General features: G+C 40.8%; 5 protein-coding genes and 5 long non-coding RNA genes across 20 annotated transcripts in view; 4 read left to right on the top strand and 6 right to left on the bottom strand.

Moving 5' to 3' along the window:
* Window positions 1-9,121: 9,121 nt before the first annotated feature.
* LOC108873862 (uncharacterized) lies at window positions 9,122-18,934 on the bottom strand. The gene is made up of 3 exons (XR_001959556.1): window positions 18,827-18,934; window positions 10,083-10,197; window positions 9,122-9,288 (listed from the first exon to the last, which is right to left on the bottom strand). It is a non-coding gene; the product is annotated as an uncharacterized LOC108873862 (long non-coding RNA).
* Window positions 12,387-15,855, bottom strand: LOC127140845 (uncharacterized). Its single transcript, XR_007811339.1, has 3 exons — window positions 15,823-15,855; window positions 15,094-15,405; window positions 12,387-14,746 (listed from the first exon to the last, which is right to left on the bottom strand). It is a non-coding gene; the product is annotated as an uncharacterized LOC127140845 (long non-coding RNA).
* Window positions 18,935-23,650: 4,716 nt separating the features above from the next.
* LOC108873868 (uncharacterized) lies at window positions 23,651-29,920 on the bottom strand. Of its 3 annotated transcripts, none has more exons than XM_018662199.2 (4): window positions 29,702-29,920; window positions 25,523-25,579; window positions 24,421-24,917; window positions 23,651-24,321 (listed from the first exon to the last, which is right to left on the bottom strand). In XM_018662199.2, exons 2-4 carry the CDS (start codon window positions 25,543-25,545, stop codon window positions 23,816-23,818), a joined length of 1,026 nt encoding a protein of 341 aa, XP_018517715.1. In that variant the 5' UTR covers window positions 25,546-25,579; window positions 29,702-29,920; the 3' UTR covers window positions 23,651-23,815. The 3 variants fall into 3 exon arrangements, with proteins under 3 accessions (XP_018517715.1, XP_018517714.1, XP_018517716.1); XM_018662198.2 differs by having other exon boundaries at window positions 29,717-29,920; XM_018662200.2 differs by lacking the exon at window positions 29,702-29,920 and adding an exon at window positions 26,067-26,208.
* Window positions 29,921-35,454: 5,534 nt separating this feature from the next.
* LOC108873869 (stonustoxin subunit beta) lies at window positions 35,455-39,937 on the bottom strand. The gene is made up of 3 exons (XM_018662201.2): window positions 39,818-39,937; window positions 38,372-38,484; window positions 35,455-35,979 (listed from the first exon to the last, which is right to left on the bottom strand). The coding sequence occupies exons 2-3, from the start codon at window positions 38,469-38,471 to the stop codon at window positions 35,552-35,554; spliced, it is 528 nt and encodes a 175-aa protein (XP_018517717.1). The 5' UTR covers window positions 38,472-38,484; window positions 39,818-39,937; the 3' UTR covers window positions 35,455-35,551.
* A 310-nt stretch (window positions 39,938-40,247) lies between these two features.
* On the top strand, window positions 40,248-48,333 carry LOC108873866 (neoverrucotoxin subunit alpha). 4 transcript variants are annotated; one of them, XM_051068647.1, is made up of 4 exons: window positions 40,248-40,466; window positions 42,946-43,058; window positions 43,524-43,754; window positions 46,377-48,333. In XM_051068647.1, exons 3-4 carry the CDS (start codon window positions 43,664-43,666, stop codon window positions 47,993-47,995), a joined length of 1,710 nt encoding a protein of 569 aa, XP_050924604.1. In that variant the 5' UTR covers window positions 40,248-40,466; window positions 42,946-43,058; window positions 43,524-43,663; the 3' UTR covers window positions 47,996-48,333. The 4 variants fall into 4 exon arrangements, with proteins under 4 accessions (XP_050924604.1, XP_018517709.1, XP_018517712.1 ...); XM_018662193.2 differs by lacking the exon at window positions 43,524-43,754 and having other exon boundaries at window positions 40,259-40,466; XM_018662196.2 differs by lacking the exons at window positions 40,248-40,466; window positions 42,946-43,058; window positions 43,524-43,754 and adding an exon at window positions 43,787-44,349.
* Window positions 48,334-54,176: 5,843 nt separating this feature from the next.
* LOC108873865 (NACHT, LRR and PYD domains-containing protein 12) lies at window positions 54,177-71,016 on the top strand. 6 transcript variants are annotated; one of them, XM_018662192.2, is made up of 12 exons: window positions 54,177-54,331; window positions 55,120-55,251; window positions 56,482-56,559; window positions 56,883-57,097; window positions 57,313-59,167; window positions 59,910-60,083; window positions 60,514-60,687; window positions 61,699-61,875; window positions 62,455-62,628; window positions 62,698-62,871; window positions 62,945-63,118; window positions 70,711-71,016. In XM_018662192.2, exons 2-12 carry the CDS (start codon window positions 55,136-55,138, stop codon window positions 70,841-70,843), a joined length of 3,444 nt encoding a protein of 1,147 aa, XP_018517708.1. In that variant the 5' UTR covers window positions 54,177-54,331; window positions 55,120-55,135; the 3' UTR covers window positions 70,844-71,016. The 6 variants fall into 6 exon arrangements, with proteins under 6 accessions (XP_018517708.1, XP_018517706.1, XP_050924602.1 ...); XM_018662190.2 differs by having other exon boundaries at window positions 57,310-59,167; XM_051068645.1 differs by lacking the exon at window positions 70,711-71,016 and adding an exon at window positions 63,445-63,780 and having other exon boundaries at window positions 57,310-59,167.
* A 6,443-nt stretch (window positions 71,017-77,459) lies between these two features.
* Window positions 77,460-87,727, bottom strand: LOC108873870 (probable E3 ubiquitin-protein ligase HERC3). Its single transcript, XM_018662202.2, has 23 exons — window positions 87,402-87,727; window positions 86,269-86,389; window positions 86,021-86,097; window positions 85,223-85,444; window positions 84,917-85,008; window positions 84,262-84,392; window positions 84,011-84,135; window positions 83,856-83,929; window positions 83,666-83,778; window positions 83,456-83,515; window positions 83,109-83,214; window positions 82,729-82,924; window positions 81,965-82,113; window positions 81,707-81,823; window positions 80,280-80,378; window positions 79,964-80,134; window positions 79,495-79,635; window positions 79,234-79,400; window positions 79,070-79,136; window positions 78,903-78,973; window positions 78,524-78,707; window positions 78,287-78,389; window positions 77,460-77,927 (listed from the first exon to the last, which is right to left on the bottom strand). Exons 1-23 carry the CDS (start codon window positions 87,622-87,624, stop codon window positions 77,710-77,712), a joined length of 3,027 nt encoding a protein of 1,008 aa, XP_018517718.1. The 5' UTR covers window positions 87,625-87,727; the 3' UTR covers window positions 77,460-77,709.
* Window positions 86,396-91,021, top strand: LOC108873871 (uncharacterized). The gene is made up of 3 exons (XR_001959559.2): window positions 86,396-87,170; window positions 88,453-88,701; window positions 90,064-91,021. It is a non-coding gene; the product is annotated as an uncharacterized LOC108873871 (long non-coding RNA).
* Window positions 91,022-114,932: 23,911 nt separating this feature from the next.
* On the top strand, window positions 114,933-115,982 carry LOC127140844 (uncharacterized). The gene is made up of 3 exons (XR_007811338.1): window positions 114,933-115,402; window positions 115,545-115,677; window positions 115,818-115,982. It is a non-coding gene; the product is annotated as an uncharacterized LOC127140844 (long non-coding RNA).
* An 8,032-nt stretch (window positions 115,983-124,014) lies between these two features.
* LOC108873864 (uncharacterized) overlaps window positions 124,015-124,593 on the bottom strand; it is an 893-nt gene continuing 314 nt past the window's right edge. Inside the window, exons 2-4 of the long non-coding RNA XR_001959557.2 lie at window positions 124,390-124,593; window positions 124,223-124,292; window positions 124,015-124,127 (exon numbers count right to left, since the gene is read on the bottom strand). The exon at window positions 124,390-124,593 is cut by the window's right edge and continues 88 nt beyond it. This is a non-coding gene — a long non-coding RNA (uncharacterized LOC108873864). The remainder of the gene's footprint in view (window positions 124,128-124,222; window positions 124,293-124,389) is intronic.

Raw genomic sequence — 124,593 nt, 5'->3', positions numbered from 1 at the left:
AGCGGAGGAGTTGGATGAAATTGAGTATTTTCTCTCTTTCTGTTTCATTTTTCTGTATTATTTTCGGTGGTGCGTGTTTATGAATGTAGGTGTTCTAGTTTAATTTCGTTTTTGTTGGTTTCTCTTCGTTAGTTTAGTGTTTGTTTGTTTGTCCTTTGTTTGTCAGCCTCGCTCTGAGGAGCTGAGCATGGCGTCCAGCAGCGCCTTCTCCAGGCTGACGCGGAAGCACGGTATTAAAACCGGAGCTGGCTCTCCGTGCAGTGTGGAGGAGGTAGCACTGGCTGTGGGGGAAATAATCGGGCACGGCTCTGTGAAGTCCGCTGCTCGTATGAACAGTGCGGTGGTTCTGTTCCTGGAAAAGGTGGAACAGGTGAACAGGTTGGTGGAGACGGGCATCACGGTAAATGGGATGTTTGAGCCGGTGATCCCGCTGACACAGCCGGCTACAAAAATCACTCTGTCAAACGTGCCACCTTTTATAAGTGATGAGTTCCTCATCAAAGAATTATCGAGACATGGGAAGGTGGTGTCCCCGATAAGGAAAGTGCTATCGGGCTGTAAGTCTCCCCTGCTGAGACACGTGGTGTCTCACCGCAGGCAGCTCTTCATGCTGCTTAACAACAAGAATGAAGAGTTTGATTACCGCTTCCGAGTCCGTGTGGACGACTTTGATTACATTTTGTTTGCAACATCATCCTCTGTGAAATGCTTTGGATGTGGTGAAGAGGGACATTTAATCAAGGCCTGTCCTAACCGCGCTTCCCCCCCTGTCCCCCCGAACGCGGCTGGCGCCGCTGCTGCCGCTGGACCATCCGCTCCGGCGGCGGGGCGGGCGGTGGCCGCTGCCGCTGCCGTTGCCGTTGGCCGACCCGTTCCGGCGGCGAGGCGTGCGGCTGCGGTGCCCGCTGCCGCAGTGCGAGGGAAAGATGCAGGAGCTGCAGAGAAACAACAGGCTACAGAGATGCAGAGCCAGGTTGAAAAGAGCACTGAGGTGAGTGGTGAGGAGGAGGTGGGAGGTAAAACGGGTGAGGTGACTGGTAAAGGTGAGGTGACAGGTAAGGCTAGGGTGAGAGGTGATACTTCAGATGAAGTGGCTGGTGATTTGGTGAAGGATGTGGGTGAAACAGGTGTAGGGAGAGAGGCAGGTAAGGTTCCTGGTGAAGTAGGCATGGAAAACCGAAGGGCAGGTGAACTTGGGGAGGTGGGTGAACCAGGTGAGGTGGAAGAGGCAGGTGAGGATGTAGGTGAGTTGGGTGAGGTTAGTAAAGTAACAGATGAGCTGTGTGAAGGAGTTGAGGTCGCTGGTGACCAGGGTGAAGCAGGTAAGAAAGGAGAGGTAGGTGAGGTGACAGGTGAGTCATGTGAGGCAGGTAAAGTAATAGGTGAGCTGTGTGAGGAGAACACAGTGGCTGAGGCTGAGGAGATGGAGGCCTGTGAGGCTGGGGGGAAGTCTGCTCCTCTTAAACAGCGCAGTAAGAGGAGAAACATGGTGAGCGTGGAGGTCGGGGGTAAAGCCGGACGTCTGGCAGGTAAAGCGAGTGCTGCAGAGAACAGAGCAGCTCTGTCTGACAGCAGTGACACTGAAGGCTGTGTGTCTGACAGCAGTGACCTGTCTCACACTCAGCAGGCTGCTGCTCAGGTCTATCCTGCAAATGCACTCAAGTCCTTTCTGCAGCAGACCAAAGGAATGAGGAATCTTATGTTAGAGCAGTACTTCCCTGACATGCAGGGTTTCTATAAGTCGGCCAGATATATCATCAAACACAGAGCTGAGTCAGAGCTGACAGACCAAGAAATATTCAGACTGAAAAAACTGATCATTAAAGTCAGAAAACAACTCGTCTCTTAATGATGATGAAAGAACAGATTTTATTTCTATTTATTTCTTTGATTGTTTTTAGTCTTGTTCTTAACATCTTCATCATTATGGATGTTTTTAAAGTTGGCAGTCTGAATGTTAATGGTGCCAGAGAATCACGGAAGAGAGCAGTAGTGTTTGAAATGGCTAAAATGAAACACATTGATGTCCTGTTTTTACAAGAAACACACAGTGATGTTGGGAATGAGGCTGACTGGAGCAGAGAATGGGAAGGAGAAGTGATTTTAAGCCATAACACCACCCTCAGTGGTGGAGTGGGCTTCCTGTTCTCTGGAGGTTTTACTCCAACCTCTCTGGAGGTCAGGCCTGTTGTGGAGGGGAGGTGCCTTTTAGCCAAAGCTCATTTTGATCATTTTAATGTGGTTTTTATCAACATCTATGCTCCAAACAGTGGTACAGAGAGGAAGCACTTCTTTGAAAAAGTGAATGAGGTTTTAAACAGCTGTAGCTTGGAGGATTATTTATTCGTGGGCGGGGATTTTAACTGCACTGAAAATGGTTTTTTAGATCGAAACCATGCAGAGCCTCATCCAGTATCCCAGCATGCCTTGAGGCAGCTGGTCTCGTCTCATGGCCTGGTGGACGTGTGGAGAAGGATGCACACAGGCTGCAGACAGTACACATGGTCCCACGTTAGAGAAAACACCATCTCTTTGGCCAGACTGGATCGGTTTTATGTTCTTAAGCACAGAGTCAGTGCTGTTAAAACGTGTAGGATTTTACCAGTTGGTTTTACAGATCATTCTTTGGTTTTATGTAACGTTTTTATCAGAAACATTTTACACAAAAGCGCCTATTGGCATTTTAACTCTGTTTTAACTGTCGACAAATCTTTCAAAGAGGCTTTAAGCTGGTTTTGGAATGATTTTAGACAGAAGAAAAAGGAGTTTGTCAGTCTGAGGCAGTGGTGGGACCATGGAAAGGTTCAAATTAAACTTTTATGTCAGCAGCACACGCTCAATGTCACACGAGACATCACCAGATCTATCAGAGATCTGGAGACTGATATTGTGGATCTCGAGTGTGTGAGTGACTCCACAGGAAATCGAGGATATATTGAAATCCTCAAGACTAAAAAGATGGCATTAGCCAACCTGCTGGACACTAAAGTACAGGGTGCGCTGGTCCGGTCCCGGGTTCAGAACATCACAGAGATGGATGCTCCATCGAGTTTCTTCTTTGGACTAGAGAAGAGACAAGGGCAGAGGAGACAGATCCACTCTCTACTCTCTGAGACGGGACAAGAGCTGACAGAGCCAGGCCTGATAAGGAGAAGGGCTGTTGACTTTTATACCTCTTTGTTTAAAAGTGAGGTTAAGGGAAATGAGGAACTGATGGAGGAGGTCTGTGGTGGACTTCCTCAAGTGTCCAGTGAGACTAACTCACAGCTCGACAGCCCACTGACTCTACCTGAGCTGTACGCTGCACTGCAGAGTATGCAGGGGCGAAAGGCTCCAGGCATCGACGGCCTCACTGTGGAATTCTACAAAGCCTTCTGGGACATCTTGGCTCATGACATTTTAGATGTTTTTAATGAGAGCCTGGTGTCAGGGTCACTGCCTCTGTCATGTCGCAGAGCCATCATCACCCTCCTGCCCAAGAAAGGCAACCTACAGGATATCAGGAACTGGCGTCCTGTCTCTCTCCTCTGCACCGACTACAAAATACTGTCCAAAGCTCTGGCCAATCGGCTGAGAGGAACCATGGAGCAGATTCTCCACCGGGACCAGACGTACTGTGTGCCCGGCAGGTCCATGGTAGATAATATCTACCTCATTCGGGATGTTTTGGAGGTCTCCAGTTCATTAGGCATAAACACTGGACTGATCTCATTAGATCAAGAAAAGGCTTTTGACCGCGTTGAACACGGCTTCCTCTGGAAGGTCATGGAGAGGTTTGGGTTCAGCGCTGGTCTCATAGCAAAGATCAAGGTGTTGTACAGTGACATTGAGAGTGTGCAGAAGTTTAATGGTGGTCTGTGTGGTCCTTTTAGAGTGCATAGAGGCGTCCGGCAGGGCTGTGCTCTGTCTGGGATGCTCTATGCACTCTCCCTGGAACCCCTCCTACAAAAGATAAGGTCATCTGTTCGAGGCCTGATTTTACCTGGTTTTAACAGCAGTGTGGTTTTATCTGCTTACGCTGACGATGTTGTTGTTTTTATCAAAGATCAACAAGACGTGTGTGTTTTAAACTCTGTGATTGAGAAGTTTTCTGTTGTATCGGCTGCGAGGGTGAACTGGAGGAAGAGTGAAGCCCTTGCTGTTGGTGAGTGGCGTGAGGGCCTCCCTGTTCTCCCTCAGAGCCTCACATGGAAAAGAGGAGGTTTAAAATATCTTGGTGTTTATATAGGAAACAGCGACATCGAAAAGAAAAACTGGGAAAACATTATAGATAAAGTAGATAATAAACTGGCTAAGTGGAGGTGGATCCACACACAGATGTCTTTTAGAGGGAGGGTCCTTATTTTGAATAACCTGGTGGCTTCTCTGTTGTGGCACCGGTTAGCCTGTCTGGACCCTCCATCAGGTCTTATTGCTCAGATACAAGCAAAGATGGTTGATTTTTTCTGGGATAAATTACATTGGGTTCCACAATCAGTGTTGTTTTTATCCAGAGATGAGGGAGGCCAGGGCCTGGTCCACCTGGCCAGCAGGACAGCCACCTTCAGGCTCCAGTTTATTCAGAGGTATCTGACTGGACCTGAGGATCTGGTGTGGAGAGATGTGGCCAGCTGCATACTCAGGCGTGTTAATAACCTGGGGCTGGATGCTGCTCTGTTTTTAACTGATTCTAAGTTTTTAAAGTTAGGCGGGTTGCCTCCTTTTTATCAGGGTGTTTTTAAATCCTGGGCGCTGTTTAAATGTAAAAGAAGTGAGAAGTGTAACTCTCTGTACTGGTTGTTGAAGGAGCCTTTAATCTGTGGAGCCAAACTGGACGTGTGCTGCAGCACCGTGCCTGGGCTGATGGGGGCGCTGTGCAGCTCAAAAATGTTCTGCCTGAAGCAGCTGGTAGAAGCAGCAGGACCGGCGCTCATGGACAGCCCAGCTCTGAGCTCTGTGCTGGGACTGCGCTCTGTCCGTCTGACGCAGAGGAGCCTGGAGCTCTGGAAGAAGAGGCTGACAGAGAAGGAGAGAGTCCTGCTCCTTAAACACAGCAGGGGAGAAGCTGAGCCTGACCCCACAGACCCGTACCCAGAGATCCACCTGTGCCCTGGGTTCATAGAGCTCAGCGGCCCCCTACTGAAGCACACTGACAAAAAAACACTAAGCTTGCACAAGGCTGACAAAAAAACTCTGTACACAAGTTGTGTAAAAACTATTTTCAAAACACGGCTGTGTGACAGAGCAGAGTGTGTGTGGACTGAGAGGCTGGGCGGCCTGAGCCCACAGTGGAGAACACTCTATAAACCTCCTGTGAAAAAGAGAACCGGAGATCTCCAGTGGAGGATTTTACATGGTGCTATCGCAACCAATGCCTTTTTATCTGTTCTTAATCTCAGTGTTGTGAATGAGTGCCCATTCTGTGGATTGACTGAAAACATCTTTCATGTTTTTACTGAGTGCAGGAGACTGGCAGAGATTTTTAACGTTTTAACTCGTGTTTTTAACCTGTTTGGTGTTGTTTTTACTGCCCCTGTTTTCATTTGTGGAGTTGGTTTTAAGAAAACAGGAAAAGCAAAGTGTCAACTCCTGAACTTTTTAATTGGTGAAGCAAAAATGTCGATCTACCTGACTCGTAGAGACAAACTACAGGGTGGGCCGACTCCTGATGCTGTGACCCTGTGGAAGCTCAACGTGAAGGCCAGACTGAGGCTGGAGTTCAGCTTCCACAGGATCACAGGGAATATAGATGTGTTTGAACAGCAATGGGCTCATGAGGAGCTGCTGTGCAGAGTGACCGGCACAGAGATAATATTTACACCTTTCCTCAACTGATTTGTTGATCGTAAAACTGTCTGTGTGATTTTTTAAACCAAATGTAAATAAAGTACTGTTAAAAAATCAAAAAAAATCTCTCTCTTTCTCTCTCTCTCTCTCTCCTCTCTCTCTCTCTCTGTGTGTGTGGATTCAAACCTCCTCCTGTCGTCACCTGTTTGTTCTACGGCCTGATGATGTTTGTGGAGTACATGTTTAAGGTCAGTGTTGTTTGTTTGTTGTTTATCAGTTGCAGGACATTCTGGTTGATAGATGAAGTTTCAATGATAAAGTTGTGACAGTTGTTTCAGTCATAAAGTGAAAGAAATGGATGGGACAAATCCTGACTGGCTCCAACACTGCACCTGTCGCTCTGAAGTACGCAATGTTACAGAAGAGAATATCATTTAGGCTACAATGTGTAAGATGCATGAAAATGCTGGGGAATGTGAGGGGAGGTAAAGCATTGGGGTTTTCACTCTTGAATTTCATACAGATTGATATTTCCGATGTATGCCATTTTTCTAGTAGAAGTTCAGTAGAAGTCTGTCTCAGTGAGTTCCAGGTTCTTTCAACATGGTTTTAAGTATATTACACGTACAAATATACAATATATCATGAGTCAGATCAGTCTTGTTTTTCTTTCATTGCCTCACAATATGGCCATGCAGATCCCAGAATGCATTGCACAGTGATGTTGGTTGACAAGAATACATTTGTAGTAATTAGCGTTGCTTTTATTTTGAAGGCTGCGGCCAAAACAAAGCAGCTCTCATTCTTACCAGCAACCCGTCAGCTAGGCGAACACCAGAGTATATGGTACCAAATCCTCCTTTGCCTAGGACCGAGTCCAGTCGGTACAGTTTCTCAAACGGCTGCTTGTCCTCCTCGGCTACACACACACAGCAGAAAACAGGATTAGGAATCAGGGTCATTTGGATGGTAATAGAGTGTTGCACCAAAATCTGTAACCCCACAAAAAACGATTCTAGATTTGTCGTTTCACCTTAACACCCTGCTCTTTATACAGGGTTTTAAAAGAAAAACACTGCCTTAATCCAACAATAAAACACACACTCATTATAAACTCAGAGAAGGATCAAAACCACCCTAAAAGTTAAACTGAGATTATGAAAAAAACGTAAAAGATGTCAAAATGATTTGTACACACCTAAAACTTCAAGTCCTTGGGACTTGATTAAAGTTTAAATGGTGTCTCTATGCCAAAGTATGCCAGAGCTGTAGAGCTTCAAAGAACTGCTCTTATTAGAAATTAATGGGATTTTTTGCCCATAAAAACCCTAAAAACTTTAAAAATATTATTAATACCTTCACCAAAAGTAACAGCACACTTATCCCAATCGAGGGTGTTTTGATATGTAATATGTGGGGGTTTGTCAAAAGCCCTAGGAGGAGTAGGGAACAGAAATTTGTACAGAAGATGAAGAAGATTAAATGCACAAGATAACAATAGATGTGCCTTGCATTGCATGCAGGCCCATCCAATACAGTTTGTCTCTATTTGCTAAAACACATTTCTTGAAACCTCCACCCATTTTCTCAAAACCTTACACACAAATCCAAAAATTCAAACTACATTTACAAAACCCCTAAAATCAAACTATCACCTCAAAACCAGTTATCATGTGTTCAAAACCAAACAATGTGTTCAGATTATACACACAGCAAGTAAAACTATGTTCACCACAGAACATTCATTAGACACTACATCAAATTATTTAGGACACAGCACCCAGGGCATGTAGTTAACAGAAAATGTTTATTGTAAATGCATTTAGCAAAAAATTATAGTCTACAATCTACATTCAGCACTTTCATAAAAAAACCTAAATGAAAAGCACATTACTGCACAATCAAAGTGACTAAGATTCATACTCTAACATCATGTCTGTGTCCAGGGTCCAGCCAGAGGACTTCATCCACGTCACAGGCAATATTTTCCCTTGCCAGGCCACAGGGGAAAAACCGTCCGGTGTGCCGAACCCAGCTTTGACTAGACTCCACAGTGACAGTGGAGAAGCCCCAAGTTACTTACTGGCTGCACAGAGGGTGACATAGCCACCACACCGGCCAGGGACTAGTGTATTTACAGTATATTCACTCCAGATTTATGGACATTACAGTATAGTTTACAGTACTGTGAACATAGCAACTGCAACTACTAGCCTACAGTAACAGTAAGCCTATGAGCATTGAATTGTACTGGAAGCATCAGTGCTGAAAGTAAGGCTACACTTACTTTCACACGTTTGACTCTTACAGAGTTGCACTCAAACAGTCCTCTGTACACTTGCTTCATGCTAAGTCTGTTGCATTGGAGGACACGGTCAATAGCTGACAGAGACACACTGTTGATTCCATCAAAGTTAACATTGTCTTCAATCACGCTCTGCCGGATTTCACGGAGTCGGATGGCATTATTTTGAAAGACCATGTCAACAATGAGTGCTTCTTCTTGTTGGGAGAAAAGAGGAGTCCCTCCACCCTCATTTGGTCGTCTTTCAATTCTACAAAGGGGAAAATGCACATATAAACCTATACAGCCAGTAAAATAGTATTGTAATGAACATTACAGTACTTACAGTAATGGCAATCGCAGTCTAGGACGCCATCGTAAATGGACCAATCGCGTGTCTCCACCGTAGACGCTCAATCCTGGCTCCATATGCAAATTGCAAATGTAACTATTAGAAAAATAACAGGTGGGTTGACACAGTGACAGCTAGTTTGGAGACAAATCTGCCACAAACAACCGAGTTTATTCATTTGCATTGAAACAGTTTCCTAATTTCCTTTGCTTTCCTTGGCTAGCAGCATTTTAGCCGGACAAGACTTCAGCCTGACAGGTAAAGTTATCTACCGCAACTTCATTCATTCAACAACTCCGTTCATTTTTCGCTGTTTCATTTTAATTCGATTCAATCAAATCGATTTAGGAAGGGGGGCATATGTAACATGGCCCCTATTCCAGACATTCCAAGGATTAAAATAATGTAAGTAAACTATAAGAGTATATTACATCATTATATAATAAGAGTTCCATAGGGCTACCAAAGAGGCCCGTCTGTACTGGGACAAAAAGATGGCCTTCCACAGGCCTCTGCAGGAGCTTCTGAACCAGGCCACTGCCCTGGCCCACACAGAGAAGCTCCTGCAAGTGGAAGGTAACCCAGCACCTTCCCGTCAGCTGTGCCAGGGAAAGCTGGTGGTGCCATTTGGCCAGTACCAGAATGAGCCGTTTCACTCATTGGGGGCAAATGATGTGGGCTACATGAAGTTGTAAGCATATTATATTTAACAGCCTGTATTGTTCTTGTTATTCATCTTTATTCACTATCACAGTTGCACTGACATTAACCATGACAGTACTACATTGATGTTTATGATTCCAGCCTGCTGACAAACACAGGGCAGAGGTCAGTAGTTCACATCCAAAGAGGGAGATCAGAGAGCAGCCTGCAGCCACAGCCTGACCTGTGGAGAGGACAGAGCAGCCAAAGAAACTTTAAATAGTCTTTATTTTCATGTACACTCAGGTTCAAACTGTAGATAGTTTTTACTTTTATTACTTTTCATTCTTAAACATGTTCAATGATACTTTGTCTGTGCTGTAATTCTCTGTGTTTCCCCACCTCATACACTTGTTCAATAAAGTTGTCAGTGCTACATGAACAGTAAGTTGTGGAACATCAATTCATAGGGACACAGAGTGCCAGATTACTTGCATGCAAAGACATTTACCTTCATTTATAGCTTTCATCTATTATTGAACATCACAGATCATCAAGTGTCAAAGTGACTGATCCTGGCTTAATGTGCAGTCTCTTGCTGCCATCTAGTGGCCGTGGCATGAAAACACATTTCAACTTCCTCCTCTCACAAATGACTGCTCTGAAGACATCAGCAAGATATGACTGCCAGTGCTTTGTATAGGTCATGTAAACAAGATGTTTTCTTTATCATTTATGCAGAGTATTATTATTGCCCTTGAATATTTAAACAATGTTGAATGACAGTAGCCACAGTTATAATCATGATTACTGTAACAGTAAAAAACACAATCCAAACTATGTTTTTATTTTTTAAATTCTCTTTCCACTGTCCTCATTTCCACCCCTCCTTTTCCCCCTCATCCATGCCATCAGCATCCATTCGCTTTAAAGACAAAGAGAATAATAATTGTGTGACCATGTGAGCTGACAACAATGTCCTGTTTGGCTTCAGCAGCCTCATCCATAGCATCAAGCAGTCCCTTCAGCAGCTCCCACCTTCATCTCTCCCTCACAGGGAGTCTGAAGACCTCCATGCTGGGGCCTGGACCCCCTACATTGGTCTTCTCCTGGCCAGAAGGCCAGCAATGGTCCTGGCCAAGGGCTTGTTATTCTGTTTAAAAACAAAGGATAACAGAAGTTTGTTTGAATTTAGTTGTAAGCAGATGCACATCTCTGAGGGGTCCTAATGCAAGGATCAATGATGTTTTTGTTAGTGTATATGTATCAGAATAAAATGCTGTATTAGGGCATCTGCCACCCACTCCCAAGTCCATAACACTTTCAGTTCCCCAGATATAGGCCAAAATGTCCCTCCAATTGGTGATTGGTGTTTGGTGATCATCGTTTCTTGCCTACCTGTCTCAGACTAGATAATTTCTCTCTACCGACATTACATCTCTGACTCTATCACCAATTTAATCTGCACATTCACAGTAACAGTAGTTATTAAATCACCCACAACTCTCCGCTTTCTGTGCGCTACTTTATCGCTATCACGCTATCTTCTGCTACTGATTTAGCTGAACTCTCGGCCATGGCCTCTCGCTCTCCTTCTCCCTCTCCTGCCTTCTCTTGCTCTGCGTGTCAGATGTTCAGTTACTCCTCTGCCTCGTTTAATGATAATGGTATGTGTAATAAATGTAGTCTGTTTTCTGTACTCGAGGTGAGGCTTAGTGAATTAGAGTCCCGGCTCCGCACCATGGAATCTAATTCAGCAGCTAGTGCTAAACAGCCTGTAGCCCTGTAGCCGGTGCGGAGCAGCCTAGCATAGCTCCTGTTAGCATTCCCCCGGCAGTTCCCGAGCAGCCGGGAAAGCAGGCTAGCTGGGTGACCGTTCGTAAGGACAGACGTAGTCGTAAGCAGAAGTCCACTGCCGACCACCACCCAGTTCACGTTTCAAACAGATACTCCCCGCTCAGCGACACACCCGCTAAGGAGCCAACTCTGGTGATTGGCGACTCCATTTTGCGGAACGTGAAGATAGCGACTCCAGCGACCATAGTTAAATGTATTCCCGGGGCCAGAGCGGGCGACATTGAGTCTTATTTAAAGCTGCTGACTAAGGATAAGCGTAGATACAATAAAATTGTTATTCCCGTCGGCGCTAATGACACCCGACTACGCCAGTCGGAGGTCACTAAAATTAATATTGATTTGGTGTGTACATTTGCAAAGACCATGTCGGACACCGTAGTTTTCTCTGGTCCCCTGCCCAATCTCTCCAGTGATGACATGTACAGCCGCATGTCTTCACTCAACCACTGGCTGTCGAGGTGGTGTGAAGAAAACGATGTGGGCTTTGTAGACCATTGGAAGAGTTTCTGGGGGAGACCTGGTCTGGTTAGGAGACACGGCATTCATCCCACTTTAGATGGAGCATCTCTCATATCTACAAATCTGACAGAGTTTATTAGGAAGCCAAAGCCCTGACAATCCAGAGTTCAGGCCAGGAGACAGAGCTGCAGTCTGACACGCTTCTCTGAGCCTCCTTTAGAGCAGTCACCCCCCATTACCCTATAGAGACTGTGTCTGCCCCCGACCATTTAAATTAACTAAATCAAAGATCAACAAAAGAGGAGTTAGTCACAATAATCTAATAAAAATCAGCACATCCACCTCAAATGTTCAGCAAAATAAAATAATTAAATGTGGATTACTCAATATCAGATCTCTCTCATCCAAAGCTGTACTAGTTAATGATCTGATATCAGATCACCATCTTGATCTATTCTGTCTGACTGAAACCTGGCTGTGTCAGGATGAGAATGTGAGTCATTCCTAGTATTCGGTGCCATTTCAGCTTTGTAACTTCAAAAATATATACATTTTTTATATATATAATTTTTTACATGTTTTTATCATTTCATCTGAAGGATGGCCTTTTAAACTATGAAAAAAATATATTGGTCGAGCTCATGATATTATGGTGTAATAACTTTGACCAGATGTGGCCAAATGTCCACCCTGTTACTGGACATTCTCATTTCTATTCATAGTGCTGGGAATGCACAGTTATTCTGATAGTTACATTTTATAATAGCTTAAATGTCCCTTACTTCACTGTGCAAGTTTTTTTAAGAAAGTATTTATAAAAAAGTATTATATTGGAAGAAGATATGTGCTATTTTAAGGTAAAATGTAATTTCAACACATTACTTTTATTTTATAAAGGAATATCAATGGAATTTGGGCCCAATTTTAAGTGATTTCATTTAGCTAACTCACTCCCTTCATAAAACCACAGACACATGCACTATAGTTATTGTATTTATTTAATTAATATACAAAAACAGACAGGTAACAGGGTGGACAGAGAAGTAACAGGGTGGACATCAAACCAGTAAACAAAAAAATATTAAGGAATACACACACCCCCGACAACAGCACCCCACCTCCCACCACCACCCAACACAGACACAGACAGATGCATGTCCTCATTAAATTTCAAATGTAGTGCACACCCAAACTAAACATCAGGAACATTTGTTAGTCTCTGACCTTTAACCCTGTGTTTCAGAAACAACAAACTATGTGACATATCAGCAACCCAAGTGTTTTTTGAGGAAATCCCACAGCTTCTTCTCCAGCTGGACAGACCTCTTATTCAAGGGTTGTGGCACCTTCATCAGGCACACAATCTGTTCATCCGTGTACCAGGAAACGTCCTCTCGTGGACTTGGCCAGTAGAACTTGTTGGTCCCATTCTGGTACATGCATTTCACCTTTATATCTTCCTCAACCTCCAAGATGATTCCAGGGTAGGGATCACCATCGTAATTGACAATGCACCATTCACCAATGTTTTCTTTGGTAACTTTGTTGGTCATGATGTTTCCTCAGTGCAATTCAGGCTTGCCTCTTCTCCCAGTCTCACTTCCTTCAGGCCATAGCATGCACAGTCCAATATACCTTTGTCTGCCTGGCAGAGACATGTTATGTCCCTGTATTTTATTCTCTCTGGAGACAAACTTAGGACTTGGTTAATTTTCATTGTTCCTTTGACAGGCACAAGCAGGGGTGCATCCATTATTTCCTGCACTTTTCTCTCAACATCTTCTTCTCTCACAAGGAAAAGTTCCACTGAAGTGCCCAAGTTCCTCAACTTGTGGAACATGGCTTCTGCATTGGGGATATCTCCTCCATGGCGGACAATTTTGTCAGCTGACCTTTTAAGGGTAGTGCCAACACCATCTGGAGCCCCCTTTCCATGGCTTGCCTCAAAGAAGTTCCAGCTGATGTCTTTGAAGCCTTTCTTGAAAGGCTCTTTTGAGAGCAGATAAAAGTTGCCCTTTTGTTTATATTGTAGCTGGGCCGTCGCTGAACACATGGAGGTGACTGATTAGTGGGTATCTCTCCCTCAACATGTTTAACACTGGGTCGAGGTGGGCCCATATAGCAGGGGGATCATGCCGCCTGGATGGAGAGATGGAGCAGAAAGTAACTGGTGCCTTTTCAGCTGCAGTGTACAGCACTCCAGTATGTAGGGATGCTTGCTGGTGTGATCCTCCGAAATGGACAGATTGAATCTCTTCAGAATATTTACAGGAATAGTTTTCACTGAAATCGACATGAAGTAGACATTCGTTGTTCTTTAGGTTTTCTCTCAGCTGTCTATAAGCCCCATACTGCCATCTAATATTAAAGATGTGTCGCCTAAATCTGAACAAATCTGAACAGCCTGTCATGAAATTCACCAATAAGTGCATTCTCTGTTGTCATCAGCGTTTTCTTCACTGTGATTGTTGATCTTTTCCCAGACCGCTCTCCATCATTCACTTTGGCATTGTCTTCCAGAGATCATTGTGTAAGGGCTATTTCTGCATCTGTCGGTGGTCTCAGCATTGAATGTGTTGAACTGACACAGTCTTTACACTCACCATATGCACAGAGTTTGGATTTGAGATCACACATTGTTGCATCTACCATCTCCTCAAGGTGTTTTGATGCTGTCAAACCTTGGCTGTACAGGGTGTTGGCCATGAACTGCAAGTTCTCGTGGGTTCTACACTGACAAGTTTCACGATCAGCTCTCTGTGGGCACAATGACCCAAAATGGTCTTAAGGTGCAGAAACATGAGTAAGAGACCTGATCACTTTCTGAAAGAAACCTCTGGTGCAGAATCTTCATCGTGTCGGTTAGCAAACGTTTCTGTTTTTTAATCTTGAATCGAGTTACTGTTTGCTTTCGTCCTGTTGTCATTCTACTGACGTCATCTCTTAAGAAGAAGGCCTTTACTTTATGTTTGATTTCAACAGATAATCTGCTGCTTTTCTTTCTTTCAAAAGTCATCAGCCTTTGACCTCGCTTTTTTGAAAAACCAAGAGTAGTCTGTGCAGCCCTCTGTAGCCTGTATTTCTTTATAATATTTTCAATTGTTATTTTTGCAATAATTTGCCTCTCTCGTTCCTTTTTTGGTATTTTTGTATTTATTTTTGATGTCATCAATAATTGATTCGTGCAACAACAGTCTTTTCCTCAGCTTATTATTCACTGGTTGATGATGCAGCAGTGCATCCACTGTAGGACGTGGCGATTTTTTCTCCCCACCATACGCTGGTACCTCTTCTTGTATTTTTCCTTTTTTCTCTTTTCCTTCTCCAACAAGGCCTTTAATTGTATGATTTCACTCTTGAGTCTCCTTCTTCCTTGTCTGACATTTCTTTGTCCAACAAAACAGAGAAAGCATATTGTCACAATTAACATTCACTCTAAAACAGATTAAATAAACCTACAACAATGCTATTATAGAAGAGCATTATTTGCAATGAAGTGAGTAATTATAAGCCCATATCTTTTGTTATACCATGCATTTATTAGGCTTCACATTATTATTGTATTTAATATTGGCTGTTTTGACAGTTATTTCTCACATGCAGTCAGGTGTCTGCACATGCAAAAACAGACACACATTGTAAGGCTTAAATCAGTTTCCTTTTTAAATCAAATTTGATTGATTTGATAATATGCCTAATCAACAACACATTCAACTATCAACTTTCTTCTAACCTTGAGGGTCTTGGTTGTGAGGCATTTTCTGTCTCTGGGGGACTGTCTGGACTTGGAGGAGGAGTCACTGACTGAAATGTTGTCCTGGCTCTGACAATATCCCTCTGTTTTCTTTTCATTTCGTGCCATTTCTTTCTCTCTGCTCTCTTCTGTCTTTCACTGAGGTCTGATACTTTATGTTTTCTTCCTTTCTCTCTGTCCCTTCTCCACCTCTCTTTCTCTCTGTTGAGGTAGTTCTGCCTTCTCAGGGTCTGCATCACGACGTGCCCTGTAGCGTCGTTGCTTTTCAGCAGCAGATAGTGGTGCCATTTCCTGACAAATATATGCATGCCATTTAACCATTTAAACTGAGCATTAACAAATAAATGCATATTAAATTAATAATAAATACAGTACATGGTGGAAATACATTTATTTAGGCCTCTTACGTCCCCCCTGTTACCATGTGTCCACCTTGTTACTGTGCAAAAAAGTAACAGGGTGGACAGTAACAGGGTGGACATTTTATGCTAAAGCTAGCCATTGCTACTAATGTGATGAACAACTAGCTAGTACAAGGTGACCACGAAGGAAGATTTTTTGCAAGTTTTTAACCTATATTTTAAAAATTCCAAAAGAATATTTTTTTCTACTATAAATAACGGTAACAGGGTGGACACGTTATGCTTTATCGCATCAGTAAACCGCTCTAAAACACTGAAAAAAGGTTGATAAAAGAGTGGTACTTACTGTGCTTCTTGATGAGGGTTTTCCCTCCCAAAATACTGATACATCCAGAGGATCATGTGACTATAAGAATAGTCAGGGGGTGTGTTCAGTGGGACTTTTATCAGAGTAACAGGGTGGACAGTTGAATCCGGGACACAACTTATTTTAAAGACTTTAAGCATTAAAAATGCAATAATAACAAAAAATTATATTTGATGACAGATATTACAAATAAGACAACACAACAATGTTGAAAAATCTAGATTTTTACAAATTTCTAGTACTTATATTTGTATTGGAACTTTAACAAACATGCTTGGGGATGTGGCAGTTTAGTGTATTTGTTCTTAAAGAAGAGTAATTATTTTAAATTAATTAACCCTGTGTACATAATATTGTTTTCTTTGGTAGAGGGGGGTTAAGTATGTATGTTAAGCTTTTAAAAATAAGTATTATCCCATTTTTACACAAAATATGGGATATTATGTCATGGGGACTCAAATGGCACCGTATAGTAGGAATGACCCATGTTAGACTGAATGAATCCACCTCCCCCAGTCATATTAATACTCACATTCCCCAAGACAGACCCGAGACTCTCAGTGTGTAAATAAGCCCACTCACTGTTTCAGTCACACTCTCGATCTTGTTTTAGCTTATGGTATTGATATTGAACATGTAACAGTCTTCCCACACACTCCCGTTCTTTGGTCACAATATTCATTGGTTGGAAGTGCTTAATTCTGATAAAAATTATTTTGAGGGAGTGGAGAATGAAAAATAAAATATCAAAAATGCATTGAAGAAAATAGAAAAACATGAAGCTCAATTAGTTAACAGCAGAGCTGTTGATGGAGTTTTTTTTTTTTTTTTTTTTTTTTTAAAAAGATATCCCACAGATATCCCCACAGCGCAGGTCATATGACGTGACCGCCAGACACAGAATGAATGTGTCAGAAGTTCTTTACTATGCCCATCAGGTGGTGCTATGACTAAACCTGAATATAGATGTGTTCAGGCCATGACACTTAGCAAACATGTCAAGTTTGGGGCAGATTGGACAGTGCATGCGGGAGTTATAACAACTTGTGAAGCATCAAAATTCACCATGGCAACACAGCAAGGGCGTCCCATGAAGAGTCACTGTCACCATTATGATCTTAATGCTTGTCTGACTGATCAACCCATTTGGATGAAATACATAATTTCCTGAATACTGGCATGTAGACGTGTTCAATCCATGACAGTTAGTAAACATGAAGTCTGGGCAGTGCATGTGGGAGTTACAACAACTTCCTGTTTAATGGTGGAGCATCGAAATTTGCCATGATGACACAGCAAGGGCATCCCATGAAGACTCACGGTTTTCACAATATAGCACTTTTATGATCTTAATGCTTGTTTGACCACATTTGAGGTCAATCAGATCAACCTACTTAGATAAAACAAATCATTTCCTGTTTCCACTAGGTGGTGCTATGATTATATCTGTATATTGGAATGTGTTCAGGACAGATTTGTTGTCAAATTTGTGAAATCTGGGGCAGATCAGACAAAGTATGCATGAGTTACATCAACTTCCTGGTTAATGGTGAAATATCGAAATTAGCCACGGCGCCACAGACACGCCCTTTAATGGAACATCAAAATTTTCACAGTAAGGCATCATTAAGTCCTTAAGGCTTTCCTGACCGAAGTCTGAAATGGATCATGTCAACCTGCTAGTAACAGGATGTCAAAGTATAAAACATGTAATTTCCTTTGTCCAATAGGTGGCGATATGACTTTTTGTGAATATTGACATGTGGGTGTGTTCATGTTGGGACCCTCATCATCACTGTGAAATTCGGGGCTGATTGAACAAAGCATGGCTGAGTTACAGCAACTTAAACGCAACTTCCTGTTTCATGGCGAGTCATCAAAATTTGAGGTGCTGCCATGGTCACACCGTTTAACATCAACAAAATCTTTTCATAACTTTTAATCACAAAGACCTTGAGAGTATCCTGACCAAGTTTGAGGTCGATATGATAAAATCTGTAGGAGGAGTTCATTCAAATACAATGTCCCCAAATGGCGAAAAATAATCAAAATTTGTGCGATAAATTCAAAATGGCCGACTTCCTGTAGGTTTGAGGCCATAATGTCAAGAGACTTTTTGGTGCGTCTCAGCATGTTACATCATACCTCCAAATTTTGTTCACCTCGGACAAATTAAGCCCAATGGCAAGAGGATTTTGAGTATGTCCAGGGGGGACTATGGTGCCATTTTATGGCGCCAATGAACAAGACCCCTATCAGATGTCAATTTTCGGCAGGTCTGATGCGTATGCAAAGTTTTGTGAGACATTTTGTGAGCATGTTTGAGGCCCTCAAAAACTGTACTGGCATCTGTAATGTTAGTAATTGAGCATCATTTCCACAAACCAGTAGGCCTACATTGGACTACAGTTCTTGACTGAAATTTAGACAAATGAACACAGCATTAATAACTGATATTTCATTTGACCTTCAGTGTAAAACACCCCAGCATTTGTTTGGTAGATGTATAGAAATGAATGTATGGTAGTCTAGATGTGTTCAAGTGTTGCTGCTAGCCTGTCCTCCATAATAGCCAGTAATGAACGATGCAGATGGTCACAATCATGTTCACTTAGAGGTTTGAGGTTGCTTTGAACACACAATAATTGTATTCCCAGTGAATATTAGATTAGAAAATACAGCAGTGACATGACCTTTGTTATAAACTATGCCCACTCCCGACCCTCTATCAGAATACAGAGACACAGACAGATAATTTTTTCTCCAAACAGGCAGCAGCCTATGTAGTGATGGACTTTTGGGTCCTCAATGACACATATGTAGTTTAAAGGGAATTTAACTTTCCTTCATATTGTGGTTATACTGAAAATTCACCTGCCTCCTGGAAAAATGCTGTGTCATCCTGGAGTGTGTCCCAGTTTAATATCTGATTTCTGAATTACTCTTTTGGGATTAAAAAATATGAAAATATCAGTACACTTACCTTTCCTGTTGTTGAGGGAGGCAAGACACTCTGCTTTAGCCGACAGGTTTGTGGTGAATTCCCAGAGTTTAAATACAGTTCTGGAGGACTAACTCCTCCCTCCAGGAAGTTAACATGATCAGGCAGATATGAGTTAGTGATTGTGTAATCAGCTGCCATGCTCATCCTGCAAGCTATTCAAATACCAAGTTCTAAAGTGTCTGACACCAATTTTGAGGAATAAAATGAAAATGAATTATAACATATTTATACATCTGAGGGGGCAGCACTGCAAATGATGTTTTTTGGATTAATGGGCAACAAATGGACAAATAGAGGACACGTCTACACTGAAATAAACTGTTGATTCTGAGATGACACAATAGAAGCACATGACCAGTATGTTTGGTTAACAATTAATTTATTTATATGATCAGCTGTGCAAACAGGTGTGTGTGTGTGTGTGTGTGTGTGTGTGTGTTCTACAACAAATAGAACTGGCTTTAATGTTTTCCACCTTGGGTGGGACAGACTAAGAATAAGGCTTTCAAATGAGTTATAATTGAGTTTAGGTTTAGGGTTAATTAGTAAAGTGGAGTTGAAAATGGCTGCGACTCCACCTCCACGGCCGGTGTCTCGGGGAATGTGAGTATTGATATGACTGGGGGAGGGGGGGGAGGGGGTGGATTCATTCAGGCTGACATACTCATCCTGACACAGCCAGGTTTCAGTCAGACAGCATAGATCAAGATGGTGATCTGATATCAGATCATTAACTAGTACAGCTTTGGATGAGAGAGATCTGATATTGAGTAATCAACATTTAATTATTTTATTTTGCTGAACATTTGAGGTGGATGTGCTGATTTTTATTAGATTATTGTGACTAACTCCTCTTTTGTTGATCTTCGATTTAGTTCATTTAAATGGTCGGGGGGCAGACACAGTCTCTATGGGGTAATGGGGGGGTGACTGCTCTAAAGGAGGCTCAGAGAAGCGTGTAAGACTGCAGCTCTGTCTCCTGGCCTGAACTCTGGATTGTCAGGGCTTTGGCTTCCTAATAAACTCTGTCAGATTTGTAGATATGAGAGATGCTCCATCTAAAGTGGGATGAATGCCGTCTCTCCTAACCAGACCAGGTCTCCCCCAGAAACTCTTCCAATGGTCTACAAAGCCCACATCGTTTTCTGGACACCACCTCGACAGCCAGTGGTTGAGTGAAGACATGCGGCTGTACATGTCATCACTGGAGAGATTGGGCAGGGGACCAGAGAAAACTACGGTGTCCGACATGGTCTTTGCAAATGTACACACTGAATCAATATTAACTTTAGTGACCTCCGACTGGCGTAGTCGGGTGTCATTAGTGCCGACGTGAATAACAAGAGAGCAAGAGAAGGCAGGAGAGGGAGAAGGAGAGCGAGAGGCCATGGCTGAGAGTTCAGCTAAATCAGTAGCAGAAGATAGCGTGAATCGATAAAGTGGCGCACAGAAAGTGGAGAGTTGAGGGTGATTTAATAACTACTGTTACTGTGAATGTGCAGATTAAATTGGTGATAGAGTCAGAGATGTAATGTCGGTAAAGAGAAATTATCTAGTCTGAGACAGGTAGGCAAGAAACGATGATCACCAAACACCGGTAACCGGAAGTGACGGAATACGCTTACCACAGCACGTCAGCACGTCAGAGGAGCACGTCAGTCAGGCAGAACTACCAAGTGGCGAGAACCTTTTTTTTTCTCAGAATTCACTTACCCGAAAGACAAGGTTGTTCGCCCCCGAAAAAGGGATTCACTGGATCACCGCGGTGAGCGAGCCTCGGTACTCAGGCGTCAGGCCCCCACATCTCGACCCTCTTTTACGGGGAGGTTGAGGTTAGAGTCCCAGACTCTAGCTGTGCACAGTCTCCACCTGTAGCTCCGAGTCCCCGGTGCCGTCTCACACGAGTGATCCCACTTCTGACACTAAAATAGTTATGGGAATCTTCTGTTGAATAAAGCACAGAGTCAACGGTTGTCTTTCTGTAGGTTTCATTCTTACGTTTGCAAACGGACCCACTGCACTCCTCCTCCTGCCCTTGATGGGGTGAGGGGTTAGGTTGGCTGGTAGAAAACAAGCTTAGAAGCCACTGTGGTGGTATATCTGATTAAAATGCTGCAGAGGTTGTGTTGGGTTTGAAGAAAGCTGAGGTGAATGACGAGGTGTGTGTGTGTGTGTGAATAAATATGTGTGGTTCACAAATAAACCTCTGTACAGTATCACTTGAAGGTCAGATAACAGTTCAAAATAGTGTCACCTCTCAATAACTGCATCATTTCTATGTTGATGTGTTTTCTCCAATAAACAATCAATCAAATACGATTGTACTGGGAATACAGGCGTCCAATAAGAAACTCAAAGCAGTGAAGTAAATCCAACTGTGATGACTGAAATAAAACAGCTGTGATATCCAGTTTGCCTAAGTGCTTGAACATCATGATGATGATTAGCTTTGAAAAGTGATGAGATTCTCCATGAACTGATCTGTTACCACAGTCACAGGCTCTTTGCCAGTAACCAACCAAACACAGCAAAATATCATAATAATAAAGTATCAAACCTAAGTGTTCACTGAGAGTTGTCCTCGTTTCACACTGGTGTGTGTTTAAGTCCACTGTTATTTCACTGATGAAGCGTAACGTATGCTAGTCACGATGAACTAGTAGATATCTGGTTAGAGAGGGGATGGGTTTTTTTTTTTTAGACTTTTTTGTGCAGCAACATTTTCTTGGCAAACTGAACGAACATTGCAATGTTAGCAACACTTAGAAACTCAGAGCATTTCAGAACCACATAACACCAGGAAGCCAGAAGGATCCTGACAGGTGATAGAAACAATTTGAAGATAGATGTTAACACAGTGCACTGGAACAGAGGTGACAGCATCCCGAAGAATAGCTGCATTGTAACACAAGCGTTATCACAACTTTCCTCCTCATGTATTAATTTGATGTCCATCTATCATGACGATTGCTGTAAATGACGCCTGTGTGGACTTGGCTGTACAATAAGCTGTGAACAGCAGAACTTTCTCAGTTTTGGACCTATGGGCTGTGTCTATGTGAAATGATGGTCACCATGGGTCAGGATGGGCGGATGTGCAGTGCAGTGCTCTCATGTGATACCAGTACGTTGGACAAATCCATCCATCCATATCTATAATGGGGGGGGGGGCTGGAGCCTTAGACCCACCTGTTAACCTAAGGTGCATGTGTTTGGACGGTGGGAATAAGCTGGAAGAACCCAGACAGAACCCACGCAGGCACAGCGAGAACATACAAACTCCACACAGAAAAGCCCCGGGCTCGAACCCAGAACTTTCTCTCTGTGAGGCGACAGTGCTAACTGCCCCATGTTGCACTTATTGCCATCTGACTACATCAAAGTGGTGCTGTGAAAGGTTGTGAGGAAATATGTATGGATGGTAAACAGGTCTTAAGTGAATCAGAGTGTATGTTTTACATGAATATCACAGGCAACAACGATACAGAAAAGACCATTTGTCCTCAACATTTTCCTCAAAGTTGCTAAAGGTGTTTGTGCCAGGAGTTGACAGCGTAGCCAATAGTTTTTTTGTCAATGATAATAAGAAAATGTGGGAGAGATGGAGGAAACAGAGAAAGATGCACCAACAAAATGATCCTGTCAGGCTAGGTACTGTATGACAGGTGTCCTCAGCTCAATAAAGCAGAATGTTCCTCTGAAAAGGAATGAGGAAATATTCAGCGGCTAGTACCCTGCATTCCTACCTGGTAGGTACACTGCACTTCCTCCTAAAATCAACAGCTCTCCTGTGTATCGTTCATGTTTCTGTGAGCACTCTGTCACAGCTGATTCCTGAATCGTGAGGTGCCTACAGATTCCCACCTCTAATACAAAGACTTTGAATGAACACTACAGACAATGCATTAATGTCCACATTCTGTACATGTAACAAAGTCATTTCTGAGGACGTAATGAGGACGTAAGGGTGTCTGGTGAAAGGGATAAATGTACCGTGTCCCTGAACTCAACATGCTGCAGAATCAGACAACACACTAGAGACCTGTTAACATACAACAGGTGATGAACATTCTTGTTTTGTTTTTTTAATAGTTAATCTGTGTGTATATCTACATTAAACCCAAAGTTAAATAACCTGTGAGTATCCTCCTGTTGGGGGTTAGTTACCACAGCTGTGTTTATATTTGTTAACTAATTAAAAAATGTAAGTCAGATTTCATTTTTTTCATGTCAGACAAACCTACTGGAGGTGAAAGTAACTGTTAGTGTTGTTGGGTCATTTCCAGGCCTAACCCCATTATATTATACACACCCAGACTCCAGAAATGAGCCTATAGCCAGCTAACACAGCACGTCCTCTGGACACATTTCTGTTGTGGTCTCTGTAACCTGTTGTGTTGTTTGAAATTATATACACGTTGAGCTTTCAAGGCCAACGTATGTTCTGAAACAGAAACAGAAAGGTTTCTGTTTTTTATTTTAAATGTGCCAATATTGTCATTTACAGTTGAATGTGGACATATTGAAACATTGGCACTCAGAGACATCACTTTGACTATTGTGGAAAAAAAACATCATCAAGTAAACAATGAAGACATCCCTTCTTATGTGTGTGGGTGGATTCAGTTTACAACTTGAGACGCCGCAGGTCAGTGAGCATCAGCACTCACAGAGCTCACCTCCACAACAGCTTCTCACTGTAAGGTCCATTTAGAGCAGGTATATTAAATAGATTATTCACCTTAACTAATTTTTTTTAATTTTTTGCCCTTCAACATGTAAAGAAACACCAAATACATTCCATTATATCATGTAGGCATTTATTTGACCCACCAAGACAGTACAGTAACAGTACAGCTGCTGCTTATATTTAGTCTGTCGTTTATACATCTCTATATATCTCTATAAACATGACAAAGAGAAATTCTATAAAGCCACAAATTACATGACAGCAGACAGAGTTTCAGATCAGTAATAATCATCTGAACTCTTCTTGGTGTCAGGAAGTTGTTTCAGTTTGTTCTGGTTCGTCTTCAAGTCCAACATCAGCTTCTTTATACCTTCTGTGTGCAGCAGATCCTCTCCAGTGATGTGACCCAGTGCTGCTGTCATCTCCTCCATCACCTTCACCACAGGCTCCAGCAGGATCTGGTGTCGGGTCTGCAGCTCTGCTGCACTCCCCACCCCACACAGCAGCCCCAGCTGACGGACGGCTCGTCTCACTTTAGCCTGAACATCAGCAACGACCTCCCTCTTCACAGTCAGAGCCTGCAGTTTGGCCTTGGCCTCATCAATCTTCCTGTCAGTCTCTTGGATGTCACGCTCAGCTTGATGGATGGAGGATCTGTACTCAGACACTTTGTTAGAGTATGAGTTCACCTGAGATTCACAGTTCTCCACTTCTTTCTTAGCTCTGTCTACAGCATCAGAGGCCTGGCTCATGTCGATGGCACCACCGACGATCATAGCTGGTCCTGAAAACAGGTTAAAAACACCATTAAGTGTCTCTGCTACACCATCACCTGATTTTTTTTAATAACCTGGAACATTTAAAGCTTAATTTATTTACTCACCAGCAATCCACCCCCAAAAAGGGATAAAGGTGACACCAATCCCAACATTTCTCACTATCTCAGCCGTGTCCCTTCTCTTTCTCATACCATCCAGGGTGTCTTCTGCTGACCTCAGGTTTCTCCTCTCTGTCTCCAGAGCTTCAGTGTAACTCTCCAGAGAGGACCTGTAGGACTCCAGCTGTGTTTTCAGGTTCTCTAACTCAGACTCTCTCTGTTTTTTCTGCTCTGCTAACAGACTCTGCTCTGCAGTGAGACGCTCAGTCTCCTCATCCAGACAGTGAAGCTTGTTTGTGGCCACCTGCTCTGACTCCTCCATCTGCTGCTTCATGTTCACAATCTCTGATCTGACATCGCTAAAGGTCGGACATCCAGGAAGGACGATGTCTGCGTCTATACTGAGGAGCATCTCTAAGACGTTGAAGGAACAGAGTCCCCTCTTCAGTGGACCAATCACAGCCTGGGCCAGGTCCTTCAGCTCCAGCTGCTGCTCTACAGATCTGAGAGTGCAGAGAGGAGGGTTTGAGACATGAGACTGAACAGACCTCAGATCAGCTGCTGAATGATCATGTCAGTCATCCTGATCCTCTGTGGTCTTTGTAGTGGCAAGCGTTTAGCTCTTCTTTCTTTACTGTACCACTTCTAGAGCCAGTCGAAAAAACAACAAAGTAAATTACAAGTCTGACGCACGGTCAAAAGACTGTGTTGCTTCCGCCATGTTCTGACTCTCAAAAACGAAACTTAAGGTGAACACAGTCGGTTACCATAGTTACCACTATATGGTGACATCACATCATAGAGTTTATAACATAGAAACATTTTTAACCTTTTACACATTACTAATTGCGTATTTTAAACTAACATACTCTAAGTCTTACATGAATTACAATGAAATTATTATGATTCATTTGAACTGTTTTTAAACTTAAATTATTATTATTATTTAACTGGCCCTTATTGGCCCTTACAGTCTTTTCATTTCACAAACCTGGATGACATGAGTCTAGGAAGGCGCTCTTAGTGAACATGTCAGCAGGATCAGTCTAACACCTGGTCAGGCAGCCTGTGGTTTCAATACAGTCAACTCTGCCATTCTAATACATACCCACAAGAAATGGTCCGATCCATGAACACTGCACAACCAAAGCAGGATACTGGAATACTGTGAGATGAAAACAAATACTTTATTACTTTATTATAAAATAAGACAGTCTTAATCATCTTTTAGGATCATTTGATCCTTAATTAGCTCTAAAACATCAACCTGAGGAAACAGTGGTGTTTGTCATGTTCAGAGCAAAATGCTCTTTATCAGGGGAGGAAACATTAAAGGACCCTGTACCTCTGTCGCATAAAGTAAAAGCTAAGTTTGACTCTGGGTTCTTTTCCCTTCATTAGCAGTTAGTGTAGAAATTAAAACTGTGAGCAGCATCGATCTGGCCTTAATAAAATGAACAGTAACAGTAATAATCTTTACAAAAACAACAGGTCCCTTTCACTGTCTGTGCTGAGTCTCTCCTGAAATGTACCGTATAAATAATGAATCAAAAGAACTCACCCAGCCACACATTATGAATTTATAGCACGCTAACCTGCCTTAGTGGTCACAGTAAAGATTACAGATGTTTCAGACATGTCTGTACACCTACCTGCTGTCCTCTCTGTCCTGATTTCCCCACAGAGGTACACACAGCTCTGCTATTTAAACTCAGTAGGAGTGGGTGGAGGAGAGGGGGGTTGGTTGGGTGTAATGTAAAGGTTTGGTTGCAGCTTGATTGGCTGACTGAAAACCCTTTACAGTATATCATCATGTTAGGGAGGTCAGTCTGCTTCAGCCTTAATATACTGATATGTAGCTTTTATATTAGTTTATATAAAACATTTAAGTTAGTTTTATAGATGATGCATGATGACAAAATGAAAGTGTCCACGCACCAGGTGGGAAAGTGTAATAGACTGAAGAGCATGTGTCACAAAAATGCTCTAACAGTGCCATCTAGTGGGTTAACACAATGACACATATCTCTTTTACCCAGTGTGACACAGGTACTTAAACTGTAGCCAAAATATGCAGTATTAATGATGGGAAATAGGGCTGCACGATTCTGGATAAAATGAGAATCATGATTTTTTTTTGCTTAGAATTGAGATCACGATTCTCTCTCATGATTTTTTTTCAACATGTTTTTTGCACTAATTTACCCAATACACAAGGAAGTGGAAGAGAAAATATAATAGTGTCTGATATAGAACAGGCCATATCTTAAAGAGTACGGTCTAGACCTGCTCTATATGAAAAATGCCTTAAGATGACTTCTGTTGTGATTCAGGGCTATATGAATAAAATTGAATTGAATTGAATGTTTAGCTAAGTGTTAGCTGCCGCTGCTGAAATATAAAGCTGCAATACCTGGTTGAGCCGAGAGGGAGAGAGAGAAAGAATTGAAAAAGAAAAAATGGTAGAATTAATTAGCTAATCTTTTTTCGTCACAGTGCCATCAGCGGGGGTTTTCCTCTGGTTTCATTTATTTGTCCTAACACAGCATCTGGCCTCACACTGTCAGTAGCCGCTGTCACTCACTCGCTCTCACCGGGTTTATTTGAGTTTCTGCCGCTCTGAATCACGTGGTGTAATGGCACATTGTCATTGGCTGAGGGAGATAGGAGCGTTTGTTTTCATGCAGCGGGTGTCTCTGATGAAAATGCAGCAGAATCGTTGTCATTTAGAAATGGAGTAGCATAGAGCTCTGAATCGAGATCGCGATTTTGATACGATTAATCGTAAATGGACTGTACTTATATAGCGCTTTTCTAGTTCCACTCAAAGTGCTTTACACTACAGATCACATTCACCCCATTCACACACATTCATACAGCACATATTCTATATTTTATGTGCTTTTCTAAACACATTCACACACATTCACACACCGATGTGAAACACACACATCGGAGGCAATTTGGGGTTCAGTATCTTGCCCAAGGATACTTCGGCATGCAGACTGGAGGAGCCGGGAATCGAACCACCGACCTTCTGATTGGTGGACGACTGCTCTACCTCCTAAGCCACAGCCGTGCAGCCCTAATGGGAAATATGAATGTGAACCACTTTCTAGAATGTTTCTATTTGATCTAGGTTCAGTTTCCACTGAGGCTGAAATACTGTTAACATGAAGTTCATACTGAACATAACAGCATTACATTCATACATATACAGCCTGAGTGTTCCAGGCAGAACATCATTAACAGGAACAACTCATTCTCAGACATGTGACCCACGTGTTGACTGTGATCCAAGTATCTGATAATGATCACATATGTTCCGTGTCCTTCCATCTCATATTACAGATGAAGAACCCAGAGAACATGTGACAAGTCTCCCTGTCTTTGTTGGTTTGACATTGTGTGTTGTTTAACACAGATCGGGGCAGAACATTATATTCAACTTGCAGGCTCAATTTGCAGGTTGTCACTCCCCCTCATATTATCAATTGTTAAACATACAAAGCCTACAAATGTGTTTTCATGTTGTTGTTGTTTAGTTTTTTCAGAAAATGTATGGAGAACCCTGGAGGTTTATTGAACATACAGCCAGAGGGACATTAGGAGATAGAGCTTTCCCCTCAAAGTCAACCTGTCATGGCTTTTTGTTTCTTTGGTTTTTGTCCTCAGTCAGTTGTGCATTAAGATAAAACAGAACCTTAGAAAATACACAGGGGTATCATCTGAATGACGAATTCTAGAGAATCATAAATGTATTTTTTTGTTTTAGTGGGGCTGTTGCCAAAAACAAATGTGTATGAGTATGTGACTGGTAAACTCAAGTCAACTTTATTTACATAGCACCACCACAAGTTATCTGAAGGTCCATATTCTTTGTATTATTATCTTTACAGAGGGAGACCCAACAGATCCCACCATGAGCAGCACTGGGCAACAGTGGAGAGGAAAAACTCCCTTTAAGCAGGACCAGACTCAGGATGGGCGGCCATCTGCCTCGAGCTAAAACTATAGCTCCAACAATGTCTCAGGAAAAGTCCAAATTACTGTGTCATTTTTTACGTTTGAAGGACATCATTAAATGCAATATTTAATTTAATATACAGATGGAGGCCAAATGCACAAAATAAAACCATTTTAACAATCATTTACAATTAAATTGTATCATTTGGGTCCATATGTCGCAGAAAATCACAGCAACATCTGTAGAACCACCAAACATCCACTAGATGGTAGCAGTCAGAATCAGGATCAGACTTTATTGCCAATATACCAAGACAAATTCCTTCTATGTGCAAACTTACTTGGCAATAAAGGACAATTATAATAAAAAAAAGAGCAAAAAGCAAAAGCTATTTTACAAGGAACATAAGCAAAGGAGCATAAATATACATAATTAAAGTATAAAGTGAAGAGTGCAAATGTTTGAAGGTGGCAGTGATTGTCCGGGGAGATAGAAGTACGTCAAGAGATCTTGTATAAAATTGTGGCACAAAGAGTATGGACACAATATCAGTTTGATTGATTGACAAAACACACCAAGTTTGTGGGCTTACAGTGTGACAATTTGAGGCTGTTGCTTTTAGGTTTCTTAGTTTTATTCTTAAGGTGCCAGTCAGGTCTCTCTCTTGACATAATAATATCAGACAGTGTCAGTAAGGTTTGACTTTTTTTTTCTTCTTAAAGTTAAACAACACCCACTTCAAAACCCACAGCCTTTCCTCACGGATATTTTCCACACCCACCTCACCATAGAGCCATCAGCATTGCTGGCGACACCTCCCATCCCTCACACTCTCTCTTCAGTCTTCTGCCCTCAGGGAATCCCCCCCCCCATCCTGCCCCTGGACTGCAACACACCCATTTCACAAGGACTCTACCTCTGCTGTTTTAGATTTCTATTATCCGCTCCTTAACATTATAAACAATCCACAATCTGTTTGCACCTTACTGCACCATCTGCACTGTCTGCTGCTACCATAATTGCACTACTGCCTCTGCTGTATATAGGTTTGAGTGACATATTTGTTATTTGTGTATTCTATATTCTATTATATTTTGTCAAAACACAGCAAACCACCACCAGAAATATCCCACAGTTCAATCAAAATCAATCAAAAACAGAGCAAAACAGTCCAACTCAAAATTCCCTTTGGGTTTTCCTTAATTTGATCCCGTTCCAAACAAACTTATAATCAAGTTCTCAGTTCAGTTTTTTAAAAAAAGAAAAAAAACTAAAACAAAAAAAGCCATTAATGGAAAGTAACAAACAAGCTGTCTGTACCTCTGATAACTGTACCTGTGTCAGTCAGTCTGGTCCCGTCAGGCAGTGGTGGGAGGTGGGGAATAATCTGGAGTTGGGACGGAATGATGAAGGCAACGACCGGATGTTTTTACTGCACAACCGCAAAGTAAAGGTATTGGGTGATAGTGAGGTTAGGTCTGACGGTGAAGCCCCGAGTACTGTGTCGAGTAAAGGGGGCGTGTGCAAATGAAACCTGTATCGAAGCCCGTATCATTTTTTTTCAGAATATCACGTGACCAAGGACAAACGAGGCCCCGTTTCTCTGAAATCACGTGACTGTTTCGTTATGTGATCCGAGTTGTTGAAAAGGGCGCGGGAAATACAGGAAGTGCTCTGCATGATCTGAGGTGACTGAGATTGTAACATAGTTCCAGACCAGCACTACAGCAAAAGAACGTTTATGCCAGATGCAGGAGTCGGTGGGCAGGCCAAAACATAAATTACTAATAGACAGTGATGGGCAGGTGAAGCCTCGTGGAGCTCTGAGGCTTTCCTTCTAACTGTGCCGGAAAAGATTCAAAGCTTCACGTCTTCAGTCTAACTAACAACAGTGACATCTGGTGGCCAACTGAAGCCATAGCAACCTCTCAACAGTGCGACTAGCACTGATACTGTTTCAATCCCATGTCAGCAACAACAGTTGAGAAAAGACTTTGTGGTCGTTTTAATCTGCTGCTGTTTTTGTTCATTTATACTAATTAATGATCACATCATCATTACACATTAAAATGAATTATACGCTTGTTGTTAGACACTTAGACACTGCACAACTAAGTTATTTGTTAAAAGCAGTGAGACATTTGTTTAAAACCTCTAATGTACTGACAGAATATGAAGGGTGAAGTGTTGGTTCAGGTTCATTTAGAAAGCCTTGTTTAAAAACTGGACTACAAACAACCAGACCACAGATCCTTGCTGCTTTAGCTTTGCATCTGATTATGGTGTTTGGATGAACACAGAAACATCTTGTTGTTTGTTTAGCCAATAAAACGCTTCAAAACATTTTGAACCAATGAAGCAGGAAGTGAAGCAGCAATGACGTTCAAAGAAGTCATCAGTCACATGACCGTGATGTTCTGATACAAACTCCAACACAGTGTTTCCAATCACTCCGCTTCAGGAAGAGTGACACAAGCTCTGAAGCCTCGCCACCATTTGCCCATCACTAAAAAGAAAGTTTATGCCAGATGCAGGAGTCAGTGGGCAGGTCAAAACATAAATTACTAACAGAAGTAGAAACCCGATGGAATAGCACCCTATGAATGTTACAGCCCTGGCTTCTCTTCTCCCACTCAGTTCATGTGAATATAATACAATTGAGGAAACATTAAAAGTGGTAGGCCCTTTCTACCAGGCCACAGTGGAAGAAGATGAGAAATGTGTCAGCCTCCAAAGTAATACCTCTCATAAAGATGCTCCACCACACAGTTCAGTATGAGGCCTCAAATTCACAGACTGACCATGCCAAACTGTTAGGGTTAGGGTTAGCCTAATCCGTCGGCTCAGAGAACATCTGGCTTGTTTGCTACAAAACACTGTATTGCAGCAAACGCTGTTTGCTGAGTGTTTGCTGCAATACTGTTATGCACTCTTTTGTAGGTGGTAGTAACCTGTGGCACCTGCTTGACAGTACTGTGACTCAGAGGCATGGACTGTCCAATGCTGAAGCACAGACCATTGTGGAAGTGCAGCAGCAATACCTGGCAGAACAGAACATTCCATGACAACAGGACCCACTATTATACTGTCATACATCTGTATCCTCTGAAACTGAAACAGGCGCTTCAGTTTCTGTGTACGCCTGTTTCTTCAGTCCCCTGTGATGTGTGTTTTCGAAGGCTGGAGAAGTTATATCAAAGAAAGGAATCACCTGAGCCCCAACACTGTCAAAACTCTTTTATTCTTGAATAAGAATCAATAAAGCACACCCCTCCCACTTACCTAGTCTCACTTATGTCCCAGTCACACAAGTACTTCCTGTGTGTGTGTCTGTGTGTGTGTGTGTGTGTGTGTGTGTGTGTGCACTATTACACTGCATCTTCATAAAACAGGAACATCTGTCAGTATAACAACATGCCCCCGTAAATGATGTTAAAATGTAAAATTTTAACTGTTACAAATTATAACAAGGAATGTCTTTATATTGCTATTAAAAAATCAAAGTCACAAACAAAAACACTGGTCATTGCATACAGAGAGGAAATTTGATGAATAAATGAGTATATTATTCTGAGCATGAAATAAAAGTTAATCCAAAGTCACATTTATACAGTTTCCAGTGGTACAGGTGTTCTGGTCTGGTTGATCTTATGAGTCAAAAGAATTAAATTCAACCCCTGCAGCAAACAGCCTTTAAAGATTACTCTCTATTCTCCAAATGATAATGCACTGTTTACTTTTTATATCATGAACTTAAAAAATAGAGAAAAATCAAACAGTACAAAAGTTTGGGCATCCTACCACTGTTTTATCTGGAAAATTGTTTACATAAATTATGACACAATTCCATTAAAAAAGGAAAAAATGTTAAGGGGAGTGTTGATGGTGTGCAGAGTCAAAATGAAGATGATTCAGGTGCACAGGAAGAGAGAGATGCAGGACAGTCATCCAATGTATGATAGACATGGATTATCTTAAAACAAGATAAAACCATTCTAAAATAAAATATTATGACTTTCTTGCTCTGTTTGCAGTGGGAGGAATTTAGCTATATGCTCTGCCTTTTCTCTCATGACTATCAAGGAATGAACCCTCTCTCTCCAGCCTGGCTTGGCTTCAGATTTCTCCCCTTCTATAAGCATGTCAATGTACCCTGGAGTGGAGAGTGGGTTTGGCTTCAGTGCTATCTCTTTAAGCCTGTTTAAACATTTGTCAGATGTTTCCATCTGTTTCATCACCTCATCTTGCACAGACTCATATTCAGTCAGCAGTTCTTCAATCTGTGTCTGTATGGCTGTTTTAGCCTCTGTGGCATTTTCGTACTTCTCTTTTAGCTCTGGCACTGTCTGTTTCTCTCTAACTTCTCCATATTCCCACCAGTATGACTGATTAACGTGCACAGTCCACTTACATTTGCCTGGACATTTGGTGCAGTGTCCGTCACTTCCTATTGCAGAACAGCCATTTTTCTCTTCATCTTTTTGAATACTACAAGGATAATGACATGTGTGTTGACATTCCTTGCAGTTGGTGATGTAGTGCCCTGTTAGGGAAATGTCATTTTGAACAATCTTTTTGACAAGGAATTCAAACTCAAAATTTTCTGTTCTGGTGATCTCTGCCTCACAGTCTTCAAGTAGTTCAGCTTTCTTTTTTATCCTCTCATGGATGGCTAACCCAAGTTTAAACTGCATCAGCAAATTTTCTTCTGAATGCTCGAGCTGACTTCTTACCCTGAGGACCTCTTTTGTCTGTGTTAAGCTTTTAGTGTTGCTAACATTCAAAGTAACAAAGAACCTCCTCATACTTTTTGTAACTATGCTCCAAAACATTTCATTGAGGCTTTCATTTTCATCTGCATCATCAGCTGTGGTGTTGTTTGCTGCAGATGAGTTTCTGACTTCAAACAATGCTGAATTGTTGAACTTAAAGTGAATTGGGGGGTTGTCTTCCATTTGTGGGCAATTGACCCCCAAAGCTTTCATTGCTTCTATAACTGGAGGGTGTTTGCCATCTGCAAATGTCACCAGAACCATAATGTTCTCTGCCACATCTTTGCCAAAGATTGAGAGCATGGAGTCAAACGTATATTTCTGTATGGGAGTGATGCATGATATTGAAGCTGGAGTTACAAAACAAACAGCATCAACTTCACTGACTCCATCAACAGAAGTGAAGAGTCTGTCGATTTGCTCTTTTATCTCCTTGTCTGTTTCTATTCCTCTTGTACTCATAAATCCTGGAGTGTCAACAACCATCAGAGAGAAGGGGATTGTAAACCCATCCTGGTGGTTGATTTTGTACACAGTGACTTCAGAAGTCCTGTTTTCAGTGTGTGATCTCAACTGAGCCTCATCAGTTATTCTAAATCTGAAACTGTCACTCCACTCAACACCAACAATGTGGTTGATCATTGCATTGATGAGAGTGGATTTTCCTGAACCAGTTTCTCCAAGAAGTATTATGGTGCGATTTTGACCCATATTTTCTTTACCAAACCTGTACATTCGGCATCCAGCAATGCCCACATCTTCCTCTGTCAAAGGCAGTTTGTAAACTGAAGGAGATTCAGAGTTTATACATTTGCTTGTGCATTTGAGGAGTTCTATGAGATGAGTGCATTTTTTTGTACAGACATCAACAGACCTGCTTTCCCCACTTCTACCATCTACACCACACTCACATCTGACCCGGACAGCATAGTCTGTCCCTGGCTCAAGTCCATCAATTTCAGCTGATTCAACACTTGACACCATTTGGTTCCAGTGGAGATCGTCACATTTCACCTTTTTGTCTGTTTTGGTGTACTCTACGATATAGCTCAAACTGTGGATACCTGGGCCAACCTCAACTGGTCTCTCCCAGACAACTGATATCTTTCTTGAGGTTGATTCAACAAGCAGGTTTATAGGAGGGCTAGTGGGTAAGGTTTTAATGCAATCACAGATCTCTTTGGCTGGCCCAACACCTGCTGAGCACTCTGCTCTGCATCTGAACATATACTCTGTGTTAGGAGTCAGGCCACTCACTGTGACTTCTCCAGCACGTGATGCTCTCCTTTGTCTCCATTCATCTTCTCCACTGACACAGTACTCAACAGAGTAGCAGGTGATGTTCTCTGCTCCAAATCTGGGTGGACGAATGCTCAGTGTCACACTGTTGTGAGTTACACCACTTTCTATTTCAGGCTCTGCAGGTGGCTCAAAATCCTTATTGACAAGTTTACCATCTTCATAATGGTAGATGCTTGTACCTTTAGTTTCAGTATTCTCATTTGCTAAACTCACTGTCAGGAATTGAATGTTGTTGTTCTCCTTGTTGGCTTCAGCAAAATCAATGAAGAGCTTTGCTTTATGCCTCATTTGCTCCAATACTTCTTTTGTTGAGAACCATTGTGGCTTCTCTGCAGCCTCCTCCACATGATATGGTTCAGCTGGTTCTTTCAGATAGTTTGTCAAAACTGACAGGTATGGTACAGCACCTTTCTTTAAGGTGAACACAAAACACACAGTATGTTTTGCTCTGTGAACTTCCTTGTATAGGTCATTTTCAGATGGGACGATCTTGGTGTTTTTCATCTTGTTGGTGAAAGACATTAAGGTATAGATTTCTTCCTCTATACAATCCATCCACTCATTCAGATTCATGTTGTTAAAAGAGATATGTCTTTGTTCCAGGATTTCAGCCAGCACACTCTCCTCTTCATCTCCTCCCCGGACTAATGGAAGTTTCTTTGCCAAGGTTCGTTGGAATTCCACCTTGAAATCGAAGCACAGTTTTTCGAATGTTTTAAGGTTTTTCTTAATCTCTGGGAACTGCTGTGCAATGGTGGTTTTCATTGCATCATTACACCTCATTTCCAGCTCAATAAAGTCCTCCAGGACACGCTGTGCTTTATGTACTAATTCTGTTCTTATCTGGTGCACTAATGTATTAGCAGAAGAATCTAAGCATGTCAGCGGCAAAAGTTTTCTCTATTTGCGCCCAGCAGTTTTGGGAGACTTTGGTAGACTTGTACTGCATCCTGGAAAGACACAGGATTTTTCTCAAGGCAGAAGTCTCCATGGAATTCACAGGTGAATTTCTCGTCATGTGTAATGTTCTTATCCTCTAGTTTCAAAGAGCTTTCATATTTAGTGTCAATCAAGGGGATCCTCTTGATCATGGATTTCATGTTCCCTTGAACCTCTTGATAATCTTCTCCTTCAGACACTTCCGGTCAAACACAAAGAAGGCTTGTGCTCCATAAAGGATAGCTGTGACTACATGTGTTGCTACTCCTTTCTTAAAAATATCTGGATGCTGCACTTTGGCTGCTGCTAGATGATTCATCGACAGCTCCTGGAACTTTGTGGTAGCTTCATATTTCAGTGTTACCCTGGCTTGATTTTTGGATGTCATGTTATTATTCGGGTATTTGGCTGATCCACCAAGCTCTATCAGTCCAAATAGTAAACTTGCCTTCAGGGATTCATCAACATTTAGTGCTGAATATTTGTCCTCAGATGACTCAGATGCAACTATCTCAAAGTCACTGTAGTACTGTGGTCTCTCTCCGATATGTTTCGATAGATCCTCACGGTCCCACAGTGAAATAGCTGTAGGAGAAGAAAAAAACGGAGTTCAGCAGAGTCAAAACAGCTTTAGTTTTTCCTATTTATGAACTTGAAAATATATGTGTCTTCTAATTATAGAATTGTTTCCTCTCTCTCTAGAGCTGGAAATAAAAATTGACAAAATAGTTGTCCCTTGATCTAAAAAACTGATTATAATTGTACTGATCACAGCTTTCTACTGAACAAATCAGAAAGATGACATCAGAGGGGTTATACATTCATTGCTTCATAGCTGAAAAATACACATTGATAACCTCAGTGAGGATAAGTAGGGTTAAGCCAAAGTATGAAAACCCTTGGAAGATATGTTCTGGTGGAGAAGTTTGTGCCACATACTGAGATAATATTTCTAAATAAACAACTGGAAAAAATTTACTTTACTTTACACCCCACTTAAAAGCAGCAAGCCAAACCTCTTCTATACACTAGTGAAGTAACATAAATATAGAGTACTATTCTAAAGATGAGGCAGGTATGAGGAACATAATGAGATAGTAGCTGTAAGATTTGAATAGATTCATTGAGGCCTACCGACTAAATTTCTTGGAGATTAACATGGACTGGTTTGGACCTCTATTGAGTGATACCTGCAGACCTGACACAACACTGCCTGATTCCTCAGCCATGGCTAAAATGTTTTTGATGAATATGTGACTACTTAGTGAATCTAGATTGAAACTGCTAATAATTGAGATGATAGTTACGTATTACTGCCTTACACAGCTTTGTTTATGTGTTCTGAATTAGTCCCACAACAGAAAAATGTGAGCCACCAGAGTCAGAGTCAATTTGTTATTGGAGAATGTGCAGAGATTCCAGTTTTGTTGATCAAATGACCTGTCTGTCTACAAGGACTCAAGAGTTGCACTGTTTATACAGTCATATTGCTGAGATTTATTAATATAGGAAAACAAAGAATAACAATGTCACACTAATAATAAACTAACTGTGCTGGTAATAAAAGTGTGTTATTAGGGAAACGAGTGTGTTTCTGCCTTACTCGAATCAATTTGATCTCTCGTCTTCAAGAGGACACACACACACTGAGACAGAGTAATGTCGGCAGGACGGAGGGTGAAGGCCTCATTCAAAAGTTACAGTGGATTATTGGTGAATTCCTGTTGTCTTAGATGAAAGTTGATAAAACGAAGTTTCACGGTCACTGCAGAGACGGGTGTTGGTGGTGTTCCTCAGCTCTCCATCACTGTGGCTCTTCACTAAATTAATCCACCTCCTCTTAATGCCTTTGGAAATTTATTGGAAATATCTCATTCTTATTTTATTCTATTTATAGTTTGTATATTTAGTTAAGAGTTTACAGTGTATTTTTTTTATCCTATTAAGAGTTTACTGTTTATTGTTTATTTTTTTATTCTGTTCTCTATACCTATTTGCAAGCAGTTGCTGTCCTGTGTGCTGCTTCTGTCCATATAAGCTGCTGGAAACTTAATTTCCCTGAGGGAGTCATCCCAAGGGATCAATAAAGTCTGTCTAAGTCTAAGTCTAAGTCTAAGTCTGTTCTGCAATCAGTGGCATTTGAGGTAGATGTATTTGCAGGATGACAGCATTGCTAGCGAGGAAAATCTATGATGACTTGCAGTAGAGCCCAAGAAGCACTGATGCTAATGCAGCTCTGCTCTTTATAATGGTCACTGTGTTAGGGGTGGGGTTATGCTGAGTGGTGGGCGAGGTTATGCTGAGTGGTGGTTCCAGTGCATCATTGAGCCGCTGTTTCAGACCTGCCCATAAAATCCTGAGAATGAAACTGATGGAAAACTGTGAAATGGTCGAACTCCACAATGCAATGATACATTACACATGTTTTCTGGAACTATTTTCTAACATATATAATATGCTTAGAGACACATCTCTGAATTTGCTTTACACAGACTTATAGTATAATTACACCTGCAAGCAGGTAGACTAGTATCCAAGCAGGACCCATTGATTTAAGTTAATTTTAGTGTGCTATCATAGTCAACAATATGCTGTGCTGGTACAAAACCAAGTACTTGGACAAAATCCTCAATATGCCTGGGAATTTAAACAAGGCAATCCTTAAACCTTAACTGTGAAGGCAGGCCTGGAAGATGGGCATTGCAGTAGTCAAGGTGAGAGATAACAAAGGCCTGTGCCAAGAATTAGGTGGCATACTGAGACAGGTAAAGCCTGATGTCTTATGTTGTATAACGTGAAGTAGGGGTGTAATGATACATCGATCTACATCGATTCAATGATCAACGAGCCAATAGTATCGATCCGAAATGAAAACACTGATCAGACATCATACATTTTCACCGCTTTGATAAGTCAAAATGTGCACTGTGGAAAAAGTCTGTTGTGATGCATTTAATATTTATAGTGCAATCCCTACCAGGGATGAGTGAATTTCTGTGGCAATCATAGAGCATCCCAAGACTGAAAGGTTGGCCGAGTGCTGCCATCACAGTCGTTTTTACAGCATCAGGGTCCATCTCTTAGTCTAAACTGGACAAAACAAACAGAATATTAGTTCACTCCAGTGACTGTAACTTGCTACTCCTTGTCACCTTTTAATGAGGGGGGGGGCTATCATTCATTTTGTGATAAGAGCACCAAATTTAGTACATACTGTATATTGCTGAATATATTTAGAGAAAAAAACTTGATATTGGGATATCGCAGTTTGGCATTCTGATGGTTACTGGCATAGAACACTTTGGCCATCTCCAAGCAGCTGTTTCCATGTTTTCAGCACCACAAGTATTATTTACTAGGGCTGTAAATCACACGTTTCATCACAATATGATATTATATCAGTTCAATGGACAACGATTCAGTGTTTGCCAATATCACAGAGTCTGCTATGATATTTGGATTCAGTTTGATTCAGGAGCCAGCGATCGATATGAGACAATATCATCTGCTGATTTAACACTTACCACTTCCATTCATATCAAATCACAAACAGCAACTAAAATATTTTTATTCCTGAGTTTCAACCAGACATTTACATATAAACCTTTTCTTTAATAAAAACAGATAAAATCCTGTTCACTATAAAGAGCCACAGTCTGATATACTGAGCTTTAACCTGTGATTTACTCCCCTCATCTACTAAGGTGTATTTTATGAATTATGAGTTTATCCACAAGTGGCTCACATGACCTACAGATTTGCAATCATACAGTAACATGGATATTACAGCAATCTTGTTTCTTCTGCCAACTGTAAATCTTAGATGCTGGAAATATCCATCCACATACATATCTACACACTGCCATTGGACATGGCCTGCCAAAGGTTTTTCTTTAATTTAATTTTTCCCAACTTTGCATTAGTGGTGTGTCATTCATTTTTCAGCTGTGTTTTTGAATGCCACCTACAAAGATCTGGAAGTATGGATTTCATATCCATTGTTTCTATTTTTACTATAATCTACCACTGACCTTTATATGAATAGATATCAACTGAATCTTGTGGTTTCCTTTAATTGTATGTCACTGTAAGTATTTAAAGCATGTATAAATCTGTCTGACTGACTTGGATAAAAGATAAATTTGTTTTTTCAACAAAGTAGGCACCCCCATAGCCGAATGGTTAGGGCACATACCACGTGAGCCCTATTGGCCTGAGCAGGCGGATCCCGGTTTGACTCCTGATCCGGCCAGCTGCATATCATTCCCCTACTATCTCACTGTCCTCTCAATAAAGGCAAAAAGCCTGAAAAAATACTTTAAAAAAACAGGGTAGAACTGCCACTGAGAGCCTCAGATTACACAGCAGAGCAAAATATCAGCTGAAAAAATAAATTAAATAAAAGCATCATCAGCATACTCACAGTGAGAAGGTGTGTGTGTTCGGTAGAGGCTGCCCTGCAGGTTTCAGTCTTTAGACCCTGTCCAGCATTTATGTAATGTCAACAGTGTGATGATCTAGTCACACCATTTCTGGGAAGTCAGCCTGGTTCTCCTCAGCAATGCAGGAGCTCCACCTCCCCTCATACAGGGGGAGGGGAACTCCACCACACCAGAATACAGTATAAAAAATATGTGTTTTTCAACATTTGTAAATTGCCATGTCATTAAAAATTTATGTTGTTTTACATGTTTTCTGTTTTGTCTAATAACAAACAATATTTTCTAATATTGTGAAAAACTAAACTAAATACATTTTCAAAACTTTCACTTTGTCATTATGGGGTGTTAAGTGTAGATTGACAAGGGGAAATCAGATTTTTCGACTGCAGTTTGACACAGTGTTAATACTTTCAGAATGCACTGCACATCAGTTGTTCTGGTGTGGTGGAGTTCTCCTCTCCCTGTATGTCAAGGCAAGTGGAGTTTCTGTATTACAGAGGAGAACCAGGCTGACTTCCCAGAAATGGTGTGACCAGATCACCCCACTGCTGAGAGGGTATAAATGTTAGGCAGGGTCTAAAGACTTAAACCTGCACAGCAGCCTCTGCCAAAGACACAAGCCTTCTCACTGTGAGTATGCTGTTGGTATCTTGATTTTATTATTTGTTTTCAACTTTGAACATTTGCTCTGCTGTGTAATCTGAGGGTGAAACAGTGAAAGTTCTTGCCAAGTCAGTTAGCAGTGTGTTATTGTGTGAATGCTGCCAATGCAATATGGAAGAAAAAGAATGTTATTTACCATTCTTTTCCTTTGTATGTATTTTGGTCACTATCTATTCCTGCATACAGCTACAGAAACAATTCAAATGTCAAGATGTTCAACCTTTTCAGAATCAGACTTTATTGCCAAGAAAGTTTGCACATACAAGGAATTTGTCTTGGTATACTGGTGCTAAAGAACAGTTATAGTAAACAAAGACAGATATAGAAAAGTAGAAGTAAGACTAAGGAGTAGAGAGCAAAAAGCAAATACTATATTTACAAGGAAGATAAATATACATAATTGAAGTGTAGAGTGCAAAATGCAAAGTCTGAAGGTGGCATTGATTGTCCGGAGAGATGTGCATTAATGTAATGCATAAGTGTGTATTTAACGTTAATGTAACAAGCCCCTTTGCAGCCTAGTTTCAAGACAAAGATGCCCTTGTTCTGAAAAAGAAATTAGCTAACAAATGGGTGTGGTGCAGACTGAAACTGTGTGAACAGCTTCCCCATACTTCAGTGCTTAACCTATTCAATAATGGTTATGATAGTGCCACCATGTGGTGAGAAATGAGTGAACAACTATAGCAAAATGTTTTTGCATAATTTCTCAGCAACAGTGAGACATAGAAGAAAAAACTCTCTACAGACTGTCTATAAATTCACTGGATGATGCCGAAGAGATTCATTTCTGTCATATTTATTTTTGTACCATATAGATTTTTTTGCTAGACATACTATTGACTTTATCCAACGTCTTTCATTCAAGCTTCACCAAACTTGATACATACCATGTTTAGAGGACTAATAATACTGTCCATGTGTTTGATTTGAGTATTGTGCATCAAACCTTTGTGGGTGTGGTCAAATCCATTCAACCTGCTATAACCCTTAGATGCTTCATCCAACTGCAAAATAAATTTTGCTCAAGTGTGCTGACTGAGACCTTAAATAGGATTACCCAGTTTCATATGGTTTTGCCACTAGGGGGCGTTCTAATAAAAATAAGAAAAAAAAGAAAGAAAAAAAAAGAAAGTTGCTTAATACATATTGCTACTGGTCCACTTGTCAAGCATTGTTATGTCCCCCTTGTGCCACAAAAACAGCAGGAAGATATCCTGTGGTGTCTGGCACCAGGGCATGGGCAGTGGATCCTTTGGGTCTTATGGGTTGTGGGTGGGATCTGTCTTGTTCTTGATCATCCCACAGATGCTAGATCAGATTGAGATCTGGGGAGTTTGGAAACCAGGTCAACACCTTGGGCTCTTTGTCATGTTCCTCCAGACATTTCTAAGCAGTTTTTGTGGTGTGGTGGAAGCATTGTCCTGCTGTGGGAGGACCCTGACACTGGGGAGTGCTGTTGTCATTGGTGGGATGTGCTATGGTGTATTCGACCTTATTTATAACATATAAAAGTATTATTCATTGTTAATTGAAGTGTAGTGTGCTCCTAAGGATATGCTTAAAGAGTAGTGTTTAAAAAAGTAAGGATTAGGGAAAAATGAAATACACAGACTGGTCACACTATCCACTCGTGTCTAGTCAGTTCTGTGGGGTGTATAGTTCCGCTTCTTTTTCCCTCCAAAATCTACAACCAGCTCCAGGTTTTGCTGACGCTCAGATGTTTGCCTTGCACTATGATGGCAGGTCGCTCACGTTTTCCAGATAGACCTCTGCCTGCCTTAGCCAGATGGTTATGTACACATCTTTGAGGGGTACTTGTGTTGAAGATGAGGGGTTTTGAGGTGTAACTGCCCACACAGACTAAAGAGAATCAAGATCATACAGTTACAAGATGAATGTATGCATGTGAAAATCTTGTTCACTGGAAAGTACAATATGAGTGATGTATCAATGGACCACTACAAAACCCCTACTAGGACTTTTGGTTGAGTAGAGGGGTGGCTTTCAGCATGGTATTTACACTAAAATGATGATTGATTGACCCCTAAAACATTTTGCTGCCTTTTTTAAAAACAGGAAAATAGGTTCATGGTTTCATTCAGTTTCATTTCCCAGTATAGTAGTTTCAAATGTGCTTATTATCCCATGACCATGGCATGAAATACTTCACACTGTGCCTCACTGTGGAAACTACGCTTAAACATTAAAAATGATTTTAGAAAAAATATTTGGAGACAACTAATCTGTAATTTGTTATGATGAGTTTTTGAAAGTAATAGTACGAGCCTCAATATACTTTTTTTTACTCACTGGAGGTAAAATTTATTTTGTTTTACTCTTGAGCTCAATTAAGCTCCTGTATGTTTCAGCAAAGTTACAGAGTGACCATTGTTCAATTTGCCTGACAGGAAGACACTAACCTCTTGTTATTTGCTTTCCTAAGTTATGACTGAACAATGGACCCTGAAACCAGCAAGACAATAACGGTTGCTGCAATTGGACGGCCTTTTAGCCCCGGGATGCTGTATGATTGCCGCCACGACTCACTCATCCCTGGTAAGGAATGACATGTAAAGACATATGATGGACTTTGAAACTTTGAATATTTGTTGCATTAAACATCAGTCTTGGAAACTTCTGACATCACCACAGTACAACAGAGGTGAATGATTCATTGTGGATTATTCACACAATAATTTTGAACAGTATTCTTTGGGACTTTGGAGCTGTGTTAAAGAAATAATCCAAATAAAAACTGAGCTTTTTCTTTGGTCACTAAAATGCTAAGCTGGCATTTTCAGCATGGGTTGTCCCTAAGATGATTCTTTAAATTGAAGGGAGCCCTTAGATTAAAGTGAGAGAAACAAACAGAGCAGGTGGACATACAGATGGTGTTGACATGGATGTGACTGTTTTATATATAAATTATTAACTGTACCTCTCCTGTGACTGTTAACAGCCAGCTAACAGCTCCAGTTTTTATGCACTTGAAATCACTTATAGCTTTGTGTCTCTGGACAGAGACCTCAGATGTTGTACCTGGAATCTGCACATTCTGGACTTCCTGATGACCAGAAGTGGTCTGGGTGCATGCTTGAAAGCAACACTTCCAAACCCCTCATCTTCAACACAGTCAGCCCTCACAGCTGTGTACATTAGTGATGGGAATTCTGGCTCTTTTTAGAGAACTGGCTCTTTTGGCTTGGCTCACTAAAAAGAGCCGGCTCTTTTGGCTCCCAAGCAGCTCTTCAGGTTGTTTTGTTGCTTTAATTAATTTATTATGAACAACAATATAAAATGATGCACAAAATGAATTACTGATGTAAAAAAATGTGTTTTTTATTTATATATGTTTATTATATAAATATGCTTTTATTTATTCACTCCACATAAAATGTAAAAAATAAATATAAAATACAAAAACTAACTATTTACAATTCAACTTTTAACTATTTAAATTTTAAGCTTCAGCACTCAACTGACTGTGTTTTATCTTCCCATTGCACTGATGGGTGGACAGTTCTCAGGTGCCTGCGCAGGTTGTTTGTGGAGCCGACTCTATATGATATTCTTTTCTTGCAGACTCTGCGCTCTGCCTTTGTATTGAAAAATTGAAATGGTTCCATATCTTGCTTCTTTTCTTGATGTCACTCATGTTATCATTTTTACTATATCTTTCTAATGTGTCGATGTTGTCTCTTCTTGTTGCCCCTGGCTCTCTTTCTCTCTCTCCCTCCTGCTCTGTTCATGTGCTACTGCTGCTGCGAGTGTAACTACCACCCCTCCCCCCTCTGCACATTGACCAATCACGTGCGGCGTGAAGAGGAAAAAAAGTGAGAGAGAGAGGGTGAGAGAAAGAAAGAGAGAAAGAGCTGGCTCTAAGAGCCATTTTGTTCATGACCGACCCATCACTGGGAGCACTTTTAACTTCACTTTCCACATCTGTTTCAGTTGTTGTTTTCTTTCAGCCCCTGGTTCTCCTCGATCTTTTCGTGATCCTTCTTTCTGTCAGCTGGGATTGCCACATTCATCACTACTGCTCTCCTCTGCTCCTTGGCAAACACCATTGTGTCTGGTTGGTTAGCCAGCAGCTGTTTGTCTGTCTGCAACTTGAAGTCCAACAGGATCTTAGCTCTGTTGTTCTCAACCACTTTCAGTGGTTTGTCCCATCAGGACGTCTAATCCATACTTACACACAGATGTTCATGCACACTATTGGAAGCTTTTGGTTATTCCTCTCAGTGTAGGCTGTCTCCTATATCTTACCTCTTGCTACTATATGCTGAACTGTCTGAGGGACACTTGGGTCCTTGTCTGCTTTAGTTAACCCCAGCCTCTATGTAGCTGGTGCTTAGGGCCTGTTCTTGTACAGCCACAATGAGAACTCCTGTGCTATCCTTCAGTCCAGCTTCTTCTTCGTTTCATCCTGGATCATAGCACTGACACTCACTAACCCCACTCGTTTGTGCTGCCGAGCAATTATGGAGCACTATTATCTTCTTTAGTCAGTGGGAGTGGATCGTACCTGTGATTTCTCCACATCTCTTTATTTTAAGTGCAGTTTTTTTGAAGGATCATCTTTCATTCCACCTGTAGTTGTCCCTCAGACCTGCAGGATATCAGCTTTTGTTAGGATTTACAAACGGAAAAGGAGACAAAATGCAGAACTTGGAAAAACAAAGATGGGTTTATTGTGAAAAAAACAAAAACACTTGATGAAGGAGTAGGCAGGCTTCCAAACAAAAGGTGGACTCAGCCATGAGTCAAAAACTTAGAACGCTGATCTCCAGGGCGTGGCAGACGAACAAAGGTAATGAACCGGTGTCTGGGTTTGGGAAGAGGCAAAGTTAACCAAGAAATGGAGAGAGCTTCAAAAAAGCTAGGAGTCATGAGCTCAAATACCATGCTGGCAAACGGACGATCTGACGAAGACCATGAACCAGACTGATGTCAGGAGTGCTTGATTGAGTGGAGGGAAACTCAGGTAGGAGGAGATAACCAGATAGCCACGCCCTGGAAAACAAACACAGATAGGGGGAGATAAAGAGGAGACACAGGGAAGGGAAACACACTGACCACAAGAGGGGAGAGAGGCATACTGCCAAATCCTAACAGCTTTCACCATATGTAATATGTCTTCTCTGTCCTCCACCTACTGTTAGTTGCTTTGGACATCCAGATTCATGCACTATTAATTTAACATTAACAATAATATTAATTGGACCAGTGAGGAAATGAAATAACACACAGTATGTTACAATTCCTTCAGGTTCAGCAGTAGGGGATGACATGGGAAAATTCAGTTGTAGCAAAATTAAACCTCCACAATAATTGACCTAGAGTTAAATGATGTTGACTTTATTAATGGAAAACCCAGAATTTCCCTCAACTCAGACTTATCAGGCTCAGAAGTTTCACTAAACCTACTTTCTTGAACAGACTTTGGTAAAAAAAAAAAAAAAAAAAAAAAAAAAAAAGGTCTTTCTCTTTCTTAATTAACATGCATGATCTCAATTCTGGCTGGCTTGATAAGTCCATAATTAACCTGTGGATGAGAAATTCACAATTGCCCTCACCCAAATATTAGAATTAACATTTATAGTCCTACAACTACAAATACTGCTGTCTGCTGTCTCCATTAGCTACATGTTTGTAAATAAATATCTGTTGATGGTTGAAATCAAGAATTTAAACTTATTGGTACCAGCTTTTTATGTTTTAGCATAGTTATTAATAATAACAAATTTGTTTTATGCAGCTGTTAATTTCAATCTTCAAGTCTGGTGAGGGTGATGCTTATGCTTTAATCTTGCATTCAGTTCAAAATCTCATGCCTGATTTAGATGAATGAGGTTTTTTCTTTCTCTCTTGCAGGCTTATCACTGTGGGACCGTGATCATCTGTTGGCAAATATCATAGAGAGACCACAGTACTACAGTGACTTTGAGATAGTTGCATCTGACTCAACTGAGGACAAATTGTCTCTCCTAAATGTTAACGCATCTCTGACAGCAAGTTTCATGAGTGGACTGATGTCCAAAAACCAAGCCAGGGTAACACTGAAATATGAAGCTACCACAAAGTTCCAGGAGCTGTCGATGAATCATCTAGCAGCAGACAAAATGCAGCATCCAGATATTTTTAAGAAAGGAGTAGCAACACATGTAGTCACAGCTATCCTTTATGGAGCACAAGCCTTCTTTGTGTTTGACCGGGACGTGTCTAAAGATGAGGATCATCAAGACATTCATGGAAAGTTGAAGATGACAATAAAGAAGATTCCCAGTTTTTCGATAGAGGGTGAGGGTTCCCTACACATGGAAGATAAGAACATTACAAATGAAGAGAAATTTTCCTGCAAATTCCATGGAGACTTCTTCCTTGAGAAAAATCCTGTGTCTTTCCAGGATGCAGTACAAGTCTACCAAAGTCTCCCAAAACTGCTGGAAGCAAATAGAGAAAACGTTGTGCCATTGAAGGTTTGGCTTTTGCCGCTGACATGCTTAAGTTCCTCTGCTACTACATTACTGCACGAGATAAGAACAGAATTAGTACATAAAGCACAGCGTGTCCTGGAAGACTTTATTGAGCTGGAAATGAGGTGTAATGATGCAATGAAAACCACCATTGCACAGCAGTTCCCAGAGATTAAGAAAAACCGTAAAACATTCAAAGAACTGTGCTTCGATTTCAAGGTGGAATTCCAACGAACCTTGGCAAAGAAACTTCCATTAGTCCGGGGAGGAGATGAAAAGGAGAGTGTGCTGGCTGAAATCCTGGAACAACGACATACCTCTTTTAACAACATGAATCTGAATGAGTGGATGGATTGTATAGAGGAAGAAATCTATACCTTAATGTCTTTCACCAACAAGATGAAAAACACCAAGATCATCCCATCTCGAAATGACCTGTACAAGGAAGTTCACAGAGCAAAACATACTGTGTGTTTTGTGTTCACCTCAAAGAAAGGTGCTGAACCATACCTGTCAGCTTTGACAAACTACTTGAAAGAACCAGCTGAACCATATCATGTGGAGGAGGCTGCAGAGAAGCCACAGTGGTTCTCAACAAAAGAAGTATTGGAGCAAATGAGGCATAAAGCAAAGCTCTTCATTGATTTTGCTGAAGCCAACAAGGAGAACAACAACATTCAATTCCTGACAACGAGTTTAGCAAATGAGAATACTGAAACTAAAGGTACAAGCATCTACCATTATGAAGATGGTATTATTGTCACTGAAGACTTTGAGCCACCCGCAGAGCCTGAAATAGGACCTGTTACTCATGAAAGTGTGACGGTGAAAACCACCTGCTACTCTGTTGAGTACTGTGTCAGTGGAGAAGATGAATGGAGACAAGAGACAGCGTCAGCTGATGGAGACGTCACAGTGAGCGGTCTGACTCCTGACACAGAGTATATGTTCAGATGCAGAGCAGAGTGCTCAGCAGGTGTTGCGCCATCCAGAAAAGTCAGGACAACTGCTATCTAAAAACCTCATCCTTCCAGGTAAAGGCTTACGTATAAACTAAATGCTGACAACTGGACACATGGACAAGGCATCATGGTAGTCAGCAAGAATTCACTTTTGGTCATCTGCACTGTAAGACGAAAGAATGAAAGTCACGTGTGCACACATGCGCTCCTAGCCCACTGTACTTGTTCTATTCAGTATAAAACAAAGTCAGACAGAAATGAAGCAAAATCTGTGACTAGTTCAGGCAAATAAGTTCAGTACTAAACCAATAGCAATCTCATTATCTGAAATACACTGAACTTCTCAAACATGTCTGTTGTTAACCTTCCTGTAATAAACTTCATGAACCTGGACTGATTATCTTTGACCTTATTCTCTGACTCCACTCTCCGTCTCTCTCCATAGTATCAATGTGTAGATTTTAAAGCCCTCTGAGGCAGTCATATGATTTTTGTTTTTGTCTCTTCAGTAAAACTGGTTGAAGGGTTTAGGAGGTACTTAGAAGGCATGAACCCAAGCAGGAAAACACATCAGCAGCGAGCCTCTCATGTTATCCAGTTTCAGACTCAGCAATTCCAAACACTGACCTCCTCCTCCTAACATACCACGGTGTGTGTGTGTGTATGTACTGTCATGACCAAAAATATTGGCACCCGTGCACTTCTTTCAGATAATACACCCTCACCCCATAGACGTCTCCCAGAAAATTGTTGCAATTACAAAATGCTTTAGTTTTAACATGTTTATTTCTTTTGTTTGCTGTGGAACAACACAATAAAAGCAGAGAAAAAAATTAATCTGATAAAATTCCACACAGAACCCCGAAAATGGACTGAACAAAATTCTTGGCACCCTCAACTTAATATTTGGTAGCACACCCTTTTGGAAAAAAAATTGCTGAAAACAATCACTTCCTGTAACCACGAACAAGTTTATTATTCAACTCTCCAGCTTTTTGTTTTCAGCCATTTCTAGTTGCTTTTTGAAGAATGCTTTAGGTCATTGTTCTGCTGAAAGACCCATGACCTCTGATGGAAACCCAGCTCTCTGACACTGGACTGTAAACTGTGCTTCAAAATTCTTTGGCAGTCTTCATATTTCATACTACCATGAGCAAAGTCAGAACATCCAATGCCACAAGCAGCAAAGCAACTCCGAAATATCACTGAACCTCCACCAAGTTTAACTGTGGAACTGTGTTCTTTTCTTTGAAGGCATTGTTTCATTTTCTGTAAACGGAACGATGATTATCTTTACCAGCTCTATGTTGTTCTCATCTGTCCCCAGAACATTCTCCCAAAAGGATTTTGGTGTCCTCAGTTAAGTTTTGGCAAACTCCAGTCTGGCTGTGGGGTCCTCCTACCGCAGCATCCCATCTAATTCAGATTGTGATGGATGGTATGAGCTGACACTATTGTATTTTTCTCTTCTGTCCACATCCAGGGAGATTAGCTACAGTGCCATGGGCTGTAAACCTCTTTATATACATATGCTTAGCTTGTTTTTAGGTTAGGATTTCTTCAGTGTTCATCGTTCAGGTGGTTTTTACTGGCAGCTGAATTATCTACAGAGGTCTCATTAACTCAAAATAAACGGACCAAGTAATTAAAATCGATTCAAAAACACTAAATAAAGCAGTTTCATATAAAAAAAATCTCAGTGACACAGACACAGGACGTTGAGAGCGACTGTTTGCTCAGCTTGTTTTCCTGTTTACTTAAGATCCAGATGTCTGATGACAAAAATCCTTCATCTGGTTTAAGGTTATAGTATAGTAAAAAGTGATGGTAACGTGACTTGAAACATTAAGAAAGTTGTTTGCTGAAAATGTTTTAATGTCCAACTACCAGCCGGTGATAGCAGAAAACACTGTGGATTTATAGTACCTAAACAGTCATGACATAGTGTTGTATAATTTGTTAACAGGTATGTAAAGAGTGAAGTGCCTTTAAAAGAAAGAGTACTGCATTAAGCTGGTTTTAAAGGAGTATTATGTGGAAATGGTATTATCAGAATTTGCTGTTCTAAGAAATCATGTGATGATGTGTGTTAAAAGCCACCATGTCTGACTAGATGTTAGTGTTCACTGCATGCTTACTGTGTGTGAAAAAGACATATAATTTTTAAAAAATGAAACAAGGAAGAGTTAAGAAATAATGGTGTAAAAATAAAAAGGTAACTTAGTTTTTAAAAATACAACCAGAACATAATTGTGTAAAGCAGAGAGAGAAAAGGCCAAAAAAGGCCTGCCTTGGCACGACCCTGCAAGCAGGAGTGTGGCCAGTAGAAAAGCCCAGGTGCTTTCCAGAAGACAGTGACCTTGGAGATAAGATAATAGTGTATTTTAATGAGGAGCCCAAAGATGGACATCTAAACGAACCAATGTTTTAATGGTGTAAATTTAACAAACCAATAAAATGACCTGAGAGGCGTGGAAAGTCACAGCCAAAACTGTATAAAAAAAGGGACAGAGCCAGTACAGTTTTGGGGCTCTTCTGGTGTATCTTGTATGCACTGTGAACTGATCTCGGATTTCTTTGTCGACAGATAAACTCTGCTGCCTTGGACACTGCCGTCTCCTGCTAATCTTTGAACACCTGAATCTGATTTCTGATCGCAGCTCAGTGGTTTGGGACTTTAAACTCAATCCACGTCAGTAGCAAATAAGCAGCATTGGTGACTTAAGTGATTTCAGACAATATGTTTCCTCTTAGCGCTGTCGGAGGAGTGGAGTTGTCACAGGCTCATGGAACCCAAATACACCGTGCCTTTACAGAAGAATATTACCGGCCAGATTAAGAAAAGTACAATGAGGCAGCTATAGCTCTCAAAAAGAACTTGATGGAAGCCAACAAAGCAGTGATAACAACCGTTGCATGGACAGCTCTCACATCACTGTCACCTGTCGTTAAATGGATGGTGACCGGAACATTTTCTCAGCACAGATGAGACACACAGCTGAGAACCAGTCTGAGGTGTGTTCAGTGCATCTATTCACTACACTGCAAAAAACATGACTTGACATGACAACATATTATTATTTTGGCACATCTTAACCATGTCGAGGTCATGAGTAATTGACTTCAAAAAGTAATCAAAATGTCCATCACATGGCAAACCAACAGCACACAGGAACAGAGCTCAATACTCCGACAAAGAGCCAAGCCAAGACAGGGCTATATATACTGTACATACAAGGGGTAATCACTAACAAAACACAGGTGGGGCTGAAAAAGGAGGGAAAAAAGACAAAGACAGGAAGTAAATTATGTGAGACACAGACCTGAAAAGAAACTTCAAAATAAAACAGGAAGTACTAGACAAGGACAACAGAGGCAAAAGGAGAAGGAAAACCAAAATAAAACCAAGAAACCAGAAACACAGGAGAAATGGTAATTACCAAAATAACACAGGAACCTACAAGAACAAGGGACAACAAGTTGAAAAGTCACCCCAGAGGTGAACCATGAAATGGGAGAATCAAAGGTCCAAGAAGAGCCCCTAAAGAAAAGGCAAAGGAAGAAGAAAGTAGAGGGCAGCTGCGGTCACCAAGAACTGAAAAGTGTGGAATAAAAAAGACTCAGAAAATAAGGAAATAATACATTTTGGATCTTATCTGTGTGAGTTTTCTTTTACTTTGTTTGATAACAGAGTTCATTTTGATAAAATCTTCCAGCACCGAGTTCTGTTCAGGGGCCACAAATGGGTCACCACCTGGGCTCAATTCAGCATCTTGTACATGTCTTTAAAGGTTCTGAGTCATCCAGCCCATGGTAGTCTTAAGTGCTAAGATTGAAGGCAACTGGACTTCTTTTTTGGTTTGAAGACGTTTCACCTTTCATGCGAAAGGCTTCTTCAGTTCTTCAGCATCTTACATAGTTCACACAGTGTTATTTTAAGATTGTTTATTTATATGAACACAATCATTAATTGTCTGTGTCTCAGGTGGTAGAGCGGGTCGCAGGCTGGTGGTTTGATCCCCGGCTCCTGCAGTTTGTATGCCTTGGTATCCTTGGGCAAGATACTGAACCCCAGCTTGCAGCATCAGTCTGTGAATGTGCTATGCAAAAGTCTTTGGCCACCACTAGATTAGTTGTTTTAGCAAAGCTATAATGACTATATATATTAATTTTTCAGTGTCTTTATTAGAATACAAGCAGAAGATGCAGGATATGTGTATGCAGTGTTAAAAAACTGAAAAGAATCTGAATAAACAGCTTCTACAGGCTAAAGTGTAAAGTGTTTAGTATGAGCTCTGCTTACACTTGAACAATAGCAGGAACCTGGCTCTCTTAAACCTAAGTTGAATGGAACCCTAATTAATTTCATTGCTAACACCTGAATTTGTAGTCTGTTACACAAGGTTTGTGCTTGAGCATTACACACATGTATGAGTTGAATTCACTGGAGGTTTGTTAACATGTATTAGACCAACTTTCAATCACATCATTCCATTCAAAATGTCACAGACTTTAACAGACCAGCTATTATAAAGAAATGTGAAGAATCAGCAGAGGTAAATGGACTGTACTTATATAGCGCTTTTCTAGTCTTTTTGACCACTCAAAGCGCTTTACACTACAGATCACATTCACCCCATTCACACACATTCACACAGCACATGTATATACAAAGTGCTTTTTCTATACATTCACACACATTCACACACCGATGCACACACATCGGAGGCAATTTGGGGTTCAGTATCTTGCCCAAGGATACTTTGGCATGCAGACTGGAGGAGCCGGGAATCGAACCACCAACCTTCTGATTGGCGACTGCTCTACCTCCTGAGCCACAGCTGCCCCGAGGTCAAGGACTGGAAGTGATAAACAGAATAAATCTGGATTCTTGTTCGGTTGTTGCTCTTCTTCTACGTCGTCAAGTAAAGTTCAATAGGAGTCTGTTATTTTATGTTTTGCTGAGAGACTTCTAAAACTAAAAGAAGATAAGGAGGACTTTTACGCCAAAGTCACAGAGATTTCTGTCCAGAAGGAGAGGCGTATGGACTTCATTTACAAGTAAAGGTAAGACCAGTGTGCGAATCCTGTGTGTGGTGTGTGTGTGTGTGTGTGTGTGTGTGTGTGTGTGTGTGAGAGAGAGAGAGAGAGAGAGAGAGAGAACGCATCCGTCGTGGTGCTGTGTGGCTTGTTATAGCTGTCTGTAGCACCTTGGTGTTTTTTGGGAGGCATACTGAGCCGCTATACATTTTACATTCTTCCTTTGCCCAATATTTACCTGCTATGTGTATGGAATAAATGCTGACATGAAATATGAAACACAATCGGTAGTTGGCAAATATATTGGGTGCATATATTTGTAAATCTGACTCTGAAAGAGTCAGTGCCTCACCAGCCACAAACCTCACCGCATGTCACTGATTACAGCACACGCCACTACCACCTCTTCAACCCCCAATAAGTCTGACTATGTAGGCCACAGCACCAAAAACTAACATGGCAACCTTCAACCTAACTTTGCTAAAACGAAACCTAAGGAAAATGAAACTTCAAATGTAGGGGAAGGTATAGATAGCTTCAGTAAAAGCTCTTTTATTCTTTCTCTGACCAGCAGAGGGACAACATCTCATCTCCAGTCCTCAGAGCAAACTTTGAGGACTGGACAATGCAAAGAAATGAATATATAAATTGAAATGAATAGATTTTAATCTTATTTTGGTTTTGAGACTGACTCTCTGTTAACACCCTCACCCTGGAGAATGAGCCTCTGACAATCCCCTATACCAACATGGACTGGGTCTTCCAAATGTGGGGCTGTGCTTATTTAACCATGAACACAACCTGCTCACAGCAGTTTAGAGATGCATTGTAAGTTGCCATGGCAGCAGACCTCATGTAAAGGCTGTCCGCCTTTCATAGTAATCAGGAAGTTACACCTGATGTCAGTAAGGTACTGCTGAAGTTACTCTGATAAGACAGTAGCCTCCCTCCATTCAGGTCTCTGGGCCCTGTGTCCACAGCAGTGGACATCAGAAGAGTTTGTTGAGATTTCAGGTAAAGTGGAATCAAAGAGAGGAAGAGTGAAAGAGGAAACAACAGCTGAGTAAAAACTGAAAAAGGTGAAACTTTATTGACAGCCATTTTTCATTTTTATTGTAAGAGATGTTGATTTGTTGTTTTTTTCTGTGTGTATTCAGCGTGCTCTCCTTCACCCTCCTCTCCTATCTTACCTCACCCCCACAGCCCCGCCCCTGCTTAACTCTGATCGCTCCCTCTCGCTCTGTTAACTGCCATGCTCTCTCTCTTCACTTCCGTGTTTCCTGCAGCTAACCACAGCAGCACAGTGAAGAAGTCGTTTCCAGGAACCAGAGAGGAAGAGTAGTAGCAGCAGGTCAGTGTTGATTCATTCTCCTCATTTCTCAGGTTGTTTCCATGTGTGAACACAGAGGTCATCTGTTTGTCTTCATCAGGAACTGCTCTGCTGAGCTCTGAAATCTGATCTGGTTCAGTCAATGATTCACACACAGTCTGGGGCTGTCTGCTCACAGAACATCTTCAAGTTCTCCAAATTCCTAAAACTAACGTTAGTCCCAGTCTGATCCGTCACACTCCTCAGGTTTAGTTTGAGGGTAATTCACTCAGCATTTCAGCTCTGAGAGAAGTTAGAGGTCCAGAGGATCATCTTACAGCAAACAGTTGTTGTAACTGAAGAATGTAACACAAGGAACTGAACCTGCAGCTCTGTCTCTTTAAGTACATTTATACACAACTAATACACAAACTTAAACTGGATTTTCAAGTTATTTACACAAACACATATTGATCCTGAATGTATCAGTGAATCAACTCAGTTTTTCATCAGAACAATATTAACTTGTAGTGACTGCAGTATTATTAAGGATTTCTGGGTTGACAACTGAGAAATTTCAGGTTCATCAGTGCCTCAAACTACATTTTTGCTGTGACCAGGTTTCAGAGAGCAGACTGTTTTTATCAGTGATGAACCTGAAACATCTGAGCTCTTTGACAGAGTTATTTGTGAAACCAGACTCGCTCATCAGACCCTACTTTGTCTGGCTCCACTCTCAATCACATTAAAGTACTCCATAAATAATCTGGTCCTGGTCTAGTGGCTGTTATAAAATAAATAAATCTGAGCAATGTTTGTCTCTGTGTCAGTGATTAAGTCCAGGAGATGAGTGACGGTGCTGAAGACAAGGATGACAGATCAGAGTCCATCTATCCGTCTGTGGAGAATGAACAGTCCAAAGATCATCCTCCAGTCTTGAGTGATGGACCCTCAGACACAAAGTAAGAGTCTCCTCTGTGAACTTATGAGTCAAACAAACTCATCAGAATACATCAGTTATTAATGTGAGAGCAACAACAGATGTAAAAGAAAATTTTCCCTGGGTTTTGCCTGTCAGGCAACATTCAAAGTTTGTTTATACAACACATTTGAAAAGGGAGAACCAAACCGATCACTCCACAGCATAACATTAAAACTTTCATTACATTATTCATCTTATTTTCAGAGGCTCTACTGTAGAAGTGATTATGGGTGGAACTTCAGTGAGATAGCAGAAGTAGCAGGAAGCTAGTTTGTCACAGTGGCTAACCATTGTGGCAGTTCTTTGAAATACTGCTTTGTTTTGTGAGAGATATTTAACTGATTCCTACTTTCCTTGAAAGTAACAAGTCAATTTTATCTGGGCCCATTCAAGTCTGATATGTCTGACTGTGTCAGCAGGTAGAGAACACAACACTTAGCAGAACCACCAAATGTGGCGTAGACATGTGATACCGTTGCCGAGTTTTCCTGGGAAACTGTTTTCAACTGCATTAAATACATTGAAGAGTTTTTTGGGGTTTTTTTGGTTTGGTTTTTTTAAATGACAACTTTGTTTATTGTTTCATGTGTCATAGACATGATCTAGACAGTCGGGACAATTGTAACAGCTTTTTTTTTTTAAATGAATTTTTATGAATTAGCTGCTAGCAGTGGTGTGCCTGGCGGTAATTTGAACAGCGTACTTTCCTGACATCAGCTACTGGAGCTCTATTTCCTTCTGCCTTTGGCTCTTTCCTCTGAGTTTGTCTCTGGGTGTTCCTGTCTCCTGTGTGTTTTCTACTGGTGTTCCTGCTCTCTCACTGCTCTGCTGTTAACCTACTCTTTGTTATTAAATCACTGTCACTAAACCTGTCTGCCTTGGGGTGTCTGTGTTCCTGAAATCCTGATTATTAGATGTGACTTTGGTCAAACTCCTCAGACAACAGTCCTTCTGAGAAAAACAAATATAATAACAAATGTATAATTTCATGTATATTATAATACAAATGAATGAGTGCTTCAGTCATTTTGAGATTTAAGTGTTTGTTAAAATAGAAGCAACTTTATTCCATTATTTTTTACTTCTGTCAAAATTAAGTTGTACATTTTGCATGATCACAACTTTGATGTAAAACACAATCTCAGACTTTTTATTTATTTATTTAAGTCAGTATTAAGTTGATGTACATTATAGTGTTGAATTGTCACAGGTTCATCTGTTCGTCCATGAAAAGTAACTGGTCTAAAGATTCACCTCCATACTTCAGTGACCAGCCCTCAGACATACAGTAAGTTACTGTGATGATGATGATGATGGTGATGATGGTTATGGTGAATTTTCAGATGAGTTTGTTAATAATACAGTGACCTGTTGCTGTCTGCTTCAGTCGTACTGAACTGAACATTAACAGCCTGGAAATCATTAACATTAAACTGATCTTTCTTAGAATTTTACATTTCACAGTCTTTTTTACTTTTATCAAAATGAATTTGAAGTAAATTATAATTCAACATTATCATAATTTTAATTTTAACTTGTTTAATTTTATTTACATAAAATAACTTTTTACATATGAATGCTCCACTGTTGAATCCATCTCTGTCTTTGAAGGATTCAGGAGGAGCAGCTGTCCTGCTGTGATCTGTGTCAGGACATCCTGAAGGATCCAGTCTCTACCAGCTGTGGACACTGGTTCTGCAGACAGTGCATCACCTCATACTGGGATCAGTCTGGTTCATCAGGAGACTCCTCCTGTCCCCAGTGTGGACAAAGATCCAGACCAGGACCTGGACTGCAGACAGCCAGTCAGACCAGCACTGTACAAAGTAAGACTGAACATCTGTCTGCTGACATCATCATTTCTGAAAACAGGACTTGTTGTTTTCTACAGAGTCATTTGTTCTATCACACAGCTCTGACATTTAAGATGATTCTAAAGAGCACAACATGAAAAAGCTTTTCTCTGCATGTTTTTCTGGAGCTGATGAAAAGAATCAGATTGTGTTTCTTTAGTCTGACATTGTTTGTTGTCTTTGAGCAGATAGTGGTCTGCAGGAGGTTTTAGATGAACATCAGATCAGTCTGAGGAGGAGATGTGAACGTGTGACTGAAGGAACTGATGGAACAGGAAGTAGAACCCTCCTCAACAGGATCTACACTGAGCTCTACATCACAGAGGGACAGAGTGAAGAGGTTAATACCCAACATGAGGTGAGGCAGCTGGAGACAGCTTCCAAGAAGAAGACCCTCCATGACACTCCAATCAGGTGCCAGGACATCTTTAAAGCCTTACCTGACCAACAGAGACACATCAGAGTGGTTCTGACCAACGGTGTCGCTGGTGTTGGAAAAACCTTCTCAGTGCAGAAGTTCACTCTGGACTGGGCAGAGGGCTTGGAAAACCAAGATGTCAGTCTGCTGGTTCTGCTTTCGTTCAGGGAGCTGAACCTGATCAGAGATGAGCAGTACAGTCTTCTCATGCTGGTCCATGTTTTCCATCCAGCATTACAGAAGGTCACAGCAGAGAAGCTGGCTATCTGTAAAGTTCTGTTCATCTTTGACGGCCTGGATGAAAGCAGACTTTCACTGGATTTCAACAATACCAAGGTTGTGTCTGACATCACACAGAAGTCATCAGTCAACGAGCTGCTGACAAACCTCATCCAGGGGAATCTGCTTCCCTCGGCTCTGGTCTGGATAACTTCCAGACCTGCAGCAGCCAATCAGATCCCTCCTTCATGGGTTGACAGGGTAACAGAAGTACAAGGCTTCACTGACCCACAGAAGGAGGAGTACTTCAGGAGGAGATCCAGTGATGAAGAGCTGTCCAACAGAATCATCTCACACATCAAGACCTACAGGAGCCTCCACATCATGTGTGGAGTCCCAGTCTTCTGCTGGATCACTGCTACAGTTCTGGAGCACATGTTGACTACAGAGCAGAGAGGAGAGCTGCCCAAGACCCTGACTGACCTGTACTCACACTTCCTGCTGGTTCAGACAAAGAGGAAGAAGAACAAGTACCATGAGGGACATGAGACGAGTCCACAGGAGCTGATGGAGGCTGACAGGGAAGTTCTTCTGAAGCTGGGGAGGCTGGCGTTTGAACAACTTGAGAAAGGAAACATCATGTTCTACCAAGAAGACCTGGAGCAGTGTGGTCTTGATGTGACAGAGGCCTTGGTGTACTCAGGAGTTTGTACAGAGATCTTCAAAAGAGAGAGTGTAATCTTCCAGAAAACGGTCTACTGCTTTGTTCATCTGAGCGTTCAGGAGTTTCTGGCTGCAGTCTACATGTTCCACTGTTTCACCAACGGGAAGACACAGGTACTGGAGGACTTCTTGGGGAATCAAGATGAGGAACATGTTGACAGTGATGAGGCATCCCTAGAAGATGATGACAGCCAATATTCTGATGTGGACAGTGACTTATTCCTGGATGTCTTCTTGAGGGATGCCATGGAGAAATCCCTTCAAAGTAAAAATGGCCACCTGGACCTGTTTGTTCGCTTCCTTCATGGCCTCTCTCTGGAGTCCAACCAGAGACTTGTAGGAGGCCTGCTGGGTCAGACAGAGAACAGTCCAGAAATCATCCAGAGAGCCATCAACAACCTTATTGCATTGGAGGCTAAATTTATCTCTCCTGACAGAAGCATTAACATCTTTCACTGTCTGATGGAGATGAACGACCACTCAGTTCATCAGGAGATCCAAGAGTTCCTGAAGTCAGAGAACGGACCAAAGAAGGTGCTCACTGAGATCCACTGCTCAGCTCTGGCCTACATGCTGCAGATGTCAGAGGAGGTTCTGGATGAGTTGGACCTGGATAAGTACAACACGTCGTGGATGGGTCGACTCAGACTGATCCCAGCTGTAAGGAACTGCAGGAGAGCTCGGTGAGTTCAGACAGTCACATCAGTATAAAACACTGTAAAGTCACTGTGTCAGTTTTTGGCAGCAGACATCAGGAAAAATAATCTGAATGCAATCTAAATGTCACAAGACATGACTTTGAACTCAACAGCCTTACAGGCAGCTGGTAGGAAGCTTTCATCAGGGAAAAGGAAGGAAGAACAGGTAGGGAAGACAGCAGGTTTTCAGGTGAACAGCTAGGCAACATGGGCCATCTGGGAAATGCCTCTAACTCTGGGGAGTTAACTGTGCCAGCAGGTAACTGTGGTTGTATATTAGACAGATACAAGCAGGACTATAAGGTAAAACAACACACACCAATATGGCTAGTCTATTCATGCTTTTTTTCAAGTCAGCTCCTTTTCCAATCCGACTGTTTGACGCACGTCCTAACAGCAAAAAAAGCAACTTTAGTGAGCTGAGTATTTTTTAATGCTAAAAAGGGTCAAACATCAGATTTGTCACAACCTGACTCTGAAGCCTTGAGGGAGATTCACATTTAAGGCAAATGAATAACTACATTCATTTTTGACAAGATTAACACATGATGAACTCCTGCTGCATCACAGAAGCAGAGCACATAGAAACAAACCAGGGACCATCACAATGATTTGCTTTTTTCTCTATCTTGGACATAAATGATGTATATTGTGTTTCTTTCTGTGCAATTAGTGTTTGTTATGCTTCTACCACACCACCAGTTTTACATTAATTCTGTACTTGCAGACTTTGTGAATGTTGGCTCTCAGAGACTCATTATGAAGTTGTGGCCTCAGCTCTGAAATCCAATCCTTCCCATCTGAGACAGCTGGACCTGAGAGGAAACAAGCTGCAGGACTCAGAACTGAAGCTTCTTTCTGCGGGATTTGAGAATCTACACTGTAGACTGGAGTCACTTTTGTCAGTTCACTCGCTGTCTTTGGTTCTTGTGGCTATGTCGCTGGCATGAACACAGTCCAGAACATCATTACAATTTCGGAATGTCTGATACAGTTTTGGTGGAGAAATTGACATCCAGTATTAATCTAATCTAATAATAATCTAAAAAAAAATCCCTGCATGGTACATGGCTGACTGTAGTTTTTTCTCAAAATTTGTGGTATCTGTTGTTTGATGTTTTGCATCAAAAGCTTCCATTTTAAGTGTCTGTCTCTTCATCATAGCAAATATATGACCATGGCATCAGTTCAAATCATCAACAACAGACATGTAAACAATAATCGGGTTGAACTCTTTATGGCCAAAAGAAAAACACGTCTTGTGTTAATATTTATCCACAGAGTGTGTACACATGGTTATATAACACAGCATATTATCCCTTTAACTACAGACTCGCTGATTGTGGACTGACAGAGATCAGCTGTGCTTCTTTGGTCTCAGCTCTGAAGTCCAACCCCTCTCATCTGAGAGAACTGGAGCTGAGCAGAAACAACCTGCAGGATTCAGGAGTGAAGGAGCTGTGTGGTGGACTGGAGAGTCCAGATTGGAGACTAGAGACTCTGAGGTCAGACACCACCGACTTAGCTCATTGATCTGCATTGAGGTATTTAGGCTAATTATTAGAGGGGAAATTACTATGCTGAATTCAAGTGTCCAGACTTCTGCACTTTCACACTTGCAATGTAATACCACCGAGGCCAACAGTGCATTGGTTGGTCATGAGATGGGTAGTAGACTGTGTTTCTGATGTTTAACTTGAGATTGTTGTGTGATGTTGAGTTGTAAAATTATTTCTGTGAGTATTTTAAACCTCCAAAGAGTGTTTTCATTAATAAATTTGTTACTCCAAGTAACTTCTCAAAGTTTACTTCATGCATCACTTGTAGCAGAAGAAATGCACCCTGCTGCCCTCTGCATTGTTTAAATGCACTGACCTTGTTCTCAACATTGTTGGGGAGCAGCAGCTAACAGTTTAGCTTTAAATAAGTCTGCCTTTATTTTTGTGAAAAGAAATACTGCACACCAGTCTATAACATCTATGAAACTACCCCTTGTTTGTCTCTTTTATAATTACTATATCAAGCTACTCCTACATGTAGCCTGTTTTACATAATTTTCTATAAGTTGCAGTGACCACATAATATTACGTACAACAAGTTCCAGAGGGCTCAGTGCAGAAGTCCAGAGGGTGGAAATTTGGATTCAGCCCAAACAGTAAAGTCCAGTGATTTGGACAAAGTAATGTTGGTTTACATATTTAAAACTTGAACAGACTGGATTTTATATTTGTTAATTTGCTAAATGCTCTTCATTCAGACTCAGTGACTGCAGTTTGCAAAATTTGTGGTATCTGTTGTTTGATGTTTTGCATCAAAAGCTTCCATTTTAAGTGTCTGTCTCTTCATCATAGCAAATATATGACCATGGCATCAGTTCAAATCATCAACAGACATGTAAACAATAATCGGGTTGAACTCTTTATGGCCAAAAGAAAAACAGACGTCTTGTGTTAATATTTATCCACAGAGTGTGTACACATGGTTGTATAACACAGCATATTATCCCTTTACTACAGACTCGCTGATTGTGGACTGACAGAGATCAGCTGTGCTTCTTTGGTCTCAGCTCTGAAGTCCAACCCCTCTCATCTGAGAGAACTGGACCTGAGTCACAACAACAAGCTGCAGGATTCAGGAGTGAAGGAGCTGAGTGGTTTTCTGAGGAGTTCAGACTGCAGACTGGAGAATCTGAGGTCAGTTCACTTATTTCCTTTTGTTCTTGTAGATCTCATATCTTCCAGTAGAACTTGTAACTGGTAACCATGGTCATTGGGCAGACAGATAATAAGTCACCATAGGCAAAATAAAATGTGTGAGTTGTGTCTGTGTGGCCCTTCACAGCGTTATGAAGAGATGTGTTGACCTCATTGTTTACCACCATAGTTGTCAGTTACTGGAGCCAGAAAATACTAATTCAGGCAAATGAATAGCAACCTACTTACCCCACCCCACTTATATCCCTCTATACGTAAATGTCTATAATAATATGTAGAAACAGAATTTATGGCATGTTACATTCTGTAACATACAGGGTGTGGAGCATACAGATCCAAAAATCTTTCAAAAATCTAATTAAAGGCAAAAATCAGACAAAGATACACAGATACTGGTAGCTTCCAGGAATTTTAATTAAGCAACGTTTCAGTGTTTCATGTGTGTGTGTGTGTGTGTGTGTGTGTGTGTGTGTGTGTGTGTGTGTGTGTGTGTGTGTGTGTGTGTGTGACACACATAAACTCCTGACTGAATGTTGACTGTCCATCCTGTAATTACAGATTGAATCACTGTGAACTTCCAGAAAGCTGCTGTTCACCTCTGGCCTCAGCTCTGAGCTCAGACCCTTGCCATCTGAGAGAGCTGGAGCTGAGCTACAACAGCCTGCAGGATTCTGGAGTGAGGGTGCTGTCTGATGGACTACAGAGTCCAAACTGCAGACTGGTGACTCTGAGGTACATAATACCCTTTGTTTCTGTTTGGGATCTCACCATGCAGTTTATTAACCCCACCCCTCTTGGCAGGTTGAAATGCTGCCTGCTCACAGATGAAAGCTGTGCTTCTTTGGCCTCAGCACTGAAGTCCAACCCCTCCAGTCTAAAAGAGCTGGATCTGAGCCTCAACAAGCTGCAGGATTCAGGAGTTAAGGAGCTATCTGTTGGACTGGAGAGTCCCCACTGTAGACTGGAGACTCTGAGGTACAGAATCTCTCCTTACTCTGTACAGAGCCTGAAATCTAGTGATAGCTTGACAAAATCTTCCTCTCTGCAGGTTGAAGGACTGTCAGATCACAGATGAAGGCTGTTCTTCTCTGGCGTCAGCTTTGAAGTCTAACCCCTCCCATCTAAGAGAACTGGAGCTGAGCCTTAACAGGCTGCAGGATTCAGGAGTGAAGGAGCTGTCTGATCTTGTGGACAGTCCAGACTGTAGACTGGAGACTCTGAGGTCAGTGGAAGTCATTTACAGGTCAGTGGGTGGCTTTCTAGCTATGTGGTTTGTGCACATACTCAGTTTGCTGAATGGAAATGCTTAGAATCAGATTTTTTAAATGTAAACATCAAGTACTAGAGTGAGGTGGAAAAGTTGGTGTACTGATGAAACCAAATATAACAAAGTGAAATGAAAAATAAAAGATGATGTAGATGAAGCATGTGACTTGAACAACAGCTGAAGAGCCATAATGATTTGGGGGAAACCCAGCTTCTGACATGGTTTTCATAATCATCATCATGTGTCTGAGTTTTGATGAAGGTGACTGTTGATCTTGGCAGGTTTAAATGAAAGTGGACTGCAGAGAAAGAGAGCATCAATCACCAAGTTGCCATATCATCCATCTGGATATACATTCATCACAGATCTCAAAACCACTTCCTCACTCCCTCCTCCATTTATTGACTTTTGTTTCTTTTTCTACTTATTTCTTATTTTTCTCATTATTACATTTTCCTATAACTTTTTTACTTGCCTTCTTTCCCTCATGTCTTCCATAATGTCTTAATTTTGCCACATATTTGCTGACATATATATTTGAATATACCACTTCCTCATAACATGATAAAATGTTTAAATCTATCAAAATAAAGTCACCACTGTCATCTGAGCCTCTACTCACATGTCTTCAAACGTATCACTGGACCTGAATTACACTACAATGCCATAGAAACTACTATAAATTACATAGCAAATGCTAAACAGCAACCTGTCTTTGCTACACTCCTAAAGACTAGAAGTGTCACAAAGTGAAAGTCAGGGTTTTACTAACAGGAACATTTTTGACTTTGTAGATAAACCTTTGGGGTGTGTTCCCAAGTCAAAAATGTTCCCATTGTTCAAGAGCCATTTGGCAAAAATGTTCCCAAATGGCTAGCACAAAAGTGACACTTAGTGGCCATTCCAGGGTACTGTGGCAAAAAGGGACACAGCTGGTGAAATCCTGGGGACGAAAGTCAAATCAGAACACTGCTAGTCACCTGGAGTCCCAGCTGGATATTAATGTGAATCACATCTGTTCCAGATTTTTAAGGGCCCCAGTTTCGGTGGGAAGGGATTGCCAGTTTTGGGCCCAAGTTTCCCAAATACATGAATGGCTGAGGTTGCTGATAAAAGCTGATAAAAGTAAGACTTTATGTAGAGGACTAACTAAATGGTTTGGTAAATGTTTACGTGGTTGATTCTATATTTCTGTTATAAAGTTAGCCTTCCTGAGCTTTTCTCTGAAATCATCTATGACCTTCCCCCACACACAAGATAATGAAGATAACGAACAACAGATTTCAGGTGAGATGTGTGGCATTGAAATAGTGAACAGAGCACTCACAGCTTAAGTACACCACTATTATCAAAACAGTGTGTTGGATGTGTGATGCAGAGAACAAAGTGTGTCATATAAGATGGGATCTGTCACTAAATTGTGAGTTAGAGGAAGTAACCAGCTGAAATCTACCAAATCTGCAGTTGAACAATTACTCCTCCTTGGCCCAGCTGAGAAATCCATTGCTTGTTTTTGCAATGTTTTAAGCCAGACTGATGTGACAAATGTACAGGATGTTATGCAGATGTGGCAAGGTGAACTTGGTATAGATATTGACAAGGAAAATGGACCAAGATATGGACTGAAACTAAGAAAATAGGCCAGATTGCTGTAATTTAAAATTCTTCACCATTTGATAAACATTTCCTAACAAAAGCCATAAAGTGAACTCTCAACTCTCACCTGCATGTTTAAAATGTGAAATCTTAATAGGACCCTATACTCACTGTATCTGGTCCTAAAATTCAAGCATATTGGATGGATGTCTGAACTCTTCCATAGAGTGACTCATATTCATGTGACAGTTCAAATTGTTAGTAAGGACTGAACACTCATGGAATGAAGGTAAACCTGAAAACCCCTCCCTGCCTCACCTCTGTCCAAATATTTCCTGCCTCTGTCCGTCACAGATCCACCAGTTCACATTCACAGTAGCTGTAATCAACAGGAGCTGATGAGCGTATTCGCTGCAGATCAACAGGTCACCCTGAACAGAAGAAACAGAGCTCAACTTTTATCTGTTGTGAGGAGGTGAAAATGTCTCAGCGCAGAGTTCACAGAGATAAGTTGTGCTGTTCGATCTGTCTGGATCTACTGAAGGAACCGGTGACTATTCCCTGTGGGCACAGCTACTGTATGGACTGTATTAAAAAACACTGGGATGAAGAGGATCACAGAAAAATTCACAGTTGTCCTCAGTGCAGGAAGAACTTCATACCAAGGCCTGTCCTAGTGAAAAACACCACTTTGGAGGACTTAGTGGAGGAATTGAAAAAGACCGGACTCTAGGATGCTTCTCATCATTACTGTTATGCTGGACCTGGAGATGTGACCTGTGATTTCTGTATTGGGAGGAAGCTGAAAGCCACCAAGTCCTGTTTGCAGTGCATGGCCTCTTACTGTGAGCTCCACCTCCAGCCTCACTATGACTCCCCAGCCTTTCTGAAACACAAGCTGGTCGAAGCCTCGGCAAAGCTCCAGGAGAACGTTTGCTCTCGTCACAATAAAGTGATGGAGATCTTCTGTTGCACTGATCAACAGTGTATCTGTTACCTCTGCTCTTTGGATGCACATAAAGGCCACAACATTGTCTCAGCTGAAGCAGAGAGGTCAGAGAGGCAGAGAGAGCTTGGACAGAGTCGACAGAAGATCCAGCAGAAGATCCAGGACAGAGAGAAAGACGTGGAGGTGCTTCAGCAGGAGGTGGAGGCCATCAGTCGCTCAGCTGATGAAGCAGTGAGGGACAGTGAGGCCACCTTCACCCAGCTGCTCCAGCTCATCCAAAAAAGAAGTTGTGATGTGAAGCAGCAGATCAGATCCCAGCAGGAAACTGAAGTGAGTCGGGCCAGAGAGCTTCAGGAGAAGGTGGAGCAGGAGATCACAGAGCTGAGGAGGAGAGACACCGAGCTGGAGCGGCTCTCACTCACAGAGGACCACAGCCAGTTCCTACAGAGCTACCCCTCACTGTCAGGACTCTGTGGATCTACAGACTCACTCGCCATCAATGCCCGTCCTCTGAGGTACTTTGAGGAAGTGACAGCAGCTGTGTCAGAGCTCAGAGATAAACTACAGGACATCCTCGGTCAAGAATGGACCAAGGTCTCACAGACAGTGACTAAAGTAGACGTTTTACTGCCACCAGCAGAGCCAAAGACCAGAGCTGAGTTCTTACAGTACTCGTGTCAAGTCACACTGGATCCAAACACTGTGAACACAAAGCTGGTACTAGCTGAGGGAAACAGAAAAGTGACTGATAAGAGCACACCTGACTGCTATCGTCATCATCACCCAGACAGATTCACTGACCATCCTCAGGTTCTGAGCAGAGAGAGTCTGACTGGACGATGTTACTGGGAAGTGAAGTGGAGTGGGACTGTTTCAGTAGCAGTCACATACAACAATATTAGCAGAACAGGAAGTGAAAGTAAATTTGGAAAAAATGACAAGTCTTGGGCATTGTGGTGTCCCAATAATGAGTTCAGACACAACCATATCGGAACCTCCCTGTCAGGTCCTCGGTCCTCCAGAGTAGGACTGTACCTGGATCACAGTGCAGGTATTCGGTCCTTCTACAGCGTCTCTGAAACCATGACTCTCCTCCGCAGAGTCCAGACCACATTCACTCAGCCCTTACATGCTGGACTTTGGGTTTGTTCAGGATCTGCTGATCTGTGTCAGCTGCAGTAGACAGGACTTATTAAAGCAGCATGTGATTTAATGATTTATCTCTAATCTGTGTTTGTCAGTCACTGTTGAGCTGTTTCTGCACTTCCGGTCAATCAAACAGTTTGTGGATGGGGTTTGGTGGATATTAGAGCAACCAACAGAAAAGCTCTGATGAAGTGGACAGAGGCTGAATCACTGTTGGATCACATCAGTTCATAAGAATACAGATCTGAATCTCCACCTCTGTCGGAGTCATGATGTAAATTCAAACAACTGCTAACATTTATACATAATGAACATTTTGTATACTATTGTGATGACCCCATGACCCCTTCCTCCCTGTTTGGTTTCTTTGTTTGGTGTTCTTTCCCCTTCCTCTTCAGGAGGCGGTGCTGTTGGATCAGGTGACAGGGAGTAGCTCCTGAGTTCACTCAGGTCCTGATTGCTATAAAAGAAGGCTGGAGCTATCAGCTCTCTCTCTCTCCTACCATCAGGCCGGCCCTTTGGGCTGGGGGTTTGGCTTTGGGTTTTTTTAAACTTATCTTTAGCTTTATGCTCACGCCCACACATTCTTTCCACTCATTCAAACACACTACTGATGTGGATTTGGGTTTAAAGTCCCAAACCACTGAGCTCTGATCAGAATTCTTCAGCCTAATTCAGGTGTCCAAAAATGATCAGGAGTCGGCAGTGTCCAAGGCAGCAGAGTTTATTTGTCGACAAAGAAACCAGGGAACCGATCACAGTGCATACATGACACACCAGAAGAGCCCCAAAACTGTACTGGCTCTGTCAGTACAGTTTTGGAATGCTGACGTGCTGACGTACTGCGGTAAGCGTATTCCGTCACTTCCGGTTACCGGTGTTTGGAGATCATCGTTTGGTGTATACCTGTCTCAGACTAGATACTTTCTTTTTACCGACACTACTTCTGTGACTCTATCACCAATTTAATCTGCACTTTCACAGTAACAGTAGTTGCTAAATCACCAACTTTCTCCATTTTCTGTGTGGTACTTTATCGAGTCACGCTATCTTCTGCTACTGATTTAGCTGAACTCTCAGCCATGGCCTCTCCTTCTCCCTCTCCTGCCTTCTCTTGCTCTGCGTGTCAGATGTTCAGTTACTCCTCTGCCTCGTTTAATGATAATGGTATGTGTAATAAATGTAGTCTGTTTTCTGTACTCGAGGCGAGGCTTAGCGAATTAGAGTCCCGGCTCCGCACCATGGAAACTAATTCAGCAGCTAGTGCTAAACAGCCCCCCGTAGCCGGTGCGGAGCAGCCTAGCATAGCCCGTTAACATACATACACCACAAGTCTTTTTTGAACAGTGAATACTGATAATACCATTTTCCACATATTACTTGCTTATTGCAGTACTCTTTAAAGGCACATCACTTTTTGCATACTGTTGACAAATTATTACTCTACACTACATTACTGATTTTGCTGACTTATATTACTTTAAGTAAACTTTGCTTTTGACTCGTCATTAGTTAAATAAATTTAAGTATAAACCTTTACTGTTTGTGTGGCCTATTTCATTTTTTGTCCTGAATTTGAGTCGGTTCATGAGAAAATGGGGGCTCGTCCGGGATCTATTTATCTTATGAATTTGTGCCATTTTAACATTAAACATATTGTAACAGAAATTTAGGTTGGAAATGTAGGAAAAACACTACAAATATAAACATAAAAACATTGAGTACACATTTTTACAACCATTTTTTATTTAACTGAACTCAGAATCACACTATATGCTAAATGTACAATGTACGTGTTCTTCATTGGCCTTCAACTAATAAGGTTATATCAGCTTTATGAATTTAAGGAAAATTTACTCAAAAAACAAAAATTGTTGATCAGACTAAAAAGATTTTATGTCATTCTGACATTCCTGAACATTTATGTAGACTTGATAGATTGGGGTTTACAGTGCAAAGTAAGGCTGTAATTGTGGATTATCACGACGAGGGACCCTTTTATATTTACACACTGTATTTTGACTGGTTCTTTCTACAAAACATTAATTAGCTATAAATATAACCTACTACTTAATTTAACTATGTGCATGGAAAACAGGTTTTATTTGCAATTCTACAGATTATTGTAAGTCATTCATATATCCACATCTCTGCTTTACATCATGAACAGTGTTAGTACTACAGTATTATTACTTCTCTTCTGTTGTAAATATAAAGGAAAAATTCTTGATGACAATGTACTAACATGGGTCAAGTGAAGAAGTGAGGTGAGAGAACAAGTTTATTGATGAGTAGATTTCACACATTATACAGATTATATTATTTCTATAGCAACTCTTTACAGAACATAATGCATAGTTACTGAGCAGTTCCTCATTATTTCATCATACTACAGTAAGTTCCTCAACAACAAATCAGTGCCATGAAGTACAAGTATTTTAACCATAATATTCAGGCTACATATATATTAATATCCATAGGTGAATATTTTTGCACAGAGGGTAATTAAGAGTAAGTAATTAATGAGTAACAAATAAGTCTGTGGTGGTTTGTGCTGTTCAGTGGCTGATTCAGAGTTAACCACGAATAACTTATGAAGTGGTCGTTACTAGTTCACAGATAATTATCAACTATTCATTACCTAATGAGTCATTAATATAGTATCTCCCAGTCTGTTCTCGAGTAACTCATCATTATCTTTGTGTAGCAGGAAAGGCATCATCCGCCCCTAACACAGGTGTATTGATTGTGTCTGGTTGACTTTTGCTTGTTAACCAACCAGCGTTCCGGGCCACCTTATAAAGGGACGAGGCGCCCTTCCTGGCTCTCTCTCTTGCTCGTTGGTCTCGAGTCCGCTCCTTCCGGGTTGTCTCGCCCCGGTCCCCCCTGGCAGGTAAGGCAGCATTGGCTGCCTCTGTCATACTGAAGAGCATGGCGCAACTCACGGTTGATCACCGCTCATGTTTGTTTGATTACAGCTGATCGGACTGCGGCTTCGCTGCCGGTTCAGTGTCCGGCAGGCTGCTCTCTTGGCCGCCTATTTGGGGTGTCTCGTTGCTGCTGCTCGGGTGCGGAGCATGCCACCGCTGCTCCAGGTAATAGACGCCTAGATCGGCGTGTGCGTCTTCTGGTCGCTCGTTATGCCTGCTTTGTAATTGTTTGTATTATCTCATTAGTTTCTTTGGCAGACTGAGCTGGGCAGCTGTTGAAGAGAGGAACTGCTGCTTTGCCTTGACTGCTGCTTTGCCTTGGCGTTTGTTTTTATTGGTTCGCCTCGCCGCTCCTCCAACTCGCTTGCCCGGCCGCCGCCTTGAGTGCCGTTGGCCGTGGACCGACTGTTGCCGGCCGCGGCGCCTGACGGCTCTGCTCGCGGCGGATAGCCGGCACGAGAGTCGGCCTGGTCGGCCGGCCCTGCACGTGGCATAGGCCAATATTTTAAGGCGTGAATGAATGTGTGGGGGTTTCCCCATTTTCTTTGTCTTTTGTTTTATTAGAGTGTTTAATTATTATTGGGGTTATTTTCTGGGATTGGGATGATTTGTGTTTCTGTTGCATTGGTGTTATTTTATTAATCCTTGGTTTATTTGGATTATTTAGGTGATTTGGTTCAGTTATTTGTATTTTTGATATTAGTTTGTATTTGTTAATTAGTTCTTTTGAATTTATTTTCTTTTCTTACTGTGAATTTAGATTATTTTGGGGCAGCAGATTTCATTCAATTCTTGAGTTTCTAATTTGTGGTCTGCCCACCTTTTTATTTATATGGTGATTTATTTCTTTGGTAAGTTTTGCTTTATTTGATTTCCTTTGGGTATAACCCCCTTTATTCATGTTTTGTTTTCCCCCTTCTTTTCAGGCTGAGGGCTGAAGGTGGTGGTCCTGGTGTCCGAGGTGGTGGTTTCCTCTTTGTGTGCTGTGCGTCCCCTGGGTTCCTGGTTCCCCTTCACTACCTGGTGCATGTGTGTGCTTCCCACGTGAGACTGGGGTGATCTTTGTTTTTCTTTGTTTATTTTGGGAGTTCTCACCCCCTCTGTGACCCATTCCCTCCACTGGTAAGCCTCAGCCCTGATTAGTCTTCCCCCCTATTTGGTTATAGTGTGTGTGTGGGGTAATTTTAGCCTTTGTGTTTATTTTGCAATAAAGTATTTGTTTTTACCTGGAACCATGTCTCCTACCTGCTTGTAGGACGGGCCTGGGCACCTTATGGGCTCTACCGTCACCAACTTATAATTCTCTGGGTGAAATTCCCAGGGTGGTGTTGTCTGGCTACTTCTTATTCACAGTCCCCCTCGTATTGCCACATTTGTAATCCTAAACTTAGTTATTCAGGGACTGCTCATTAATGGTTAATTATCAAGTTATTCCAGATTCCTTGCTCACGTGTTCTTCATAAACTACACATATTTTTGTGAACTGTAAAGTGTTAGCAACAGCTTTTTGTCAAGTACTTTTTCCAAGGTCAAGACATGTAGACATAAACAGGTGATGAACCATGTCACTCAATAGGAAAAAAGTAGCATTGTCCAGTGATGACACTATCTACAGAAACCATTGCACTCCAGAGAGGATTTAAGGATAGGGCAACTCAACACAGCATGTTAAGAGTTTTACATATTAATCAGTTAAATCCAGTCACAGTTATGTTTGTGTAGTCTCCTTCCCCATCCTGTTTCCTCCTCTGGTTCTCGTGGTACCTCCGGACATTTCTCCACTGTAGTTTGAAATCTGTCAGTCCTTCTGACACCATGTTTGCATGCAACTAGACAGACAGACTTCACCTTTGAGACAGATGAAAGGGAGTTCACTTCCACAATCTGCATCGTGCCATTTCCACAAACCATGTAACAGCATTACACAGTACTGCTGTAAGAAGTAATCAGGCTGTCCAGTGTTCCAGTTACTGAATGTGAAGCTGCTGTTGTCTGACCAGGTCCAGGACTCTCTGTAAAGGCCTATCCATGCCTCCTTGAACCCTGATTGTTTCAAAGTCAGCTGGATGTTTTTATGTTCCTCTTGGCTTCGCATGCTGACCAGTTCTTTGTTGTACTTCTTGCAATTCGCCCGAGCATCTGCCCACCTGTTTTTCGTTGTCTCTACACAATATCCTGTACTGCCAGCTTTGAAGAGATAAAGAGGAGTTAGAGTCAAACCAGGTGTGTAATTACAATCCAAAACTCTGTAAGAAATGTGGCGTTAACTAATGAATGAAGTTGTTCATACCATTGTAGCATAGGGAAGCATGATGTTCTTCACAGTCTCGATCATCCAAAAGCATTGTGTCATGATACAGTACACAGTGCTCTTTTCCTCCTGTATTGTTGGTTCATTTGCTGCCCAGGTAATAACATCAGAATCTCTGACAACTTAAAATTGCTCGTTCTCATTGGACCACTTCCAAATGCTGATATTATCATAAAGCCCTATCCATATGTGTGTTGACTCATGACTGTTTTGTACAAGTGTCAGAGGCCTTTGGTTGTCGTTGGCATCATTGATGGTGACAAGGTCGATGAACTTCTCCCTGCAGTAACTCTGAGCGTCAGTCCAGGTCTTTCTCAGGCTCACATAGTGGTACTCTTTGTTGTTTGCAGAGACGGAGGAAAGTCCTGATGAGACAAACAAGATGTAGAATATAGCACATTGCTTTTCTTTTTTTTTTTTGGCAAATTCTGAGTGGACTTTCATTTATCTGTCTCACTGAGGAAAGGCTTCCATCTGACCACTCAGGCCCATAAAGCCCAACACCAACATGAGGATCAGCTCACCAGCCACTGTTTCTGGCCTTTACTATTGGTAAAGAAGCCATACAAGGCAGTAATCTGCTATCATGGTCACCTCAGTACCAAGGATCGCCACAGATCTGAATCTAACAAACAAGGTTTTACTCTCTGACGAGCAAGAAAAATATCATCCTCACCGTTAACTCTTTGACTACAGTGTGAATAAAATCAACAGCACTGCCAGCTTTTCCCTTTCACTTACAGTCTAGTCTCTCCTTCACTGTCCCTCTCACTACCACAGAGAAACACACACACTTTAAAGAAAATAAAATGATAAAATTTACCTAGGTCTGTGTTTCTCAATGATGGCTGGTCCAGCTCCAAGATAAGAAATGATGAATAAGTGAATGGAAGTTGTTGTCCAGTTTTAGATGTCCCTCTCTGTTTCATACTGGAAAACTGGAAATGACTCAGAGCACGCTACAAGATTCACAGGAATGCGTATTTGCCTTAATGTGTCTGTAAAGCAGTTTGCTTTACAGTGTTTGTAGACATTCATGTTGCTGCATTACAGTGGAACCAATCACCTCTGGTGACACTAATTCAACACAAGACAAGCACATCACACGTGTTCTGCAACTTACACCACTCTGCAAAACTGTTTTACACAGTATTTTAAAAAATCATTTCATGCTAAGTTTACCAAGACAGCAAATCAGAATGAAGGTCAGAGGCCCCTTCATGGGGTAACAGACAACACTATTTACATCACATACATGGCCCACTGCATGACATTATATATTCATTCATTAGCTATACCACTTATCCATTAAGGGTCGTGGGGGGCTGAAGCCTATCCCAGCTATCATTGGGTGAGAGGTGAGGTACACCCTGGACAGATCAGCAGTCCATCACAGGGCCAACACATATAGAGACAAACAACCATTCACACTCACCTTCACACCTACAGACAGTTCAGACAGTTCCCTGGATCAGTGCCCCACCCTGTCCCTAACCTGCTATTGTTTTTTACTCACAAAAAATGTAGATATATTTTCCTTAGATTAAGGCTGCTCACCACTTTATCACTTGAAATTATTTTTGCGTGCATGAATCAACATCATTTTTCAGTCTACAAAAAGAACCTAACTGTTCTGAGCATGTCTGTAAGTTTGGGTTTTTAATGTTACTTACCTGAGAGCAGTAAAATGACCAGTGTGGTCTTTTCCATAGTTGGCTTCATTCACTAAAATTAAATATCATTCATTTGATTATTATTATTATCACCATCATTGCCACCATAATTATCACCACTCACTTAACAATCTTGATCACCAGCTGTACCAGATGTTCTGTTAAAGCACCATTTAAATCTAACTCGTCTTAACATGAACATTCTCAAACTTAACAAACTTAACAAAACCACTAAGCTAAAAAAAAAAAAAACAAATAAAATATATAGAAAGTATTTTTGAGACAGTAGCTACATTTGAAAAGTTTGATTGAGACAATGAATCATGTAAAACTCACCTGATGAGACACTGGGCTTCTCCTGTGACAGTGCTGCATGTTAAACTGTCCCACTCCAAACCAACCTGAAGGGATATTTTACATATCTTTTCCTGACAAATGAGGATGTACCTAATGGGGTGTGACTGAAATTTCTTTTGGAAAAAGACAGTGGCAATGGCTTTAACTGTTTATGTTGGTAATAAGGTAATAAATCAATGATGTGATATAAAGATTCAAATGATAGAATAGGTAAATACTATAAATATTATAATAATATTATTATTATAGCAATCTTGAATGTAAAACTAACTAATAAATCATGTTAAACAAATAAGTATAAAGTAACTAAAAGCACTATGATGCTAATCTACAAATACACAAGGCAGTGAGTGATTAATGACACTAGACTCTATGAATTCTCTTGATGTAATGTTTTTAATGCACATGGGTTGTATTCGTTTGTCAGGCATGCAGCATTCAAACTCGTGTGCTAATGCAAAACAGGGCAAGTGGAATTAGTCCTATTCAAATCTTGGGTTTAATACACTAGACACAGACACAAGTAGTCTGGAGGGGAAGGATGAAAAAAATTCACAAATGAAATCATATACCTGTGTTCTTTTTGTCCACATGGTTAGATCCACAAGTTTCAAGTATGTGTGTCTTTTGTTTTCATCTTCATTGACTTTTCACTTGATGCTCTATCATAGATGCAGAGCTTTGTGATGTCTGAAAATGTAAACTGCGTTTCACAGTTTCCAGATTTCTCTCCTTCACTCATTTTGGATTTGACATCACCAACTGAAAAAATATCAAAAGTAGTCATTACATTTTTATACATTACAGTATCAGGGTTTGAATGTTTTCCTGTTTTATTTTGGTAATTTTGTCTTGTCTTCCTGTTTCCTGTTCCTTGGTTATTCCAGTTGTCTTTATTTCCTCTTGTCTTGATTACTGTCCCCGCCCTAATGTGTTTTCCTGTGTGTTATTATTTCCTTGTCTAGGTGTATTTATTCAGTGTCTCTTCCTCTTGTCAGTTGCCAGATTGTCTTGTCCCTGAGTTTCTGATTCTAGATTTTGCCTGTCGTTTTTTGGATACTGTTGCTTGATCGGACTGCCTTCACATGTACCAGACTATGGCTTGACATAGAGAACCTGAACTGCAATCTTTGTCTGAGTCCTGCATTTGGAGTCCTGCTCTGCTGTGTGCCTGAAATACAGTTTTGTAACTACTGATGCATAAAGTATCAGCATCATTAAATGTCATCATGTTTATATTCATAGTAACTTATCAAACCTCTAATAACTTATTCTGTTAGGTAGTTTAATCTGTATTAATACATCACATTTTTAAAGCCTGTTTTTTGAATGTTAGTCGAGCTCCTACACAGCCACAGTCCATCCTCACGGGTGTTTTCACTTATGCAGACTAATCAGACCTGTTCTCAGCACAGCATGGGTACAAACTACATTCAATTGACATATCCCTTAACCCTTCTATTGTTGTTGTTGTATCCAAAAGGATAGGACAACCTGTGCAGTTATCTTCTTCTGATTGCTCCATCCAGCCCACACCTGACTGAAGGTCTAATCAGTTAGAATAAATGTGTGAGTGTCCTCTGTCTTTCATTTGCAGTGTAACTAATTAATGCACTGTGTGCCAAATTAATGTAGCAAAATAAAAAGTATCCTGTGTTCATCTAAAATGCTGTGGACGTATGATGTTGTATAATATGGACATACACTAAATATTTATATACTGTACGATCATTTAGATCCCCAGCAACACCTTTCAGTGGACTCAGAGGGTGAGTGAAAACGAGACAACAGCAAAATGTGGGATTTGTAAAAAGCTAGTCAGGTATAGTGGAAACAACCAATTTATATAAACATAAAAAACCATCCAAAAGAAAACATGGAGCTACAAAAACTGGGATTTCTCTCTCCTTTTCTGAAAAAAATTGATAATAAAGCATTTTTTATTTAATTATAAACTTTGTCATAATTCTGTCCTGGGTTTTAACTATTTAATAATAAAAAAGGAAACATCACAAAAAACACTTAAGGTCATGAAAAGTAGTTCAGATTTAGCAATTCAGTGACGCATGTGCCTTATTTATTGAAAGGTATCGGTATCGGCAATACTGGCCCATATTTACTTGGTATCAGATCGATACCAAAATATGCAGTATTGCACACCACTACTGTGAGGCTGACAAAAGACTTTTCAACTACAGACACGTGACAAAGGAAAAAACTGAAACATGAGTGAGGAAATAGGATGATAATGCCCCCATCCACAGGGCATGAGGGGTCCTGGGTTTGATGAGTATGAATATGATGTGAATCATATGCTGTGGTCTCTGCAGTCATTAGATCTTAACCCAGTTGAGCACTCAGAAATCTCAGGACCTCAGGTCTGGGCCAGGATTTAAGACCTGGTCCTCAACCCCTTGTTTCTCTGTTTTTCTTCAAAAGTTGTGTAGAGTCAAAAAAAATCAAAAAGGCCACTGGAGATGAGCAACACTCAGTAAACCAAGCCCCCTGGCTGCATGACCAGTAGACCAGCCATCCACCCTCCTTTCAACCTATTCATCACCAGCTACATGCATTTCTAAGGACTACCCATTATTATTCTTACAGATAAGGAAGAAGGCCAGCTATTTGCAGTGTTATAACTCTTGATATATGAACACAAACATAGTAAAATAAGTATACATTTCACACGTGCTCTGTTAATGTTTGTTTCCCGGTGTATATGTTTCATAATCACTATAACAACCTATGTATTTGATGGAGATGGTACAATACACAAGAGATGATTGTGAGAACACTACAACACCTATGGGAGCATTTAGAGAAACATGTCAGTTATTCAAAAGCACCTGATATTAACAGAGCAGATATGTGAGTTGTTAATCACTACAAAAATGAGTTTCTGTCTGTTACAGTATCTTTTATAATATGTTTATGTGAGAAGGGTTACTTTCAGTTCTCCCACATGTAAAAAAAGAAAAAGAAAAATATATTTACTGTATTAAAAATATATAAAATGTTTTTACTCCAAACTCACACACACATAATCAAAAAATGTGTCCTTATATTAATAATAAACAAATAAAGTGCAAAAAATGTAGATACATTTCTGTACAACACAATTGTGTGAAGAAGAAAGTACACCCTCTTTGAATTCTATAGTTTTACATATTAGGACATAAAAAATCATCTGGTCCACATATTACATTGTGTCATTAATTAGTTAGTTAGTTAATTAGTTAATCTTTTATTTTTTTCAATTTTCTATATGACACTCTTTATTTCCAGAGCAGATATAACACTTAATATTTAAATAACTTACTTAGACTCCAGCATATGTATACAACTTATACCAGTGTTTTTACCACGAGGCATGAATTTTATTTTCTTCATACTTAATTTAATACACCCACGACACACACAACATCATAAAGAAACTTAAACCCTTGATGTTTGCCAATGCACTGGTACACTAGCAGTAGTTACAACAGATGGTCTTTGGTCAGCCATTGACAAAGTACTATAACTTTATGTTTGCCGCTTTGTTGAGTACCGACATGGTGACCACGTGGGGAACAGTCCTGGCATCATTTGTGGATTCTCCTGTTGTTGCTCAGGGCTTCTGTCAACTTAATTTGCATAATTTCCTTGGTTGAGTATAACGGCAGCTCCAGACAAGAGAAACATGTGTGCGTCTCAGGGTAGTACTGGTCGTCAGTGAGGTCCTGGACTTCTTTAACCCTGACTGTCATCTTGATGTTTTCCAGGCCAAGAATAGGCACTCTTTCAAAACCTGTCACAAACCCTAGTGAAGGGATAAGTGGAAATCAGTGAGTTTGTTGTTTTTTAATTAGGTATTTTTGTGATGTTCTTGCTGTTAAGCAAACCCCCTTGTTGGTAAAACATGGAATGATTTTTTTCCACATAGACTTACCTGATACTAAGTATACACAACAGTAAATATTAAAACTGTAATGGGTCATCTAGATTGAAATAATGTAGATTAATATAATACAATATTAATTGATGAATGAAATAGATTTTAATGATTAGTTGCTTTCCTGTGACATATAACAAGCCTATAACATGAACAATATAATTTCAGTTAATCTAATTTGTAATAGTAGTACATTTTATATGTTAAAAAAAAGGTACAGCACTTACAAAGGAAAGTTTTCTTCTGATCCTCAGTTAGGTCATCAAAAACCTCCCAAAACATCTGTATGGTGGGGTGGCCAACATGGTACACCCCCTCATAAGCTGTGTTCTAATTACAGTAAAACAGACCGTTAAAAATGACATCTGTGATGATACAAGGATGTGATAAATGCAACTGTCACAAATCTGTTATAATTGCTCAAAGTAGCAGAGCATGAGGAGCTCTTGTTTTAAACCTGTTACCTGTTTCAGCCTCTCCCAGTCATGGAAGTCTTTGCCAATCAACACTTCACACAGCTCCTGTGGCTGGAACAGCCTCACCACATCCTGGTCACACACATGGAAGAAGCCTCGCTTGAACTCTTGAAAAACACTCTCCACTGAGGTGTTGAAGGCATGATTCACGTAGGCATCCACAAATTCCTTCCTGTTCAGCAGATAAAAGTTTTAATTCATCAACTAGGTGAACACATCTGGCATATACACATTTAAAGCGCATGTGTAATTATAGTGTATTGTGTCCCCATATATTAATGCTGATTTCACATTTTCTTCTTCATTATAGCACACAAGAATGTCACAAAAACATGGGGAGAGTAATAAATGCTTTCGTGGTCCTTACTTATTTTGACTTGTCACTGGCTTTTCAGGATTTCCAGGATCAAGGTCAACCTCTGTCCTATCCCAGTCGATCTGTTGAGAAAAATATATAGTAATGTGACTGCTTAGGGTAATGATAAGCTAGATATCGCAAGGAGGATAAATAAGTTAAGGTTATTGACCACCTACTGAAAAATACATATCCAGGTTTTCTATGTCATCATCATTGTAGTCTTCCAGGATGTACTGCAGACTCCTTTAAACACAGGTGTTGTACAAGTTTTATGCTTTGAGAAACCAACACCTAAACCTACAAATCTGAGAAAATCAAGTTTACATGAACTTCCACTTACTTCCCAAGACGTGGACTGAATTCCATCATGTCCTCCAGTGAAGGTTTTACACCAAGCAGCTTCTTGAACAGTACCATTGGGAAGGGCAAGTATATGATGCACTGGCTGTACAAAGCCAGTCCACATAGAACCCCAAACAGGAAGTACCTCTGGTGCTCCTGTGTTGCCTGGTGTTGATGGTAGAGACAAGTTCAATCTCAAGTCATTGCATTGAAAATAGTATTGATACATATTTTTTGTGAGGTAATTCTGAAGTCTTACGCTGGAGGGAAACCATGCCAGTGTTTTGGAGTCATTGAACATGAACATCCCAGATTCAGTTGACACCATCTCATGAAATACTTCATGAAAAAAGTCTTTTGTGTAGACATTATCAACTGTAGGATTTTCGTCAAAATAGACCTGGAAGACAAATGGATACAAACAGTGACAACTTGAGTAAGGCCCTCGAGCACCTTGAGTGTCTTCACCCACACTGCTCCTGTGGAACTGCTCAGTGGCCAACAGGTCAGACTGTGGTTGTACCAGGCAGTTTCCAGGTGTCAACATGTGTAACTGTGTGAGGTCATCAGGGCATTGCTGTAAAATGCCCCCAATCAAAATAAATAAAAATATATGACATATATAAATAATACATATTGAGTAACTTAACAACACAAGCATTTTAAGGTGACTTTGCCATGGTTATTATCGCGACATGCCATGCTTATTAGATCAAATATATCTTTACCACAAGTGGCCTCTTGTAGTCTCTGTGATAGGCAGCAGCCAGTTGTTCAAAGGTGTCTTCCAAAACCGATGCTCGCCTCAGGTGCAGTTCAAACAGCACATCTTGTGGACGTGGGAAAAGGCATCCAAGCTCCAAAAACAAATCCAGAACGATGCCATGCACTATTTCAAACTGGAAAGTTAAAGATTGAATCTCTTGAAGCTTATTTTAGCATTTTTGTGTTGTGTACTTGACAGATAAATGTGTGTGTGTGTTTTTCACAGAGACAATATTCAGTCATACTGCAATGATATCCACTGAGTGAAAAGTCAGTTACCCTGGTGAAGTCAGCGTTCCTGTCAAACACCATTTTCTTTGTTTGCAGATCCATCACAATGGGAAAGCCACAAAGGATAAGTGGCTCACCACGTGTGCGCTAAAAGAAAGCATGCAGGTTCTTTAACATGTATATGACAACCACAGATTCATTTTTTGTGTTTTTGCGAATAAATAACATCTAAAAAGTGACAGAAAGAAACTGAAACCAAGGCAGGGAATGAGTTGGCAGCAGTCATCAAGTGGATTCAAACTAGGGCTGTAAATCACAAGTTTCATCATGATACGATATTATATCGATTCAGTGGACAACGATTCCATGTTTACCACAGTCTGTCTGCTATGATACGATTTCGATTCAATTTAGGAGCCAGTGATTGATATGAGATGATATCATCTGCTGATTTAACCCAACGGCTGTGTTCGAAATCGCATACTAACGTTCTGCCTACTACATATTCAAACAGTATATACTATATACTGCCTACTAAATGAGCGTTTAAGTAGGTGGCCGTTCACACTGAAGCATACTACCAGTATCCCAGAATGCATTTCACACCACCGGCGGCAACAGCAACAACTGGCGGCGATTTAAAGCAAAGATTTTTCACGTTTATTGATCGTTTCTCTGTCCTTTTAGTACATTGGTTATTTTTTTAGGCGACAATATTGCCATATAGATTTATAATTTGTATTCAGTTAGTGTTTGTGTTTGCTCTGAAGTTTTCGGAGTTCTGGGCAGAGCCGCTGGCCGGCCTGCCTTGTTTACCGCCGTTATCCTGGGTCCGAGGCTTCAGCTATGCCTCTCAGCCACCTGCTGTCACTCACAGCAGGAAGACGACGGAGGCGATCGGCTCTTCGTCTGCGGTACATTATCCAGATGTACATCAATTCTGGATTTCCCTCAGAAGTATTAACACACAATCAAGTTTCAGTCAGATTGCTAGCTCCCAGTAAATTAATGTGATGTGAACTGCTAAGACTGAGGGAAAATAAGAAGAAAGAAAGAAAAGAAAAAGGTCTCTTTCATTAAAATCAGTTATTATTATTATTATATATTGCTTATAATCAATATATAAGAATCATCGTCATCGTCTTTGTACGCAGTCTGACGGAACGCAATGCATTGTGGGGCTGTTGAGTATGTCGAGTAAGCTCACAGTGCATACTCTGAAATTCTTGCCGATTTAGTATACATCCGGGCATTTCTGGCGTACACAAAATTCGCATACTATGCAGTGTGAACACACTACATACTAACTTTGACGTCAGACTTAGTATGAATAGTACGTTAGTATGCGGTTTCGAACACAGCCAATGACTTCCATTCATATCAAATCACAAACAGCAACTAAAATATTATGTGACATTTTTATTCCATGTACAGGCACATTTTACTTTAATGTTATCTGTCCATCTTATTTTTACCCGATGTCTTGTCCGTGAACGCCAAAGCTGCAGGTCTTCAAGTAGAAAGTCTTCATCAATCAACAAACAAAACTCACTCTCTGGCATCCTTTGAGATTCTGCAGTTCTGCTGTTGGCCTTAAAAACAAGTGTTTTACATATTAGGTGAAAAGTTCAGCGAAGTAAAAAAAACTTTATTTTAAGCTAATAATGAGTAGGACACCTGCTATAGGATTAAACTGTGTGGCATTTACAGACAATGCAACAATTGATACTTACATTGTAAAAATACTGGAGGACTAGCAGCAGATTTCTGACTCCAGAGTTGCGAGGAACAGGCTTAAAGGACATGATGACTGAGAGGGCCTTCTTCCACACCTTAACATACTTAACCATGGTGGAGGGCGACAGTGAGGACCACCAGTCCCCTGAGGAAGACAAGATGGAGATTTGCAAACATTAATCTCTGTGAGCATTTCACAACTGAGCAGATGTCAAGGACGTATTGTGCCTCAAAACTAAAGTTGTAACTTTGTGATGGAATTAAAGGTGTGCAGCCTGTAGCCCTTAATCTAATGGCTCACTTTGACTGCCCCTTATTCCTCTAGTATTCCCTACAATATTTAAACCTGATCTGCTGTCAAAGAATTTCTAAAAATTAACGTTGTCTTGTTTTGTAGACAAATTCTTGATCGTTGCTAACCACACTAACAAATACACTGTGTTTCCTGTAACAGCTCCACAATACAGGCCTACCCATGTTTTACCTGTTCTGTGCCTTTGATGTGAAGCAGCAGGAATATGGAATATTTCATTTGCATTAGCAGTAATTTAATGCGTGAACAGAGTGAACAGTAAAGTGTAACTCTGGTGAGATATACTTGAGTTTCATACATGCATTATCGCCTGCTTAAGTAGGCAGTCTGAATCCAGTACACTCTGCCACTACTGATAAAGATGCCTCTATGGACAGTTAATCACTGAAGATAAATACATTGAAAGTCTAGGTTATGCTGATGTTACATATGTAGTGGTCACTGTACCTATGACCTGAAGGCTCTCAGCAGACAAACTTAGTACAGCAGCAGCAACTGCCTCAGCGAGCTTTGTGCTCTGTTGTTGTTTGCGTTTTTGGATCACATGCAGAAGCTCATTAAGAAGCAGGAAGACCCTCAGACCCTCCACTCCAACTGGTTTCATATCAAAGGAATGAAGCAAGTGGAGGACAGCAGCCTTAACCTGTTGGTTTGAAAAAGATTGCAAGGCTCTCTCACTAACAACTGGATTCAGGATTCAGGGAAACATCAGGAATATTTAGTAGTTTTCCTCAGATAAGTCAACAGGTTTATTATAAATGCATATTGAGCCATTTCAACAGTAACATACACATTTCAGACATATTAGATAAATCTCTGTTACATACCTCTGCCAAAACATCATCCCTCTTTATCAGTTTCTTGAAAGCAAGTCGTGCAAGTGACAAGTTCAAGCCAGGGTACTTTGGTGAGGTCTGGAAATGTTTATCTTTGCTAAGAAGACAAAAGAAAAAAACTAATCCACTTTCATACTAGCAGCTTTGTGAGACTGAAGAAAAACAGGGCTTTCAGCAAAATGTTAACATCAACATTTTATCAAACATAAAGTACCAGTGTTGACTAATATCAGCACTCCCTAGAGCCACACTGCTAGTATGGCTGTAAATGTTTCTATTTATATAATTTCTAATTTATATGAAGAGGTGAAGATCATGCACAGAGGTACTGAGTTTACCTTTGATCAAGGAAGCTTTTATTGACACAAGAAGCAGACGAAAAAGTCCTGTGGATTTCCCTGTGAAGAGTTCACATTTTTAATCCGTTGCACTGAGAAAACAGTGTTGAAAGCTCTGGATCCAAATTAATAATTATAGTCATAAAACATCTGGGTGTTCAACAAATTAATTTCATATTGAGAAAATAACTGCTAGTGCATCTTACTTACTGTTTTATCTTTTTCCATGACTTTGAATCACAGTTTGAAATCCATTTGTCAACCATGTCATCAAGACAGTGTTGTGTTACATCACTGATACTGTCAGACTCTTCCTGTATGTTCTGCAAAAGAAGCTGCGTTAATGACCACATTATTATCCTTCTGTCATGTTTTGTACTTTATGTATTAGTGCTGATACCTCAATAGCTGTGCATGTTGCAAACGAACAGTTTCCTCCTGCGAAGATGTTTCTAATTCTGGGACCATCACTATCTGAAATGTAAAGTAATGTGTAAAAATGTCAGCTAAGTGCATCATCATTATTAGCTTAATTTATACCAGCTATGTAGTTACCTTGTGGCAGTTGAACAGGTAGTGGCACAGATGGATGACTCTCGTTTCCGTGTCCCAGCTGCCCTTGCTCTCCACACCCAAAGGAGTAAACCCTTTTGGAGTCTGTCAACACTAATGTGTGATGTCTGAGAGGATGATGTAGAACAGTGTGTCGTACAGTATTTGACAAAGCCAAAATCTTTGTTTTATTCACATAATAATAGTTAGTAGAGTTATCTCAGTATAAAAAACATAGTGTAGGTATACTGTACCGTCCACATGCAATCTTGGTGACCTTTGCCCCCAAGAGCTCTGCCACAAGACGAGGACAAAGTTCATCAGTGAATGAGTTGTGCCCAAGCTGTCCATATTGACCAGAGCCAAACGTAAACACTGCACCATCCTGAAGAAGCAACCAGACGACAAAAGGTTCAAATCCCACAGAAAATTGGGTAATGCGGGTTTTAGTAAATCTTATATTAATCATCTGACATCAAGACTTTCTCTAGAATCCTCTATATTGACATTAAAGACAAAAAATGACCGTTTACCCAGTTTATAAAAATGAAGTTTAATATTCAACACTAATGTGTTCACTACACAGGCCTCAAAAAATTAAGAGCTTTGAGTTCACAACACCTTTTTAAAAAATTCCATTTCCCCATTTGCATATGGGTGTCATTTGGTCAGTAAATGAAAATAATTTTCTTTATGAAGTCTGCAGTCCAGGAGATACACCAACCCTAGCCCTACATTATTGGCTGAAGCATGACAGAGTTTAAAAGGTTTCTAGTAACAGTGAACAGTATGGTAAACAAAATGAGTAGTTATTGAGGAACGAGTGAGGAAAGACTGTAACTCAGAACAAATCTTCAAGAGTTACTAACTTTTGTGTAATGAATTATGTTACTAGTTTTTCTGACTAACCTTTGTTAAGATGGCAGTGTGATCCTTCCCACAGGAAATGTGAATAGTTTTCTTCATATTCAGACAATGAACAGGAGTTGGTGTGTGTCTGTCTGTAGAAATGAAATGAACATTTGTGTTTACATGAAATAGTTTGTATCATAGATTAGTCTCAAAAGCTACTACTGCTGCGTTTTCACCTTTAAAGGTATGTAAAAAGAGAAAACTCATTACACTGGAGTTTTACCTTGACATGTATGTGAATGTATAGAGTATAGCTTAAGATTTGAAGTGAAATAAAGACAAATGTGTAATGTTGTACAGCACCTGTCATGTCTCCCAGCCCGAGTTGTCCACAGTCGTTTCTGCCCCAGCTGAACACACCTCCAGAGACAGAGATGGCAAAACTCTGCTCTCCCCCAGCAGAGATCTGGACCAGGGGGACTGCTGACAGAGATCGTAGGTGTTGGGGTGAGCTGGCGCCAGGCCTCCTCTTTCCCAGACCCAGCTGGCCCCTGGAATCCAGACCCCATGTGAACACCTGCCCATCTGTGCAGAAATCACCACAACTCTGTGAGCTCACGTGCACTTGACAATAATGTAATCTGCTGTGTCAAAGACTTTCTGAGATCTTGGACTTGGACTCAGTATTTTCAGTCCTATCTCATTCAGGGACTCTGAATTTCGACTTTCTTTAACCCACAGAGAGGAAAGACTTTGTCAAACATCCTATCCTCATGTAATTCATTAGATGTTGAAGGACAGAGAGACAGGTCTTGACTACAGCAGAGTGTGTACAAGGGAGGAGAGTCATAGTTGTGATGCTAGATTGTTGTAGTAAGGATCATAATGAATTCTTATATAGTAGGTTCACCCAAATTACATACAATGAATATCTTGAACATTAAAAATTACATTAAAAACAAAAATAAATAAAATGTTTTAACTTTGTTAAAACTGTTAGACATTAATATCTATAATACCTCTCTGTTGGGGTAAGTCACAACAGGTTTTTTATACTGTAATGTGGATGGGCTGACTCGCTTACATCTTAATTCATGTATTCTCTCTTTCAGTTTGTAGCCTACTTTAGTTGTACACAGAGCAAAGTACACTTTACTGTACCTTTGCTCAAGGCGACTGAATGCTGGCTCCCACATGCTACCTGACAAACTGGTGTGTTACTCAAAGCTTCCACTGGCCTGAGAGAGCAGGAAACAGAAAAGAACAGAGCTGACTTGAATGAAAACAAATGAAGATGTGAACTGTAAGACAAACAATAATAAAAGTTATGAAGATGAGATCATATCCATTGCACCATGTTACACATTTTGTTGCATATTGAGGAGAGCCTAAACATTGTTTGTCCTTACCTTGGAATGAAAGGAGAGTGAGTTGTGTCCACACAGCGGACTGTGCCTCTCTCAGACAACAGTGTGACCACATCATCACCACAGCTCACAGCCTGGATCTTCTCTTTACACTCCACAAACTCTTTAAGTGCACAAACCACAGAGACACAGCAGGTGACAGTGGATACAGCTAAATATTCATTCATCATTAATGAAACACACACACTGTTAACATGGCCTTTTAGCGGCTGGATTTGCAGTAATAAATTATGAACAAGCAAGGATTCAAAGAACTCAATGTGCAGTTTATTTACAAAAATCTCAGTGACACAAGTAGAATAATGGAAGTAGTTAGCCTTACCAGCAACACAGTTAGATGGAAACTGTGTCCCTGGTGGACTACTACTACTCAGGTTCTGTTTACAGGTGGAATTATTCCATCAGGAGGAAATTCCTAATTTTAACAAAATATTTACAATTGTGTTTTCCTCCTATTCACCTCCCAACAAACATAAACCACAAAAACATAATTACAACCTATATATTTAAAGTACAAAATTGCCCAGAACTTCTACCTATCCTGCAGACTTGGTCCCTCCCGGAACGTTCTTTACCCTGCTCCTACCCCGGGGACTTCTTTGGGCCGAACACCCGGGAGCAGATACAAGATCGGACCGGTAAGTGTTTCCATAACAATTCCCTTGTATTGACTACCTTCCTGCACTATAATAGACACGTTATTTATATTAAGACACTTTTACCCACAGCAGCTAAATGTACAGTACACCACAAAGAACTTAATCGAATGTTCGTTCGTCAATTATGAACAACCGGCAGCCTAACCGAACTCCCCTCTCTTCCAGGTAGAGCCCAGCGCCGGTCAACTGATAACCGTACTGTGACATGTTCAATACATATGCCATGTAACCAATCCATACTTGCTACCAAATATGCAAATGTTCTGTACAAACGCTCTGTGTCTAATAAAATGCCAAATGTCGCTGTCATTTGGTACAAGTATAATTAAAGTGCCCTTCGTTACACACACACACACACACACACACACACACACACACAAACCTTCTCCAGAGCTTTGTCAGGAAGACATGAACCTGTTTTCTATAAATAAATAGAAATAGAAGTCTGATGCTCACTCTGTTTGCCTCGGACTCTTCTCCCATCTTTGCTCTCGTTTGTGCGAATAATGAACGCATTTCCATTAGTTTTGACGAAAGCGAGCACACTGTGACCCGCCGACAGATGCCTGATGTGGTAGCTGAGGTTTAAATAATGAACTCCATCCTCTGTTTCACTCTGGATATTTGAGCCGTCCTTTAACCAGAACCCCCGCTGACCGTGCTCTCCCCATGAAAACATGTTCGCACATTGTCTCCTCAGGACCGACAGCGGACTTTTAAAGATCAGCTGTCGGTCAGAAACGAAACTTACAGTGGATTCAAGCTCTGCTGTGAGAGACGGAAAACAAAACCGAAGCGTATAAATGAACAGGAGGATGAAACGAAACTACGGCCCAGTGTTACACTAACACATCGAAAGGAAGAAAGGAAAGTGAAACTGATCGACAGCATTAACACAATTACACCGCATTAAAAGAGTAGAGAGCGTTACACTTTATTATTCATGCAAACTGTCGAGTCTTATGTTCTCAGTTTGTAAGGTGGGAAATAAAAAAGGGCGACATGCAGGTTAATAGCTCTTTCTCACGCGGGCCCGGGGTGTTCATAGTGAGAAATATATATATACATGGTAGTGATACACAGTATAGTGGGGGTATAAAGGGTCACAAACGCACCAGACTTGCCTTGTCAGGCTTTCCTTCACTTTCAACTGCCCAGCACAGCACAAGTGAAGGCGCATGGCCGCTGCTCTTCAGTATAAATAGGTGAAGGAGTCCAGTGCGGTTGTGACACTAAACTAGGTTTCTGATGTAAAAAAACAACTCATACTCAGTACGATGATCATCCTGCCTCCTAACTCAGTGATCAGGGGAGCAGCAGGTCCTCTCTCTGGCCTGTCTGTGATAGGAACAGAAGAGACTCGTTGAGCTCGTGTTAACTTCACGGCAGGGTTAGGTTTAGGTTAGGTTAGGTTTCTGTGATGATTTCTGGCCATCTGAGATTGGTATGAGACTGCTCCTTGGTTTTCTCTTTGCTCACCTTTGTCTCCGATTGCTATGATGTACAGGTGGTGTTCCTCCTGCTCAGCACCTTTGACCCCAAGCGCCATCTTTCATCTGCAACCACAGCCAGTAGCTTGACTTCTCTGCCTCCTCTGCCAGCTCTTTGATGGTCCAGCTGCCCACAGAAGCTGGCGACCTTCCTTGCAGCTGTGGACTACATCACAGCATCTGGTCTGAGAGCTGTCTTTGTGATCTCTGGTGGAAATACTAACTGCTTACCAAGATCAACCTGCATCTCTCGCGCCTTTCCGGGGGTAAGTGGAGTTGACTTTGCTGTTGGCTTCTGGCAGTTCTCACCTGGCTTGATGAAGCACGTGAGCGGTTGGTGGTTCCCTGAGTAGCTGTTTGCAGCAGCCCTGCAGTTCTCTAGTAGCTCGGGTGGCTTCTGTAAGACCTGGTTATGGCGCCACCTGATGTGCCCCTGAAGTGCTCCTGATCTGCTTGTGTGACATCCACCACCACCAGCTGTCCATCCTTCACAGCCCACCTGCCAGCTGCCTCTGTGCCAGCCTCCCCATTTGTCTGTCCAATAGCTTCACAGTGTATTCCCTCCTGAGGCTTTGGATTGGTTGCTCTGCCAGCTGTGGTATCTCCTCTTCTCCTGCAGTAAACACCACTCTGTCATCCTTCACACTTCTCCAGAGCGAGAGGCTCAGAGACTTCGAAAGCTTAATGGTTGTTACATTGTCCATGTAGATTCTCAGTGCAGGGAGTCACTTGCCAGTTGGAAGCCTTAGTCCTTTAGTTACTCAGTGTTTCCCACAGAATTTTAGGAGACTGTGGTGTGAGGGTCTGGGACCCTCGGGTGGTGGGGGTGTGTACATTTTAAAGCCAGATTATCTATTTGGTGCACTTTGAGACCACTGAACGTAATGTAATTCTCAATATTGCTGTATATGAACATAACAGGTTCGTAACATACAAAGGAATTTTGAAGGCATATATCAGAATGATATTTAATCTTGAAAAAAAAACACAATGACAGTCATTCATTAATGTATTCACTCATTCATTGATTCAGAGTATATGAAACTTAACGTGAACAATCATTCTTTCAAACTTTCAAACAAACAAAACAATGAAGAAAGAACACTGACACACTACTGACTTTGCATCCTGCATTTTTGTATCTGATTTTTCATGATCTGGTGAAAACCAGCTCTAGTTCTCTTTGAAAATCAAATGCATCTGGGCTTGGCCCATTGATGAAGACCCTCAGGCAGGCAGCTAGGTGTTCTCCCTGTAGACTGTTGCGGAGGTCTGATTTGACCTGAAAATGAGAATAACAACAATTAGTTAAAGGAGTAAAGGTGCATTCGGAGCACACAGTTTGTACTCTTCTTTTAGTTAAGATGATTATGCAGTTTCCTGTAAGTACAATGGGTTAAATATTCAGCACACTTTTCAGCATCTCCACTCATGAAGCTTAGCGAAACTTCAATCAGGGAGACTGTCTATCTGCACTTTACTGCTGAACCACAACTGTTTCCTGCTATCTCTAAGCCCCACCCACTAATTCTGTTTTCATCCAATTACAACCTGACACTCCCATCTAGAGCCAATCACCTGTAAGCTGTATCAGTTTAAAATGTTCTCTCTCTCTGCTGTCATTTCAGCGACGCAACATTGACTCTAGGGTCTCTGACTCTCATTCTCCAGCCTCAAACTCTTGCTCTCTCATTTCGCAAGCCAGAAAGCATGCTGCCAAAGCAATCATTTTAGTCGGCGTTCTTCTTCCACACGGACCGCTGCTCCTCCAGCTGCTCCAGCCGCTCCTGGTACCACGGCCGCCCCGGGACCATGCTGTTCCAGCCACGCCGGCACCTGACGTCCTCCTACACATGCCGGTGAGATTGCAGTGTAAGAGGTCAACAGCTATGTGATGTGCAAAGAGTAAAGTGCCTCTAAAAGACAGAATGTTGCAGCGAGCTAATGATCTTAAAGGAACATTGTGATGTAATGGTATTATCATTATTTACTGTATGATTCAAAGTGATTCAAAGAAAACATGTGATATATGTTAAATGTCACTGTGTGAGAGTAGATGTTAGTGTTCACTGCATATAATGCATACTTTGTGTAATCCATATTAAAGTGTGAAAAAGTTACATCATTTTTAAAAAATGATACAAGAAAGAGTTAAGAAATAATAGTGTAAAATCAAAGATAACTTTGTTTTTAAAAAATATAATCAGGACAGGCCAGAACATAATGGTGTATAACAGAGAGTGATCAGGTCAGATGAGGACAGGGCCAGCTGTGACATGACCCAGCAAGCGAAACTTGGCAAGAGAAAAGTCCAGGTACATTCCAGAAGATGCTGGCATAGGACTATGAGTTAATGGCGTATTTTAACGAGGGGACCAAGGATGGACAGTTAGACTAACCAATGTTTTGATGGTGTAAATTTGATAAACCAATAAAATGACCTAAGAGGCGTGGAAAGTCACAGCCGAAACTGTATATAAAGAGGGACAAAGCCAGTACAGTTTGAGAGGTCTTCAGGTGTATCTTGTGTGCACTGTAAACTGTTCTCGAGTTTCTTTGTCGACAAATAAACTCTGCTGCCTTGGACACTGCCGTCTCCTGATAATTTTTGTGGTTTGAGACTTTAAACCCAAATCCACATCACATTCCCGACTCTAATGACCTTTGACCTCTTTATTTTCACCAGCCCCTCAATCTCTAATAGCTCGCCTTTCTTCCAGCATAGCTACCACTCCTTCCTCTTTACCATTCCATGGTAGCTGCTTTCTATGTGCGGATCTAAAATTTTGCTCCTTCTCCCATTTAGCATGAATGCATATGGTTTGCCTTCATTTTTTTTGGGGTAGTTTCCTATATATCGAAAGCACCACTTAAAATCTGAAAGCTTCCCATGGTGATCTACTTCCTGCCGGGGTCTAAGCGCCAAAACTCTGTTTCTCCTGTGCACAATAAAATTCTATTCTAATCCAGATTCATGCATGTTTTTCAGTCTCCTGACTGAAATGCCCTTTGTCCTTACCCTCTTCATTGTGGAGAAATCTCTCTCACAGTTGACACTAGAGTAACTGCTGCCAAGCAGCTGAGTAATTTGTCCCCATTCATCACACTCACTGGCCAACAGAGGCATCACTTCAGCTTGGTTCTTATCCTAGGGAAGAAATTGAGAGAGATATTAATTTACACAATTAAATTAAATTAAACAAGTTGTGTGTTCTTTTTAAATTGAATAATTAAATCTTTTAAAGCCAATATATAAAGAAATTGGAGACTGAGTACTAGGATTTGCTTGGATTTTTTTTTCCAAGTGAGTTGGGTTTAATTACAATAACAAATTTGCAGGTAAGTAAGTTCAGCATAGTAGAATAGAATAGAATTGAATGCCCTTTAAACATCAATTAAACCCAACTAATTACAATAACAAATTTACAGGTAAGTAAGTAATAAGCATTAGTTAGATTTGGGATTTTTAAGTTAGTATTATTAAGTAATAAAAGAGCAGATATCACAATCCATAATACATTTATTCATCTCAGTGATGCATTTTGTCACATTCTCATATCACAATATATACCCCTACTGGGAAATACCAACAGTGAATGAGATTCAATTAGACTTTAATTTGTCATTGTTATAAAAACAATGAAAAGAAGGTTTAGCAACTCGTGACAGTATGAAACAACAAGCATCCTTTATAAATAAAATTTAACAATTAATAAAAGATTGGGGACAGAAGTGCAATATCATCAGTGCTCAATAAAATGCAAGAATGACAGTATATGTAATAAATAATATACCTTCATCTTCAAGTCACACAGTCCAAGGGTGGTAGCTGCTGTCTTGAGCACTGCACTACGGTTTGCACTGTGATGAAAGTACAAGTGTAGTTCCTGGAGGTGGTCCTGGAAGGTTGCTAAGTACTTCACATCATTTGATGTGTCTTTACAGACTAGGGCAAGGCGGTGGGCAGCACAAGCCACAGCAACAATCATGGGGAAGCTGTCATTCAGCTGCTTGGCAACCCCATTTATGTGCCTTGTGGTTACATGTCAATAACACAAGCCAAATTGCATTATCAATTCTTTCTTAAAAACACACTAATATGGAACAGTAAAATACTGCCTCATCTGTGCCAAGCCCACAGAACTTTTCTGTTGGCATCTGCTTGTTGTGTAGGATAGCTTTCACTGCAGTGACAATGGTGTCAGTCTTGCCATGACTGACTGTCACGATGTCAAGGAACTGATTAAAAACCTGTCTCTCTTAATCTATGTATCTGAATAAAAAAATACTGCATTAAGTAAAGCAGTAAGGAATTTGATAACTATAACTCAAAAAAGGAGCTAATGGGAGAAAGCAGGAAAACAGGAATCTCAAATAAAATTAAAAATGTATTCCTGTTAGCAGGAATCGTCACACCATTAAATGTTATTCATGCCTTTATTAACTTATACTTGCAGCCATTCAGCATTCCATGGCTTCCCGTGTTTGTCTGCACCTAAATGGCGAAAACTAAATATTTCCCACATAAATCAAAAACTGCTTACCTACGCTGTACAACTTCCCCTTTCTATCATATTTTTAAAAATTGTTCATGAGCTCCCTTCCTCATCATGTATAGCAAATAAATTTTCATAATTTTAACCTCCAAATACCAGTTTATTTAAATAATGACACTTTTTTTGTTTTAAACAAAAAGGAATTATTTTTTTAGAAATTTTTAATTTGATGAATGCAAAGTGGATTTTTTGTGTGGGGATTAATAGTCTGGAATATGTGAATGATCAGCAACAACACTGATTTTAATAGATTTGTACTTTTTATGCAACAATGAAAAAATACAAAAAAGTCAGTTTCCCTCCTGCAGGGAGGGATACCATAAATAAATACCCTTTCTAAATAATAAAAACATGAAACATGAATATTACTTTCCAATTATTTCATTAAGTTCTTGAACTGTGAAATGAAATTCAATTCATGTTTAAAAAAAAAACATAAACAAAATGGCAACAAAGTGAATGTGATAAACTGGAATTAGTCTCCAGGGCAGCAGGTGCTGCAGAGCATGGAGATGTGGGCTCTGCAAATGTGCTGACCACATCTGCAGCAGGTGTTGCAGACCCTCGTAGGCCCACGTAACACTCCAGCCTTCCCCCTGGAAGCTCCAGTACAGTAATAATAATGTAAATAGCATGTGGATAATTATACTTATAAATAGTAATAACTACCTACCTTATCAAGATTATTGGCACTGCCTTTGTTTCTGTTGTAGTCCATGATTATCATGGGCTTCCGGTGGAGTTCATCACTGGTGGCAGGCTCACAGTGTTTTGTGCTTAGGTGGACAACATTTTTGCCCCACTTGGGAATGTAGGACATTGCTGTATGGGTATTGGAGAAAGCAAAGATGGAGGAGAGGATGGCCTGCTGCCTGACCTCCAGCAGCTTCGGGGTCAGCTCGGGCTTGTTTCTGCTCATGGTTCCCACCATGGCAATCTTTCCTCTCAGGAGTTCTTCCCCAAGTTCATTCAGACATGAAGAAATTCTCCCACGTCATAGTGTGACCCTCCAATTCCTCCACCAGCTCCAACACAACCCTTTTGCCACCAGCTGCTTATCCACACGTCAGCTCCAGGGTTGTACATCTGCTGGAGTCATGGTGCCCACTTCTCCCACACCGGCCAAATAGCTGCCAGCTTGCTTCAGGCATCTGGGATGAGACAGTTTGTTGTCGGAGTGAATCATTGCGGCTATTTTTTTCTCATTTTTTGTGAGCCATAATGGCTGGGAAGATGGCTCATCCCATGCCTTCTGACCATAGGCTTTTTGTAGATTTGTCCTGTGATACACCCCAGCCAAAATCAGCAGACTGAAGAAAGCTCTCAGTTCTGTCATGGTGATCCTTCCCATTGGGTTTAAAGTCCCAAACCACTGAGCTGCGATCAGAAATCTTCAGCCTGATTCAGGTGTTCAAAAATGATCAGGAGTCGGCAGTGTCCAAGGCAGCAGAGTTTATTTGTCAACAAAGAATCCCGGGAACCATTCACAGTGCATACATGATACACCAGAAGAGCCCCAAAACTGTACTGGCTCTGTCCCTCTTTTTACACAGTTTTGGCTGTGACTTTCCACACCTCTTAGGTCATTTTATGGTTTGTTAAATATACACCATTAAAACACTGGTTTGTCTAACTGTCCATCCTTGGTCCCCTCATTAAAACACACTATTAACTTATCGCCATATGCCACTATCTCCTGGAAAGCACCTGGGCTTTTCTTCTTGCCAACTTCAGCTTACAGGGTCATGTCAGGGCAGGCCCTGTCCTCATTTGGTCTGTTCACTCTCTGCTTTACACCATTATGTTTTGACCTGTCCTGATTGTATTTTTAAAAACTAAATTACTTTTTTTACTTTATTGTTACACCATTATTTCTTAACTCCTCCTTGTATTATTTTTAAAAAAATTATGTGTCTTTTCACATTTTAATATGGATTACACAAAGTATGCATTGTATGCAGTGAACACTAACATCTACTCTCACACAGTGACACATATCACGTTTTCTTTGAATCATACAGTATATATTGATAATACCATTTCAACACAATATTTCTTTAAGATCAATAGCTTAGAGGCACTTCACTCTTTGCACATCACATAGCTGTTGACAAATTATACCACAATGACTTTGGTATGTAGTACCCCAGTCCTGTTTTCAATTCCACCCATACATCATTCCAATATTTTTACACATTTACACATTCCCAAAAAACATGGGTGTGATCAGCATTTTGTTCCCTACACTGTCTCCAGCATGTTTGTTGTGTAGGTAAAAACCTGCCCTTAATCTTAGGAGTAATGAGGAACCGGATTATATTTTTCCAGCAAAATTCTTTCCACATCCTGGAGCTGGTGGTGGTTCACTGTACAGTACATATGTTAAACCAATCTTCTTCAGATAGTTTCATTTTACTTTCTTTTATCCCTCTGTCTTTGATATGTGTTAGCCTCTCTACATTGGCTCCCAGTCAAATCCAGAGTAGAATTCAAAATCCTCCTCCTCACTTACAAAGCCCTTAATGGTCAGGCTCCATCTTACCTTAAAGATCTCATAGTCCTCTACAATCCCACTAGGACTCTGCGCTCCCAAAATGCTGGTTTACTGGTGGTTCCCAGAGTTTCCAAAAGTAGAATATGAGGCAGAGCCTTCAGTTATCAGGCTCCTCTACTGTGGAACCTTCTCCCAGTTTTGGTCCGGGAGGCAGACACCCTCTGCACCTTTAAGAGAAGGCTTAAAACTTTCCTCTTTGATAAAACTTATAGTTAGGGTTGGCTCAGGCTTGAACCATCCCTTAGTTATGCTGCTATAGGCCTAGACTGCCGGGAGATCTCCCATGATGCACTGAGCTTCTCTCTCTCTCTCTCTCTCTCTCTCTAACTCAGTATCTTACCCTTCCTGTAGTATTGTGGTCTTCCGTCTCTGTCTCCTCTTCTATCTCTTTCTGCAGGTATTTCTGCCTCTGGAGCTGTAGAGTCTGATCTGTGATGACAAGTCTCCTGCTGCTCCTACAACTCCACTCAACACCTGCTGCTAGAATTAGAAATGACTTATACTGCTATTAGTTGTATTGCTATGTTAGCAGTTAATACTTTAATTATCACTACCATCATTACTACTGCTGTATTACTGGCCTCACCTTACATCTGATATGGAACCTGTGTTATGCTATGTTCTTCTTTCGCAATTCTCTCCCCCCTCTCCCCCTCTCTCTCCTTCTTAACCCAACCGGTCGAGGCAGATGGCCGCCCACCCTGAGTCCAGTTCTGCTCGAGGTTTCTGCCTCTTAAAAGGAAGTTTTTCCTTGCCACTGTCGCCTAGTGCTGCTCATGGTGGGATTTGTTGGGTCTCTCTCTGTAAATACCCATTTTAAAGAGTATAGTCTAGACCTGCTCTATATGAAAAGTGCCTTGAGATGACTCTTGTTGTGATATGGCGCTATATAAATAAAATTGAATTGAATTGAATTGAATATACAGTGTGGAAATTCACCTGTTTTCCATTCCTCTATACAGTGCTGATATCACTCTCCCTGTGTTGCTTATATATGCATTACTCAATGTTAGAATCACTTTATTCAGCTCATGTGGAAGATCTGGTTTTATGTCTTTGTCAAAGTAGTCTCGTGCTTGTAGATATCTAAAGTGGTCGGAATCGTCCAAGCTGAATTCTCTCTTTAATGCAATTTGGCCTAATTTTGCCCCAGTCAATAATTGTGCTTATCGCTGTAATGCCGTTGTTACTCCATTGTTGAAACCGGTTATCAATTGTCTCAATATCAATATAATTGTCAGTATCAATTTAGAATAATAAATTCCAAATTCCAACTCCAAATTGTATTTCCTGACCACTGTGAACGATATTTCCAGAGTGAATTTTGTGATTGGGTCAAGCGTTTTCTCAAAATCCTTACACAAGTCCCTGTTTGCAATCATACTTTGAACATGACTTCCCCCTGTTTTTATTTCAGTATCCTTCCACCTTGCAGTATATTCAAGGTCACACCAATATACCAAGGACCAGAGCTGTGCAGCATAGTAGTATTCTAAAAGGTCGGGTAGAGCTAGTCCACCTTTCTCTTTGGGAGTATGGAGGGTTGTGTACTTAATCCTTGGCTTCCTTTTCCTCCCATATGAAATGTGAAATTTTCTTGTCCCATTTCTTAAATTGTAGTTTGGGGAATTTCTATTGGTAATGATTGAAAGAAGAAAGAATTCCTGGTAACACATTCATCTTGATGATTTCTAGTCTGGAACTGAAGTCTAATAGGAGTACAGACCATCTATCCATATCATTTTCAATCTCCCAGTTTAGTAGCCTATAATTAGATTCATACAATTTTGTTAGGTTTCTGGTAATAGATACTCCCAAGTATTTTATTGATTTTGTGTCCCATAGAAATCTATGTGCTTGTTGCATAGTTTGGGTTGGGGTATAGTCTGGTAGATCTTTCCAGCTTGAACCAGTTTGTGAGGCTGCCATTTATTTTTATTCTAGCCCTTGGTTCTTGGTAAAGTGTTTTAATTATGTTTACTGAGTCTGTATAGGGCCGGCTGTGGTTCAGGAGGTAGAGCAGTCGCCCACCAGTTCAATTCCTGGTTCCTCCAGTCCGCATGGCTTGGGAAAGATACTGAACCCCAAATTGCCTCCAATGTGTGTCATCGGTGTGTGAATGTGTGTGTCTGCATTAGAAAGCACAGTGTATAGGACAAGTGCTTTATGAATGTGTGTGAATGGGGTGAATGTGATCTGTAGTGTGAAGCGCTTTGAGTGGTCAAAAGACTAGAAAAGTGCTATATAAGTACAGTCCATTTACCATTAAAGCCAAATGTTTCTAAACAAAGATAAAAACTTCCAACTGATGCTGTCAAAAGCTTCTTCAGCATCCAAGCTAAGCAACAGTGCACTTTCTCCGTTTCTTTGTACTTCCTCTATTATATGTATTGTTCTCCATATATTGTCTTGCGTTTGGTGTCCTTGATAAAGCTCTTGGAAAATCCTGAAAATCCTTTAAAGTCTCTTTGCTAGGATAGTTGTATATCTCTAATAATCACAATTTAAAATAGATAGATAGATAGATAGATAGATAGATAGATGACTTTATTCATCCCCAAAGGGAAATTCGGTTGTTACAGCAGTCCGTATGTTAATGCAATATAAATACAACAGTAAAAAAAAATAGAATATTAACAGTAAAAAATAGAATATTAACAAAGGTATAATATGCCTGATAAATACATGGCTAGACAGATATATACACCATAAATAATATGCTATGAATATGTAAATAGAAAAGTGCAAAGGGATGCATGACAGTGCAGAGGGTGACATGTAGATTTAGTCCAGTAAAATTGATATTGGTCTATAATTTTCAGCAAACTCTTTGTCCTTTCCTTCTTTGGGGATTGCAGTAATTATTGCTTCCTTCCTTTAGTTTCATTGAATGATGTTAGTAGCATTTACGAAGAATCGTTAAGAAACTTCCTAAATCCATTAGATTTACCAGCAATAGGACAAAAGCAAAACGAATGTCTGAATTCAAATATCATAGCCGAGAAGTTGGAAAAAGCACTTAGTAAATTAAAACTGAATAAAGCTCCAGGAAGTGAATGGCTTCCTGGCTGAATGGTATAAAATCTTTAAGAAAGTATTAAGCTGAGGCCGGCTGTGTGTATAACCTTTTGTAATTTTCTAATATTTTATCTATTTTTTCTGGATCAAATTCTAGTGTTTTAGTTGTTCATGAGTTGTTGCTCCCTTATTCATCTAGCTAATATTTTTGTTGCATTGGGGCCCGATACATAGTACGTTTGTTTGAGGAAAAAGACATTTTTCTTTCTACTTCATCTCCTAGAATCTCATTCACTTTTGTCCTTGCATCTTTGAGTTGTTGCAGTATGCCTGAGTAATTTGACTTTTTGTATTTTTGTTCTACATTTTTAAGTTCACTAATCTTCTTTTGATATAGTTCTTTCTTGAGGTGTGCTGTTCGTGATATGACTTTTCCCCACATAACTACTTTCATGGCATCCCAAAGAATGGTGTTATCTACTTTCCCATTATCATTCTCTTTTCGGTGTGAAAGTGATTCCTTTTTCTCCTCCTTGACAAATTTAGTGTGCAAACATTCATTCTCCAAGCTATATTTCTTTTTCTACTGTTTAAATTTAGTGTTGTTAGGTGGAGGATGCTATGATCTGATAGGTCTGGAACCCCTAGCTTTCATTCTTCGACTCTAAATGTATCTACTATGTTGATGAAGAAATAATCTATTCTTGTATATACCACGTGAGGAGCTGAATAAAAAGTATAATCCTTCACAAGTGGATGTAATTTACTCCAAATATCCATAATTCCCAATTCTGATATATAGAATCAACTGTATTTTACTGCTGTCCGTAGTCTGATTGAGTGTAGCATTAAAATCACCTCCACATATTAATATCCCTTCTCTTTCCTGAGCAATAATCAAATAAGTTCTTAAAAAACTTTTATCACAGTCTGGAGGTGCATAGACATAAACAACGTAAGTGTGAACAGTTGATCTTCAGTTTTCCCCTTTTACCAAAATGTATCTCCCTTCTTTGTCTTTTATTTCCTTTAGGGTCTTGAATTTTATTGTGTTCGGAATTAAGATTACTACCCCCCTCTTACATCCCTCTTGATATGAATTATAGTAAGTATTTTTAAAGCCCAGCTTTTTACATTTTTCGTGCTCTTGATGTGATGTGTTTCTTTTAAATAATTCACCTGTGACTTCCCCTTTTCATTGGATTGCTCAACCCGTTTACATTCAAAGACACCACCTTGAATTGGTTATATTGTATTTTGTCCTTTCTTAAAGTCTTCATCTTCCCTCTCACTGACACGTAACACTTAAAAAACACTATGAACTACCGGAACAACACTTCCAATACCATGTCCCTGATGGAAAGGGGAGGGGAAAAACCTCCGGAAAAGGTAGGGCCCCTCACTAGAGGTGGGTGGTGATACCAACAGGATAGAATGCTGATTCACTCACAACTCTACCTCCCGTGTTTCAGGTGTTTTCTGGGTCCTCAGGTCTCCGAAACTCCAGCAACTTTCCTCTTATTCGCTGACATAATACACTTTGTGGTTCTGGTTCTCCGGCACGTTGCCATTGCCAAGCTCCCCATATCCAATCCTTCATTGTGCGTTCTTTGTCAGCCTCTTTCATCTGGACCTCCACTCCCCTTTTCCTCAACTCTTTTACTGCCTCTTGCGGACAGTCATAGAGCTGGGATCCTACGGTCCAGTGGATTCTGATCTGTGTTAAAGGCGTCTGGAACCTGATGCAACCTGAAACAGTCTTTTTAATTTCGTTGTAGGTTTTGCATTTCTGTACCACCTCCGTCAGGTAATCATAGTCATAAAACAGGGGTACATTGTTTAGTTTAATCCTTTTCTGCCACGCCTGTTTCAGAATCATCTCTTTGGTGTCAAATTGGAGAACATCAGTAGACTGGTCCCCTCTAGCTGTCTCTGTAGTAGCTCTTCAACAAAGCAGGGGACTGACTCCCCTTCCGTACCCTCCGGGACTCCGTATATCCTCACGTTATTTCTCAGGGACCTTCCCTCCAAGTCAGTTAACTTTTCTCGTAACTTTCTCTGTTCGTGGAGTGCTGTCAACAGAGCTTCTTTAGCTTCCATGTTGGTAGTTTGGTCTTGTAGTTCATCACTGTTTGCCTGTAATTTCTTATTGATATCTTCCTTGAAGTTTGCAAATCTTTGTCTAAAGTTAGTGTTGAGTTCTTCTTTGAGAGCCATTAGCTCATTTTTCATGTCTTTTTTAAGTTCTTGTATTTCTTTAGTGATCTTGGCTAAACATTTATGCAGTGTTGGCATCTCTTCCAGGGCTCCTGCTCCTCCGCCATTTCCCTCTTCTTCTGAGTTTGTTTCTATAATGGGTTTAGGCTCTTTCTCCTGTGTTTTCAGGTTCTTTCAGCTACTGTCATCTGTCCCCTCTCATTCCTCGTTTGAGTCAATATTGAATTTGGTTTGTTGTTGCTTGGGGGTATTATTTGTCTTTGACTGGTGGGAGCTTCTCTCTATGCTGCCATCTTGCTTGCTGCTCAACTGGAAGTCCAAAAACAAGAATCTGATTTTGATAGCCTTTGTGCCAAATCCTAACACTTTGAAGGTTTTCCATACTCATTTTTGCCTGGACTAAACTCTGTGAGCCTCTAAGCTACAACGAGCGGAAGTTTAGATGGTACACAGAGATCCTCCAGACCACTCACAGGTTTGTCCATTTCTTTTTCAACCAACATGAAGCAGCCAAGCTCCCTCATCCTATATACTGATGTCTTGACTTCACACGGCGATCCTCCATATGTACAAAGTATCACTCCGTATGTGAAAGGATACATCATTTTGGTGTATGTTACTGATGATACCTTGGCATCCGCTGGAGGAGGTTGCTATTGGAAGCAGGTGTCCAGTATGGCCTTACTCTTCCTCTTGTCTGTTTTTTGTCCTCTGACACACGACCTTTTACATTTACATGAGGACTGATGTCTCCACAAATCCTTTTTAGCAAACATGCCATAACAAAATGAGCAAGTCAAATAGTCCTGAGTAGACACTTTAAAGGAGGGCTGCTTCCATTGTTACTACCTCTCCTCTGCCTTTTTCCAGCACTTTTGCATTGTGTTTGAAATTGCCTCTGTTTCGCAGCTGTTCCAATAGAACTTTTCTTTCATTTGAGTGAAGAGGAAAGCTGAAGGCATATGCTACGTCCTTATGTCCATATGCTTTCTCTGCAAATGCCTTCCCATTTTTGGATTTGACTGGCCACAGTAGAACCAATAATGCCTTTTCCATGCTCTTTTGCTGTCCTCTCTTTTTGTACAAGTTTTCACACTCAGTTACATGTGCTTTCTCTTTCTTGTTTTGTTCCTTTTGTTTTCCTTATTCCTTGTTTTCACATAAGTTGCTGTGCTCTTATCTTTTTTTGGTGGTGCACTTGCCTGTTTGCTCATCATCACCTTTACTGCAACTTGTGTCTGGACCTTTGCAATCCTCCTCGAGCAATTTCTCAGCTTTGCTAAGGTTTTTCAATTCTTGACAATGATGCATCCTTAGGTGGACTGTACTCTGGGTCCGATCCTGTGTAGCTGCATGATTCAGACTCAGGGGAATCACTCCCTGACACTTCAAGGTCATATTTCACCTCCAAGTAAAAAGTATTATTATGTGTATGTCATCAAATTCACTTATCAAGTTCAACTTTACAGAGCCACTTTACAGTGTTGAAAATGGAATATCCCACTCATTGATGTTAGGTAATAGATAGTGAATGTATGTATGGATGGATCTATGACCTCTCTACACAAGAACTTGGCAACAGACTGAGCATCCTTTCGCTTGGTTGGACAAGCTTCTGGCCATCACGAAAATCTATCAACAACTACTAGCATGTATCTCTTTCCTTCAACTGGTTTTATCATGTCAACAAAGTCCACAACCAACTCACGCATAGGACCCCTTGGAGTTGGAATATAACCAGGCGTAACCACCACACCCCTCCGAACATTATTTTTCAGACAGATCATACACCTGCCTATGACATAATCAATCTGTTCAAGCAAACATGGTGCCCAAAAACCATATTCTTTTGTGATCTTTCTCCTAACTTCTCCCCTTCCAACATGAGCTAACCCATGTGCTTCCTGAATCATCAACCCTAACAGGTCTGGGGGTGCAATTATCAACCCCTCATGATTTCTCCAAAGACCAGTAGAATCTCGAGTGGCACCTCGATCTAGCCATAACTGTTTATCCATTTCTGGTGCATCTTCCTGCATTGAAATCACATCCTTTTTATCTTCCAGATCCACTTCATGAGTGACCAGAAAAACTTTACCCAATTTATCTGCTCCCGTAACTGCTTTTGCAGCTTCATCAGCAGCTTTATTCCCTTGTGAGACTTTTGACGCATCCATTTTATGTGCTGCACATTTAGCTATCGCTATCTCTTTAGGCTTCATCATAGCATGCAACAGTTTCATTATTTGAGCATGATGCTGTATCAGAGAGCCATCTGTTTTCTTAAACCCTCGGCTCTTCCACACTGACCCAAACAAGTGACATACATTATGTGCATATGCAGAATCAGTATATATGGTCACTCGCTTACCTTCCGCCAACAAACACGCTTCAGTCAACCCCACAAGTTCAGCAAGCTGAGCAGATGCAGGCTGTGGTACTACTCTAGCCTTCTCTACAACAAATCCACTTCCTTCGGCTTTTACTACTGCATAGCCAGCACACGATAACAGGATCCATCAGTCCAGTACTCCAAGTCCGCTTCACGCAATGGGAGGGCTTGCAAATGTGATCTAAGCTTTGAATATTTCTCTGCTTCTTGAACACAATCATGCGGTTCACCATCTTCTGGAGTTGGCAAATTCTCAGCTGGATTCACTGTGACACACCTCACTAGGGTGACATCCTCCTGCTCTAAGAGCCTGTAATAGTCTCTGAGCCTAGGCATAGTCAGTGTGTATTTACCATAATTCAGAAGATTTCTGAGGCTATGATGAGTAAGAATAGTTACCGGATAACCCATTGTGACAGATGACGCCTTATCGTACATCAAAAAAACTCCAACCATTGCTCTATAACACAGTGGCAGCTCCAGTTCTACCTCTGAATAAACAGTAGAATAGTAAGAAATAGGTTGAGGACTTGTTCCTGTACCTGTTGGCTGACAAAGAACTGCGCATGCATATTTACCTCCAGTAGAAGTAGACACATACAACCAAAAATTCTTAGAGTAGTCTGGAAGCGCTAACGCTGGAGCCTCCTGTAACCTCTGCTTAATCGTCTCAAATGCCAAAAGGCCATCCGATGTCCAAGTAAAATTACAATGAAGTTGAGCATTTCCAGTATCTTTAATCATAGCTCTCAAAGGCCCTGTTAAACTAGCATAATCCTCAATCCAAGCTGAGGAATAACCAGCAATACCAAGAAATGTCATCATCTCTCTGACTGTTCTGGGCTTTGGAGCCTTACAAATAGCCTCTAACTGACTGTCAGAGATACTTCTGTGTCCCTTCGTTATTGTCTGACCCAAATAAACTACTTTCTCCTGACAATACTGCAGTTTCTTCTGAGAGACCTTATGTCCCTTTTCTGCCAGTATCTGTAAGAGTTTGAGTCCTTATGACACGTTTCCTCATCTGGTGAACAAATGATAATGTCATCCACATATTGAACAACAGTACTTTGTAGCACCTGTTCGATCCCTGCCAAATCACCCTTCAATACTTTATTAAGATATGAGGACTATGTTTGAATCCTTGTGGCAATCTCTTGTACTCATAAAACTGTCCCTTATACGTGAACCCAAATAAACCCTGACTTTCTACACTAAGTGGAACACTGAAAAATGCACCACATAAATCTAACACTGTGGAATGTGACGTATCAGGAAGAATATGGGCTAACAAAGTATGCGGATCCGGCACTTCTGCTGGAAAATCAGCTACCACTTCATTCACTGCTCTCAAATCATGTACCAGACGATAAGAATCATCTGGCTTCTTTACAGGTAACAAGGGCGTGTTACTCTGAGGATTCTCTGTTATCTTCAAAACACCTGCTTTCAAAAGTCCTTCAATTTGTGGTTCAATCCCCCGGATCGCCTCTTCTTTCAATGGATATTGATTCTTCCAAGGGAGTTTAACTCCTGGTCGGAGTTCAACTTTCACTGGTTGAGCTGACTTCACAAGTCCAATATCGGTGCTATGACGAGACCACAAACACTCTGGTACTTGTCGCAGCGTTTCTTCTCTCTTGAAGTCTGAGTCCATCTTAGTACTGCAAATTGACTCATATGTCATCTGCACAGTTTGTGGCTGTCCTTTTCCTTGAGCAGAAATCATAATCTTGATAAATCGCTGATCCTCACTCCTCCAAATGGCAAGATTCTCTTTTACCGGTAGAAAAACAGCTTTCTCTGCCTCTTCCATCATTTCGTGCTCATTTCCTATATGCTTCTGCTCATACTCCTCAGACACCAGCAAAGTCACATGTGGCACAGTCTTCTCAATATCAAACTCCCTATCTAAATATTCATCTCTGTTTATCTTCATGGCTGCTCCTTGCGGTCCCAAAATTATACAACACGAGTTAAGTTGAACTTGCTTTGGTTGACAACTCAGCCATTCCTCAGAGTTCGACTGAGCAGCATTCTTAAAATACTTGAGCGTGCAGTGTAATGGATACTCTGGAGATTTCGCATCAGGCAAATTTGCCACAATAAACTTCTCCCATACCTTTGCTGGCTCCAAAAAATCTGCACTAAGATTTCCAATCCAAAATACTGAAGAAACTTCAGTTTCCATTGTCATCAACTGGTGAACCACATCATTTGGCACTTCCACCAGACAGCCGTCTGGTGTACACTTTATTATACAATTCAATCTACACAAAGCATCTCTTCCCAACAATGCAATAGGTGTATGTTCTGATACCAATATGGGTATTGTAGTCTTCTGATTTTTGTAGCAGAGCTCATTTGGTTCTGTGAGAGGAATCAGCTGTTTCACTCCCTCAAACCCGATTGTCCAAATCAATTGGCCAGACATGGGGAGGTGTATAGCATCTTCAGGCCGAATGCAGGTAAAAGCAGCTCCGCTATCTGCCATCACTTCCAATGGTCGATTATTTACTTTCACCTCTATTGTTGGATCTCTCTCCGGCCCTGATGCTACCAGCTGACACCCCCCTTTCGGGTCCTCTGGGCACCTCTAAAATCCTGTTTCCGGACCCCTATATGGGTTCACTGGTCCCGCAGGTGGTCTTGATTGGCCCCTGAATCCTCCTCTGAAGTTTCCTCTGAAATTTCCTCTGAAGTTTCCTCCTGGTCTATTGCACTCACGGGCAAAATGACCAGGCTGTCCACAATTATAGCACACTTCTAAAAACTTTTGAAAGTTTGAATTAAACCTTCCTCCTCTTCCTCTTCCTAGATTTCCTCGACCTCTTCCTCTCCAGGTCTGCATTTGACCAAAGGCTGACTGTGGGCAGGAGACAGCTGGAACCACCAATGATGGCTGAGATGATTGAAGCTGGACCTGATTTGACTCGGTGCAGGTTGATTCAGCGGAGTCTGACTTTGTATCACTGGAGCCTGCTTCTTCTCTTTCTTCTTATTATCCACCAGCTGTATTTGATTAAGTTTTCTAAGGATCTCTTGATCCTGCTCTTTCTAATCATGTTCCTTTTTCCTATTTAGCTCCTCTTGTTGGGCTATATGATCTGTATAAACACCCTTTGTCATACTTCCAAGACCAACCACCTCTGCCAATTTGCTCCTTACTGGTAAGGGCAGCCCCTTCTGTATTTTAGCCCGCAAAATTGACTGCTCCATTTGATTCAAGTCCGGATCATTTCCTGTAACATTTCTCCACACTTGATGGGCTCTTGACACATAGGCCCTCGGGTTTTCCTCCTGTCCCAATGGCTCAATAAGAATATTATCAGGATGTACATTGGTCGGAAATGTATCTTTCAGTGCTCTCCACACTCGACCTCTACTTGCAGCAAACAGCTCCGGATCATTCACAGCAGTCCCTATATATCGATCCAGTCCAGCTTTCTGCAGAATCTCCTCCATAGCTGGAACCCCAAGGAGATTAGCCAAAAGTCTCTTGATATCTCCCATGGCAGCTTGTGTTCCCACCATAATCTCTTCCAACTTTGAAATCCAAGGATGTGCTCCATCTTGGAGAGTAGGTAACTTCTCAAGTATATCTGACATATCTGTATTCTGCCAAGGCTTGTACTCCAAATTCTCTCCTCGGACAACCACTGGACACATTTTCCCTTTTCTTGGTCTCAGTGTATATCTCCTACCTGGTTTTCGGGGGTCTTTTTTCTGCAAGTTTTTCTTCTGTGTCTGCAGCCACTTTAATTGATTCTCCCATACTTTCTGGTCTTCTTGTCTAGATGTCTCATGGAGATGCGAAAGACATTGGTTCATACTTTTCTCGACCTCTTGTAAGGCCGTCAGTCTCTCCTCTTCTATTCCAGTGCTAGTTGCTGCAGGGAAAAAACCTCTTGAAGACGAAGAAATCTGCTCCTCCCAATCACTGTCTCCATTCTCACTTTCGCTAGAGCTATCATCTTCTGAATCCTATGTCATCCATGTTTTATCTCCTCTTCTTTCCGCTCTAGCCAGCATCATCCTGACTTTAGGATCATATCCACCCACAATCTCTTCCGAGTCACTCTGATCATCTTTAGATTCCTGACATATTGTTTTCCTCTTACTTTTAGAGCTTGGATACATTGTTATAGTCGTTTCCGCTTGTCCTACTTCAATTACTCGATCGTTTCCATCTTTGATTTGATAATTACCCCGGAGCTGGGGATAAATTTCCTCAAACTTCACCTTCTTCTCATAAGGTGGGGTTTCTTCATTGAATCCACATGTGAGAAAGGCGCATTAATTTCTGCCATTAGTTTTTGTTTCCTTTGCAATCTTTCTTATTTTCTCTACACTTCTATCTCTCTTTTCTTTTGCAGCTTTTATCAATTTTTGAACAACTGAAGAACACCAAGCTCCACTTGTCTCTTTTCTTTACGTTTTTCCCCTTTCTTGCCTTTTTTTTGCTCCGCCTTATATGTAGACACAAGCACATACATTATTTTAATTACATCTGGATTAAGAGTTCCTTCCACTGGCCATGGTTGATCAATTTCAGGCCAGCGCTTATGCCATTTCTCTGATATCTTTGTGATACCTTTAATTAAAGGATTATTCTTCTGTACTACTTCAACAGGAGTAATGACTTTCGGAATTTTAATATCCTTTTCTGACATTTTAATAACTTCTTTAATTGTAAGTTAAAACTAATTACTTAAACTATTTCTCCCTGTTTTTTTTTAATTTATTTTATTTTATTTATTTTTTTTTTTATATGTCACTATTTTACCACAATCAATAAATTTGCCAACTCCAAAAAACCAAAAACTCTATCTATATAACAATAAGTTCAAAACACTAAGACCGCATATGATATCCACTAAACACACAATCAATCTACCAAATTATGTGTGAAGTTTCTTCAGATATTTCTGCCAACAAAGGTCCAATCCTATATAAGGCTCAAAAGATCACACGCTCCTACAAGAGACCAACTATCACCAAGTGTGTTACTGTTTTAAATAAACAATCACCTCAAATCACCAAAAATCTCAGCATTCAACAGCTTTTAACCCAATAATTATATTCTATTAATTAAATGCATTTAACCGGTCAGTCCGCTGCCAAGCTTCTCCTTTAAACAACTACAACATGTACTATGTTATGTATACATAATCAAATAATTATATTCTAAAATGTTTTTGTGATATTAACCAATAAATAAAAACAGACTAGATATGCATAAATGATAATAACCACATATATTTAAAATGCAGGTATTTGTGAAAAGAGTTTGTGTATAAAACTGCACTGGCCTTGAACAGACTGGATTCAGGAGCTGTACATACTGTCATCAGCAAACCTCAACTCATGTGACGCCTTGGCCAGCTGCCATCCTTCTGCATCCTGGAGCACTCCACCTCCTTTTCTTCTCCCCAACTCTCAAACAGCACAAGTGAATAAGAGAAAAAACAGACAAGATTTTAATATGTTATGATCCCACTAGGTCCTTCTCACAACACAACAACAATTCAATCTAACCAAGTTATCTGCCAACACACAAATCAATTTATCTATAACAGATATTTTCCTCTTTTAAACACCAAGTTATAATTTCATACCATACCATACCCCATTTATATAAAAATTTCAGTTTATTTTTATTAACATTCTATATTATCATCCACAAACTGTGTCTCCTACTATTCTTTTATTTCTCTTTAAATCTTTTATACCCATGCATATAGACAAAACATCCTCACAATCATCATCTCAATCTCTCTATGTCCTTTTTGGGGGCTCATAAATTTTCCTCTTTTTCTCCTAAAAACGTCCTTTAAGAAAGGCTCATAACTTTTAACAATAACAAAGGTCCCCTCGAAAAAGGCTCATGTGTTTTAACAATAGCAAGAACGTCGTCTTGAAGGAGGCTCATGCATTTTAACAGTAAAGAAACGTCTTCTTGAAAAGAAGCTCATAGGTTTTAATCATAAAAACGTCCTCTCTTAAGAAGCTCATAGGTTTTATCCATGTAGGACAAAATATCTTTCCTTATACATTACTATATCTCCTGTTTTCAACCACAACCTATATATACCTATTCAATGTAAAGTCTATCTCCTTAACATAAACCCCATCAATCATCCCATGCTGCAGCCTTTCACACACAGCTGAGACACAGTTGAGACAGCACTCCACACACACACACAGACAGAAACTGCTCACTCTACAGAGACACCACAGAGATTCACAAAACACACAGCAAAGTTAACTTCATCCCAGAACACAAACAACATCCAATCCTAAATTCTCAAAATCTACACATTCATACTTTATCCTATAGCATGCTTTTCCTGCTGCTCCTTTTTTCTCTTATTTTCCTTCTAAATTTATGCTACCTTATGAGGTGTAGATATTCAGTGAGAGGCTGCTTCAGACACTGTTCGTCAACTAGTGTTCGAGTGGGAACTTACAATTGAATTTTACACTCTACACCTCCAGTTCCTAGAACTGACCTGAAATTCACCTAGTGATGTTCCAGGATTTTTGGCCCGTCTAAAACCACCTCCCAGAGGGCTTTGACCAAATTTGCAGCTTTTTCTCTTTACCTCTTATTCCTCTTTTCTTCCTTATTCCTATTTCTCTTTATTCCTTTTTCCTTTATCTCTTTTTTTTTCAATCATCCAATTTGCCCTGGGCCCAGGGTTGTTCCTTCTCTCTTTTTTTCCTAATCCGACTATCTCTTAAAGCCAACTTTCACGCAGTGACTAATGTACACATGTCTTACCGTTAAGAAGATAAGGGCCCAGTCTTCATTAATCTTGCATGGTGTTATTTAGTTCACCTTATCGTTACTTATTAGGCTATTCTACACTTCTTACTTCAAACTTCTTATTTTCTTCACTACTTCAAACTCTTATTTTCTTCACTTCTCTGTCACACTCCCCCTGTTGCGCTGTCCACAGCGCAATAAAAGCAAATTTAGAACGGAGCCACACTCCAAACATCAACACAGCACAAGTCTTTACGGTGCGACCAGACAGCAAACACACAACATCAACGAACGAACCAGCGCCCCATAAGTGAGAAATGCTCACCGTAATCTGCCGGCTTGGTGCGGGAGTAGGTGCGCTGAAGTTGCCAGGAACGCTGCAGGTCACAACACGTCCGAAGTTCGTGACGCCAAATTCTTGTGGTATATTTGATGGTGATGATGTGAAGATTATGAAGAGAAGATCTCCGCTGACACTGTCTTACTTGCATATAGAAGTTTATTGCAAAGAAGTCCAACATCAAAACAAGCACTGCAGTAGCTTGTGAGGAAGGCCCTCTCCCTGTTCCTTATATGTATATGTTCATGGCTACTAACCTAAACATGAACCCAAAGAATAGAAAGACATACATGGAGCTTCAGGCATTCCAAAAGAGTAAAAACCATATATGGACACTACAAATTCCACATGGTCCAGTGCTTGGACCAATCCTCTTCACTCTGTATATGCTTCCCTTGGGCAATATTATCAGGAAACACTCTATAAATTTCCATTGTTATGCAGATGATACACAGCTTTATCTGTCAATGGAACCTGATGAAACCAATCATCTAGCCAAACTCCAAGTTTGTCTTAGGGACATTAAAATCTGGATGACGAGCAACTTCTTACTCAGATAAAACTGAAATCATTATAATTGGTCCTGAACACATCAGAAACAAACTTTCTAACGATGTAGCTCCACTAGACAGCATTGCCCTGGCTCCCAGATCCACTGTAAAGAATCTGGGAGTCATCTTTGATCAGGATTTGTCCTTTAACTCACACATAAAACAAACTTCTAGGACTGCCTTTTTTCATCTGCGTAACATCTCCAAAATTAGACATTTTCTGTCCCAAAAAGATGCAGAAAAACTAGTCCATGCATTTGTTACTTCTAGACTGGACTACTGTAATTCATTATTATCAGGCTGCCCCAACAAGTCTCTAAAGACTCTGCAGCTGATTCAAAATGCTGCAGCACGATTACTGACAGGAACTAGGAAAAGAGACCATATTTCTCCTGTGTTAGCTTCTCTACATTGGCTCCCAGTCAAATCCAGAATAAAATTCAAAATCCTCCTCCTCACATACAAAGCCCTTAATGGTCAGGCTCCATCTTACCTTAAAGATCTCATAGTCCCCTACAATCCCACCAGGACTCTGCGCTCCCAAAATGCTGGTTTACTGGTGGTTCCCAGAGTTTCCAAGAGTAGAATGGGAGGCAGAGCCTTCAGCTATCAGGCTCCTCTACTGTGGAACCTTCTCCCAGTTTTGGTCCGGGAGGCAGACACCCTCTGTACCTTTAAGAGTAGGCTTAAAACTTTCCTCGTTGATAAAGCTTATAGTTAGGGTTGGCTCAGGCTTGAACCATCCCTTAGTTATGCTGCTATAGGCCTAGACTGCCGGGAGATCTCCCATGATGCACTGAGCCCCCCCCCCTTCACTCAATACGGATTCATATCCCATGTTACATGTTACTAACTCAATATGTCCCCTTTCCTGTAGTATTGTGCTCTCCCGTCTCTGTCTCCTCTTCTGTCTCTTTCTGCAGGTATTTCTGCCTCTGGAGCTGTAGGGTCTGATCTTACTGGCCTCATCTTACATCTGATATGGAACCCGTGTTATGCTATGTTCTTCTTTCGCTATTCTCTATCCCCTCTCCCCCCTCTCATCCTCTCTCTCTCCTTCTTAACCCAACTGGTCGAGGCAGATGGCCGCCCACCCCGAGTCCGGTTCTGCTCGAGGTTTCTGTCTCTTAAAAGGAAGTTTTTCCTTGCCACTGTCTCCTAGTGCTGCTCATGGTGGGATTTGTTGGGTCTCTCTCTGTAAATACCTATTTTAAAGAGTATGGTCTAGACCTGCTCTATATGAAAAGTGCCTTAAGATGACTGTTGTTGTGATATGGCGCTATATAAATAAAACTGAATTGAATTGAATTGAATTGAATGATGATGAATGAGGATGATCTGATGGAAATTGACAGGTTGGACAATGATGCACTTCATGAGGCAGAACATGAGCCTGATATGAGCAGGATGTTGACATGTTGTCCTGTGTAGAAGCCAGATCATGACAATGTTCAAGAAGACTACAGACTACAGTCGACAGGCTAATGCTGTAACAGAGGCCAGAGCCATCAGAGAGCCCCCTGTCATTGATCCTGTGGTTTTACGTCACATGTACCAGAATCTGAACCAGAAGCAGGCCTGTGTATTCTATGCAGTGAGAGACTGGTGCATAAAACGTGTTTGTGGTCTGAATCCAGAGCAGCTGTTCTTTTACATCAATGGTGGTGCTGGCAGAGGGAAGTCACATCTCATCAAATGCATCTACTCAGAGGCATCTAAGATACTGAGCAAACTGCCCAGACATGCTGAAGAGGCTGACATATCAAGGCCCACTGTCCTGTTGACTTCTTTCACTGGAACTGCAGCCTTTAATATATCTACACTACACTGCACTCTCTTCTCAAGCTGCCGAGAAGTTTAAAACCTCCATTTGTAGGACTGGGTGATCAGCTGGATGAGGTCAGAGCAGAACTTCTAAATGCTGAAATCATCATTGATGAAGTGTCTATGGTGTCAAAGCTCCTCTTTGCCTACGTGGATGTGAGACTGAACCACAACTTTGTCCAACTGATGTCCTGCACATTTTTGCTACTAATAGACAAGTAGATGCACACAACTCTGCAACACTGGCTCAGCTTCAGTTTCACATCACTACAATTGATGCTGATGACTATAAAAAGGAGCCACGATCTGGCAGAATGACACAGCAAGACAAACCAGTGAAAGGAGGCAGAAATGAGTTACCAGACACACTGCAAGTTGCTGAAGGTGCTCGTGTTATGCTCACCAGAAACCTTGATGTATCTCAAGGATTAGTGAATGGTTCATTTGCTACTTTAGTCAGAGTGGTAACCTTTCAACAACATGTATCTTCATGTGTCACTAAGCTTGGACTAAAGATGGATGATGAAACAGCTGGAAGGAACAGCAGTAACAGAGCATCAGGAGTATATGATAACCTTGTGTACATACAGAGAGCAGAGGAGAATCTGAAACAGAAAGGAGTGGTTCACAGACAGTTTCCCATTAAACTGGCCTTTGCATGTACAATTCATAAGGTTCAAGGTATGACCAGAACATCAGCTGTCGTCAAGTCAGTTTGGACGACATGATGCCTCTTCTTCATATCACACAAACACTGAGCAGGCCTGACACTCTGATCATTGTTCACCACAATACAGAAGGGTTGCCGTCTCATGTTAATGACATAAAGAGCCATCATGAACTGTGTCTAGCAGATGTGTCTCACAGAAACTCACCTACAGGGCTCCTTTGTTGCTGAGTCTCCACCTACAAGGTTACAACATGTTCAAACGCAACACACACCTGTCCTACACAAAGTTCCCACAGATGGCCAGCAGAAGTGGTGGTGGAGTTGCTGTTTATGTCAAAGACAACATTCAGGTTCGTGAGAAACAGTATGTTCATAATGTAACTGACCTTGAGTTTGTGGCTTTGAAGGTTGAAGCTCCCATGAGTGCACTGATTGCAGCTGTGTACAGACCTCCAGACTACTGTATGAGATCATTCCTGTCTAACCTGAGCAGCCTGTTGGACTCACTGGAGATCCTGGATTGTCAACCCATCATTGTCTGCGGTGACTTTAACGAGAATCTTTTATCCAGAGCAAGCAAACTGATACTGGAGCTGTTTCAGTCTGGAGGATACACACAACTCATCACTGCTGCAACCACAGAGAAGAACACACTGCTGGACCTGATCTTCATCTCACAACCACAGAGATGTCTCCATTCTGGTGTGATGAAAACCTATTACAGCTATCACGACCCTGTGTACTGTGTACTGTCAGCTGAGTCTGAAAGGTGGAAAAATGCAAATGATTTGAATCTAAAATCCACATTTTCAGTGCAGAGATCTGAGAAAGTAGTTCATGAGAACTTTGTGTGAAATTGTGAGAAAAGTAGAGCAAAACAGCGAACAGTGTATTTGATAAAATCTAAAAGAGTATATCATTATTACTGTGTCTACTGATGAGTGATTAAGAGAGACAGCCACAGCAGTTTAATATGATCTAATATGATCTAAATCTTATCCCTCAACCATAACACTGTCTTTGTATGTCACCTGGTAAAATATAGTCACAGTGATGTATTCTGTTCAGGTTCCTCCAGTGAGTAAGGTAAGGTAAATTCAGTGAGAGTCATATTCTAGTTTTTAGGTAACATTGTTGTTGAACTAATGTAACTGTCCATGTAAAGGAAATCTAATTTTACTGTTGAACAAATAAGATTTCATGTCATAGGTAACTTTGGTTTGGTAATCAGGACTGTTAAGAGTATTGGATAATGTTATAGGTCATATAATCTTTCAGGTAACTATGTTTATGTTATGCTTCCCTTGTGTTTTGGCCTGTGTATTTATCAGGGTGGGTTTTGTGTCTGGGTTGGTCAATACACAGGCCAAAACTTTCAGTAGCTGTATAGAACTGGTGTGTTTTTAAGCAGTTGTATGGTTGTACAACTGCTCAGCTTTACAGCTAGTTACCTGAAAGATTATATGACCTATAACATTATCCAATACTCTTAACAGTCCTGATTACCAAAGCAATGTTACCAAACCAATATTACCAATGACATGAAATCTAATTTGTTCAACAGTAAAATCCATGTACATGTTTCTGTGTACTGCTACAGTGCAGTACAGCATTGTACACAGCTGTCAACACTGGGAATACATCAGAAAGTGTGTGTTCTCAATGTAACACACACTTTCTGATACCTACCAGCTGATACCCCACATTTCCATCCACCCAGTGTCCCAGTGCCCTCTGTCATCCTGCTGCCACTGACCACACACCACAACACCATCTTAACTGTCAGTCTGAGGTGGACCCATCAGTACTGGACCACAAAGAGACATGTTCTACTTCCTGCCAGTCCCAGTCATTCTTCAGAGCAGACGATGAGATAACTCCTGCCAACCCTCGCCTCACCTTCTCTGTGACTCTCGGACACTGGATCAGCTGACTACAGCCAAGACATCATCCTGCCACAGACCAGTCATCACAGCACCATCCTGACTGTTGATCAACCGCAGAGTCATCAGTGCTGGACCACACAGAGACCCTGTTCCTCCTCAGTGCTCAGGCTTCCTCACAACAGAGCAGAAGGTATGGTTGGTTTTTGTCATATAACAGGACTTTTTGATGTTTGTTCATTCATCTGTTCATATTACAGTAATACTGTTGCTCTTGACTTTTATGTCACAGTTAGGAGTTTAATAAAGTTATGTACATGAACTTCTTCCTTCAGGTCTTCCTTCACTGTGATTCTCCACTTCACAGTAGAGACCACTGCACAGCTCCACAAGCTAGTGAACTATGTGAGATGGCACTGTGTGCTTCCTCTCTGCAACATCAAGCTGGTCCTCCAACACGTGTTAAAGGTAGCAGTTTTATTCTCCTACTCCTGCCATAACAAACCTCCTGATGATCAAAACAACAGAAACACTGTTGGTGCATGCAGTTTGCATTTACAACTAAAGAAATGTCAGAGAGAAAGTTTCCCACTGTTTTTCTCTTTAAGGTCTCTGCACCTCTGTGTCCTCCATGTTCACTGACACTGACCAGATGACTGAAAGCAGAAGCTCTACAGCCACTGGAAAGGTCAAAGGTCAGTCCATCTTCATGCTGACACTGTGCTCTGTTGACAGTTTTGGTTTGTGCCAACAACTGACTGAAGAGCATCATGACAGAATAAACTATGAACCCTGGACAGAATGACTGTGTCTCTGAAAACAGCTCTGCAGTTTAAAGGATCTTTGGACTGTTGACTTCTACCCAACTGAGATATGTTTATTCTGCATCTTATAAGAATTTATTCCTTTCCTTTTCATTTCATTTGCTCCCACCCCCCCAACCGACCACCTGTCTCTTCATCAATAGATAAAGAGAACAGATAGAGAGGGAAAACAGGTCAATTAGTTCAGGTGCCACAGGCACGTCAACTAACTAACTGGAGCTCTGCTGGAGTTGTTGAGTCATGAACTACTGAGCACATTAGATCAAGTCTAACCACTGTGTGAGAAGCCTTTGGTGGTAAGGCTGAACAATTCTGTGTAGAAACCACTGAGATCAATGCTGTCCAACAAAAGACACCATGTACTCCATGTTCTAATGTCAAAAGCTCTGGGTTCACAAATGTGTCACCCTTCATCTGTTTATGAGCATAAAATATGTTACATTTGTTGTTGCCCTATCCTGTCACACTGCATTCATTTGATATTTACCCATGAATCCTCACTGCAGTTTTTAACCCACACAGTATGATTTGGGCTCTGTGCCTACTGTAGCACCTTCATAGAATGAGTGACAGAGAGATGCCTACACAGATGATGACTGATGGTAACATACGTTGTTCAGCCCTGCCTTACAAAAGTCAAGTTCAAACACTACGGATGACTACTTGACTCCATATTCTGTTGCAGCCATTTTTGTGGCATATCTTATTATTTAGAGATTTCAAGTTACTTAATAAAAAGGGTCATGCGTGAGATATGGTATAATTTGTAAGCATGTTTGTATATTCTATTGATAAACTGTCATTTATTCCTGTTTCTGCTACAACTGCTCCTTCAAATTTAGATGAATAACTGTTATTTGCTACATATGACAATACATAATAATATCATCATCACATTCAGATGTTCAGTATTTTCTTCATCTCATCACCACCACCAGTGTCTAGACCCTGGGGGGTTTCCTATACCAAACACAGCCTCATCCCCTTTCAAATATGATGACATAATAATGGGGTCTAATCCCCAATGATGCTCACACGTCACACCTCATTTTTCTCTTCTTTGTGCACATGGCAATACAATTTTGTTGACTGAGAATGAAATACATTTGATAGTAATCTTTTACAGATAAAAATGACTTCAGCAAACTATGCTGCTTGTTTGGACAGTCAGTCAGAAACATGAGATCATTTTGTGAGACAAGAAAAATATTTGAACAATGAAAGAGAAAATACATGTTTTATTTAGAATCTACATCCACCCTCACCATGTTTCCCTCCTCCATCAAGAGGGTGGACATGCCTGGCTGCTCCTCTGTCACACCAACAACAGTGACTGAGTCAGCACTGGCTTTGACCTCCTGTTGAGAGGGAAAGAACATGAGCTATCATCTTGTCAGATACATTGGTCACCTGTTACTCCAACCAAAATCTCTATGAAATGAATCTATGAAAAACGCAGAGATGGCAAAAATCCATCAGCCTACCTCCTGCAGTGTGATGTTTTTCAGTGGAATGCTGTCTTTTCCACTTCTCACCTCCTTGACTGTAGACACCTGAAAAACAGGACACATTCATATTAACTCCACCTTTTATACCAAGCTCTTCAATTTTATTCCTTTAATACTATAACAACCAAAGCAAACAAAAAGCAGCCTTGATCAGGATATGATTTGAAGAATCAGGAGAGGTCAGTGACAAATAAAACACTGAAAGGTCAAAAACTGCTGTAAAGTTTCTTAGAGTTTCTCCTTGGAAAGACTGAAAGAAGGACCTGGCTCAGTTCTTCAAATTTCTTTAGAAGCTTGAATATCACATCTTTAGTGTCCTATTTGTTTGCTTATTTCCCTTTGAGAGTGGCCTTGCTGATGCAAAATTAGGAATTGATGGCGTCATTGCCAGTTTCTTAGAATAAAAGAGAGAAGTTAGAGAATGAACTTACCTCCACAACTTCTCCTTCAACAGTGAGAAGCTCCTGTTGGTTACTGCAGGCCCTCAGGGGGGTCAGCAGCGATGCTGGTGCCAACAGAGCCTCTGCCTCCCTCTTGAGTTCCTCAGACACACTGATATTTGTAGAGTGGAAAAACAGCGTGTCCTTTGTTATATTTATTATGGAAGGAGGAGAGGTGCCTCTAAGTGTATATCCCCTGATTATATAGGCGTTTCCCTCAGAAACCTTGGGGGCCAACTCCTCAAACACTGTGAACTTGGCCGTGGAGGCCCCATCTGTGACGGCCACCACAGCATTTTTTTTGGTCACTGCAGCTTTTGCAGTGTTTTCATGGAAGGTCCAAGACAGGACCATCGCCTGCTCCACCTTTGCCATCACAAAAAGGTGGATGGGTGGCGGTTTAGAATATGGTGTTTCTGGCACCGTCCACAGAAGGTTTCTTTAAGGCCATTCTGAAATGATAAATACACAGAAAAAGGTCATACAGGTGAGTGGGTGATTTTCATTTAGGCTTCTGATTGACTGGTTGATACAGCCTATCATTTATTTATCTGCTAATGGAATATTTATCTATTTAAACAGTTATTCAATGTGTAAGCATATTGGTTAGTATTAGATACAGTTTTTTCTACTACAGTGTTTTTTAATTCTAGCAGAATGATGACAGCTTCAGTTGGCTCTCCAGACAATGAATGAAAGGTAATGAAGGACCATTATAAAACATGATTAAAGGTACCTGGGGTGCCTATAATAATAGAATATGACAGTGTGAGACATCCCAGGTGCTGGGTTATTGGAGCACAGAAATTTAGTTTAGTAGCAAATTTTGTCCACAATGAATGGAAGTCAGTGCAATGTCCTGACAAGTATACCTGCGCAAACCTGTGTGTGTTCTTGTTGTTGTATTACTTGGGGATATAAATCTGTTCAAACAGTCACACTGTGGGGATTTGGTGTACCTTTGGACACACAAAGCAAGTCTACATAACTTCTATAACTGAATTTCAACAGGGGTGGAAAGTAACAAAGTACTGTCCTTAAGTACAATGGTGAGGTACTACTTTATGCTGCTTTCTACTCCACTACATTTCATTAGTAACACTTGTGATGATGTACCTTTAAGATGCTATTTTTGTCCTGCTAGAAGAGGACAACATGGCTGACAGAAAAACTGGCTCAGGGTTGGCAACTCTGATTAGCCAATCACAGTTGGCTCACTAACTTTTGCCCAGCAACCAGTTGCCATGGTGCCATTGGGGGGGGGGCAAATGGATGGAGACTAAGTTCAAATCCTTGAAAACTTCAGCTTCTTTGAACTTTAACTACTTCATCATACTTTGTGCTAGAAACTTCATTTAAACTTTAAACAAGTCCCAATAAGTTCAGCTATTAAGCTTGCATTCAACGTTTTCATATCTTGTACAGTTTTTGAATGACAGCAGTTTATATTTCATGCTGTTTTCTGGCAGTTTCTGGGTTTTTAATGGGTGTGTATTGCGCTGGCTAGAGTGGGTGATGTCAGCAGTGAGGTCACCCACTCTAGCTTTCAGGCCTTCAACTTTTTCTGAAATGTTTGTGCTTCACCTCTTCTCCTGTCCACACCTTTCACTTCTCACACACAATTTATTCCTCAAATTGTAGATCATTTTGTGCTCTGTCACACAGTGTGACTCCTTAAGCCACAGGATTTATGGTTCTTGAAGTAGCAGCCTCTGATCACCAAGAGGAGCCCTCAACTGCTCCATTCATCTCCATATTGGGTCTCCTCAGACATTATCCAAACCAGGCCAGTTTTTAAACTGCCATACTGTGGTCATTTTTCACTTTATCTACACAAATAACACATGTCTGTGTTCAGTAAAGTCTCCTGACACTGGTAGTTACCAGATATTATTGATAGGAGTTATGGTTTTTTAATTATTAGGAGGAGTTCAAGAGGTGCACAGAGCAAAATCTGACTCTGCAGAGGCTGAGACCTTGATATTGCTATGGCAACCTGTGAGTGCAGTTGGACTCAAACAGGTGACTGTGATCAGCTGATCTCTGATGTCTGTGCTGTTTATCAAACTCTTGACTTACTTTTCTGTCAAAATCCTGCTACAAACTGTCTCCACAGCACATAGAAGATGTGGATTCACACACAGTTCAACAGGTTTCACTTCAAACAGGTTTTAGAGCAGTTTTAATCAGGAGTAACTTGGCAGTTAATTTCAGTTGGTGATAGAAAACACAGAAAGAAACACTTCATACCTCTTTCTCTCCATTTGAACTGTTTGAGTCAAACCCTCAGCAGCTGATTTTACCTTTCAACTGTTTCTACCTCTTTTACATTTTGATTTCCAACTTTTGATTCTGCATTTGACTTTTGGCTATTTACTCAATGCATTTGATTGTTAGCATTTGATTTTTACCACTTCATAGCTAGTAATTGCTATTGCTAATGATTTATTGTCAGTTCTATAAATGACATTTTTATCTGTTTGGTCAATATCATTTTCAATTGCAGACTCAGCAAAATGCCCTTGTGTTTACTTTGCCACCGCTCGTTGAAGAAGGCTACTCAAGAGAGATTGAGGCGGGTCATAACCCGTAGAAGGCTGAAGTTTCAGAAATAACTTTGAGACCATTCAGGGCAATTGTACATAGTTTATATTCTTAAGGAAGTTTTGAAATAGATTTTTGTGTGCAGAGCTGTTGAGGGTTCCTCTTGTTGTTGTTCTTGTTGCTTTATTGTACGTTTTGTGTGTCTAATAAATGTTCTTGCTTCTGAGATTTCTTTGTCAACTTGTGTCATTTGAACACATCCTTCATGAGGAAAGTCTTCAGTCCACCATATCCAGTTTTGCCTGCTGAAAGGGACGAGTCCAGAGTCATCATTTTTGGTCTCAAATCTCTAGCAGTGGTAAACAATTGGTGTGCATTCAGTCCATAAGGGACTCTTGTTTTTAACTTTTCTATCCAGAGGGCCTCGTGTCTCCTCCGTTGACCCTCCGTCCACGCCGGGTTGGATTGAAGGCCAGTGATGGAAAGATATTGCATTGGATGAATTTGGAAGTGTTGAACCAGTGGGGTGGTCAGTCTGTCCTCCCCAATGGTGAACAGATGCTGTTTCAGGCGTGCTAATAGTGGTTGGCCTGTTGGAACTTAGCTCTTACCAAAGTGTCTTTGAGATTTTTTTTTTCTTAATGCTGAGATTGGTTGGTAATGCTTAAGTCGATTGTGCTGCATCATGAATTTCTTGATTTCTTTCTCTCCTTAGGATGAGCCAGTGGGCAGCTGAGGTCTAAGCAGGAGGACAGATTGGTGGGTTTCAGTGCTGACGTCATCAAGGAGAAGCAGTAGGCCTCCTTTGTTATGAGATGGTCATGCAAAAATTGTAACTTCAGGGCATCAAAACATTTAGCTCTCTTAAAACATTATAGATTGAAACATCTACACGCTGGTCAAGGCCGGTCACTACCTTGCTTGTACTCAGATTGTTCATGTTCATTTGTGAATCTTTTGTCAGTTCAGATCAACGAGGAATTCAGAAGAATAACTACAGTTTCCCTGGAGCAGAGCTTCATGTACAGACTTGACCACTACACACCAAAACTTATTGCCCTGATGAAGGCCAGGGGAGGTGTTGTAGGGACCAAGCTGAGGCCGTTCCTGGACAAACTGAGTCAGGTGTGTTTGTCCAAAATTATGCTTTGGTGACCTTTTTTTGTAGGGAGACAGACCTCAGTGTACAAATATAAGGCAGAAAAATTCTGCACTCAAAGTTCCCACACAGTGTGTGACACTGAAGGTACATGTATTAATTTTGACCCTGTCTTTAGACGTGAATGTGATTGGACAAAGACAATTCAATGTTCAACTGAGGGCAAACGATTCCGCTTGCTCCGTACACTCAGATCACAGCTCCTTGCTCCTCGTATGTTCTTGTGTTCTCACTTTACACATCATTGTGTCTAAATAATAGACGTGATGCTGTTATCCGCAGCCTGATCCTGTACCTTGGCAAGAAAGTTGAGGAACTTTTTGAAGATTTCCTGGTAAAGCATGATTTTATTTAAAAGCATTTTTAATGACGCCTTTTAAAATTTGAATGTTATCATGTTATCATCACAGTTAAAGTTAACCCTAAGGTAAGAGAGGAGGTAAAGGAAGAGATGAAGATATTCTGCTCAGCTTTTGTGTATACTCACAAAAATCTGGGATTACAAAGCCATAGGGTTTCCTCGCACTATAAAGTGTCAAAGGCACACAATTTATGGCTGAGAGCAACATTCAAGCAACATTCATTTGGGGGCTACAGTCTGTGGAGTGCAGTCATCTTGCACCATGTTCTACAAATGTTTTGCTAATGCAAATAGATTTGACTCAATTGAACGTAATCTGAGCTGTGTTTAATGATGGTTATTTTTAGCACCCTGATACTGAGGTCAACAAATCAAGCAATTTTATTAGTATTTGTTTCTCAATAGAATTGTCTTCATTGTTCTTGTAAATTGTATGCAGGAGAACAGCCGCAGTGATGCCTCTCGACACACCCTCAAGATCCTAGTTGTCCACAGTGCTGATGGAGAGGATCCAGTGGATGTATCCATCCTTCTTGAAGGCAAGGAGATGTTGCAAGGATGTGGCAATACTGCTAAAGCTTGCACGCTGCTTATGCAGCTGATTTATGCCCTCAACCTTGCGTACCCCCCAACACTGCACTATACTTTTGAAGTGTTTGAAGTTACTGTCTTAAAAGCTATCGCCGTGGCAAATACTGCTGCTGGTACACCCCAAATCACTTCTACATCTCGTAAATGACTTAAACAACAATTTACAAAGACACTGTCAGCTCCATGGGACCCTCTGCTCACATACAGCTCACCTGGGTCACACAGACTGAGGGCAGCAGCCTTCCTCAGCTTTGACTTTGCTAAAGACTGTGTTGGATGTAGGATGTTGAAAAGCACTATTCCAGCTCTGTGTTGGGTGCAGTGGATTTGTCTGGAAGAGTATGGCACTATTGACACTGACATATCAATGACAGTCTTAACTTGTTAACATGTTCATTTAGCATTTCTGATAAGTTCATGTTGGTGAGTACAGATTGAAATATTTATGGAATAGCACACAGTTGAATGAGCATTCAGTCATACTTTGTCAAAAAGGCAAACATTTCTATATCAGTGGGTGCTGAGATGGCAGCTGAGATTTCACTTGAGCCTCTCAATATTCAGGGATGATTTCACACTGTTTAATGTTGACAAAATAAACAGTTTACTAGTATTGTATTTTAGTTGTGTGATTTGTGATGAAGAATATTAAATGCTAGAAAAATCAGAAAATGGATTCTGTAACATTTATCAAATTGCTATAATTGCTATAAATAACAATTTCAATAAAGAATGACTGATGCTTTTTATAATAATTATTTTATAAATAATTGTTTCATATGCAGTGTCTTCAACAAATAAAACTACCTTCATTTAACCTTTGTAATACACTTAAATCACTTCTTTGTGGTCATGTAATTAATGTAAATAAATTGTGAGTATGTGGATGAAATACTCAAATCATTTACTTATGTAAACCTCCATAACACTGTGTTGTTGTACACAACTGGCTGTAAAATGACCTCAGGTAAATGACTATTTCTTCTTTATTTATCATTTATCATGCATATTATACCTTTATTGTTGTATTCTGCTGCTGCTGCCATTTGCACTATATACTGTTATATTCTATTTTATACCATTGTATTATTCTATCTTGTACCGTTTTTGTGCATTCACATACGGACTACTGTGACAACCAAATTTCCCTTTGGGGATGAATAAAGTCATCTATCTATCTATCTATCTATCTATCTATCTATCTATCTATCTATCTATCTATCAGAAGAAGAAGAAGAAGAAGAAGAAGAAGAAAGTAGTTCCAATAAAAACTGTTGACAGTAATCTAAATCAATATCAGTATCACTATAATCAGTATTACAATAATCTCAATCAAGTCACAAGTCTTTATAAATGTAATCACAAAACACACTTTTTGTTGTCACTTTGTATTTCAAACACTTGTTTTTGAACAGTTTGAACATGAGAAAAATCTTTGTAGAAACATGTTTCACTTGTAGTTTGTGAAGTGGCAGGTCAGAGTTTTCTTGGCTGAAAAGGAAAACACAAGAAGAGAACAACTTTTCAGACCAGTCTCAAGTTATTACAGGGAAGTTAAGCTGCTTTCAGAGACATTAGCTTCCTACCTTTTATATGTGAGTGTTCATTCTTCGTAATGTCCTCCACCTCCTCTCCACCTCCTCTGTCATTATCTCACTAAACAAACAACAGAAGACAAACAGGTTGTAGTTAAAAACTTCAAATAATGAACTTGATAAAAACTGATAATAACATTAGATAAATGGATGTTTACCTTTTACATGAGAGGGTTTCCACTTTATAATGCCCTCCACCTCCTCTCCTCTCCTCCACTCTGATTTTCCTCTTTTCTTTCCTTTTCTCGTCTCCTCACTCTCTTCCTCAATCGTGTCTCCTCTCCTCTTTCTAAAAAATGCAGATGGGGGGATAATAGTTACATTTTCAGTGAATAAATGTGAACAGATGGATTCTTCCTGTG

The sequence above is a fragment of the Lates calcarifer genome, unplaced genomic scaffold (assembly GCF_001640805.2).
Source record: "Lates calcarifer isolate ASB-BC8 unplaced genomic scaffold, TLL_Latcal_v3 _unitig_5156_quiver_683, whole genome shotgun sequence".
Lineage (NCBI taxonomy): Eukaryota > Metazoa > Chordata > Actinopteri > Centropomidae > Lates > Lates calcarifer.
The sequence above is the reverse complement of the archived record's forward strand: the minus strand, read 5'-3'. Positions and strand labels throughout refer to the sequence as shown.

Excerpts from the sequence above, each read along its gene's own strand:
- LOC108873868 (XM_018662199.2), bottom strand. The coding sequence starts at position 25,545 with ATGGATCGGACCATTTCTTGTGG. Across the intron at positions 24,918-25,522 it reads GATCGGACCATTTCTTGTGG|ATCTGTAGAGCAGCAGCTGG; the intron begins GTATGTATTAGA and ends CTGCACTCTCAG. Across the intron at positions 24,322-24,420 it reads TTTTTGGGGGTGGATTGCTG|GACCAGCTATGATCGTCGGT; the intron begins GTGAGTAAATAA and ends ACCTGTTTTCAG.
- LOC108873869 (XM_018662201.2), bottom strand. The coding sequence starts at position 38,471 with ATGGACCCTGATGCTGTAAAAACGACTGTGATGGCAGCACTCGGCCAA. Across the intron at positions 35,980-38,371 it reads CAGAAATTCACTCATCCCTG|CTATTTCACTGTGGGACCGT; the intron begins GTAGGGATTGCA and ends CTTCTCCTACAG.
- LOC108873866 (XM_018662193.2), top strand. The coding sequence starts at position 42,959 with ATGGACCCTGAAACCAGCAAGACAATAACGGTTGCTGCAATTGGACGG. Across the intron at positions 43,059-46,376 it reads CCACGACTCACTCATCCCTG|GCTTATCACTGTGGGACCGT; the intron begins GTAAGGAATGAC and ends TCTCTCTTGCAG.
- LOC108873865 (XM_018662190.2), top strand. The coding sequence starts at position 55,136 with ATGAGTGACGGTGCTGAAGACAAGGATGACAGATCAGAGTCCATCTAT. Across the intron at positions 56,560-56,882 it reads GACCAGCCCTCAGACATACA|GATTCAGGAGGAGCAGCTGT; the intron begins GTAAGTTACTGT and ends CTGTCTTTGAAG. Across the intron at positions 62,629-62,697 it reads TGCAGACTGGTGACTCTGAG|GTTGAAATGCTGCCTGCTCA; the intron begins GTACATAATACC and ends CCCTCTTGGCAG.
- LOC108873870 (XM_018662202.2), bottom strand. The coding sequence starts at position 87,624 with ATGTTTTCATGGGGAGAGCACGGTCAGCGGGGGTTCTGGTTAAAGGAC. Across the intron at positions 86,390-87,401 it reads AAGAGTCCGAGGCAAACAGA|AGTTTGTGGAGTGTAAAGAG; the intron begins GTGAGCATCAGA and ends GTGCACTTAAAG. Across the intron at positions 80,135-80,279 it reads GGAACGCTGACTTCACCAGG|TTTGAAATAGTGCATGGCAT; the intron begins GTAACTGACTTT and ends TTAACTTTCCAG.